The 140,926-nt window shown below is 45.9% G+C and overlaps 8 protein-coding genes and 1 pseudogene across 8 annotated transcripts in view; 5 read left to right on the forward strand and 4 right to left on the reverse strand.

Annotated features, from left to right (window-relative positions):
- The first annotated feature begins 27,902 nt into the window (after positions 1-27,902).
- On the forward strand, positions 27,903-30,139 carry Fndc10 (fibronectin type III domain containing 10). The gene is made up of 2 exons (XM_052178387.1): positions 27,903-29,471; positions 29,935-30,139. Exon 1 carries the CDS (start codon positions 28,062-28,064, stop codon positions 28,731-28,733), a length of 672 nt encoding a protein of 223 aa, XP_052034347.1. The 5' UTR covers positions 27,903-28,061; the 3' UTR covers positions 28,734-29,471; positions 29,935-30,139.
- A 10,681-nt stretch (positions 30,140-40,820) lies between these two features.
- Ssu72 (SSU72 homolog, RNA polymerase II CTD phosphatase) lies at positions 40,821-73,611 on the forward strand. The gene is made up of 5 exons (XM_052178414.1): positions 40,821-41,246; positions 55,491-55,634; positions 71,308-71,447; positions 71,970-72,088; positions 73,307-73,611. Exons 1-5 carry the CDS (start codon positions 41,167-41,169, stop codon positions 73,406-73,408), a joined length of 585 nt encoding a protein of 194 aa, XP_052034374.1. The 5' UTR covers positions 40,821-41,166; the 3' UTR covers positions 73,409-73,611.
- On the reverse strand, positions 59,821-59,919 carry LOC127681844 (uncharacterized; annotated as a pseudogene).
- A 1,070-nt stretch (positions 73,612-74,681) lies between the features above and the next one.
- Positions 74,682-80,091, forward strand: Tmem240 (transmembrane protein 240). Its single transcript, XM_052178415.1, has 4 exons — positions 74,682-75,042; positions 75,313-75,419; positions 79,494-79,702; positions 79,776-80,091. Exons 1-4 carry the CDS (start codon positions 74,986-74,988, stop codon positions 79,922-79,924), a joined length of 522 nt encoding a protein of 173 aa, XP_052034375.1. The 5' UTR covers positions 74,682-74,985; the 3' UTR covers positions 79,925-80,091.
- Positions 80,092-80,587: 496 nt separating this feature from the next.
- On the reverse strand, positions 80,588-99,885 carry LOC127681780 (ATPase family AAA domain-containing protein 3). The gene is made up of 16 exons (XM_052178397.1): positions 99,587-99,885; positions 96,365-96,441; positions 94,674-94,775; positions 94,291-94,350; positions 93,779-93,848; positions 92,903-93,068; positions 92,579-92,648; positions 91,134-91,289; positions 90,555-90,611; positions 90,163-90,288; positions 89,820-89,944; positions 89,012-89,063; positions 88,539-88,609; positions 87,355-87,522; positions 86,068-86,176; positions 80,588-81,307 (listed from the first exon to the last, which is right to left on the reverse strand). Exons 1-16 carry the CDS (start codon positions 99,786-99,788, stop codon positions 81,143-81,145), a joined length of 1,776 nt encoding a protein of 591 aa, XP_052034357.1. The 5' UTR covers positions 99,789-99,885; the 3' UTR covers positions 80,588-81,142.
- A 6,366-nt stretch (positions 99,886-106,251) lies between these two features.
- Vwa1 (von Willebrand factor A domain containing 1) lies at positions 106,252-111,617 on the reverse strand. Its single transcript, XM_052178406.1, has 4 exons — positions 111,476-111,617; positions 109,764-110,321; positions 107,890-108,168; positions 106,252-107,809 (listed from the first exon to the last, which is right to left on the reverse strand). Exons 1-4 carry the CDS (start codon positions 111,546-111,548, stop codon positions 107,472-107,474), a joined length of 1,248 nt encoding a protein of 415 aa, XP_052034366.1. The 5' UTR covers positions 111,549-111,617; the 3' UTR covers positions 106,252-107,471.
- A 7,699-nt stretch (positions 111,618-119,316) lies between these two features.
- On the reverse strand, positions 119,317-122,141 carry Tmem88b (transmembrane protein 88B). Its single transcript, XM_052178419.1, has 2 exons — positions 120,799-122,141; positions 119,317-119,990 (listed from the first exon to the last, which is right to left on the reverse strand). The coding sequence occupies exons 1-2, from the start codon at positions 121,060-121,062 to the stop codon at positions 119,745-119,747; spliced, it is 510 nt and encodes a 169-aa protein (XP_052034379.1). The 5' UTR covers positions 121,063-122,141; the 3' UTR covers positions 119,317-119,744.
- A 3,510-nt stretch (positions 122,142-125,651) lies between these two features.
- Positions 125,652-126,955, forward strand: Ankrd65 (ankyrin repeat domain 65). Its single transcript, XM_052178418.1, has 3 exons — positions 125,652-125,836; positions 125,922-126,456; positions 126,581-126,955. The coding sequence occupies exons 1-3, from the start codon at positions 125,652-125,654 to the stop codon at positions 126,953-126,955; spliced, it is 1,095 nt and encodes a 364-aa protein (XP_052034378.1).
- A 10,867-nt stretch (positions 126,956-137,822) lies between these two features.
- Mrpl20 (mitochondrial ribosomal protein L20) overlaps positions 137,823-140,926 on the forward strand; it is a 5,356-nt gene continuing 2,252 nt past the window's right edge. The window contains exons 1-2 of the mRNA XM_052178416.1: positions 137,823-137,955; positions 138,094-138,204. Coding sequence (XP_052034376.1) covers positions 137,869-137,955; positions 138,094-138,204 — 198 coding nt within the window. The 5' untranslated portion in view covers positions 137,823-137,868. The remainder of the gene's footprint in view (positions 137,956-138,093; positions 138,205-140,926) is intronic.

Consider the following 140,926-nt stretch of genomic DNA (forward strand, 5'->3'; position numbering starts at 1 on the left):
CAGTCTTCTCCTGGCCATCTTTAGATCAAGAAGTAGAACTTTAGGCTCTTTCAGCCCCACATCTGCCTGGATGGTGCCGTTCTTCCTGCCATGCCAATACTGGATTAAACCTCTAAACTGTAAGCTAGCCCCAATTAACTGTCCTTTTTAAGAGTTGCTTTGGGGGCTGGAGATATGGCTCAGTGGTTAAGAGCACTGAGGACTAACTGTTCTTCCAGATGCCCTGAGTCAACTCTCAGCAACCACATGGTAGCTCACAACCATCTATAATGGGCATCAGATGCCCTCTTCTGGTATGTCTGAAGACAGCAACAGCGTACCCACATACATTAAATAAATAAATAAATAAATAAATAAATAAATAAATAAATAAATAAATAAATAAATCTTTAGCTGGGCGGTGGTGGCACATGCCTTTAATCCCAGAACTTGAGTTCGAGGCCAGCCTGGTCTACAGAGTGAGTTCTAGGACAGCCAAGGCTATACAGAAAAACACTGTCTCGAAAAACAAAAAAAAAACAACAACAAAAAATGCAAACAGAACCAGAATAGTTCCAGAAAAAGATATCAGCCTTCTGGGATATGCAAAAGTATAGCAAAGGCACAATCTAGACTAATGAGTGTAGATCAGGGAAAAAGTGTAACCCCTTGCCGGGAAACACGCTCTTGCACTGCAAGAGGCCCCAGTATTAAATGTAGATTGGCCATTTCAAGTCAGCAGTGGAGATACTCATCCACACAATGATTAAACAATGCTGCTGTGGATATAAACATTAGTAACTCAGATATTGAGGGCAGAGCAAGTTCAATAGCTAAAACAGAAAACTCAGGAAAGACCAAGAAACAGGTATTTGGCAAACTTCTATAAATGATCAGAGGCCAATACTAAAGGTATTTATATATAATATTGAAATCGAAGATGTAGTAAACACTGGAGCAGATGTAACACCAATATCACCAAAATCTAGGTCTCAACATTGGCTTCTTCAGAAGTACATAGATATACAATTTCTAGGAGTTGGAAGTTTTTCCCAGATAAAACAAAGTGTACAATGGCTTAAATGTATAGGGCCTGAAGGACAAATAGGAAAATTAAGGCCACATGTGGCTGATATGTCCATGAATTTATGGAGAAGAGATTTGTTGTAACAATGGGAAGCACAGATTCCCATTCCTCCCCACTCAGGGACAAGCTATAAAATAAGAGATATTCCTGATGAAGATATTAAAAAATCTTATCAAGAACAGTCATGGGGGTTGGAGAGATGGCTCAGTGATTAAGAACACTGGCTGCTTTTCCAGTGGTCCTGAGTTCAATTTCTAGCAACCACATGGTGGCTCATGACCAGCTATAAAGGGATCTGATGCCCTCTTCTGGCATGTAGTTTACATGCAGACAGAGCATTACTACATTAAAAAATACATAACAAATTGGGAAAAAAAAACAGTCATGGCCTGTATATGTTGTCCATAAATTAGACATAATAGAGGCTAGCTCTTAAACACATCAGATTTGGCGGGGGGAGATCCTGAAGTTCTTGCCTGTAAACAGAAAGAAAGAAATGAAGAAAAACAAAAAAGGTAAAGTATATGCTGATACCTCTACATGGCAACAGCTCTGAGACTGGCTAAGATGTGAAAATGTTTGAAGTCGGATTTTCAGCAATGCATAGCCAATAAATTGTTTTGGTTACAGAATCCTCAAGACTTGTTATGGCATAGATAGAAATTTGTATTGTGGTTTGGTTACACAATCCAAACCTGTAAAGAAAAGACAGGTGCCAGGATGGAGAGGTGGCTCAGCGGTTAAGAGCATTGACTGCTCTTCCAAAGGTCCTGAGTTCAATTCCCAGCAACCACATGGTGGCTCATAACCATCTGTAATGGGATCTGATGCCCTCTTCTGCTGTGTCTAAAGACAGTGACAGTGTACTTGTACAACTATAATAAATATATCTTAGTGCCTTACTTGCTTAAACAGAGAGCAGAGAATTATCTTTAGCTAAATTGTGCACATTGTACATTCTATACATATGTTAATGCAGAAATGTGTATTATCTGTAAAGGCTTTTGTATTCACAGAGAAAAACAATGAGACAAGCAGCCCACCCTTGAGGATGCTGAGACATATTTATTCCAGCATCCTGTTTGACCTCAGCTGTTTCATCAAAACTTGCTTCCAGGACAGCTTCAAAGAAAGCTGCTGACCACAGATGACCCCAATTTGTTCAGCATCACAGACTGTTCCAGTCAGAACTTCAGTTAAGTCCTGAATTTTCTCAGCATGCATGGAACTATGTCAGCCTCTTCCCAGAGTTTCATCTTAAGGTGCTGCACACCTTTGGGAACAATATTCGTGGGAACGTGAGCACAATGCAGAGTCTTCAATGCAGTTGTGATATGCATATTGTGATTACTTTTTGTCTTAGCAACCATTTTTAACATTCCAAACACTTCTGCAGCTTGAAGTAGCACGTTTTAGCCTCATGGATACTGTCTCGCCATGGAGGAGAAACAGGAATGGGTCTGTCTTCCTGAGAGCCAGCTGAGCCCAGGCAGGCTCCACTGTGGGAGACCTCAGTGCTCTACACCAAGTCTTAGCCAAACAACAGGGTATTCTAGGAAGTTAGCCAAAAACAAAAAACTGTTCCGGGCTGTGAAGGTTTTCAGCTTTAATATCTTTGAACAGCTTTACACTTATTTTTTTTTTTTTACTTTTTCCATCAGATATAACCGAATAAGACGGTGATACATGCCGGGAGTTGGTGGTGCACGCCTTTAATCCCAGCACTCTGGGAGGCAGAGGCAGGTGGATTTCTGAGTTCAAGGCCAGCCTGGTCTACAGAGTGAGTTCCAGGACAGCCAGGTCTACACAGAGAAACCCTGTCTTGAAAAACCAATAAAAAAAAAAAAAAAAAGAAGAAGACAGTAATATATTTGAAACAGCCCCACCTCCTAAGGTAGGACTATTTAACATTCTTCATGGGCATAGTGAAAACAGATCATTCTCTATCTTATTCTTGTAAATGTATAGTTTTAAAAAAAGTAGTCTTTTAGTCTTACTATTATAGGCCATGCCTTATGTAACAGTGAAGGCAACGTGATTCCAGGCTATAAAGAACCCATTGGCTGAATGATTTTATTGAATGCTCTCAGATCAACATCCTCCATTTCCAGATTTATTTTTAATGACAAATAGAGGGGAACTCCAAGGGCTGGTGGGCCTTTCTGTATTTTGAGCCTCCAGTCCCTCTTGGACTAGCTGTTCTAGTGCTGATCATTTTTCTTTTGTCCATAGACCACTGTTCTACCCAAACAGGCCTATAGATCACCAACCTTATTGGTAGGGCTATTGGTGTTCTGCAAGCAGTGACTCCCACATATAAAGTCGGAGAGTCAGCCTCTGCTGGGTCCTGCTTATGGAAAAGGGGGAGATGTTGGAGTGATGATTTTGTAGACTGTGTAAAGATATGTCTCTGACCTTCCTTGCTTGCCCAAGTAAGCACTTCTAATTGGTTAAAATAAAAAACCTATAGCAAAAGGCAGAATAGTAAGGTGAGACTTCCAGACAGAGAGAGGAACTCTGAGAAGGAGTCAGGCACGGGAGATATAGACAGCCAGATATAGAGAGAAAGGCCAGCCAGGAAGGAATGAGTGGTAACTAACCAGCTACGTGGCACATCTTGGATTAATATAAAAGGGATAATTGAGTTGCAAGATAGTGTAAAACAATGTCTATCTATAAAAATAAATATCTTGGGGGCTGGAGAGATGACTCAGCAGTTAAGAGCACTGACTGCTCTTCTGAAGGTCCTGAGTTCAAATCCCAGCAACCACATGGTGGCTCACAACCATCTGTAATGAGATCTGATGCCCTCTTCTGGAGTGTCTGAAGACAGCTACAGTGTACTTACATATAATAATAAATAAATCTTTAAAAAATAAATATCTTCTCCATGTCATCTTGGGAACTGGGTTGGGTGTAGAAAGGCCCACAGTTACAAAAACTGAGCCCTGTGCATTCCTGTGGGAAGAGAAGTTGTTGCCATGGATATGGTGAGCAGTTTGGTGGCTCCTCAAATATCATGAGCTGGAAACCTCATTTATAGCTATAGAAACAAAGGAAATGAAATGGTTGAGGATGGAGAGATGGCTCCTAGACAGAAAAAAAAGAGAGTTGGGTGAAAAGCTGGAGAAAAGGCTCAGCTGTTAAGAGTAGTAGTCGCTCTTCCAGAGGACCCTGGTTTGGGTCACAGGACTCACAGTAGGGCTAACAACCATCTATGATTCTAGTTCCAGGAGATCCAACACACTCTTTGGACATCTCTGGGCACTACACACATGTGTGGTACACAGATATACATGTAGGCAAAGCATCCACACACACATAAAAATGAATAAATTTTAAAATGATGTTATTTACAAACTATTCGTTCTAGGTTAACTTGTTGCTTGTAATTCCAGAATTCAGGAGGCTGAGGCAGGAGGATCATACTGAGTTCAAGGGCAGCCTAGGATATATAGCTAGCTCCAGGACAGCCACTCTACATAAAAAAAACCCAAACCCCAAGACAAACAACAAATTAAAAACCAAATGAGTTTTCCCTATAAAAGGTATGTTGTTATATTAGCTCAAATGGATTAAGACAGTTTCATTTATATTAACTTTCCAGAAGACATTAATTCATGGTTACAAAAACATATTTGTGGTCTCCAAGCACTTTAGATGAAGAATAACAGCAGCTTGATAGGTAATGGGTTTTCTTTGAAGGTGTTGAAAATATTTTGCATTATGAGGTTTACACAACTTTGAGAATGTAGTTAATACTAATGTTAAAATGGCTAATATTTTTTTCCAGATAGGATGGTCTCCTGTAGCCCTGGATAGCCCCAAACTCTCCATGTAATTAAGGATTAAACTGCCTTCATTTCCAAGTTCTGGGATCATGGGAATAGTACTGTGTCAAGTTTACAGCTCTGGGGATCAATCCCAGGGCTTCATATGTGCTGGATGAACCACATCCCTAGACCTTAAAATGATTTAATTTAGATTTTAGTTATGTGTAGGTGTTTATGTCTGTGTGCATTTTCACATGTGTGCATTGCCTCTAGAAACAGAGGTGTCGGATCCCCTGACACTGGAGTTAAAGGTGGCTGTGAATTGACTGAACTCCAGTTCTCTGCAGGAACCATAAGACTCTCCAGCCCATAAAATGGCCAATTTTATGCTAGCAATTTTTTTAAAGATTTATTTATATATCTAAGTACACTGTAGATGTCTTCAGACACACCAGAAGAGGGTGTCAGATCTCATTACCAATGGTTGTGAGCTACCACATGGTTGTTGGGATTTGAATTCAGAACCTTTGGAAGAGCAGTCAGTGCTCTTAACCACTGAGCCTTCTCTCCAGCCTGTGTGTTAGCAAATTTTATCTAAATTCAAACTAAATCTGAAAGTATTCCCCCAAAAGGTGCAGGGTCCAAACCTAAGGTTTCCCAAGGGCCACATGAAGGTATTTGAGGAACAGAGTTAATATTGACCATATGAAACTACACCTCATAAAATAAGTAATAAAATGTCTAGGCGTCTGTACTGATAGTGGAGAGACTTTTTTAAAATGAGCGAAAAGTGGGGCAGAGGTGGTGCATGCCTTTCATCCCAGCACTCAGGAGGCAGATGCAGATGGAGCTCTGTGAATCTGAGGCCAGCCTGGTCTACAGAGCAAGTTCCAGAACAGACAGGGTTTTAAAACGCTGTCTTTAAAAAAAAAAAAAAAAAAAAAAGCTGGCGGTGGTGGCACACACCTGTAATCCCAGCACTTGGGAGGCAGAGGCAGGTGGATTTCTGAATTCGAGGCCAGCCTGGTCTACAGAGTGAGTTCCAGGACAGCCAGAGCTATACAGAGAAACCCTGTCTCGAAACGCCCCCCCCCCAAAAGAGGGGGAGACACAGTTTTTTCTTAAAAATTCTAGTGAAAAATATAGGCACAGAGAAAATAGAAAACTACTAGACAAGTTCCCGTTAACAGCTGGTGTGGACACGAACCATCACCTGGTGGATGCTGGAATTAGTGGGTAAATATGTGTTGAGAACCAGAAGATTTTCACACTTTCTAACCATGTTCCCACAAGGTGTTTGTCAATTACAAACAAAAACCACGGTGGAGAAGGCTTATAGACCACAGCAATCAGTACTAACTGTAGCTGGTCTTTGCTACTTTGTGGGATCTTCTTTTTCTACCCTTTATCCCCCTGCCCATCCCCACCCAAAATTACTAGATAGAAAAGAAAGGAGGATGGGGAGGGGCAAGAGACCCTTGACTCTCATTTCTTTCCTGTTGTTTCTTCCTGGAGTATGACTACTAACAAACCATAACCAGCCCCCAATCTCATTATCCCCACCCCAACGACCCCAACCACAGACCTGGCCTCTTGGGGCCTTACCCTTTAGAGACCTTCTGAAAAGTTCCCCTTATTCCAAACATCACGCAGTCACAACAGAAGCACGGGGATCTCTATGCATTCCAAGCCAGTCTGGTTTAAACAGAGAGTTCCAGGCAAACCAGGACTAGATGATGATGACGACAATGATGATGATGACTACAAGATGACGATGGTGTTTTGGTTTTGGATGGGAACTAAGAAGAATTGAACACACTATCAATCTCCTCCTTCCCATTCCCCAACAAAGAACCACAAAGAATTGTGTTCAGTCAATTCATAGCCACCTGTAACTCCAGTGTCAGGGGATCTGACACCTCTGTTTCTAGAGGTAATGCACACATGTGAAAATGAACCCAGCCTGGTAATATACCACATGTGAGGCTCTGCAGAGAGCAGTCTACAAAGATTTTTCAAAATTACTGACTTCACACAGGCTATGAACCAGCAATCCTGACTGCAAGTCTCCTGGGATGGAGCACACATACACAGGCATAAGCCACATGTTTGAAGGCAATTTTTGCAACAAATGATTGAAACCAAATCCTGTCCATCAAGAGAGTGTTGTGATGGGGTTTGTTGTTTTTTAAAGATTTATTTATTTATTATATGTAAGTAGTTGTCTTCAGACACTCCAGAAGAGGGCATCAGATCTCATTTCAGATGGTTGTGAGCCACCATGTGGTTGCTGGGATTTGAACTCAGGACCTTCAGAAGAGCAGTCAGTGCTCTTAACTGCTGAGCCATCTCTCCAGTCCCTGTTGTGATGTTTCAAGGTATCCACACATCTCCACATACATCTTCCTATAGTATATAGTTAAAGAAAAGGCCAGGAAACATAGGACTTACAGTATGTCTATAACCATGAGGCAAATTGACAACAGACCCTTACCTCCTGATGGGTACCCTTATACAAGTGAGGTAACACCTGTTGCTGACAGATTATTTGTAGACAGTAATGAGGAGAGACAGTCCCTAGGACAAACTTTTACAATGCTTTACTTGTGAACTTTAAAGAAATAACAGTGTTGAAGTAATTGAACTGTGGTATAAAAAGCTTCCATTTCCAGCAACATAGTTAATAGAGAACTTGAAAGACCTCAAAGAAACAATTTAAAAATCTGAATAAAAGGCAGGTGGTGGTGACACACACCTATAATATCAGCACTTAGAAGGCAGATCTCTGAGTTCAAGACCAGTCTGTCTGGTCTACATAGCAAGTTCTAAATAGAGAAACCCTGTCTTGAAAAACAAAAAAAGGGGGAAAGCGGATGTTGGATGGAGAGATGACTCAGTGGTTAAGAGCACCGGCTTTTCTTCTGAAGAAGCCATGTTCAATTCCCAACAACTATCTGTCACTCCAGTTCCAGGGGATCCATGGCACCAGGCATGCAAGCAAAATACTCATACATAGGAAATAAACAAATCTTTTTTAAAAATCTGAATAAAATGCTAAAGGCATTCAGTTAAATTAATGACTGAATTGGGTAGTGGTGGCACACACCTTTAATCCCAGCACTTGGGAGGCAGAGACAGGCAGATTTCTGAGTTCAAGGGCAGCCTGGTCTACAGAGTGAGTTCCAGAACAGCCAAGGCTACACAGAGAAAACCCTATCTGGAAAAATTTAAAAAAAAATTAATGGCTGAAGGCCAGGTGGTGGTGGTGCATGCCTTTAATCCCAGCAATTGGGAGGGAGACATGGGAAGATGTCTGCAAGTTTGAGGCCAGTCTGGTTTATAGAGCCAGTTCCAGGACAGCCAGGGGTACAAGGAGAAACCCTGACTCAAGCAAACAAACAAACAAATTAATGACTGAGCTGACCAAATGCAGAATACCGTGGCTGTAAGACACAGGTTGAGGCTGGGAACTGTTAGGGAGATGTCAGAGGCAACAAGCAGGGTAAAGGATAGGATAAGGGTGGCCTACCATCACAAAGAATTTGGTATTCTTTCCCATTTTTCTTTCTGGCAGATCCCCAGTGTTTATGGAATAACAAGTGAGCGAGCTATGCATAGTAATCCACGCAGCAATTCTGTACCTCATGACTGCACTGCAACTGGTAAAACTTCAGTTGCCACTACTAAACAGAACAGACAGCTGTCTGCCACCAGAGAATGTGTGACAACCCAGAAATGCCTGTGATGCCAATGAAGAATTCAAGAAGTGTCCCTGCGACTGGAAAGCCTGAACTCTGTTTAAGGGAATCTGTAGACTGACAGATTTAGCATGACTTTAACATTTTTTTAAGTTTATTATTACTATGAATGATATGTGCTCATGATGTTCACCAGGTAAGTCCATGGCAGGGTCCAAATTTGTGGTGTCAATTCTTTCTTTCCATCATGTTGTTGTCATGTTATCAGCTTGTTCATGGCAAGTATTTTTACCAGAAGAGGGATCACAATAGCCCTATCACAATTACATTTTCATACAAAAGAAGAGTGGAAATATCCAGGGACTTCTTCAGGCTCCACAAAGAAACTGCACAAGTTTTCCTCAGGGATGGAGGTGAGGGTGTGTGGGGACAGGAGGTCATATGAGAGATCACTTCTTGAGCAGTAAGGTATGGTACCTCCCACCTGAAGTCCCAGCACTGGGGGGAAGGGGGGCTGAGACTGGATTGTGCAACCCTGTGTGCAAGCAACTGTGTGCAACCCTGACTGAAGTGGGTGAAATCCAGGGCAAGATTCAGAATAAGAGAACCAACCACAGTGATTCAGGTTGGAGGGTGATGCAGGTTTATTCTCAGGTCAGGTGTACTGCAAATTCCCTGAGCAAAGAAAGACTTGTCTAAAAGTAGTGTCTTAAAAAACCTCCGGGCGGTGGTGGTGCACGCCTTTAATCCCAGCACTTGGGAGGCAGAGGCAGGCAGATTTCTGAATTCGAGGCCAGCCTGATCTACAGGGTGAGTTCCAGGACAGCCAGAGCTACACAAAGAAACCCTGTCTCGAAAAAAACAAAACAAAACAAAACAAAACAAAACAAAAAACAAAAAAAGGGAAAAAAACAAAAAACAAAACACAAAAAAAAAAGGAAAAAAAAACAACCTCCCACTGTTATGTGACAGATTTTTCATGGCAAGATGAAACACACACACACACACACACACACACACACACACACACACACACACACGCCAATCAGAAATAATCACAGTATCACACTAGCTAGCATTTCTGACCTGGCCTGGCACTTCCACTGGGAAGCATGTATGATCCACACCTGTGTAGGACTTTCGTGCTTCTTTCCAAACATCCTTAATGGCAACCTCTGGAACTTCAGGGTCCAACTCAGAGAGGAGACCTCCCTCAGGCCCAGTCCTAGCTTTATTTCTCCAAGTCTTGCAATCAAGGGGTACAATATCTTCAGCAAAAGGGTCTCACCATTCAGTTCTGTAAAGCAATCAACAGCTGTGGCAAATAGCCTTTAGCATTTTGGGATCTCTAGGGCTTCCTTGGCCAACAAGTTCTTGAGAATACCTGACTTCCGGCTCTGAGAGTTTCAGTCAACAACCTTATGGCTTTTCCCCTGGTGACTGTGATACCCTTGTTTACTCTTTGTGAATTAATGCCTCATGTTTGCCTCTTCAAGTGTACTCTTGTTTCTCCAAATTCACAAAACAGTCAGAAGTCAGCATCATGTCATCTACATAACCCATAAAGCATTCCAGAAGCTCCTTAGGAATTCTGTAAATCTTGCCACAACTGTCTGCCAGGAACACAGACATACCAGTCCTAAGCTTTGCTTTTTATTTAACTCTGCTAGGTTGTTTCAGTTTACATTCGTTACACATTGGTCTAGATTTTTCAGATCTATCAAAGCCTTTACTTGATGAAGTTCACATCCCACTATGGAACTCAACATAACCTGACACTGTTAAGGTCCCAATCTGCAAGTTGAGTCACAGGTCTTTAATTTTCTTAATGGTTAGATGTTCTATCTTAAGATCTTTGTTCTATCATTTATCATGTTCTCCTTCTCCTTACCCTTATTCTTCTTATGGTTTCCAAGTCCTTGAGTCCCAGGAAAGGCTTTTGAGCATGGATCTAACTTGTACTCTGTTGTTCCTCTTATTTTTTAAGATTTATTTATTATTATATCTAACTACACTGTAGCTGTCTTCAGACACTCCAGAAGGGGGAGTCAGATCTTGTTATGGATGGTTGAGAGTCACCACGTAGTTGCTGGGATTTGAACTCAGGACTTTCGGAAGAGCAGTCAATGTTCTTAATCGCTGAGCCATCTCTCCAGCCCTGGCCTCTAAGCTTTAAGCAGCATCAAGGCATCATCTGTAGCCAATCTTCTTGTTTTTGGTTGTTTGGGGTTTTTTTGATTTTTTAATTTTTATTTTTTTCCTGAGACAGGGTTTCTCTGTGTAGCCCTGGCTGTCTTGGAACTCACTCTGTAGACCAGTCTGGCCTTGAACTCAGAAATCCGCCTGCCTCTGCCTTCCAAGTGCTGGGATTAAAGGTGTGTGCCACCACTACTGCTCACTGTCCCATGAGAAGCAGCTGTCCACAAGGTACCAGAACTGAGGCTTCCTAGTTAAGCTTCCAGAGGAAAAGCCTACAGAGCTACAAGATATCAAAGATTCAGGAGAGGGTGGAGTAGACATTTCCACAACAGGAATGAGATAAGGTACTATGGAGTTTTTCTTCTACACCAGGAATGGAAAAGCTGACATAATTAGACACACAACAGGAATGAGAACACTGGATGGGTTTTGGCAGTACATTTGTATAGTGAGAATTCTGGGATTTTGGTTTCTTAAACAAAACAATAACAACAACAACAACAAACACAGAAAATACAGTCAGGGCTATACAGAGAAACCCTTTCTTGAACAACAACAACAACAAAGACACAGAAATATTATGAGTTTTCATTTTAATACCTGGTGTGGGGATGAGGCTGCTTCGAATTGTCCACAGCAGCTATGATTTACCTCATGCTCTAGTAGAGGTGTAGTTTTGACAGCTGCTGATAATTTCTGTGATTGTGTGACATTTGAAAAATCCCCTCTGGGAGCATAGTGAGGGAATATCCTAGCAGTAGTAGTTGCAAGAAATTTTTGCTGGCATCTTGAACAAAAATATCCATCTCTTCTGCCCCTAATGTTTTCTCTATGGCATTTGAAATCAAATTTCCCACTCTGTCTGGCCCCACATCTGGGGGGCCACTGTAGCCAGTCTTTGGCTCCTTTGTGAGTTCTGTCTTCCACCCTTCTCCATCCTTCACTCCCTAACACTAGATAGGAGAAAAGGATAGAAAGGGGATGACGTTGTCCTTAGATGACTTTCTGATGATTAGAAGTGTCAAGTTCCTTGGGGAGACTTTGATCCTCACCTTCAGGACATCTAAAGTCTTCTTCTCTGCACACAACTACTTAACAAACTGCAACCAACAACAACCAACAATTTCCCCATTGGGGTCTAGCACTTATATTCCCTTTGAAAAGTCCCCAAAATTCCAAATATCACACAATCACAGAAACTATCTGCAGCTGTTAAAATCACACCCCTGCTAGAGCACGAGGCAAATCATAGTCAGCTGCATAGTGAATCTCAAGTAGCCCCATACCTCACACCTGGGGTTAAAATGAAAACACATACTATTTCTGTGTTTTCAAAGATACTAAAATTCTTTGTTGTTGTTGTTGTTGTTGCTGTTTTTCAAGACAGGGTTTTCTCTGTGTAGCCCTAGCTGTCTTGGAATTCACTCTGTAGACCAGGATGGCCTTGAACTCAGAAATCCACCTGGCTCTGCCTCCCAAGTGCTAAGATTAAAGGCATGCACCACCACTGCCTGACTGATACTAAAATTCTTACTATGGGTATATAAATGTTAGGGCCCCAAGAGGCGGGGTTGATGGTTGGTGGTATTTTAGGGAGGTTGGTTGCAGTTTGTTAGCAGTCGTGCTCAAAAGGAAAAAAAGAAATTAAATTCAGAGATCTTTCTCCTCTCTCTCTCTCCTTCTTTCTCTCCTATCTAGCAATGGGTAAAACTGGAGAGATAAAGGATAGGAAAAAGAAGAATCCACAAAGTAACTAAGACTGGTTACAAGTGCCTTTTCAATGTGGGGCTTAAAGATAAAAACTGTAGAGAAAACAGCAGGGGATGAAGGGATGGGTATTTTTTCTTCAAGAGGCCAGCAAAAAATTTATTGCAGCTGCTACCTGTAACTTTGTGCTTTCCACCTCGCCTTTTCCCCAAAATAACTATTCTGAGACTTCTGTTATGAATAAATGCCTAGGTCAATAATCTTGTCTCTGTTTGCCAACTAACTCATATCTCAGTAATCCAGTTTATTCTATTCTAAACATGCAATTCTCCCTCTCTCTCTCTCCCCTCCCCTCCCTTCCCCATCTCTCCTTTCTTTTCCCAGGAGATACTTCTATACAGTACATGAGATTCTCTCTACAGCTACTGCTGGGATATTTCCCCAGAGGGGGATTTTCTGTTTTTTTGGGGTTTTTTTCTTTTTCTTTTTCATTTTCATATATTTTGTTTCAATGAGGTGCTTGTTGACAGGAACCAAGTATGGCAGTTCCTGGGGAGGTCCCACCAGCAATTGACCAATGCAGAGGCAGATGCTTGGAGCCAACCATCAGGCTGAACTCAGGGAACCTGGTAGGGGAGCTGGAAGAAGGAATGGAGGAGTGGAGGGGGATTGCAACCCCATTGGAAGAACAACATAGGCTGGCCTGACCACCCAGTTCTCCCAGAGACTAGACCACCAACTAAGGAGTGTACCTAAAGGGAACTTTGGCTCCAGATACATATGTACCAGAGGATGACAGCAATGAGAGGGGAGGCCCTTGGTCCCAGGAAGGTTTGATGCCCCAGAGTAAGGGGATGCTGGAATGGTGGGGCAGGAGAGTTTGGGTGGGTGGGGGAACACTCTCATACAGGCAAAAGGGAGGGAGAGGGCAGATGTGGGATAGGGGTGGTGGTGAAGGGGTAACCAGGAAGTGCAATATCAAGGGATAGGGTGGGGAGAGGCTAGTGGATGTGGTAACGGGAAGTGGAATAGCATTTGAGATGTAAATGAATGGAATGATTAATAAAATTTTTAAAAAAGAAGAAAAAAGTTGAAAGACTGAGCAGTTGAAAAGACTGGATGGAAATGGAGGGGCCTCTGAGAACGAAGAGGGAAACAATGGGTCACTATACTCTCTTGTTTCTGAAAGGTTTGCAGAGTTAGCAGTGCAACTGGAGAGGCTGTAGGTAGATGCAGGAGCAAAGAGCACCAGAGAAAAAAGAACAAAAAGGTTAGGCCTGGTGGCCGAGCAAGTCTCCTGCACAAGGAAAGAGGGAAAGAAGACTCTGTGCTGAAGGGCCGTAGGGTCAGAGAAAAGCTGACAGAGCTGGAGGACAATCTGATGAAACAGCCCATTTCAAGAAAACCAACTGAGTGGGAGGAGGGTCTGCCCAGGGTTATGAGGTCACCATCAGCCTTCCAGTGTGGAACAAGGTTATGGTGAGAGGATGGCCTCCTATAGAAATGGTAGATCTAAGGCATTTTAAACAGGCCATGATTTCACATGGGATGTCTGGGAATCATTATTTAATCTCTATTGGGGGTTTCTACTCTGCCTTTGTTTATTTAGATAAGAAAGATATACAAGTTTTATATTTATAGTAAGCTTTAATGCACTAGAGCTGGGCAGACATTGACCCTAAATGATATTATGTCTATTTCCCTGTCAATAACCCTTCATTTTATAACTTTCCATGTTCCACTTGGGCTGCTCTTCAATTGGTCGGCTCTCATGGCCACATTTTCATGACTCACCCCAAAGGGTCTTGTTTCTCGTGGTCTCTTGCCTCAGACCCCAAACCTGTGAACCAAGACCCTGCCTCTCTCTCTTCTGCCTAGCTATAGGCAGGCATCTTCATTTACCAATCAGTGATAACTTGGGGTTATGAGAGAATCTTCTCATCCCTGGGGGTAACCAGGGCCAGTATTTAGCATTACAATACATAGTAACAGAAGAACCTCAACAGGGATGCACTCACCTTATGTGAAACAAATTCTAAATAACTAAACACTAAAAATAGAATTATTCTCCAAGACTTGAAGGGATTGGTAACAGCTGTTGTAGAGGCTGGTCTGCAATTGTAAGTTAACATGGTAGATGGAAGAAGCCAGAAATATTGAACAGCAAAACAGAAGGAAATTAATATAATAAATAACTAATTGCTAGACAAAGGGTGGTACTCTGATATTCAAGAACAGGTTCAATTTTATGATGTTAGAATAGAACAATGTCATTTAGTATCACTAAGAACTTGAGACAAAGTTGAGGAACTTGGGGGGGGGGGATAGTCCACCTCATTTACAAAGATTATATAAGGCTCTGGAGAAGCCCTCACTGATTTTTTTTTTCTAACAAAGATTAGTCTCAGTTGTGAACAAAGCTGTATCAGGTGTTGATGGAGAACTTGGTGTTTGAAAATTCAAAAACTGTAAAAAAAGTTATTAGACAATTAAAGGTATAAGCAGCTCCTGTGGTCGAGTGGGTAATAGGTCAAGCTTTAACTAGAGGTCTCAGCTGACTATGATTTGCCCCGTGTTCTGGCAGAGACATGATTTTGCCAGCTGCAGATGATTAGTTTCAATGAGTATATGACATTTAATAGTCTGGGAAGTTTTCAAAGGGTATATAAATGCTAGGACCATGAAAGGCAGGGTTTGTGGTTGTTGGTCATTCAGTGGGGCTGTGGTTTGTTAGTAGTCATACTCAAAGATTAAACAAGAAGAAATTAGAATCAGGGATCTTTCTTTCCTCCTCCTCTTCTTTTTCTTCTATATAGTGATAGGGGGTGAAACTGGGGGTGGGGGATAAAGGGTAGGAAAAAGAAGAACCCACAAAATAGCAAAGACCAGCTACACATTTGAATATGGAAACAAAATGGAGAAATTCCTAGGAAACTGGAGTAGACTAAATCATCATATTGGCCAGAGATAAAATGGACAGGGATCAGCAGATCTTCAGATATCTTGAACACAGGCCTACTAGATGCCTAGGTTGGGCAGCTGAGTTAATGTTGACTAGCTGATGCCATGCAGCCCACAAAACCATGATGACAATTATGGCACAAACTGGTTCTACCTTCCTACTGGACCGTGGTGTATACTGGCTCCATAAAGGATCCTTAGAGTAACCTGGGTCACCTTTCTTGTTACCCCCTGGAGATGTCACATGAGAAATCTTTTGTCCAATGCTTTTTTCAGTACATTTTAGGCAAAAGTTTGCATTTTGCCAACATAACCTAAATATGTATGAGGGAAAGGTAAGATGGACAGGCACAGGGAGGGTCCAGGCAACAGAAATCCCATGTGATACCTGGCCCTACTTCCCAGTCTCGTGAGCCTGTTGTCTTAGGGTTTTACTGCTGTGAACAGACACCATGACCAAGGCAACTCTTATAAAGTATAACATTTGATTGGCTGGCTTACAGGTTCAGAGGTTCAGTCTGTTATCAAGATGGGAAGCATGACAGCATCCAGGTATGCATGGTGCTGGAGTTGCTGAGAGGTCTACTTCTGAAGGTCTTGTTCCAAAGGCAGCTAGGAGAAGACTAACTCCCACATGGCTAGGATGAGGATCTTAAAACCCACCCCTGGGCTGGAGAGATGGCTCAGTGGTTAAGAGCACTGACTGCTCTTCCAAAGGTCCTGAGTTCAAATCCCAGCAACCACATGGTGGCTCACAACCATCTGTAACTAGATCGTTCTGGTGCATCTGAAGACAGCTACAGTGTACTTGCATATAATAAATAAATAAATCTTTAAAAAAAACAACAAAAAAAAAACAACCCACCCCCACAATGACACACTTCCTCCAATAAGACCACACCTCCTAATAGTGCCACTCCCTGGACCAAGCATATTCAAACCACTACATGTCTTTCCCTGTCTGTACCAAGTGCTATCAGCTGGCTGGCTGAGGTAGTGGTTGAGTGATTCTTTGGACTCTGTTGCCTTGCTCTGTCCAGCCATTCTGCACTTAGGAGTCACATGGGGCTCCCTAATTACCTAAAGTCCTCCAACAAAGCCCCTCCTCTGAATATTTCTACCTTTTTCCAATATTCCTACCCTGGATACCAAGCTTTTAATACAGGGGGAACATTTGACACCCAAATGCGAGCAGGGACTTGGAAAGTTGAGGCATCCATACCATGATTTTCAGATGAAGGTAGAAGTCTGAGGGGTAAGGCAGGAGCTTCTAGCCTGCTGGTCACTGTGCTCTGACAACACAATGAAAATGCTATTGTAGGTCACTGAACAAAGAACATTGGATCAGGGCATATTGGCTGATGGAATGATCATTTGTGGATAGCCCTGGGTTTGTATTTTGATGCGAATTCTACTCCTCAGATGGGCTGCAGATGAGTTGCCTTGTGAACCTTCTCCCCACCATAACTTTCAAATAAAGGCTAGAGCCAATGATTAGGCAGAAGGAAGGGGGAGGAGCTGAGAGTTTGAGGGAGGAGAAAAGGATCACCTGGGAAGGGGGATTTGGGACAGAGAAACTGCAGAGAGAGAAGCTTGTGGCCTGTAGAAACGCAAGTTATATGGGATAATATAGATGGGAATAGAGTAGTGTAGTGGGACATCGGCCCAATCTAGGCTTATAGCTTGTATTGTTACTGATTGAGTTGAGATTTCTTTTACCGGGTAATTGGGTTGGAAACATATAGCAACAATCATGTGACAATGTTAGCAAGTGGCGCTTCTTAGAAGGTGATTGGATCAGGAAGCAGTGTATAAGCTGGAATCAGAAGTGCATACAACCCAGTCCCAGAGATGCACCTAGATAAGCTAAACCCCACACCCAAGAGTTTCATAGCACACAAGCTTGTAGGGGACATTTTATAAGTAAGCCATATCACCACACGGACTGGAACATAGGAAGAACTCACCATAGGGGCACTTTGTTTTGTTTGAGGGTTTTTTTTGCATATTGTTTTTTGTTTTTGTTTGAGACAGAGTTTCTCTGTGTAGCTTTGGCTGTCCTGGAACTAGCTCTGTAGATCAGGCTGACCTGGAACTCAGTGTTTCACCTGCTTTTCTCTGCCTCCCAAGCGCTGGGATTAAAGGTGTGCATCACCACCACCCATCCAGCTTAGGTTTTTTTTTAATAATTTATTAAGTGTGTATGTGTGTGTGTGTGTGAGAGAGAGAGAGGGGGGGGGGGGGCTGGATTTATAGGCAGTGTGACCTGTCTGACATGTATACGGGGAACTGAACTCAGATACTCTGTAAGAGTAGTACAAACTCAGACGCATTCAACCATCTTTCCAGCCCCTTCCTTGTTTTCTTGAAGGCAAAAACCTAAGAGTGGTATGTAAGGTATGGTCTAATAGGGATAATCTCACTGATATCGGCAAGTCTGGGGGCTCTGGTCATTGTCACAAGCGAAGCCAGCCTGGCATAGCGGGTGATAGCCCTTGGCATCAGTTTAGACAGTATATCCTTATTGCTCTATCCGACGGCCTTAGAGCCATAGGATTCTTGCTACCTCTTGTAGCCTTATGGTGGGCCTGAGGTCCATGGGGATGTATCTCCTCAGCTTCCCTTGATGATGTTACTTTAGAAGCTCACCTGGGTAAAAAGGGGATTGGGATGGCCAGTTTTTCAGTCAACTCGACTTAAGCTAGACTCATCAGAGAGGAGGAAGCCTCAATTGAGAAAATGCTTCCATAAGATTGGGCTTCCGGGAAGCCTGTAGGACATTTTATTAATTAGTGATTAATGCAGGAGGACACAGCCCATTGTGGGGTGGGGATACCCCTGAGCCTGTAGCTCTGAGTTCTATAAGAAATCAGGCTGAGCAAGCCATAAGAAGTAAGCCAGTAAGCAGCACTTTTCCGTGGTTTCTGGATCAGCTCCTGGCTCCACATTCTTGTGTTGTTTTATTTCCTGTCCTGACCTCCTTTGATTGATGAATTGTGATGTGGAAGTGTAGGCCAAATAAACCCTTTTCACCTCTAGTCACTTGGTCTTGATGTTTTACTTCAGCGATAGTAATTCTAAGACACAAATTCGTATCAGGGTTGTGGAATGTTTCTGTGACAGATCTGACCATTTGTTTTTGGGAGGACTGTGGAAGAAACCTTGGGCTAGAAAAGCCAGCAGCAGGTGTTGAGAGCCTAGTGAGCTGTTCTGTAGGAACTTGGTAGGTAAGACTGTTGAGAGCAGGGAGAGGTTGGAGTCCAGGCTTGTAAAGTTTCAGTTTCAGAGAGAAGGGCATTTGTTATTTTGAATTACGAGTCTGTGGTGGGTGGTTTGACTACAAATGGCTCCCTTGGGAGCTGGAGAGATGGCTGCAGTTAAAAGCACTGATTGTTCTTCCAGAGATTCTGAGTTCGACCACATGGTGGCTGACAATCATCTGTAATGGGATCTGATGCCCTCTTTGGGTATGTCTGAAGACAGCAATAGTGTATATATACACATAAAATAAACAAGTAAAAAAAAATGTCCCTTTAAGCTCATCAATTTGAATAATTAGTCATCAGGGAGTGGCACTACTTGAAAAGAAATAGGTGTGGCCTTGTTGGAGGAAGTGTGTCACTGAGCATGGGTTTCAAAAGCCCAAGTCAGGCAAGACCAGTGGCCCTCTCTTTCTTGCTGCCTACAGATCCAGATGCAGAACTCTTGCCACCATGACAATAACAGACTAAACCTTTGAAACTGTAAGCAAGCCCCAATGAAATACTTTCTCTTGTAAGCATTGCCCTGGTCATGGTGAGTCTTCATAGCAATAGAATATTGAATAACACAGATTCTGTGTCTCTGGTCAACGGAGACTGAAGGTCAGCCATGATTAACAAGACACCAGCACCATTAAATTGAAACCTTTTCTTTACTGGAAAAATTGATGGTGGTTAGCTGGAGTTGGGTAATTAGCTGGGGTTAAGAAGAAACTTTGTACATTGACTTGAAGTGTTTCCTGACAGTCAGCACACAGAAGCTATGTTCCAGAGGGAGCCAAGGTTGTACCTCAAGTTAGCAGCTGAACTTGCTAGTGTAAGAGTCATCTACTTGTGACTGGTTGTGAAGGCATGGAGGCTCATGAAGAGCAGCAGAGTCTTGACATTGTGAGAGGCCAAGAGAGGCCATTGGTGAAGGTAAAGCTTCAGTAGCAATTGAAGGCCAGGATTACAGGGGTCATGCAGAGAAATTGAGGCTTGGTGCCAAGAAGAGAGCCCAGGATAGGCTATTGGTGAAAGTGCAGTCCAGTTGCAGTAGCAGACTTAAGCATTTTGGAGATGCCAGTATCATGATGTATTAGTTAGGGTTTTACTGCTGTGAACAGACAACATGACCAAGGAAAGTTTTATAAAAGACAACATTTAATTGGGGCTGGCTTAAAGGTTCAGAGGTTCAGTCCATTGTCATCAAGGTAGAAGTATGGCAGCATCCAGGCAGGCATGGGTGCAGGAGGAGCTGAGGGTTCTATATCTTTATCCAAAGGAACAGACTGGGCATTCTCAGGCAGCTAGCAGGAAGATCTCTAAACCCATCCCCACATTGACACACTTCCTCCAACAAGGCCACACCTTCTAATAAATAGTGCCACTCCCTGGGACAAACATATACAAACCATCACACATGGCTTGGCCACCATTGATAGTAGCGTCTGTGGGATGGATCTATTCTGAGCTTAGGAGATAAGCTGTGTGTGCTGCTGAGGGCAGAGCCAAAGAAGTGACATAACCCCAAGGCCTGATGTCCAACTCTTTGTCCACATCAGATCACAACAATGTCTGGGCCTCAACATTCTCTGGTCCAACAGGTTCTAAAGGACCTGTAATGCCCTAGGCCTATGAACTGGACAGGTGCTAGAAACCACCTGGTAAAGGGGTTCTTTGTCTTTGTCTCTACTTCAGATAAATGTTCCAAACCCCTGTGTTCCAAACCCAGGATCTAGTGAAAATGGTACTCTTCAAAGGCTACTTCATCCTAACATCAGTTGCAGGGCAAATGTGGAGACCAGCATTTACTCTCCACCCAGAGCCTCTGAGTCTCCCTGACCCTGGAAACATGATCAGATGATGCTGGAGCACCTGAGAAGGCCACATATTTGGGAAGGCATATTTCTGTCTTCCTTAAACCCAATGCAAGCTACAAGGCTCTCTTCAGGTCCTGGCCAGAGTACCATCTCATCCTGAAGCCTCCACTCTCCTGTAAGCTTCCATGACTTTTGTAAGCTGTTTCAGCCTCTCTTGCTGGGCAGAAGAGCTTATAGCAATCTGGGCCTGGACAGAAGAGGGTCCCCATAGGGTATCTTGTAGAGTCAAGCTACTTTTCTACAGGAGGACTGAAAGCCTGCTCTTAGGGGCTTTCACAGAACCCATGGCCTAGGCTTTGGTGATCTGGGTGGAACATGGAACTGAAGTTCCTTCTGAGAGTGGGAGTTGACACTGAAGAGATTCTGTGAGTAGAGTTAGGGCTGTGGCCATGGGGATGAATGGACAATTCAAGGAACATCAGCCAACGTCAGTCTGAAGCCTCTCAGAAGGGTAAGAAGCTGTAGCTCTAATAACTGTGTTTCTCGACCCTCTTTTCAGAATGATACTGAATTCCTACTCACAGAACTCTGTATCTTTTTTTAAAAGCTGTAGGAAGGCTGGAGAGATGGCTCAGCAGTTAAGAGCACTGACTGCTCTTCCGAAGGTAAGACAGGAAGGCCCCCTTGAATATGTGCAGGACATATCCAGACGCCAGGTTCTTAGCACAAAGGGGATTTATTAACTGGGAGGGGCAAGCAGTGGGCAAGGCTGCAAAGGCAGGCTAGAAACAAGCAGCAAGCAAGCAGGTACTTTGTGCAGAAGTTTGTTCCTTCGTTTGTTTGTTTGTTTGTGCTTGTTTTAGGAGAAAAAGGGTGAGTTGGTAAATTCTTTTTTTTTTATTTTTTATTTTTTTGGTTTTTTGGATTTGGTTTTTTGGATTTGTTTTTTTCGAGACAGGGTTTCTCTGTATATCCTTGGCTGTCCAGGAACTCACTCTGTAGACCAGGCTGGCCTCGAACTCAGAAATCTGCCTGCCTCTGCCTTCCAGAGTACTGGGATTACAGGCATGCACCACCACCACCCAGCTGAGTTGGTAAATTCTCATTAAACATATTAGCCAAATAATGAATTTATATTATTGGACCTTGTTGTTTTGTTTCAAGTGTTTTGTTCGAATCAGTGGCCAAAGAAGGGAATGGACCTTGGGTGGGGGAGAGGGTAGCTTTAGGAATGTAATCTAATCAGGGAGAAGGAAAGAGAAGAAAGGGTAAAGCCTGTTGGCACCATATTTGCCATTTTCCAGCCTGTTAGAGCCCTTCATTAATATGTATGTATGTGTGTATGTATTATGTATGCATGCACGTATGTGTATGGTTATGTATATAAAATTTAAACACATATAATTTAAATATATAATGTAATTTAAATATATATGCAGCTATTTTAGGGCTAGCAAGATGCCTCAGCAAGGAAAGACTTGCCACCAATCCTGAGAACCTGGGTTCAAACCCTAAAAGTCACATGTGGTAGGACAAAGCCAACTCTTACAAGATGTCCTCTGATTTCTACACGTACACTGTAGCATGCATGTATGAACACACATGTGAAATTAAGAAAACATAATTTAAAAAACTTTAATTAACATTATATAGTCAAAAGGCGACTTGAAAACTTTTAGTGAGAATATCAACATGCCGGTATGCTTGCGTGTTTGGATGAAAGGACCAGCAGGCTGTAGGTGCTAAACAGCGCTGCCATCTCGTTCCCTTTTCAAGCTGTACTCAAATCTCCACTGATAATAGACCAGGGGAACAATGAGGTAGCTTCCTCAGTTCCAATGGCAGCCAATAGATAAATGTCCCCTATTGGCTCTTTGTCCCTCACCTGTTGCCTCTTACCCAGAACCCAGTACCAGGGCTAAATCTGTGTCCTGACTTCATGACTAGGGTAAGCTAGAATGGACCAGGTTCTTCTGCAGAGTCTGAAACTAAGAAAATCCTCAGTTGGAGTCTGTTGGGCCTCATTCTGCCAGATACTGAGGCCTAGTGAGGGAGTCTGAGCCTTTGTTCAAGGTTTTTGTTTGTTTTGTTTTTTTAAGATTCATTTATAGCTGGGCGGTGGTGGCACGCGCCTTTGATCCCTGCACTTGGGAGGCGGAGGCAGGCGGATTTCTGAGTTCAAGGCCACATGAGTTCCAGGACAGCCAGAGCTACACAGAGAAACCCTGTCTCGAAAAAAAACATAAAAGATTTATTTATTTTATATATGAGTACACTATTGTTGTCTTCAGACACTCCAGAAGAGGGCGCTGGAATCCATTACAGATGGTTGTGAACCACCACATGGGTGCTAGAATTTGAACTCAGGACCTCTGGAATAGCAGTCAGGGTTCTTAACCGCTGAGCCATCCCTCCAGTCCTTTGCTCAAGTTTAGAGACCTGTTTCAATCACTTCAATACTGGAGTGACTCAGCAATACCTGCTTAAGCTTGCCCTTGTCTAGCTACCGTGGATGTCGAACAACTTTATTGGCCCATACTCTGTCACCCTTCCCTCATCTCCTATGTCATCTCACCCCACCAGAAATCCCCACCTCTTTCCTCAACCCTATATAAACAAGATACTGATACAATAAAACAAGTTCCTGCAGTAAGACCCCCAAAAACCGAGGGTGCCCCAGCACCCCACGCCCCGGAAGGCGACACCCAAATCACTCGTGAGAAACGGTCTCCATGCAATAGCATGAGGATTTCTTTATTCCAGAATTCTGGGTTCCATAGCCGTGCATCATGCAGGTTTAGAGGACTATGGACCCCCAGTGCCAAATTGCGACAGCTTTTATAAGTTTACTACAGAGCCCGAGAATCACAAACCAATCATTTCTTAGCTTGGAGAGCCCGCAAAATGTGAGCCAATCGATTTGTACCACTCTGTAGTTTTTAGGCCAATCAGTTTAAATAATCAGAGCCCGCGCTCAGTGGACCAATTAATTTCCTATAATGTCTACAGCTGCGTGAACTCCTGCTTAGGGGTAATGGCGTAAGTTTACAGAAGCAAGGTAAGCTTAGCCCATTTCCAGTTACCCTATGGGGCCAGGATCACCTATTCAAGGCCTTTCTGCTAGGTCTAAACAAAGGGTGGGCTCTGGAATGTGACCTTTTACCTAGTTTCTAACAAAGCAAGATAGCATTTTAAACTCCTGATTTCTTGGGGTCATTAGAGTTAGGCTGTATTATTTTCTATCATTTCACTGCTTTGACAAGACTCCCAGCCTGGGTGGGTTTCTTTTGGAGCTGCGACACCCACTATCCTGGAGAGACTCACCATCCCAGAGAGACTCTGCTGGACCAGATTCTCTCCTCTCCACTCAACCTGCCGGCTTTCCCCGAACAGGAGTCCCCATGTTTCATGGCCCATAAAAAAATAGTTTTGCTATCTCTTGGGGCTTTGAACTCCAGCACATGGGCTTGCTTCATTCGAGGCTAGATTTAGACACTTAGAGGAGGCACACTTGCCAGATCTCTAGCATTGGCTGTGTTTAGTTTCCTTTTTATTCAGTTACCCGTCCGGATACCTTTAGAGCCATAGCAGCTGATATGGAGGAAATGACCTCCTTTCCATGAGCTTCATAAGTCTGAATGTGCAGGCCGGCCCCGCCTCACCTGCCAACCCCTGAGCAGGGAAAGGTCACTCCACCCAAACTACTCCTGACCTGAGAAAGAGGCTCTCCCTAGGGAAATGGAGTTACTGTTGCTAGAAATGGAAATGGCCCTGATAGGCAGTCATAACCCCACAACAGCCTCAATATACGGAAAGACCTTGTGTTTTGGCCTCAACTGTGAGCTCTGTGATAATACTCCGCCATCTGGCTACCTGACCCATGATGTGCTTTCTGGGCACCCTGCCTGTGACAGGCTTTTCCCCTCCAGTTTCCAGCAGGACTACCCAGGAAATTGGCTCTAGCCCAAAGTGGAGCCACCTGTTCCAGTCTGCTCACCCATTGTGCTCCTTGCAGAGTGGTGTCTGTGCTGATTGGTAGTCTTGGGGGCAGGGGCCTGGAAAGATGTAGCAAGGAAGTCTTGGGTAGAGGTATGAACATAGCTCCTAATAGGGCCCAAGTTCCCACTATTCTTGCAGGCTCCTGTGGGGTGTTTGGGGCTGCAGTGCTTCAACATGGCCAAGCCCTAAGACTGTGCTGTTATAGAGCTAGGGACTATCCTACTTTAATTAGGGCTGGGGGGGGGGGGCAAGCTACAGAAATAGGAGTGGATCAGCATGGAATGAGGTGGTGGTGGGCTCCTCATGGTCTCTAGGGACAGCATTTTTCTCCTTTCTTTGCTCAATTGCCTTAAAAATATTGCGTGGGATTTAGGGCCTCCTGTTGTGTGCTTCCTCTGAGCCTGTTGTGGCTTGGCAGACCTTACACAGCAATAGCCTTTCCCTTCTCTTTGCTTCTGAGAGATACCATTTTTACATAGTGCAACTTAGAAAACCGTCAATCTTAAAGATAGCACTCCCCAACCCGACTTCAAAGCCTAGCACTTCCCTGGGCTTCAACGACTAGCGACCCATCCCCTCTCAAAGTAACTGTGTTTGCCCAAGATAACCTATAATCTTCCGCTGAGCCATAAATTGCCACTAATTTCCCCATTCCTTATGACATAGATCACTGCCTGAACATCCCCTCCCCTTTTTCTTTATAGTCTTCTTCTATAAGGCAGCTGCTCGAGGTCGAACTCCTATGTCCCTGCGTGGGACATGAGAGGAGCCCCACTGCACTGGAGAATAAAACCTCATGTGTTTGCATCAAGAACGGTCTCTCATGAATTTTTGGGGGGCGTCGTCCTATCCTGAGACTTGAGGGAGGATTTCCCAGGATTCGGGAGTCTTTCACTTCTAGCTGGAAAGATACCATAGATAGAATTATCCAGACAGGATATAATAGAGTCCTTTTCCCCCCATGGCCAGCCTCAACCCAGTGGAGAGAGAGCAGTTTTCTCTCAATTTATTACATGTTCTAATAGCTTTTTGGTGGAGCTTCTAGTTTTGTTTCGTTTTGAAGATTTATTTATTTTATGTATAGGAGTACACTGTCGCTGTCTTCAGACACACCAGAAGAGGACATCGAATCCCATTAAAGATGGTTGTCAGCCACCTTGTGGTTGCTGGAAATTGAACTCAGGACCTCTAGAAAGCTTTCTCTTATGTGATAGGAAGCTGATCAAGTGCTGTCCTGTCCAGGAAAAGGCTGGTATTGGTGAGCCTCTTCCCCTCTGGAAAGCCCCTTGTGCTAGGACAAGTTTGAGGCATAGATGAGTCAGACCTAGGGCAGGGATACGTCTAGTGGGTTTTCAACTCAGCTAACTGGTCAACAGGGTCGCTGTGAAGAGATACCATGACTGCAGCAACGTTTATAAAAGAAAGCATTTAATTGGGGCTTGCTTACAGATTCAGAAGTTCAGTCTATTATCATCTTGGTGGGATGCATGGTGGCAACACAGGCCGACATGGTGCTGGAGAGACAGCTGAGAGTACTACATCTAGATCATGCTGAAAGAACACTGGGACTGGCTTGGGCTTTTGAAACTTTAAAGCCCACCCCTAGTGGCACACTTACTCCAGCAAGGCCACATCCACTCTAACAAGGTCACACCTACTCCAGCAAGGCCACACCCACTCCAGCAAGGCCACACCTCCTAATAGTAAGATTGAGCATCCAGCTGTCTTCCATCCAAAGATACTACATTATGTTGCCTTGTACCCATATTTCCAGCTAATACCTGCAAGCCAACTGAATGAAGGTCTGGATAGTTCTGGACTTGACCTACAGAAATTCCTGGGCACATTTACAATGATGAGCCTGCAGTCTGCCCAGCTTAAGGGAAAGGTAGGAATGGGGTTGGGGCAGGAAGTATATCTCTTAAAACCCCTGCCCTCCACTGAGGACGGAGATCTTACTAGACCCTACAGATTGGAGAGGCCTGGTGTTGTGATTGGATCCTTCCAAGTTAGTCATGAGGTGCACAGTGGCTGCATGGGAGGCTTCCGACACTGACCTCAGGCTCAGTTACTGCTTGGGTTTTTCAGGATGACTAGGATAGGTGATGCGGGTGTGTGGAAACACTGTAGTCGACAGACACAGGAGGTAGGACCCAGAGAACACTGCAGCCCACCCATGCCCTTCTTTTCCTTTCCCAGCTAAGGTCACCTCGAATAACAGTACAGTAGACTATACTTACCTCTCCTTAACAGCAGAGCACTGGCTGATTCTGGCTTCACCCCCTGGTTAAGGCAGGCAGGCCTATTCAGGTGTCTTTGGCCCTGACTGTATTTGGTGACCTTATAGGTGTGAGACTACAGTGGCCCTGCCCGTTCCCCTGTGTCTCTGCTTGGCTGTTTTGTGTTTTTTTGAGACTGGTCTCAAGTAGTCAAGGATGAGCTTTCTTGACCTTGCTGATCCATCCTGGGATTACAGATTTAGGCCACCCATAACTGGCTTTATTTTTTATCTTGTTTTCATTTTGAGGCTCTCACTAAATTGCCCAAGTTGACCCTGAACTCATCTGGTAGTCCAGGTATGCTATTTGCTCTTTTTCCTTTTTTTTTTTTTAAGATTTATTGATTTATTCTATGTAAGTACACTGAAGCTGTCTTAAGACACATCAGAAGGAAGCATATGAATGATCTCATTACAGATGGTTGTGAGCCTTCGAGTGGTTGCTGAGATTTGAACTCAGGACCTCCAGAAGAGCAGTCAGTGCTCTTAACTGCTGAGCGGTTTTGGTTTTGGTTTTTTGAGACAAAGAGTTTCACTGTATAGCTCTGGCTGTCCTGAAACTCACCCTGTAGACCAGGCTGGCTTTGAATTCAGAAATTCACCTGCCTCTGCCTCCCAAGTGCTGGGATTAAAGGCTTGTGCCACCACTGCCTGGCAGGCTATCTCTTAAATATCTTGCATTCTATAGGCCTACACCACCTGACTCAGGATGGCTTTTTGTGAGGTTGTTTTCATTGTACGGAGCCAACAACGAGAAGGAACCAATGAGATTGAGGAGGTCCGTCTGTCCTGCAACTTCTCTTCAGGAGTGCAGAATAAATCAATTTTCACCAAGTCAAAGCCTCACCTTAGACTTTCCTCCCTAGTGGATGCCATCTGCTCCAAAGATCCAGGAGCTCAGGGTGAAGTTTCATTTCAGTCCTTGTGCCCATCCTCTTGGTCAGAGCGGCAGGACGTTCTCGCTGGCCGCTAGGGGCCAGCATCGGATAGAGGGATTGTCCAGAGTTCTCATCAGTTGTGGCAAGGGCTTGTCCCAGGACCACTGTTCAATGCCTGCCGGTGGTAAGTTGACGCTCTCACGCCCGTGGGATGAGGCCCAGAGAGGGTTAAGGGGGCGGGGACTCGGGGCAGCCCCGCCTTTGCCGCTGGGTCCGAGCGCGCTCAAGGCGTGGGCGTGAGGCGGGTCGGAGCGGGTGGCGGCGGAGGGCGCTGCGTGGGGCGAGCAGGGTAGCGGCTGTGGCGGCGCGGCCCGCGTGACCCTCCGCCGCGCCCCGTGCGCTCGCGAGCCCGCGCCCCGTCGCGCTGGCCCAGCCGCAGGATGCGCGCTCCGCCGCTGCTGCTGCTGCTGGCTACCTGCGCGCCACCGTCAGGCGCCGCTGTGGACCCGACGCCACCGGGCTGGGAGCCGGTCCCCGACGCGCCCTGGTGCCCCTACAAGGTGCTGTCCGAGGGCCCAGAGGTGGGCGGTGGGCGCCTGTGCTTCCGCAGCCCCGTTCGGGGCTTCCGCTGCCAGACGCCGGGCTGCGTAACGTTGGCCTCGGCGGGTGGCTCGCTGCGCGCCCACGTCCTGCGCAATCGCAGCGTGCTGCTGCAGTGGCGCCTGGCTCCTGTCGAGGCGCGCCGCGTGCGCGTATTCGCGCTAAACTGTTCGTGGCGTGGCACCTATACGCGCTTCCCTTGTGATCGCGTGCTTTTGGGTGCCTCTTGCCGCGACTACCTGCTGCCGGACGTGCACGACAGCGTGCGCTACCGCCTGTGCCTGCAGCCGCTGCCGCTGCGCACCGAGCTCGCCGCCGCCCCACCAGAGCTGGCCGAGTGCGTGGAGTTCACCGCTGAACCAGCAGCTATGCAGGAGATCGTTGTGGCCATGACGGCGGTAGGCGGCTCCATTTGTGTCATGCTGGTGGTCATCTGCCTGCTGGTGGCCTACATCACCGAGAACCTCATGCGCCCGACCTTCCGGCGACCCAGTCAGCGCAGGCAACCCTGAAGCGCAAGGCGACCCGCCCACCTGGGTTCCATCTGCCAAGTGCGCTGAGACCCTAAGGCCCTCTCTCTGCTTTTCTCTCATTTCTTCTCCCTCTTTAGGATCCCCATGGAGGGCCTAAAGGAAACTAGCTCATGCAGGGACCTTGGCATCATTCCACGACCTTGCCAGCCCCAGATGGGTATCTGCCTTCCAGACTCAGGCCTCAGACTGGCCCATAGGCCTGGGCTAGAGTGTCAGTGGCAGCCAGGGATCTTTTTCCATTTCCAGAGGCCTTTATAGAGCCGGCCAGAATATACATTCCCTTCTGGCAATAACCACTGGCACCCAGGATCATGAACCTGAACTTTCATCCTGTGCCAGGTTGTCAAAGCTTGGCCGTGATTGTTGCTTGGTCACTTTGTGCTTTGCAGATTGGGAGGAGTGACCTCTGGAGCCTGTACCCACCCCACCTTACCCCAGTGGGCTTAGGTTAGCTTTGTGCCTTAGTATCTCTGACCCACTGCAGGAGCCACCCATCATTCCTCAGCTGTCCATGGGGATTGTGGCCCTGTGACTGGCTGGCTTATGCATGCTTCTGGTCAGAGTCCCATTGAGGACACACCATCTTTGAGACTTTCAGGAGCCTGGGGCAATGGTTCACAGGCCCTGTTTTGTCTTCCTTTGTGGGGTGTCCGAGAAGCCAAGAGCCATGATGTAGCTCAGCAGGCTGGGCCCAGTGTCCAGCTGCTGCATCCGTGGGTGAGTGTCCTCCACCTTAGGAGGCTGGGGATTCACCCTTCCCTTTTGCTTGTACTGCCTTGATTAGATTTTCCCAGGGTGGGGGTGGGGGTTGGGAGGACAGCTGAGGGATCCTGAGGGCTGAAGGAACGCTGCCAGCCTTGCCCGGCCAAACCCTTAGCTGTGGCCTGGATCCCAAGCCTCAACTAACCTAAGAAACCTCAGTGGCCACAGTGCTGCTTCACTAGCCCAGTTCTTCTCACACTACCTATCTGCCACCCGAGATCTGACCCCAGTGATGTTGCCCCTCCTGCATGGACAGAGGCTGGTCTTGCCTACGTCCTGGTAGACACAGGCACCTGGCTGAGGTCACTCAGCCACCTTGTGATATTGGGAAGAATAAGGCATTGCCCCTGTGTCTCTGAGCCTGGGCTCTGACCACTGGACTTAACCTTGGCAATTTTTCCTCCCATTCTCACTCCAGCGACCAAGATGACCTGAGCCCTGACTGGCAGCACCCGTGTCCTACCTCTCTGTCTTTGCTCTGCCCATTCCCTGTGAGGCACTAGTCAGTTGCCAACATCTAAATGTTCATCACTCTCAGACCAAAAACACTGTCTTGTGTGTTTATTTGGAATGTTGGAGGGGAGGCTATGGGTGAGGGAAGGGAAGGTGGATTCAATTCCTCCAAGGGTCTCAGGCCTTAGTCCAATGGCTGGGAGATCAGCCCCAGGCAATATTCATTGGAATGCTGACTTTACTGTTCAGGCAGGAGGACAGGCAGGGTGTCCATAGCTTGCTTGTCTACCCTCAGACCTTGGGATAGTATCTAATCTTTTTCTAGACCAGCTATGTTGTGCGGGGGCTGGGGAGGTGGAACTAGCAGTGGTTAGAAATAGCCTCAACACACAATAGTGACCCATTTGAGCTGTGACAAGCAACAGTTAGGCAGTTCTAAGAGGGGGTAACCCTCCCCAGCGTTGCTTCCTTCTGCAGTGCTAGAGTTGGAGTAGGAGTAAGCAGAGAAAATGAACCTGGACTACTGTGTAAGCCACTCCCTCTCCATGCCTAGAATGTCCTTGGGACTCTTATGCTCCTGTGACCCTGAAAATGGCAAAAGTACAGGGCAAGGAAGAGCCTGGTCTGTTGAGTGACTCATCCAGAAGGGGTGGGAAGAAGGTTGGGGGTGTGGTGATGTGCCTGGACTCATATCAGGGGCAGAGGACATAGGTTGTCTAGACAGCCAGAGCATAAATGGGAGAGATTTGCAGCCCAGCTTTTCTCCCACTGCTGTTCTTTGGGGGAATCTAGGCTGTTTATGAGGTGTGTTCTGATGTCTTCAACCTGCATGGGCAGGAGCTGGCACTCTGGAAGTGCCCTATCTGAAGTACCCTAGCTCCCTAGGCACAGTCTGATTCTAGAGCTAGGACCATGTGGCCTCTTCTGGGGCCAAAGCTCTAGACTTCCCTAGTCCCTCAGTATGAGTCAACTGTAGCTCAGGTGTTAGAATGCTTATCTCCAGCACCATATAAACTGGGCATTGTGGTAGATACCTGTAACCCTAGCACTCAGGACTTGGAGGCTAGAGGATCAGAAGTTCAAAGTCATTCTCAGCTACATGTTGAGTTAAAGGCCAGGAAAGAAAACACAAACAGCAAAAGTCCCCAATTTACAGACCAGACATATGGAGAGGAATAAACTGTATCCATTTAATTATTGTTCAGGTTCCCGTTACTATGCCCCAGACAGAGCTATGCCCCAGCCCAACCCTGGTCAAGTTGTGTGGCCCTTCTTAAAAATTTCAGTATGATCTCCAGGGATGTTTTACATTTTTTATCCAAAACAAAACCTAATCTGCTTACCTTCTAAAACCTAGTCATAACATGTAACTACCATAGCCTACCACCATGACCCATCATCATTTTTCTTAAGAACTGAATCCCTGTGAAAAGGGTACCAGCATTCAGAACCTCTATGTGCTGAGTTACACGGAAGCTACTCAACAGCTCACTTACTGTGAGTGTAACCAGGACAGTAACATATCCTTTCAGAAAAACACAGTGTAAGCCCACTGGTCATTGTGGCTAGTGTGACTGAGGAGATTTTTGCTTTTGAGACAGGGTCTTAGTCTTGTAGTTTGTTGATCTAAACCAGGCTGGCCTTGAACTCACAGAGATCTGCTCCCTGGTACCACCCCATTGCTGAGATTAAAGGAATGAGACTAAGCCACCTGAGTGCTGGTGCTACAAGTATGTACCATCCCTCCTGCCTGCCTTTTGTATTTTCCTTCACCTTTTCCCTCCCTGGCTACCTTTTTTTTTTTTTTTTTTTAAAGACAGTCTTTTACAGCCTTGGATAGCTTCCAACTCATTAGTCAAAGATCAGCTTGAAATCTTTTCTTTTTTTTGGCTTTTTTGAGACAAAGTTTCTCTGTATAGTCCTGACTGTTCTCAAACTCTCTCTGTAGACCAAGCTGGCCTCCAATTTAGAAATCCATCTGCCTCTGCCTCCCAAGTGCTTGGATTAAAGGTGTGCGTCACCACTGCCCAGCCAGCTTGAACTCTGATCCTTCTTCCTTGACCTCCCCAGGTGCTGAAGTAATTGATGAGCCACCAGTCTTGATTTTATAGAGTACTAGATAGCAAGCATGAGGTTTTATGTGTGCTAGGTAAGCATTCTACCAACTATTTTGAAGTTTCCAGTTACATCTTTGGTTCTCTGATCTATTCTGAAACACACAGTTTACCCTTAATCCTATCTAGCACCTTTCCCCCCCATCACATAATAACGTGTATCATAAAAGAACAAACTGATAAACTTTGTAAAATTTTTTAAGCTAGGTTCTGGGTTCAAACTTATAATCCCAGCAGTTGGAAGGTGGAGGCAGGACTATTTGTAGTTCAAGGCCAGCCTTGGCTACATGAGACTGTAGGCTGGTGAGATGGCTCACTAGGTAAAGTGACCTGTCAGGCTTGATGACCTGAGTGTGAGTCCTGGGACGCGCAAGGTGGAACGAGGGCACCAACTCCTGGAGGTTGTGGTCAGGCATCTACATGCACACGGTCTGCAAGCACACACACAAAATAAAGGAATATAAATAACAGTATTTAAAGATTCTGCCTACTGCCAAACATGTGGTATTCACATGAGATATTCACATGATCTCATCATTTAGGAGGCTGAAGCAAGAGGATTGCTTGTGGCTGGCCGGCCACACCAGGGCATAGACCCTGTTTATGTTAGGGATCAAACTCAGGTCTTTGTTCGTGTTTGGCAAGAGATCCTACCACTGAAGCTATGCTCCATCCCCTCAGCAATTTTTTCTCCCTCTCTTCTCTCCCCTCTCCTCTCTTCTCCCCTCTCCTCCCTTCTCCTCCCCTCTTCTCCTCCCCCTCCCCTCTCCTCTCTTCTCCCCTCTCCTCCCTTCTCCTCCCCTCTCCTCCTCTCCTCCCCTCTCCCCTCTTCCCTTTCCCTTTTCCCTTTTTTGTTTTGGAGACGGTTTCACTATAAAGTCATGGATATGCTAGAACTTGCTATATATACTAGATTGGTCTTGGACTGACAGATCTGCCTGCCTCTGCCTCCAGAATGCTGGGACTAAAGGTGTATGCCACTGTGCCTCTCCTCTTGACTTTTTCTTAACCCAGATTGAAGAATATGCACACACATAGCCTGGGTCTGGTGGCACATGCCAGCACTCAGGAGGCCGATCCAAGATGATTACAAATCTGCCAGGTGGTGGTGGCACACGCCTGTAATCCCAGCACTTGGGAGGCAGAGGCAGGCAGATTTCTGAGTTCGAGGCTAGCCTGGTCTACAGAGTGAGTTCCAAGACAGCCAGGGCTACACATCGAAACCCTGTTTCGAAAAACCAAAACAAACAAACAAAAAAATCTGAACGTAGCTTGGACTTAACAGTGAGGCATTGCTCCCAAAACTCAGAAGTCAAACCAAAATGAAAAGTCCCACTTCTGCTTCACCGCTAGATTTTTTGTTTGTTTGTTTGTTTTGGTGTTTTGGATTTGGGTTTTCTCGAGACAGGGTTTCTCTGTATAGCCCTGGCTGTCCTGGAACTCACTCTCTAGACCAGGCTGGCCTCGAACTGAGAAATCTGCCTGCCCCTGCCTCCCAGAGTGCTGGGATTACAGGCATGTGCCACCTCCGCCTGGCTTCACCTCTAGGTATTAACAGAAAATGAAAGTGTTTGTATGCACAGTTCACACACAGATGCTCATGGCAGAAATGTGAGGTTTCTGCCATAGCCACAGACTAGAAACAGCCCAAATGCCCATCTACAGGTCATTGATCAAAATATGGTATGGCCATGCTGGGTGGTGGTGGCGCACGCCTGTAATCCCAGCACTCTGGGAGGCAGAGGCAGGCAGATTTCTGAGTTCGAGGCCAGCCTGGTCTACAGAGTGAGTTCCAGGACAGCCAGAGCTACACAGAGAAACCCTGTCTCAACAAAAACAAAACAAAAACAAAAAAACCAACAACAACCAAAATATGGTATGGCCAAACAGTGGAAAGCAACCAGCACTAGATAGCAGGAAACCTAGTAACCTGGGCATGGTGGTGCACACCTTTAATCCCAGCATTTTGGAGCAGAGGCAGGTGGATCACTGAGTTTAAAGCCATCCTGGTCAACAGAGCAAGTTCCAGGACTGTCAGGGCTACATAGAGAAATTCTGTCTCAACAACTACAACAGCCAGACAAAGGAGCAGGGTGTTAAGGTCATTCCTGGGTATGTATCAACTTTGAGGCTAGCCTGAACTACATGAGACTGTAATTCCAAAATATGCAGATTATAATAACAGGCAGTGACATTAAAGTCGACTGGAGCATAGTGGGTTGTCTAGGGAGATGACCAAGGGCTGAGAGAAGAAAAGGCAGGAAAGATTACAAGTGGTATAAGAAATGTTTGAGGTTGATAAATGTGTTTTGTTAATTTTACAGGTGTTTTCATATATAGAGAAACATACCGAGTTTTATGACTTAAATACTATACTTGTGACTTATTAAGTTAGTTGTCTTATTCAAGCTATTAAAAAATTGTCCTAGCTAGGCATGGTACCACTTTAATCCCAGCATTTGGAAATTTGAGGCCAAGCTGGTTTACATAGTGATTTCCAGGCCAGCCAATAGGACATAGAGAGATGTCTTTAAAAAAAAGCAAAAGTGGGACTAGAGAGATGGTTCAGCGGTTAAGAGCTCTGACTTCTCCTCTAGAAGTCCTGAGTTCAATTCCTAGCAACCACATGGTACCTCACAACCATCTGTAAGAGATCCAATGCCCTCTTCTGGAGTATCTGAAGACAGCTACAATATACTCATGAAACAAACAAACAAACAAATAAATAAATCTTTAAAAAAAAAAAAAAGCAAAAGTGTTAGGGCTGAAGAGATGGCTCAGTTATTAAAAGTACTGGCTACCCTTTTAAAAGTCCTGAGTTCAATTCCCAGCAACCACATAGTAGCTCATAACCATTTTTAATTGGATTTGGTGCCCTCTTCTGGCATGCAGGTAGGTGTACATGCAGATATACACAGCTTTTAGTTTAAAAGGTTTTTTGTTTGTTTTTTGTTTTTGTTTTTTTAAATGTCCTGATCTGGGTGGTGGTCGCGTGCATTTTTAATCCCAGGACTCGGTAGTTAGTCAGACACAGTCAGATGAAGCCAGCTTGGTCTACAGAGTGAGTTCTAGTACATTCAGGGCTACACATAGAAACCCTGTCTTGAAACACAAAAGCAAAAAATTGCCCTACATGTTTGAGGGTTGGCTCATCATTTAAGAGCACTTGTTGCTCTTCCAGAAGATCCAGGTTAGATTCCCAGCACCCACATGGTAGCTGGCAACCATCTATAATTATAGTCCTAGGGGATCTGATGCTCTCTTCAGGCCTTGGGGTGCACCTAGCATATGTATATAGACACACATGCAGGCAGAACATCTATATACATTAAAAAATGAGTTTTTCTGGCCGGGCGGTGGTGGCGCACGCCTGTAATCCTAGCACTCTGGGAGGCAGAGGCAGGCAGATTTCTGAGTTCGAGGCCATCCTGGTCTACAGAGTGAGCTCCAGGACAGCCAGGGCTACAAAGAGAAACCCTGTCTCGGAAAAAAAAAAATGAGTTTTTCAGCTTAGGTTTCTTACCTTCTACCTTGAAACAGGTATCAATAAGAGAAAGTCCAACTCCATAACCTTGGTCATGTGAATATTCAGTGTGCACAGGCTGTGATATTACTTAGGCCCCTCGCCACACATATGATCTGGGAGCACTCAGATGAGGGCTTGTACAGAGACAGTAAGTTTTGTTTTGCTTTGTTTTGGAGATAGGGATTCATGTAATCTAGGCTGGCCTCAAGCTCTGTGTTGCTGAAAATGACCCTAAACTGATTCTCTTGCCCTCATGACCTAAGTACTGAGATTATAAGCATCATCTTACCCAGATTGGGACAGCAGGTCTATGCATACTGGAAAGGGGATGGGAGGTAGCTCAGAGGTAGAATTGGTCCGCACGTGTAAGGCCCTAGGTTTCATGTGTGTGGTGTGTATAAGTACCATATTTGAGTGAGTATATGTGTATGTGTATATGTATGTATGAACTTGTTTAAGGCTCAGCGTCTATAAGCAGGCCATATAGCTCCAAAAAAGAACGTTTAGAGACATGAGGGCAAGTTAAATGTGTTGTGCTGGGAGCAGGCACCGGACAGTGGACTAAGGAAGGAGAAGAAGTCGTTCTGAAGGAAGGGACATCAGTTGTAGCTCAATTAGTGACATAAGTGACTGAGCTAGAGCTGAACAAGCAGGATGGATGATGTAATGTCTGCAGAAGGAATAATGGAGGGGAGCAGCACATGTATTAGAGGGAAAGGCATGGGATCAGCAGTGTGTAGCTGCTCTGCCATTAAGTTCTAAGACGGGGGAGAAATTGGTGTCAAGACATAATGCCGGGAATATCAGGCTGATGTGTCATGGGAGCATTGGAAAACCGCAGCAGTTTCCATATTCACTGTGTAAATAGGTCTGCTCTCACTTGTGACTGCCAATGAAAAGGGATCTTCATACTCTAAAGAGAATCTTAAGGAATGAAAGCATTGTGTAAAGCGACTTGCTAGTTTAGAACAGTAACCAGATCTCTTAACCACTGGCCAGCACTCTTTCTGGTTTCCAGCCCAGGCCTTTCAAATGTCTCTCCCAACCGTTCCTCCCTCAGTCCCCCAAAAGTCTGCTTGTTGGATTCCATAGCTGCCTGCAGCTATTACGAAGTGGGTTTCTGGAACAGAAGCTGAGGGATGGATAGGGAAGGGGCGAAAAGAAAAATGGCCAAGACAATATTCACTGATCAAAGCCGGAAACTTTAATGGTGCCAGACCTTTTAACAGTTTGGGAAAACCCTTCCCCCTAGACTCCGGGCTTGGAAGTTGTCTAGCTTCTCTTGGAGGTCCTCGTCTTGACTGCTCTGGCAGCTGGGTGGGTCACCTGCTTAATTCAGGAATTCCTAGACCTGGAGGAAAAATGAACTTTACCTTTACTCTAACCTTAACCTACCTAGGGTTAAGTTAGTTAACCTGAACTTAACCCTAGGTGGAGCAGGATCCTGGCTATCTGGGAGAAGTTAACCTTGACCATAGACAAGTACACTCTTAGCACTCCGCCCAAGGATAAAAATTTCAGCTTTAACCCACTTCCCAATTATGTCCCAAAGGCATATTCCTGCCAGAAGCCAGGGATTGTCCTTGACCAAAGCCAAACTCCCGACTAAGTGCATGACTGCCCCAATATGGCTCTGTACATCTGCTAAAACACTCCCTTCTCCCAGTTTTGTCAATACCAGCAGCTCCAAACTCTCACAACTGTTGTAGCCTATCTGCTCAGCTCAGCTTTTCCCAACTCCTAACAATATCTTCTGCACCAACTGCCTTTTCTTCTCACCCTGCTAGCCCAATCTCTCTTTTCTCTGCTTCTGCTGGATTTTTTTTATATAATTTATGCCATTCCCAGAAATGGCATCCAAGAGGCAACAACACAGAAGGTCATAGGGACAAGTAGTTCTAATGGCTAAGAATTAAGTGGCCAGTTGACTAGCAACTGGGGATCCTTTAAAGGCCTAGGCACACAGGATAAATCACACTACAGCAATCAGAGTACCCTTAACCCTCTTCTCAAATGACTGTCCAGTTTCACTTTCATCTCCTATTTGATAAGTATTCCTTGCACTTTGGCCCCACATACATATTTTTTGTTAGTTTTTTGGAGACAACCCCTACCAGCTAGGTGGCTTGGTGCAGGCATTTAATCCCAGCACTTGGGAGGCATAATGCAGGCAGATCTCTGAATCTGAGGCCAGCCTGATCTACGTAGGGATTTCCAAGACAGAACTATTTAGTAAGACCCTGTTGCCGGGCATTGGTGGCACATGTCTTTAATCCCAGCACTTGGGAGGCAGAGGCAGGTGGATTTCTGAGTTGAGGCCAGCCTGGTCTACAGAGTGAGTTACAGGGCAGCCAGGGATACACAGAGAAAGCCTGTCTCCAAAAAACCAAAAACCAAAAAAAAAAAAAAAAAAAAAGAAAGAAAGAAAAAAAAGAAAGAAAGAAACAAAGAAATAAAGACCTTGTCTTGAAAACACCAAAGACAAAACAAAAAGCTAACTAAACAAAACCCAGAATAAGAAAACGAAAAACAACGAAGGTATTCACTGCTACCCCTGGCCACAGAATTTTATACTAATACATACGGTAAAAATGGAGAAAATGTCCTCATTGGTTGCTCAAATCCTCAAGTCCTACAAAAACACAAGCTGCTTTATATTGTTCCCTTGAACATACTAGAGGGGCCCCTAAGGATTTTGGCACCTATTTTGTAACAGGCCCCCAGACTTTAGCACAACAGATGCTATGTTAGAGACACCATTCTGTACTTAAAACCCAGCCGTGGTCTGGAGAGATGGTTCAGCAGTTAAGAGCTCCAACTGCTCTTCCAGAGGTCCTGAGTTCAATTCCCAGCAACCACATTGGCTCACAACCATCTATAATGGCATCTGATGCCCTCTTCTGGTGTGTCTGAAGGGAGCAACACTATACTCACATACATTAAATAAATACATCTTTAAAGAAACAAAACAAAACAACTCAGCACATAGTCCTCAACAGCTATGGTGTTCTCACATAAAATAAAATAAAATATTAAAACAAAGCAAACAAAAATCCCAGCACATGGACCTCAACACCTGCCAAAATAGAAACATAGTCTATAAAGTCCCCAACTAAGAAGTTCCTAAATCTTGGTTTCTTTGTTTTGTTTAGTTTTGGTTTTTTGTTTTTTTGTTTTTTTTGGCTTCCATAGTTCTGCTTTTCATTAACTGAAATATGTCAATCAAGATGGCTCTTATACATAAAGTCAAAGAGCTGTAAGGCTCAAGGAGGTTTCATGATTTGGGCAAGTTCTCTGTGCAGCTACCAGGCAAAAATAAAGACTTTCCTTTTAGCTTTAGGAGTGTCCAAGTGATGGTGTCTGTGGGTTTACTCACAACAGGTTCTCGATATTTTTCTCCTCATAAATACAAGGAATAATGATGGCAGACTCCAATATCAATGAAGAGGTTCATAGTGGGAAATTTGGTTTCAAAATAGAGCTGGAGCTACAGTGTATTCATGTAAATACAAACTTTTTAAAAAAAGATTGAATGGAGGCTAGAAGCTTCCAAGACTAGGCCTAGCTAGCAGAGTCAGGTAGTTAGTCTTTGAGACAAGCAAATAAAATATACTTTATAAAGGAGGGTTCAACTGCTGACAGTATGTTGTCTAAACTAGACAAATGAGTTGCAGGGAAGTGGATTGCTGAACTTTATCAAGACAAGTTAAGCAGTCCTTCATAATTCTTGCTTCACAAAAAAGTGTCAGATATTTTGGGCTAGAAGGCTGAAGATTAATACTCCAACCTTATAGAGAAATTTTGGGGCACCGTCCAGGCAACCAACTATCTTGCCATTTCTATAGTTTTTTAAGCTGTTTGCCTGTGCTTCCTTCATACTCTGGTAAATATTTCTGTCTTAGGTCTCTGATGGAATTGGAGACTAGCTACTCCCACAATTAAGCTCAAGTTGTTTAGGATTTGAAAAAATGATTTTAGATCTAAGAAGATATTCTTAGGTTTATAAGTGCAAGATTTGATAGAAGATGATTTAAATACAGAACTCTAACTTGCCAAAATAGGATAAATAGTAGTTTCTCCAAAGTTGCCAAATTCAAATGGACTAGACATTATTAATGTAATTCTTATGTGATGTTTTTCATGATTGTTCTTGTTTTTTTTAATTTTTTTATTCGATATAATTTATTTACATTTCAAATGATTTCCCCTTTTCTAGCCCCCTTTCATGATTGTTCTTATGGTATATAATTTATTATTGTTAAAGAAAGAGCCTTCTATTAGACTAAAAGGGGGGAAGTGTAGAATCTCTTGTGCACTGTGTAAAAGCATTCACATGTCAATAAAAAATCCTGCCGGGGCGGTGGCACACGCCTGTAATCCCAGCACTCTGGGAGGCAGAGGCAGGCGGATTTCTGAGTTCGAGGCCAGCCTGGTCTACAGAGTGAGTTCCAGACAGCCAGGGCTATACAGAGAAACCCTGTCTCGAAAAAAAACCAAATCCAAAAAACCCAATATATTTATTTTATATAATTTATTTTATATAAAAAACCAATATATATATTTTATATAATTTATAAGACACACACACACACATATATATATCTTTTCTAATACTAACTACACGTTATCTACCGTCTTGGCTCTGACATACTGCTCAAACTTGAAAGGGAGTTCTCAAAATCTCCAAACAACCCATCTAATCCTCTTCACTTCTTGACCATTCCATTCCAGATAAGAGAGGACAGGTCACAAGGCAAGCAGGTAGGCTGTCAGCCTGTTTACCGAGTTCTAGGATTAAAGAAGTGTGAACCGCCACGCTCCGCAGCCGCTCCATTTCTATTTATTTATTTAGAGATCAAGCTCTCCTCCAACAGTGAAGCGATTTTCCTGCCAGTTTCCTGATTAGCCGAACTTGAAGAGCCCGCTACCTCAACCCATATTTTCATATCACTTAAATGTTAAACTGCAAAGGACTCGCCAAAGGAAGTGACGTGCTTCCAGAAGTTCAGTGAACCTGAGGAACGTACTTGTAATAGAGATAGAGCACAAACGAAGTGATGGAGCACAGTGCACATACGGAACTGGCGGAGTGACCACGTGGAGGAAATCGGAATGAGAAACCTCCCAACCAGATCAAAGGAAGCCGCAGAAAAGACTTGAGACTCGCCCCCACAACGCCCGTCCCCCCGGAAGTTTCCAGTATTGCGCAAGCACTGCGTCTAGTGCGTCATCAAAAGCGACGGCACGTTAAGACGTCTCGGACGCAGGTGCGGCTCACACCGCTCCAGTTGCGGGCTCAGGACGTGTGACGTCAGATGCCGGCAAAGGTGGTCCACGAACGCAGGCCTTTGCTGCTCTCAAACTGATTCAGCGTCGGCCGGTCGCTCTCGGCACCGATTGCAGTACGGGCCCAGGAAAGCACCGTCGCCCTCCCCACGCGTTACGTCGCCCCCACTTCCGCGTCGCTGATTTCCGGTTACCGCCATCTTCCTCGCGCGGAAGCCGGCTTCTAGGTGGGAGCTCCGTAGCGAGTGCAGTGGGTAGTTCGGTCGGTGCCATGCCGTCATCGCCGCTGCGGGTGGCGGTGGTGTGCTCGAGTAACCAGAATCGGAGCATGGAAGCACACAACATCCTCAGGTAGTGCAAGCTCCACCTGCCCTCCGCCCTTCCTCCTTTTCTTCCCACAGATTCTTGTCCAGACCCCGACCCTGTATTGACTGGGCTACGGAAGGTCGGGCCACGCCCGGCATACATGCTCGGCTAACCCTTAGAGGGATCCGTGCGCGCGACCTCCTCCTTTAGAGTAAGCATCCCAGTAAATCCTAGAGATGGCAATGCTATTCGCGGCCTGTTTACATACTTTGTGTCTGACAGCTGGCGGCCTGTAGGTACTGGAAGACGAGGCTGTATCACACGGTAGGCCAAGGTCTGCCCGTGATACGAAGGGAAGCTCTCAACACCACGTCGCATCAAGATGGAACGAATCTGGAAGTAACAACAGTGATCTGACTTGTTTGTTGCTGTCTACGTATGCAAGTCTCATGCACAAGCCACTCCCCTCACCCCCATAACTTTAGTCAATAATTTCTGGAGCACACGAATTAATATGGTTCAGTGGGATCATCTCATATTTCTTCACGAATTCACCATTGTCTAGTAGGGCATTCTTCTTTGATAGCATTTTATCTTCAAAATTTCTTGACAAAATGAGAAACTGATGCATTGCATTAGAGTTAAAATGTGGTCTTATAAATGTCAACTTTGGTAGTACAGTAGAAATCTTTTTCTTCCAGAGCTAACTGCGAACTTTTGAAACTTTTATAAATATTATTTTTTGACAATTTCTGTCCCCCCCCCTCCGCCTCAAGACAGGGTCTCTGTGTAGTTCTGGCTGTCCTGGAACTTGCTCTGTATACCCAGTTGGTCTCAAACTCAGCGATTCGCCTGCCTCTGCCTTCCAGCTGCTGCGATTAAAGGTTTTCTGTTGGCTTTGAACTCACACTTCACCTGACTCCCTTGTCTTGTTACTACTAATAGGAGTTTGCCACCATACCAAGCATTGTCTCGTGTTTTCTGAGCCATCCAGAGTGTTAAGTTTCTTATTATCTCAAATTCTAAGATTTCATTCTAATTTACTACACGATAGTTCTCAACCTTCCTAATGCTGCGACCATTTAATATAGTCCTCATTTTGTGGTGACCCCCTCAATAATAAAATCATTCTTGTTGCTACTTTGTAACTGTAATTCTGCTACTTTTATGAATTGTAATGTAAATATGTTTTCTGATGGTCTCAGGTGACCCCTGTGAAGGGGCGGTTTGACTCCCCAAAGGGGTCATTGAAAACCGCTGACATAGAGCATAGCCTCTACTTAGTAGTTTTGTTTTGTAGATGGTGGCATGCTTTTTGAATTTAAGCAGTATGTGCTACAAAGAATAAAGCTAAGCTGGACTTTTAAGACACCATCTCAAAAAGGGGGGGGAGCAGGTATCCTACTTCAGATTGTATCCTTGAACTAAAATTCATCTTGCCTCTACAAGGATGTGATGTCATGCCCTGCCTTTGTTAGTTAGCCATATACACATATACCTAATAGGTTTAAAAAGCACTCTATAACCTATTGTTGTTGAGATGTTGTAGACTTTCTAGTTTTAGGTATTTTTATATTCATACCTGGAGATAGACTTTAGTTTGTGTCATCCTCAGTAATTCAGTCTACCTCCTTTTTATTTTTATTCTTTTGGTTTTTTTCAGAGACAGGGTTGGCTGTCTTGGAACTCACTCTGTATACCAGGCTAGCCTTAAACTCAGAAATCCGCCTGCCTCTGCTTCCCAAGCGCTGGGTGGCGTGTGCCACCACTGCCTGCTCAGTCTACCTCCTTTGAGTGAGACAGGTTCTTTCTTGAGTCTTGGAAATCAAACTCAGGTCCTTGTGTTCATGTAGCAGGCTCTGCCTCTCCTTTATACTGACCAATCTTCCAGCACCCCTCCCCAAGCCCACACCTTCTTTGGGCTCATCTCATCACTGTAGCTCAGGCTCAGGTTGAACTTGAAGTTTTGGCATTCCTGCCTTAGCCTCCCAAATGCTAGGGTTGTGAATGTAATCCATGGTGCTCTGCTCTTTTTTCCTCCTTTCATATTTACACATTGAATTTAAATATACTTACTCATGTTTAATGAACAAGGGTGACTTATCAGTAATCAGAGATTATCTGCAGCCATTGATTTTTGTCACTGTTCTTTTATTAGTAAACATCAAGTGATTGTAACTTAAGTGACAACTTCCTTGTGCTGTGTAAATATCTTTTGCACAGGTTTTGGTTACTATTTTAGAATAAATTCCTAGAAATGATATCACTGGACCAAATGGTGGGCATGTTTCATGTTCTTACAGCTTTCAAGGTTGTTTTCCAGAATACTGCATATTTATACATTTCCCATTGCCTCTCAATCTCAAGAAGGAATCTTTTCTTTTTTAAGCCCCCAAAATAGAAAAAATATTAAGTATACTTCAAGAAGACAACAGTCAGTAGTGGAGCACACCTTTGATCTCAGCGCTTGGAACCAGAGGCAGGTTGGTCTCTGAGTTTAAGACCAGCCTGGACTACAGAGCATGTTCGAGAAGAGCCAGGGCTCTTTTTTGTTTGTTTGTTTGTTTCTTTTTGTTTTTGTTTTTGTTTTTTTTTTTGATTTGTTTTTTTCAAGACAGGGTTTCTCTGTATAGCCTTGGCTGGCCTGGAACTCATTCTGTAGACCAGGCTGGCCTCGAACTCAGAAATCCGCCTGCCTCTGCCTCTCAGAGTGCTAGGATTACAGGTGTGCGCCACCACCACCCGGTAGAGAAACCCTGTTTTAAAAACAACAGACTAGGCCTCAACTAGAGTATTGCCTGCTGTGGTTTTTTTGTCTTGTTTTATTTACAGATTGCTAAGGCAGAAAGCAACCTGTAATTTATTATTAGCCAGACCCCACAGTTTTATCTGTAGTCCGAGCCGTCCTAGGTTACATTCCTGGTAATGAAAAATATTTTTTTCTGCATGCCTGTTTATGCACTACTTGTATGCCTGGTATTCTCATTGGCCAGAAGAAAGTACTGAGTCCCCCTAGAACTAGAGTTATAAAGGTGGTTGTAAACTACCATGTGGGTCCTAGTAGTAGAATTTGGGCCCTCTGGAAGTGCAACTGCTATCCTTAACCATTGATCCATTTCTCCAGCCCTTTTTTCTTTTTAGATATGTGTTGAGATTGAAGGTATGCATGCCACCATGCCTGGCTCATGGAAGCTGCGTTTTTTTAATTATTAAAAACCCAAAATTGCCTGGGATATAGCTCAGAGGTAGAGTACTAACCTAGTACACCCAAGGTTATGGGTTCAGTCTTAGCTTTTTGGAAGCTGGGGGAAGGCATAGCTCAGTAGCATGCTTGTCTGTTATGCACAAAGCCCTGGATTTGATTCTCAGCACCCCATTTAAAAATGATGTGATAATATATGTTTGTAATCCCACTACTTAGGAGGTAGAAGCAGTAAAACTGGAAGTTTGTTGTAGTTATTACATAGAGAGTTGAGAGGTTCCAGGCTAGCCTGGGCTACATGGGACCCCATCTGAAAGTGAGAGAAAGAGATAGACTTGTGATAGCCAGGCAGTGTGGGGCCTGACTGAGTATGTGTAAGTCCCAGAGTAGAAGTGCCTTAGGAGAGGTGCCTCTACAAGGGTACTTTCTTAAAGCCATTTAAGTTCATCTTGCCTGTGTGTACCTGTAGTGTGGGGGTGTGGAGGCCAGAGCTTGATATTAGTTAACCTTCTGTTTCTCTCCATCATATGTTTTGAGACAAGATTTCAAGTGAATCTCCCATCTTGCCAATTAGCCCTACTACTGGCTGATAGCAAACTCCAAGTTACTGCTATTTCCATGTTTCCCATGCTAAGATTAGCCAGACACCACCCATGGTCAGTTATTTGTTGATTTGGTTTATTTAAAGATATTTTTCTTTTCGTTTTGTTTTTTCAAGGTAGGGTTTCTCTGTGTAATCCTGGCTGTCCTGGAACTTACTCTAGACCAGGCTAGCCTTGAACTCAATAGAGTTCTGCCTGCCTCTACCTCCTGAGTGCTGGGGTTAGAGGATTGTGCCATCAACAAACTGGCTTTTTTTGTTTGTTTGTTTTTTATGTAGAATTAAGACCAAGGAGTTACTAAAGAAAATGGACTTCCATTTAGCTGTGAATGTGAGACAAGTTTTGGTATATCAAACTTAGTAACAGCTCTAACCACTAAAAAAGTTATTGCCCAAGCAGACTCAGGAAGTAAGGTATGTAACTGCCAGCCTAACAACCCTGGTTTCTTAGACCCACAGCTCCTACTCTGACCTGTATATACAAGTAGTAAATGTAATGAGTGTACTTATAACCTTATGTGCCTGGCACATGACTTTAATCCCAGCACTAGAGAGAGACAGATAGGTAGATTTTGGGGAGTTTGTTTTGTTTTTGTTTTTTGAGACAGGGTTTCTCTGTGTAGCCCTGGCTGTCCTGGAACTCACTGTGTAGACCAGACTGGTCTCAACTCAGAAATCCTCCTCTTCTGCCTCCCAAGTGCTGGGATTAAAGGTGTGTGCCACCACCGCCTGGCGATTTTTGGGAGTTTGATGTCATTTTGATCTACATGGCTAATTCTAGGCCATCCAGGGCTACATGTCAACACAGAACCAAAAAAGTTACTGTCCGCATTTTAGATTGTCTTTTCAACCTCTTTCCTGTTTATAGTTTTTTGAGACAGGATCTCTCTGTGTAACTTTGCCCTGGAACTAGCTTTGTAGACCAGGCTAACCTCAAATGGACAGAGGTTTGCCTGCCTCTGCCTTCTGGATGCTAAAGGAGTGCACCATCTCCGCCAAGCTTCAACCTTTCTTTATAGGTAAGAAAATTGGTGGAGCCTGTACTTTAAATTTTTTCTTTACTTTTTTATTTTTTTATTTTTTTTTTTTTGAGACAGGGTTTCTTTGTGTAGCCCTGGCTGTCCTGGAACTCACTATGTAGACCAGGCTGGCCTCGAACTCAGATCCTCCTGCCTCTGCCTCCCAAGTGCTGGGATTACAGGTGTACGCCACCATGCCTGGCTAAAATTCTTCTAGTGATGGCATAACTTGCCAAGATATTTCCAAAGAGTTTTACTTTCTGTATTAGTTAATATTTTGTTTCTGTAACAAGTTACTAAGAGAATCATTTTAAAGGAGAAAAGATGTGGGCTAAAAGTATCAGTCCATGGAAGAAGGGCATTGTGGAGAGGACCTGATGGAGCAGAGCTGTTCACCTATTCATTTCTGGTGAGAATGAGATACATTATTCATGGTGGTTGACTTTTGTCCAGCTAGGCCCTGCCTCTTGTTTCTCTTATGTCATCAAATTATGAATCCCTCATACTAACCCACTGGTTAGTGGAATTTTTTTTTGTTTTTTTGTTTTTTTTTTTCAAGACAGGATTTCTCTGTGTAGCCTGGCTGTCCTGCAACTTGCCAGGCTTACCTTGAATTCAGAAATCCACCTGCCTCTGCTGGGATCAAAGGTATGCCATCACACCAGGCTCCATGGGTCTTTTTGATGAACACTTAATAATTGTACCATAACATCTCACCAGCCTTGAAAGCCTTGGAAGATTGATATGCCAACAACATAGAATGATAGGCCATAGATAGTCTTTAGTAAGGATGACAGAATTGTAGTTCCTCTTTTGTTTTGTAGATTTATTTTATGTATATGAGTACCCTATTTGCATGTACACCATATACCTGTGTGCCAGAAGAGGGAATTGGATCCCATTACAGATGGTTGTGAGTCACCATGTGATTGCTGGGGACTGAACTCAGGATCTCTGGAAGAGCAGGCAGTGTTCTTAACCACTGAACCATCTGTCCAGCTCTAGTACTTCCTGTTTTGAGATGCTTTTAGAAGCAGTGGATTCAGGATTTCAGTGCTTTGCTAAAATCATAATTTAAAATCCCATTTATCACTGCAAAACATTAAGGAGCAGTGGGGCATTGGGGATAGCAGAACCTGTGCTAGCAATTTAGACATTTTCTTTGGCATATATTTTACCATTTTATTTTCCATCTTTGGTACAACAGGGAAACAATTTTGATTTCCTTAATGTAGCATTTTCTACAATGAATTCACTAATAGATTTTTGATAGGTGTGAAAGACATTTATTTTTAGACAGAATAGTTGCCCTTCAGGCAAAGCTGTTGGTTGTCAGGAGTATTTTTATAGCATTCACTGCCTTTATGTAAGAAGCAGATTGTCACCATACAAGATGGGCTGTTAATGCCAGTTTCAGAAGCTTCAGAGAAAGCAGAGCTGCTGTTGCTAATTAGCCTTTTTGCCACCTGGGAACAGCTTTTGGGGTGGGGTGGGGGAGCCATCTTTTGGGGGGAAAACAAACTGCATTGCAATTTATTTTTAATTAGGATGCTTAAAGATAATAGTTCAGGAAGTTGGGGGAGGGGAAGCACTTCCTAATGTGATGGCTGACCATGTAGGCTGCTCTTGGGCTTACAGTCATATCAAGTCTAGGTCAGGTTGTTTGGTGGTGATGTACTTGTAAGAATGTAGACAGATTAAAATGGAGAATGTTCCCTGTAGGAAACCCTGCATCCGCCTTAAAACATGCCTATCATTACTCTCCGATGTTCTTGGGGACCTGCTTGGTCTATAAAATGAGGATGTTATTGGCGGTGGTGGCGCACACCTTTAATCCCAGCACTTGGGAGGCAGAGGCAAGAGGATTTCTGACTTCGAGGCCAGCCTGGTCTACAGAGTGAGTTCCAAGACAGCCAAGGGCTACACAGAGAAACCCTGTCTCAAAAAAAAAAAACAAAAAAAAAAAAAAAAGAGGATGTTATGTGCATTTGAAGTGCCTCTGTCTCCTAACTTGCTTACTCTGTTATGGTTCCTAGGCTAGTCTCAAAATCCTGAACTCAAGTAGATTCTCCTGCCTTTCAGCCTCCTGAGTAGCTGAGACTCCTTTTGGGGAGACCCCCATTCCATTCTCGGGATAGCGTACACCCAAGGAAATGCGAGAGACCGACTTGATGCAAATGCATAAGGCAGTTTATTATCAGAGCTCTGGGCCGACACGTATCTCACACAGGAGACAGAGGAGTCGACCCTGAGGCTCAAAAGTTAGGGGTTTATATAGGAGAAGTCAGAGGGGTTGTCAGGGGGGTTTGGCGAGGTTACACATGATTTGATTCAAACGTTGGCGGGGGATTCTGGGGCGCAGGGTGGGCTTTTTGGCACACTTGCAGATCGGGCCTTCAGCAGTGTAGGAGGGCAGTTTATTTTTGTTAGCAGGAAAGTCACTTTGTCATTAGTAAACTGCATCCAAGGGACAGGAGACAGGAGACTCCAGTCCAGATGGTGTATGACCCATAGGAGATTCCCCAGGCATGCCCCTTATCTTTTCTGGCCGGTCTGTTTGTGGAATAACTCAACCACAACCTTGCTTCAAGCTTGTCTGGCGTGCCCGGGCTCTAAGTCGGCTTGCTGCCTCAACTGTGGATTCTGAAAAGTCCCAACTCCCTTCTAGACTTCAGGCTTGTGCCAAAGGGTCTAGCTTTATACCCCACTTAAAAGTACTTCAGGGAAATGACCAAAAACAATTAGCCTTATGCATCCAGCTTTTTGCTTTTCCCATTGTTAAAATATTCTGGTAATCCCTTTAGTGTAGATCTTAGGCAATGGAGGGAGGAACCTTTTAGGAAAAGTGGTCTCAGCCCTTTCTTGCTTTGACTCAATTAAAGTGACCTGTTTTCCTCCCAAGACAGGGTTTCCTCTGTGTCGCCCTGGCTGTCCTGGAACTCACTCTGTAGACCAGACTGGCCTCCATCTCAGAAATCTACCTGCCTCTGCCTTCCAAGTGCTGGGATTAAAGGTATGCACCACCACTGCCCCATAAGGTGACTTTTTGAATACCCAGTTTATTCATACTTGGTCACAAGTAGTAGCTTTGGTTGTAAAACTTGAGATCTTTCACCTCATTCATGACTGTGGAGAACGTGCCAGGATTCAGAGCAGCACTACTCCTGATCCATATTGAAGAGCCTTATTTAGTTAATGACATAATGGCTTCTCGTCACTTCAGACACAGGACTCATTGCAGATATTTTCAAGTCTGTATAATTCTCAGTTCCTGTTACAATGCTTTATTGTGCAGTTTTAGTAACATGTAAGACCTTTTAAGGCTTGTTCTTTTTAGAAATGATCTTCCCTTCTGCCTGGGCATTGCTACCAGTCATTTTTGTAGTGTGATCATCTTTTTACAAATTTGTGTATTGTGTGTGTGTGCACACATATATACCTTTTGGGTTTTTTTGTTTGTTTGAGACAGGGTTTCTCTATGTAGTCCTGGCTGTCATGTGATTTGCTATATAGATCAGACTGGCTTCAAACTCTGCCTGCCTCTGGAGTGCTGAGATCAGAACCATGCCTGCTTGAGTTTGTGTTGTTTTGTAATGTAGATCTTACTTGTCATTCATTACATGTTCTAACTTAAATTTTTTAGGTTTGTGTTTTCATGTATATTTGTGTTTTACTTTCATGTATATATGTGTATCTAGTGCTCATGGAGGCCAGAAGAAGGCATGGGGTGCTTGAGAGATGACTTAGTTGTCAAGAGCACATACTATGATAGGAGACCCAGATTTGATGCTTAGCATCCACATGGCTGTTCACAGCCACGCATAATTCTAGTTCTAGGTTACATATGATCATACATTCATACATACATAAGCATATATACTCATGCATATAAAATAAATTTTAAAATAAATCTAATTTTAAAAAAACTAGGAGGGGGAAGGCATCAGTCAGCCACCTTAAAATGGCTGTGAGCCACCACATAAATGCTAGGATTTGTACCTGGATTCTCTGGAAGAAAAAAATAGTATTTTTTTTCAATTATTTATTTTATGTTTGTGAGTACACTATAACTGTCTTCAGACACACCAGAAGAGGGCATCAGATCCCATTGCAGATGGTTGTGAGCCACCATGTGGTTGCTGGAAATTGGACTCGGGACCTCTGGAAAAGCAGTCAGTGCTAGTGCTCTTAATCACTGAGCCATCTCAACAGCCCCTATACTTGTTCTGTTTTAAAAACCCCCATTGACGAAGAGGCAAGTTTTTTTCTTGTTATGTTAATCCCAGCACTCATGCAAAGCATGCTCATGGATGCTGAAGCCATAACTATGAAACTATAAAGTAAAAAAACTAGCCGGGCGGTGGTGGTGCACGCCTGTAATCCCAGCACTCTGGGAGGCAGAGGCAGGTGGATTTCTGAGTTCGAGGTCAGCCTGGTCTACAAAGTGAGTTCCAGGACAGCCAGGGCTATACAGAGAAACCCTGTCTCGAAAAAACCAAATCTAAAAAAACAAAAAAAAAACTATAAAACTGTGAACTAAGCCGGGCGGTGGTGGCGCAGGCCTGTAATCCCAGCACTCTGGGAGGCAGAGGCAGGTGGATTTCTGAGTTCGAGGCCAGCCTGGTCTACAGAGTGAGTTCCAGGACAGCCAGGGCTATGCAGAGAAACCCTGTCTTGAAAAATCAAAATCCAAAAAAAACAAAAAAAAAAACAAAAAAAAAACCTGTGACCTATAAAAGGGCTGCAGTATCAACACATGAGACAAACAGATGCTCTAATCTGGTGGTGCTTCTTTGGACCTTGGCCACCACTCCTCATTTTTGTTTTGTTTCTCTAAAAAAAATAGTTCTTTTATTGTATATTATCCAGGTTAGTAAGCAAATTGTTTCAAATTTAGATTAAGGGGGAACCTCTGCCTTGACCCTCTCAGGACCCTCTCAGGAAGGCATTATGTTTCGGTTTCCTGTCACATGGCCTGAGTTTGGTTATCTAGTCCTTGCAGTTATAAACAATAGCTGGCTCTGTTGCTTTCCTGAAAACTCACTATTTGTCAGAACATTGGAAATTTTGTGTTTCAGGTTTCATAGCTCAGGTGTTTGTGGACTTAGAGTTTAATGATGATTCTATGCTTTAGGTTGTTTTCCTTATGTCATACTCTGGCAGCCTGGTTGTACAGTTCGGACAACCTACATGGGAACTGACTCAGCTTTTTATCAACTTCAGTGGCCTCAGCTGAGGTTTCCTCCAGAGATAGCTCCAGGACAGAGAAACCAAATATATATATTTCCATTTTTTTAGAATAACCAAAAAACATAACCATATATAATTTATATGTGAATATATATTATTTTTCGTGACAAAGTTTCTCTGTCCTGAACTAGCTCTGTTGAACAGGCTGACCTTAAACTTAGGGATCTAAGGGCTTGTTTCTGCCTCCCAAGGGCTGGGATTAAAAGTGTGCACCACAGCACCTAGCTAGAATTGTTTTTTATGTCTGCCTTTGTGAACTCTTTGTAAGTGATATGTGTACTGATATAGGACTGTGTTGCCTAGTACCAGTTCTCTTTTAGCCAGACCTCAATGCTGCAGTTTTTGGAGATGGTGACATAGACCTTCAAAAGGATTCTGCATAGACTTATAACAACGTGGTTTGTTGGTTTTTGTGGTCACAAGCAACACTTTGAATGTCTTTTGTGCGCCCCCATCCTTTTCTTTCTTTCTTTCTTTCTTTCTTTCTTTCTTTCTTTCTTTCTTTCTTTCTTTCTTTCTTTCTTTCTTTCTTTCTTTCTTTCCTTCTTTCCTTCTTTCCTTCTTTCCTTCTTTCCTTCTTTCCTTCTTTCCTTCTTTCCTTCTTTCTTTCTTTTTTATGTCTGAATACGTTTCTGGAAGTAAGGTTCTGGGTTGCAGCTGTAGGTGGTTTTACTCACGTGGGTGTGGACTCATCATCTACTGTAGATGCTGGCTGAGCAGCCTTGTGTCTAGCTGCATTGAGAAATCTATCTTCCCTAGTTCATGTTATTGTGCTGCTGTCGGTTCACAGTCCACCAGTCACCTACTTTATACCTGCAGCATGCTACCATGTGACATCCTCAGACTATAGCAGTGAACTAATCTGATTGATCCTCCCCTATTTGTTCCTGACTCCATAAGAAATGAGTCAGAGTCGGGTGGTGGTGGCGCACACCTGTAATCCCAGCACTCTGGGAGGCAGAGGCAGGCGGATTTCTGAGTTGAAGGCTAGCCTGGTCTACAGAGTAAGTTCCAGGACAGCCAGAACTACACAGAGAAACCCTGTCTTGAAAAACAAAAAAACAAAACAAAAAAAAAAAAAAGTAAAGAAAAGAAATGACTCAGAGACAGACCTGAGCTTTCAGTTTTCCTTACTTTTTTTTATTATCATATTTATTTCCATCACTACTTTTTAGGGTTTCAATATATATTACCATCCAGTTCATCCTCAGATTTATGGTCCTTCGGCCTTAACGTCAAATGATGCTGGAATAGGTCTTCATCACTTCCTTTTTCACTTTGAGCTCTTTTAAATGGGATAGTTGAAAAGTAGTATCTGCACATTTTCTTTTTCTCTTACACATGGAATAAAATATTGTTAGATGTCTAGGTCATTTCTTTCTTAATTCTACATTCCTGTTATTGTCCCTCTGTGGGGTTGTAAGTCTGGTTTCTTTTGTGGAGCTCTTTTAGCATTTGGGGCTGAGTGGGTCTAAGTAAGCACTGCTGCTCAGCATGCCTAGCCTATTCCGAATGTACTGAGTTACAAATTAAACAATAATAAAAACAGAATTATGTGTGATGGCATTACTTCAAGGCTAGCCAGATGTATATAGTGAATTCCAGGTCACCTTGGGCTATGTACTGAGACCCTGTCTGAAGACAATAGCAAAAATACAGAAGAGCTTTACCACAGCGATGTTTTTTTTTTTTAAATCATAACCATTGATAGGCATTGTGATACTAGCCTTTAATCTCAGCATTAAGGAATCAAAGTCTGTTAAATTTCTGTGAGTTCGAGGCCAGCCTGGTCTATAGCAGTTTCAAGACTACATAGGGAGATCCTGTTTCAGAAAGCCAAAAAGTCTGGTGGGAGGGGGGGCAGCTATGAGTTGCATTTTAGGAGCTGGAGGGATGGCTTCCTGGTTAGGAACATTTGCTGATTTTACCGAGGACCGGAGTTCAGAGTTCAGTTTCCAGCATCCATGTAGTGGTGTACAATCATCTGCACTCCAGTTCTAGGGGATCCAATGCTCTATCCTGGCCCCTCAGTCACCAAGCCCATAGGTGGTATATAGACATACATGCAAGCAAAACACCCATGCACATAAAGTAAATCTAAAGAAAAATCACCTTTAAAGATTCATTTGTTTTATGTATATGAGTGTTCTATGTACGTATGGCTGCATACAAGAAGGTATCAGGTTCCTTATAGATGGTTGTGAGCCACCATGTAGGAATTGAATTCCAGACCTCCGGAAAAGGAGCCAGTGCTCTTAGTCACTGAATCATCTCTCCAACTCCCCCCATTTTTTAAAAGAAATTTTTAAGGATTCCACTTTTGTTAAGTTTAGGAGAAGTCAGTTTTGCTCTGTGGTGCATGCCTTTTAATCCCAACATTTAAGAGGCAGAGATAGGTGGATCTCTGAGTTAAGAGGCCAGCCTGGCCTACATAATGAGTTCCAGTATAGCCAGAACTACCTGGTGAGATCTGTCTCAAAAAAACTACAACCACAACAAAATAGAACCAAGTTTTATTCCAAATTAACTTCTTGTGCATGTAAGCTATTGTGACAAACTTAAAATTGTGATTATTGGTGATGATGGTAGGTCCCTGATTAAACACAGAAATGTCCGTTTTGAGGTGCTTTTCTCTTGATGAAGATGTAGCTTCTTTCTAAAGAAGTTGGCCTATAGCTGTTTTGCATTTTCTCTGGTTTATCAAAATCTGCAACCTGCTGGGTTCCATGAAAGTCACTACAGCTGTTATGACTGTTTGTCCCCGCAGGATCCCTCTTGTGTACTTAAGTCTTCCTTGTTAGGGAGTTGGTCAGGTGAGTATAGTTTTCTAAATTTCAGTCAGTCAGCATTTGGAGTTTGGAGTTACAGCTAGAGGTTTCCTACATTTAATTAATTAATTTATTATATGTAAGTACACTGTAGCTGTTTTTAGACATATTGGAAGAGGGCATCAAATCTCACTAAGGATAGTTGTGAGCCACCAGGTGGTTGCTGGGATTTGAACTCCGGACCTTTAGAAGAGCAGTCAGTGCTCTTAACCACTGGCTATCTCTCCAGCCCCTAAAAATTTTAAAATGTAGGTTAGGTGTGGTGGCATAGGACTAATCTCAACACTCTGGAGACAAAAGCAGGTAGAGCTCTTGTGTTCAAGGGCAGCCTGATTGATCTGGAAAGACCAAGTATCAAAAAATAAAATAAATAAACAAATAAAAACAGGTTGGGAGTTATCTCATTTTTTTCAAGTGCCTGCTCTGTAAACAAGAGGACCTAAGTTCAGATTTCCAGCATCCACATAAAAGTATGTGTGTATGTGTGTATGTATGTTTATGTGTGAGACCCTAGCACTAGGGGCAGTGCTAGGGTGGATCCCTGCAGCTTGTTGGTCAGCCATTCTAGAGGAATTGAACATGAGGTTCAGTGAAAGACCCTCTTTTCAAAAAAAAAAAAAAAAGGTGGAGAGGAACTGAGGAGAACAGTGTTGTGGCTTTCACATGCACAAATGTGCACACACCCATGAAAACCTACATGTGCACTAAAAAGCCAAAAACTTAAAGCATGTTCTTAATACTTAGTTAACTTTTGTTTTTATTTTTTTAATGTCTTCAAACTTTATTTTGTGTGTATGGAATGTATGGAAGCATGTACAGTGAACATGGGGACACTGTACATTTGAGAACCAGAGGACAACTTACAACGTTAATTCCAGGAATTGAATTTACATCATCAGGTTTACACAGCAAGTAAATGTACCCACTGAGCCATTGTGCCCACTTAAAATAAGTTTGATGAGGGCTGGGGAGATGGCTCAGCGGTTAAGAGCACCCGACTGTTCTTCCAGAGGTCCTGAGTTCAATTCCCAGCAACCACATGGTGGCTCACAACCATCTGTAATGGAATCTGATGCCCTCTTCTGATGTATCTGAAGAGAGCAATGGTGTACTCATATAAATAAATAAATAAATAAATAAATAAATAAATAAATAAATAAATAAATAAATCTTTAAAAAAAAATAAGTTTGATGAGATGGCTCAGCTGATAAAGGTACTTGCTAACAGATTTGATGACCTGAGATCTTTCTCTAGAACCCTCATGATAGAACTAGAGATAGGTAGGTAGATAAAATATTAAAAGTAGGCTGTTCATTTTTGTTTCCTTTGGATGAGAACTCTTTTTTTTACTCCAACTGTGATTTTTTTTTCTTCTTTGTGTCTTCCAGCAAGCGTGGTTTCAGTGTCCGCTCCTTCGGAACAGGAACTCATGTGAAGCTCCCAGGACCAGCACCTGACAAGCCCAATGTTTATGACTTCAAAACCACATATGACCAGATGTACAATGATCTCCTCAGGAAAGACAAAGAACTGTATCCCATGGCTGACCCTTAGAGAACCAGAGTTGTCATCTGGTGGGTGTGACTTGTGACTGGTAGTCACTCTGATCCCCCACCCTGTAGGGTGTGTTTTAGGTGAAACAGGACCAGCAAATGTATTCTGGCTTATAGGCCGGTGATAACTCCATCAATCCTTTTTTTTTTTTTTTTTTATAAGAAATCAGTTTCCTTTATTTTTCTTCCTTGCTTCCTTTTCTTTCTCTATTTATTTATTTATTTATTTATTTATTTATTTATTTATTTATTTATTTATTTATGGTAAATTTGAGATAAGAGTCTCACTATGTAACTCTGGCTAGCCTGAGATTCACTATGTAGACCAGACTGACTTTGAACTAATGGAGATCCTCATGCCTCTGCCTCCTGTGTGCTGGGATTAAAGACATGGGACACTAGCCCAATGGAGAATTCAATTTCTTTCCTTCTGCCCCTGGAGAGTCTAGAACAGTGGTTCTCAACCTGTGGTTGGAACTCCTTTGTGGGGTCAAACAACCCTTTTATAGGGGTTGTCTAAAACCATTGGAAAACACAGGTGTTAACATTGCTATTAATAGCAGTAGCAAAATTACAATAATAAAGTAGCAAGAAAATAATTTTTGGTTGGTAGTCACCACAACACACAAAACTGTATTAAAGGGTGGCAGCATCAGGAAGGTTGAGAGTCACTGGTCTACAAAACTTCAAGCCTGCTCAATGTGATAATCAGAAGGCCCTGCTATGTTGTTAAATGGTAGCACAATGATGAGTAAGTAGAAACTCTGTCACACTGTTGGCCACCCAGCTGCTGCTTTTACAGAGGGATGTGCATACTGAACCTTTGGTAAGGCTGTTTTATGTGGCTCCTGGAGATATGTTAGCTAGGTTAGTGGTTCATGCCTATGATCTCAGCCTTCAGGGGGCTGAGGCAGGAAGATTGCTGCAAGTTTAATGCCAGCCTGGGCTACATAAGTTAAGGCTAGCTTGGGTTATAGAACAAGACTGTCACAAAAAGTTGCTGTGTTTACCAGACAGAAGCATGAAAAAGACATAGTATTCTGAGAGAACTTCAAGAAGTAAATAAAACAGTCAGAATTTTGTACTGGACATTCATGAGGAAACAAAAGAGTACTTTAAAATCAGTTTTCCATACCTCACATTATATAATGGTTAAGGTAATCAGTGCTCCAGGACTTTAGTAGGGTATTTTATGATGACCCTCATTTTCACTTGAAATTCCCCATGCTCATAAGCTTAGCATGTGCTTGAGGCCCAAGCTTGATCCTGGGCAACTCTAAAAAGTTCTAAGTATGCTTAGTAATATTCTAGATAGAGTAGTGTTCAGGATAAAGGCCAAATGTGTGTATCAAACAACTTATTTTTCCCTTAGTTTTAGAGATCAGACCTCTGGCTTGGACATGTTCTTCTAGCCTCGCACTCCTCCACCGAGTCATCCCTGGATGCAAACTTTCTTTTTTTAAGAGACATGTTCCCACTGTATAGCTGGCTGGCTTATAACAATCGTAGACAAAGCTGGCCTCCCACTTAGATCCACCTATCTCTGCCTCCATCTTCTGGGGGCTGGGTTAAGGGTGTGGGGCAGCAGCATCCTACCTGTTTCTTGATTTCTTCCTCATCTATCTTCACTTAAGTTTTCAGGCAGCGTTTCACTAAGTTTCTCAAGCTGGTCTTGAACAAACTTTAGGGCAAGTCAGCCATAAAAATGTCCTCCTGCCATGGCTTCGCAAGAGTCTGAGGTTACAGACGGCATTGCTCCATATTGCCACTCTTGCAGCTTTTTTCTTTTTTCTTTTATCCCCCCCCCCACTCCCCCAGACAGGGTTTCTCTGTATAACCCTGGCTGTCCTGAAACTCTGTAGACCAAGCTGGCTTCGAACTCAAAAATCCGCCTGCCTCTGGATCCCAGAGTGCTGGGATTACAGGTGTGTGCCACCAGCACCCAGCAGCTTTTTTCTTTTTAAATATTCTTACTCCTTTTAATATAAACCAAACTTTAAGCTAGTATAGAGTCCTAGCTACTCTAGAGGCTGAAGCAAAAGGATCACTTGATCTAGAAGTTCATGGCCAACCTGGGTAACTGGGAGGCTCGGCCTCAAGGAGAAGAGCATGCTCTGGGTGTAACAACACAGGCTGCACTCAGGAAGCTGAAGTGGGATGATCTTGAGACTTTCCCAAGAAGAAAGAAGAATATAATAAACCAAAAATGTTTATATAGGTGCACACAGATATTAGGTAGCTTGAAGGGTCCCAAATGCCTTCTAGCAAAACGTAAATCCTTGTCACTACATCTTTGCCACCCCACCCTATGTCCCAGTCCTCCCCCAGCTGCAGGCTGCAGTTGAAAGATGGTCAGTGGGGACATTGGGTCAGAAACACAGGTGTTTCCTGTTAGTCGCATACTTGTCTTTTAGGGTACAATTAGGAGTGTTTGAGGTTGTAGTGTGCTTATGGCCTATACCACAGTGACTCTGGGAGCCTACCACAAGAGTACTTGTGACACTTCACCCCACTCAGAAGGCCAAGGTTTGGGGGTTAAGTGTTCTGAGTGTTGGGTATTATGCTCACATCCTTTTCCAAAGAGCTCTTAAGTGGGGTGGGGGCGCATCTCAGAACAGCTTCTTCCTGGAGCCTCTTTGGTAAATGTGGCATACACCTTTCCCTTAGAGTCAGAGGGACATAGTCTTGTAAAATCTCAGACTCTGATTTTGGGGGCTTAGTGATTTTCCTTGATGTTCTAGGAAAAAGTTGAGGTTTCTCTCTCTCTCTTTTTTTTTTTTTTCCTTTCATGATAGGGTTTCTCCAAGTCCCAGCACTGCTGTCCTGGGACTTACTCTGTAGTCAGTCCAGACTGGCCTTGAAAACTTCTGGTTGTTTTTAAGATAGGACCTTTTATGTAGTTCTGCTTGTCCAAGAACTTGCTATGTAGAACAGGCTGGTCTCTTAGGATTAGAGGCATGCATTACTATGCTTAGGTCGCATCTGCCTTTGAGCTTTTTTCAGTTAGTGCTATTTATTTTTCATACTCTTGTAGTTTGTGACAGGAATACACTTGCAAATGTATATGTTCATACTCCCTTTATTTTAAATTATAATAGAGACCAACAGACTTCCCTGTTTGTGGACAGGGTAGCTCTTACTATGTTTTACAAGCACCAAGTTTAGGCTCCAGCTACGCAGGTAGCTCTAGAAGGAGGGAAGGCCAGCATCTAGGAGTTGTATATTTTTTATAGGCTGATGGATTAAGTGTCAGTGGCTCCCTCTTTTTTATTTTTTTATTTTTATTTTTTGGAGACAGGATTTCTCTGTATGGCCCTGGCTGTCCTGGAACTCACTCTGTAGACCAGGCTGGCCTCGAACTCAGAAATCCGCTATATGTATGAGCCCTTAATGTGTTGGGGACAGGAGTGGCAGGTAGGGGAATTGTGGCCATGTTGATAGCTTGGTGATAAATCTTTAGTATTTACCTCGTGTGGTCCCTCTAGGCAGGCCACCTCAGGAAGCTTATTACTTATTTGCTTGTTGTAGGAAGTATATTGGTCTAGGTAGGGCCAGAATATACTTAATGCTTTTCTGTGTTTTTAGCATTATTTTTGTCCAAAAGAAGGTCTCTTTCAGGGAATTTACTAGACGTTGGCATCAGTCCAAGTTAGATAAGGACATTATTGGGATTATATTGAGGGGTTAGGGATAGAGATAGGATTACTATATGGGATACCCATTTGTTCCAGGATAGACCACTACAGGGAATTGGGAAATGAGTAATACTGTGCTTTGGAAATAACCCTGATAGTGTTCCTTAGTCAGTAGTAAGTGTCCCTGCAAGTGTTCCTTACATTAGATCCATAGTTTTATAGTAGAAAGCTAGAAGAATATTTTAAGATGTAATTCAAAGATAAAAACACTTTATATTTTCAAGGGGAAAAAGATACTTGATTAGAACTGGGGGCCTAATGGCCCTAGACCACCTCTGACATTCTTTTTTTTTTTTTTATTCATTTTATATCTCAATATCAACCCCTCTCCCCATTCTCTCAGTACCCTTTCCCTTTCTCCTCTGAGCTCCCCCCTCTGGATATCACCCCGACAACCCCCAGGCCTGTCCTCTACCACTGAGGCCAGACAAGTTGGTCTAGTTAGGGGAATAGGATCCAGAGGCAGGCCAAAAACTACGGAGCAGTTCATGGATTTGCGTGTCATCCTTGCATAGGGACCATGCTAATCTGTCATTCCAGTTTTAGTATCTGTGCTGCCAAATGAGCATTCTGCCATATTTTCTATTCTCTGGGTAGCTAGGGCCTCAGTTTCTCCATGTGTGCCACTTGATGACATTCTAATGAGTGAATTAAAACATACAAGCTGAGCAGGGTAGCAGCCACCTGAAATCCTAGCACTCGGGCAATAAACCTAAGAGTTAAAGAAGAAACATGCACATGCCTAGGTCAGTAATAGGAATTCTGAGTTCACCCAGTTTCTACAGACAAAAATGTCTTTGAAACCAGGTATGGTAGTTATGGACCACCATCTAAGCTTCTCTGTGCGATGAGGCAGGAGGATGACCTGGAGCAGCTTGCTGAAGCAGGATGGGTCTACCTAGGTAAACAGACTATCCCCTTTCCTAAAAACGAAAGAAAATGATGGATATAGTATCACATAACCTGTTTTCCCAGTACTTGGAAGGTTCAGCCTGTGTTAAATAAGCAAGACCTGTCTTAAATCTTCATTTAGGTGGTTTTGTTTTTTAGTGTCACATGTACCTGGAACAACATTGGTAATATGAGTTAATTTTTGTTTATAAGGAATGGTCAGTCTTACCAGTGAACTATCAAGAGATAGAGGAAGTGGGTCAGAACAAAAGAGATCACCGGGAAGCACGCCCTACTATTGTTCCTGCCTCTGCTCCCCACTGCTAGTGCAGAGGCCATGAACTGTTTGTTAATGAGATACTACAGGGGGTAGTTGTTACTTTTCCTGAAACTTGCATATATGTTGCAAAGTGGATCTGTAAACCTGCTCTTCCTAGCATGCTTCTTGGATTTATCTTTGGGAACTTGTGATCACCTTAAGTTTAGAATATATTTTAGCTACCCATTTCATTTAGTGTTCCTCCTCAGTCTTTTATTACTGTACAATTTTCTTTCCTTGAAAAATGGTTTCTGAGATAGAAAATTACCAGAATTGGCCTTCTGATGGTTATTCTTGTCATATTGATTGGATGAGACACATTTAGGAGATTAGTAAAAATGTAGCTCTGGGTATGTCTGTGAGAGTGTCCCCTTTTTAATTTAAAATGTTATTGTTTGTATGTGCACAGATGTCCAGCAAGTCAGGACAACTGGAAATGATTCTCTCCTAACCTATGTGGATTTCAGGGGGCCATTAGAAGTAGGTCATAGCATGTTCTGGGAGTATACCTTTTTAAAATTTTTTCTATGAATTTTTTTTTCCAAGACAGGGTTTCTCTGTATAGCTCTGTCTGTTCTGGAACTCACTCTGTAGACCAGACTGGCATTGAACTCAGTAATCTGCCTCCCAAGTACCGGGATTAAAGGCATGTGCCACCACTGCCCCGCTTCTTTTCTTTTTTTTTTTTTTAATTTTTTTTATTCGATATAATTTATTTACATTTCAAATGATTTCCCCTTTTCTAGCCCCCCACTCCCTGAAAGTCCTATTTTCTTTTTTTAACTTTTTAAGATTTATTTATTTAGTGTGCTCTAACTGCACATACACCTGCATGCCAGAGGAGGGCACCAGATCCCAGTATAGATGGTTGTGAGCCACCCACCATATGATTGCTGGGAATTGAACTCAGGATCATTGGAAGAACAGACAGTACTTTTTTTTTTTTTGAAAGGTTTATTTATTTTATTTACGTGAGTACACTGTAGCTGTTTTCAGACACACCAGAAGAGGGCATCAGATTCCATTACAGATGGTTGTGAGCCACCATGTCGTTGCTGGGAATTGAGCTGTGGAAGAGCAGTCAGTGCTTTTAACCATCTCTCCAGCTCAAAGCTAATGTTTTATCTTACATGTATGAGTGTTTTTCTGGAATCTATGTCTGTGCAGCATATGTCTGTGTACCTGGTGCCTGTGAAGGTTTAGGAAAGCACACCAAATCTTCTGGAACTGGGATTCATGGACTATTGTGAGCCACCCTGTGGGTGCCTAGAGTCAAGTCCAAATCCTCTTAAAAGCAGCCCGTAACTGATGAGCCACCTCCAGCCCATTACGATTATATCTTATGCTAGTCCCTTCCTGCATTCTGCTTTCTCTGCTTCATAAAGTAAACCACCCTTTCTCGGAATACCCTCCTCCTCGGGATTGAATGACATCTCAAACTATGAGCTAGGTATCTTTGTCAAACTAATTTATTTTCTTCCAGATATTTGATCATGATGCAAAAGTGACTATAGTACAGTCCTCACACTGAAGATTATTGATAAACACAGGAGGCATGAGAATGTCCTTCCTTTCTCTGTAGCCCTTCATATCATTGATTTACTACCTTAATCCAGTGAGGTTTTTCTGGAAACTTGTTTTTTGATGAGGTTTTACTAATCTCTAATTTCTTTCATTTCTTTCTTTCTTTCTTTCTTTCTTTTTTTTTTTTTTTTTTTTTTTTTTTTTTTTTTTTCTTGGTTTTTTCGAGACAGGGTTTCTCTGTGTAGCCCTGACTGTCCTGGAGCTTACTCTGTAGACCAGGCTGGCCTCAGAAATCCGCCTGCCTCTGCCTCTCAGAGTGCTGGGATTACAGTCGTGCGCCACCACCGCCTGGCTACTAATCTCTAATTTCAAGTGAAGCTTATGTTTATCTTGCTTTCGTTGAGTTTAGGATGGGAATCACAGGTAGTCACCATATTTCTTCCTCCTGGGAGTGTCCTCCTGTGCAAACATAGTAGTCCTGGTTTCCTACTAACTATGCTGTTGTCACATGTCATGGCTGTGTTCCCTTCAGTTGCTTGTAGTGCCAGCCTAGCAAGGCCAACCCTGACAATGATTTTCACTTTGCTTCTATTTATTTTCATCTAGTTGGCAGCTCTATTTTTTTTTCAGATTCATTTCAAATTTATTTGTGGGTTGTTTGTTGTTGTTGTTTTGTTTTGCTTTTTGAGACAGTGTTTCTCTGTGTACCTTTTACTGTCTTGGAACTCACTCTGTGCACCAATCTTGGCCTCAAACTCATAGAGATCTATCTACATGCCTCTGCCTCCCAAGTGCTTGGATTAAAGGTGTGTGCCACCACCACCTGGCCCAAGATCTACCTATGTATATGACACTCTGTCTGCATGTACGACTGAATGCTAGTAGAGGGCATCAGTTCCCATTATAGTTGTAAGCAACCATGTGGTTCCTAAGAATTGAATTCAAGACCTATGGAAGAGTAGCCAGTGCTCTTAACCACTGAACCATCTTTCCAGCTTCCCTCTAGCTATATTTTTTTTTAAAGTTTCAAAAATTGTGTATGTTGTCAATTGTATTCCTAAGCTAGGTACCAGTTGCCAAAGAAATAGCTCACCTAATTTTGCTAAAATATTAATTGTATCTCCTATATGTTCTAGCTACAGGTCTGACATATAGCTATTGTACGTGGGCTGTTTATCTGCTTCTTATTAATCAGGTTTATCTGAGATTATTGGCCAAGGTAGTTGCTGTGGACATGCAGATATCTAGATGTAATACTCCTGGGTTTTTTCCTTTGGATCCTCCCCTGCCTGTACCAGAAAGTGAGAAGCTCCTGCTATCCAGTGACCTCATCATCTACATGAGGTCATCCTTTGAAATAAGAACCTTCCCTGGGATTCTTTTGTTCATCCTGAAATCCCAGAGAAGCTCTCTATTCAATCCCTATTTCAGGGAGTTTCCAGTTGTAGGTCAAGCAGTATCCCATCCTGGGAATGTAAGTCTCCTGTGGCAATACTGAGGAATAGAGAGGTAGACTGAGAATTGTTGAGAGACTCAGCATCTGCATGCTAGGATGGGTGCATATAGCCATACCTTACCCTGACTTTTTGTTACATTTTAGGCTTATAATTACTCCAGAGAAGTAAAAATGTTAAGTCATTGGCAAAAAACCTGAACAAACAAAAAACCATGCTGGGCCTCGATAGGTTCCATATGGGCAGCTATGAAAAGCAGGATTGTTGGAGATACAGGTGGCCCCATGCTCTTTGTGTGCCCTTGATGTACCTGAGGTCAGACTTGTCCACTGAAGTAAATCTCAGTCCAGCATTGGTTCTCTAATTGCATTATCTCTGTCCTTGTGATCTTCAAAGGTCCTCACTTCCCAATTGCCCAATTCAGGCAAGTATCCCTGGCCATCTCAGTCCTCTTGACTTGGTGCCTCTTTTCCATTTGGTAGCCCAGTTGTGCTTTGGAGACCTTGTAACAGACAGTTCATCATGCATTAATTATCCTAGGGATTCAGTTCAGAAGGTAGACTTTAGAAGACTTGAGTGTGGGAAGCATTTTGTTGCAGTAGTATATAGTGTACAGGATGTATTCAAGCAAACCTACTTTCCACTTGGTTTTTGCCTAACAGTGATTTTGCCACCACTTGAAATCTTGTGATAAGTTGTTAACAACACCTCTGGTTTGGCCTGCGTTTTGACATATTTGGGGTCTGTGGGATCTTCAACTCCCAGGCTGTGTCCTAGAACATCTGACAGCTTCCAAGACTGAAGCCACATGCTTGGAATGAATATTCTTCCTAAAATTTGTATTTAAGTTTTTTCCTTTACTACCAAAGAAACTTTTGTCTAACAGTAATACTGTTCATATTTCCTGCTAATTCCCTTTAGCCAGTAAACTCTGTGTCCACTATTTTCCAATAGGCATTGTTTATGGGATGATATGTGTGAGAAATTGAACCTGGGTGCTTTAGTCATCGTTGGGGATCTGGGCATTAAACTAGCCTGAAATCACTATGTCAAAGTCCCCATTAAATGACTTAATCAGCTCTCTTTACATAAGGACACAGCAGTGAGCCTTGCCTCGGGGCAGCAAGTTCTTCCTTTTTTAGTATTTGTAGTTCATGAGTTTTGGGTTTAATATGGCCTAGTAAGTCTGATGGTGTAGACATGTAAGACCTAGAAGAGTGGTTTTCAACCTGTCGGGGGGCTGCATATCAGATATTCACATTGTGATTCATAGCAGTAGCAAAATTGCAGTTATGAAGTAGCAACAAAATAATTTTATGGTTGAAGAGTGAGTTCCAGGACAGCCGCAGCCAAGGCTACACAGAGAAGCCCTGTCTCAAAAAACCAAAAAAAGGGGGGGAGGGGGGCTTAGGATTGCCACAGTACTAGGAAGGTTGAAAACCATTGCCAATCCCAGTACTCAGGAGGCACAGGCTCTCTGTGAGTTAGAGCCCAGCCTGGTGTATAGAGCTAGTTTCAGGGCAGCCATGGATTCACAGAAAAAAACCCTATCTAGATAAACCTCCTACCTCGAAAAACCAAACAAAACCAAAACAAAAAATAGTCACAGGGGCCAGCCAGACTGCTTTGCAGGAAAAGACCACTGTTCAATGCCTTTATCTTGGAAGGAAAGAGCTGACTCATGCAAGATGTCCTCTGACGGTCAGATGCATACTATGACACATGCACCAGTGTATTCACACATTTGACACATGCACACACATTTTTAAATGTATTAACTGATAGTGAAGCCAGGCAGTGGTTGCGCATGCCTTTAATCCCAGCACTTGGGAGGCAGAGGCAGGCAGATTTCTGAGTTTGATCACCGTGGTCTACAGAGTGAGTTCCAGGACAGTCAGGGTTATACAGAGAAACAAAAACCAGATAGTAAATCGCCATTTCTGAGTTGTGCCTTTGGAAATCTTGAAGTTTCCTCTCAAAAAGTGTGCTTTAGCAGGGCAGCTGTAGTGGTGGTGGTCACCTTTTAATGTCAGCATTCTGGAGGCAGAGGCAAGTGGATTTCTTGACTTCGACCAGCCTGGTCTACAGAGCAAGTGCCAGGACTACACAGAAAAAAGCTCCATCTAAAACAAAGGAAGGAAGAAAACAAAGAGAAGAAAACCTGATTGACTGATTGATTGATTAAATCATTCTAGCCAGGCAGTGGTGGCGCACGCCTGTAATCCCAGCACTCTGGGAGGCAGAGGCAGGCAGATTTCTGAGTTCGAGGCCAGCCTGTTCTACAGAGTGAGTTCCAGGACAGCCAGGGCTACTACAGAGAAACCCTGTCTCGAAAAAACCAAAATACAAAAAGCCAAAAAAAAAAAAAATATATATATATATATATATATATTCATTCTAAGAATTGGAAAGGTAGTTGCAGCTTCTGGCCCAGCCTGGGAAGGCAGGTACATCAAGCAGGTAGCATGGCACAGACCTGCAGGCAGAGACTATAGTCTGTGTTTGATGTTCAGTATGGTGGTGCACACATGTAACTTAACCACTTGGGAGGCTGAGGCAAGAAGACTGGAGGTCACTGTCTCAGAAGGTAGTGGGCAGGGATGGTAGCCATCAGTAAAATGTTTGAAGACCTGAGTTCAGTCCCCAGAACCCATGTAATAAAAGATGAGCAAGATGTGCTTGTAATTCCTGTGCTGAGAACAAAGAGACAGGTGAATCTTTGGGACTCACTAGTCAGCCAGCTTGGCCAGCTGGTGAGTTTCTGGTCAGTAATGAGAGCCTGTCAAAAACCAAACAGGTAGCAGCACCTGAGGAGCACCACCTGAAGTGTTCTGGCCTAATGGTGCATGTGTGCACACAGACATAAAAAAGAGATTGTAACTCAGCCAGAAAATGTAAAAACCATGAGTTTAAAGGATGGTGGTTAGTAAACAATACACTTGTCAGCTAAAGTCATGGGCTCTTAATGCTGAGGACACAAAACTAAAGAATGTGTTAATGTTTAGTGAACACTCCTGAGATGAGGCTGGACCTGTTCAAACTTTCATGGATATTAGCCAAACCATGATTTCATTAATTCATTTGTTTTATTAGTCTTGGTAGTGACTGTTTTGTTTTGAGACAGGGTCTTTGTCATCCTGGCTATCCTGGAATACAATGTGCAAACTAATCTGGTTTTGAATTGAATTTAGAGAGATTTGTCTGCCTCTGCCTCCTAAGTGCTGGGATTAAAGGTGTGTGCCATTGTGCCAGACTTGAAAGTGGATTGAAGAGAACTTGGTGCCTTGTCCAGTGCCTACCTTCTGCTTCTCAAAGGGCCTGGGAGTTCTGCAGCTACATTTCTATGACAGAGAATACTCTGACTTGGGGGTGTCAGGACAGCTCAGAGGGCACCAAGGTTGAGAGCCACTCAGGATTCTGTTTCCACCCAGGTCCTGTCTCAGGGAACATTGCCATGGTTCTGAGTCAGGCTTGTCGTAAATTGGTTGGCTATATTTCTGGGGAGACATGGCCTGATTAGTGCTGGGCACCTGGGCTAGCTTCTAAACAGTAGGGTGGGTGAGATCTGTGCTTGAGAGGTATATCAAGATTTATCCATAACAGGAGCCAAGGCCTGACTCAACTCAGGAAGTACAGCCTGAAGGTAGCTTGGTAAGAGGCAGTTGATAAGCCTTGTAGCCGTAGAGTGCTGAGGTTCTATGTAACTCCTCACAACAGATAAGAGGCATTTTTGTGGTAGTAGCCAAGAAGTCAGGGTAGCAGTGCTGTTGGCAGTGGTGAGCCACAGATCAGAAAGTGGCTGGTTCTTAAGCAATTCCTGCCTTATGCACACTTTTCCTTTCTCCAGGAAGCTGCTCCCCCCTGCCTTGGGTGACTGAACTTTCTGAAACCATTTCTACTGTGGAGGCTCCAGCTAGTGGCTGGCCTCATCCCCTGTTGACCTTGATGGTGAGAGCCATCATTTCTATGACAGAGAATACTCTGACTTGGGGGTGTCAGGACAGCTCAGAGGGCACCAAGGTTGAGAGCCACTCAGGATTCTGTTTCCACCCAGGTCCTGTCTCAGGGAACATTGCCATGGTTCTGAGTCAGGCTTGTCGTAAATTGGTTGGCTATATTTCTGGGGAGACATGGCCTGATTAGTGCTGGGCACCTGGGCTAGCTTCTAAACAGTAGGGTGGGTGAGATCTGTGCTTGAGAGGTATATCAAGATTTATCCATAACAGGAGCCAAGGCCTGACTCAACTCAGGAAGTACAGCCTGAAGGTAGCTTGGTAAGAGGCAGTTGATAAGCCTTGTAGCCGTAGAGTGCTGAGGTTCTATGTAACTCCTCACAACAGATAAGAGGCATTTTTGTGGTAGTAGCCAAGAAGTCAGGGTAGCAGTGCTGTTGGCAGTGGTGAGCCACAGATCAGAAAGTGGCTGGTTCTTAAGCAATTCCTGCCTTATGCACACTTTTCCTTTCTCCAGGAAGCTGCTCCCCCCTGCCTTGGGTGACTGAACTTTCTGAAACCATTTCTACTGTGGAGGCTCCAGCTAGTGGCTGGCCTCATCCCCTGTTGACCTTGATGGTGAGAGCCTGCCTGTGAGTCTCACTGGTCTGGCCTTTCTCCATCGGGTGTTCTGCCAAAAAGCCCTGAGATCTAGGGAAAACATCCTATACATCCTTTTGTGGGTAGCTGAGGATACCTGATTCTGCTCCCATGTACTAGGATGAAGAGTACTATATGAAGAGTCCATGCTTGGTATCCATGAAGTCAGCAATGGAAGTACCTTTTCTTTGGGGAATTGCTTAATTAGTAAATGCAGGATTAGGACAACACCTGTCAAACCTCAAATCGTATGAGGATGAATGAATATCTAATCTCAAAAGGAAAGTGTTGCATAGTTCTATAAGCAGGCCCAGTAAGATGCCAGCCCTCCTCAGCTTCATAACTCTACAAGTAGCCCAGGACATGACAATATATCATTAAGTTCTGTACATGTGGGGACTAAAGAGAATCTCTTATGATTACCCCATATCTCATTTTTTGTCTTTTGAGACTGGGTCTTACTCTAAGGCTCCCTGGCTTAGAATTCACTGTAGCTGTGGCTGCCTTTGGACAATGGCAGTCCCCTTTCCACAGCTTTCCAAGTGCTAGATTAACAACCATAATCCGCCATGCCATATTATAGTTAAGATTTTACTTTTTAAGGATTTGGATGCCTGAAAAGATCAGGAAAGGGCATCAGATCCCCTGAAATTGGTGTTAAAGGTGTGAAGTTTTCTGATGTGAGTCCTGGGATGGTAGGAAGCGGCACTCTTAACTGCTAACCCATCTCTCTGGCCTATTTCTCTGTTTTGAGGCAGTTTCACAAAGCTCAGGCTTCCCTCAGATTTGTGTAGCTGAAGTTGGCCTCCTCATCCCCCTCTGTTTGCCTCTGCTAGAATTACCAACGTCCACCAGTAATCCCAGACCCGGTGTTGTCTGTTCTCCGATATCCATCTTGTCATTGTGTACTCTACAAGGAAAGCAACTTGAATTGTGTGATGGTAAATCCAGATGTTTTTAAATGATACTGAATTTTTGTACTTCTGTTGTGAGACAACATTCCAGGTCTTTTGGGGCCCCTCAGTGTGAACCCTGAATGAGCCTTGTTCCCCTCCCTCAGTCTACAGAGAAGGCTCCTCAGAAGGCCAACAGGAACAGGTATGGGAATCCAGGGTTGGTAGGAGTGGCTCCTCATTCAAGAGAAAACCAGCAATTGTCCATAACACATCCCTCAGCTTTTAGGAATCTGACTCCAGGACTGGCTAATTGGAACTAGGAGGCATAACCAACTTGACACCTGCATCCCTGGCTCCTAGAAAGCTTTGCTAGAAAGCCCAGGACTTCAGCACAAGCCCTGCTTAAGCTCAGGACTCTTGAAGTGTGACAAAAACAGGGCAACAAAGAAAGGGGATCCTGGGAAAGTGGGCTATGCTTACTATGTCTACCAACATAGTCTAGCCTGGTCTTTGAGCTACTTATAGGCTTGTGGTCAGAGTTGTTATAAGTGTCAGGTTCTCTGGGTAGTGGTGTGTATCCTAAATCCTAGCACTTGGGAGGCAGATGCAGGTGGATCTCTACCTTTGAGGCCAGCCTGGTCTGCAGAGGTAGCTAGAGCTACACAGAAAAACTCTGTCTTGAACCTCATCCCCAACCCCCACCCCACCACCACCAAAGAAAAAGGTGTCAAGTTCAGTTTGGGTGCTGGCATGATTAATGTTTCCCAGCCTTCCTTAAACAGCTGGCTCTTCACTGAGTGTAGTCATTTAAAAGTAGTCTCTATCCAGGCAAGAAATGTATGCATGTGGTTGAAACCATCACAGGGCCTTCCCAGGCAGGGTCGTCCTGTGACAACAGCTCTTGGAGCACTTTTGGGTCTGACTCTGGGTAGTGGGGAATCTTGACTGGATCTCTGCCCCAAGAAAGGTCTATTACTCCCTGTCCTTTCCCAGAAGTTATGTGATCTAGAGGGTTTGGTCCTTAAGTGGTTCTTTCTTTCAGTACCTTTGAAGGACTCTGTAAGCATGGATGCAGCCCTTCCTGTAAGCAGCAATGAGACAGGAAAGGAGCATGCCCCAGGGCTTAGCTGCAGAAGCAGCCTGTAGTGCAGGGAATGGAGCTGCCTAGGTATCTTCCAGTTAAACTGTTTAGATTGGCCACCTAAATGTGTTCTAAAATAACATAGGAGCTATTAAGGCACTACAAACTTCTTTAAATAAGTTGATGTGTTGGTAAGATGGCTCAGTAGGAAAGGACACCTGTGTTCAAGGCCTAATAACCTGACATAGTCCCGTACCCCATATCTGAACAGCCACCTCTGTCACTAACCACGGCTTTGACTTTTCTTCTAGCACTAAAGTATCTCTTCTATATGCCTATTTGTTTTACTCTAAACTGGAGTCCTACAGCAAAGACAAAGTCCTAATCCAACTAAGCTACAACAGGAAGAAAATCTGGAAAAAAAAATTCATTGAATAATTTTATTTTAATTATTTTGGTTTTTGGAGACTGAGCTTCTCTGTGTAGTCCTGGTTGTCCTGGAACTCACACTGTAGACCGTAGACTAGCCTTGAACTTGATCTGCCTATATCTGCCTCCTGAGTTCTGGGATAAAGGGCATGTACTACCAGGCTTCCATTACATTTCTTAAACCCCAGCAACAAAAAAGTCTGTAAAACTCCCACTGATGGTCTAGAAGGGACAAGTTCTGGATGAACTGAAAGCAGGGAGTCTGCCTGGTGAGTCCAAAGATATCCAGAGGTATCCCAGATGCCACCTCTATGCTCGCTCAGGCCATCAGCCCTGGCAAAAGCCAGGAGAGCCATTGCCTCTTGCGCTTTCAAAGTCGGGCCACCCTATCCCCACTGGGTGCCTATCTGCAGATAGTCCCTGGACCACGTATAGTTGAAGGTCTACTCTGAAGCAAGCGTCTGTTTTAGCCTGTTTTGTCCTGAGAGGAAGATCACCATGCCACGCCTCTACTTTCCAGTCAGAATGGCAAGGCTATCTGGAGCCAGTCTGTGGGTTTTGGCTATCATGGGAGTTCTGTCTCTAAGAAGTCAGCAACTTCTCTGTGCTTCCTATTTTTAGGGCAGTGGTGACCCTGCTTGTGTTCAGGCCTAGAGCTATGACCTTCCTGTTGACAAAGGCTGATTTGGAGCCCCGAGAGGCAGGAGGCTGTTGACAGGTCTAGGTTAGCAAACTATCTTTTATCCAAAACTCCTTGACTCTGGTGTTCAGCTATACACAAAATGGAATTTTACATATGTTGGATAGAAATAAAAGGATCAAGCCCCGTCCAGAAAGATTCCAGAACTGCAAGGACCTGTTTGACCTGATCCTTACGTGTGAAGAGAGAGTCTATGACCAGGTTGTAGAAGGTGAGTGCATGGAGCCTGACCTGCTGTTCTGGCTACACCACCAACACTGGGCTGGCATGCTTATGGCTGCCCTGGGCGATGGTGATGGAGACAGAGGGAACCCCTACACCCTCTGACCTGGTGATGGATACAGAGGGAACCCCCACACCCTCTGACCTGGTGATGGAGACAGAGGGAACCCCCATACCCTCTGACCAGATGTCCCCCTGTAGGGACATCTAGAGGATAGCCTGTGAAGAGTAAGCACAAGACTGAGGTGCAGCGAAACTTAACCTTGTGGCCTTCAGTGTTTGCTTTTCCTATGTTAGACCTGACATTTTATAGAACATGCTATTGGTGCCGATCCTGACTGGCATAGGGTGGCCTGAGTTGAGTACACTATTTACCTAGGTTTCTTAGCCTATGTTGTGGGACTGCTCCTCATGTTAGTTTCTTGCGTTTGGGTGCTCAATCTTCAAGTTCAATTGTACAGAGTTCAGGGGCAAAGTTCTGGTAATATATGCATCCCTTTTTACCAAGCAGATCTGAACTCCAGAGAACAGGAGACCTGCCAGCCAGTGCATGTGGTCAATGTGGATATCCAGGACAACCATGAAGAGGCCACTCTGGGAGCATTCCTTATCTGCGAGCTCTGCCAGTGTGTAAGTCTAAGCTGAGGCTAGGCAGTGCCATCCAAAGGAAGTAGCTACAACTGAGTCCGGTTGGGGCTTCTCATAGCAACTTATTTTTACATTTAAATTTCAAATAAAAACCAAGAAGTACTTTCTAAGAAGTTGACCAACTGTCTTTGGCTTGAAACTCTACCCCACTGCTTCTGTCTATGACAGAAGTGATGTATGACATCTCCCAGGTCACAGGCCCCTCTAAGTCCTGGAAGAACTGACTGACATTTCACTTTTCCTCTGATGGACAGCTAGAAGAGCTTATCTAGTGGTGTTGAAGATAGGCCTGGAGACTCCCAGAGATAGTGGCCACAGTATAGGGGCCTGTGTTCCTTCACCTGATCTAAGCATCCATCTCTGGCAGGAGCTTCCTAAGGCTTGTGTAGCTGCTCTGTGGAGGTGTTCCATTGCAGGTGCTATGGAGGGGCTTTGGGAAGAGCCATGTGCCTTCCCCTGACTTTTGCCCTTAAGAACTATGTTTAGCTTAGCTGACTGTGGCAGAATTGATGCCCCTTTGGCTTACCAAGTGAAGGCTGATGGCAAAGTTGGTGTGGGAGGACACAAACTCCTGTAAACTCCACACAGCTTTCCCTTTTAGTGTCACTATTGAAGTTCCAGCAGTTGGACTTGTGGTCTAGCTGATCTGGAGAAAGGGCTAAGACCAAGGAGACTGTGCAGCCATGCCAGAGCAGTGTAGTCAACATCAGCCTTCTTAAAGTAGTCCAGGGGCTGTGGCAGGGCCTGGGCACCTTTTAAATTTTCACAACCAGGAGAAGCTGTTGGTGTCTGGAGGGAGGCCAGATGTGCTGTCAACACGCTACAATGCACACAGCATGGCCAGCATCTGCACTGGACAATTCTAGGGAATGCCTGCATCTTTGTGTGCCTCGCTTCACTCACTGCAGAGTTGGGATAGCACTGGTTGGTGAGGCTTTCATGTACCAGTGATGCCTGAGAACAGAGCCTGAGTTCCAGCCTTGGGGTCCAGTCCTCCTTTTGACTCTAGCTATCCCACTCCCAATATGGGCTAATTCTGTGGTATTTTGTGTATGTCTGGTAGGAATAGGCCACTGGGTTGGCCTTGAGGGAGCTGTCCTGAAGCCTGGTTCCCTGCAGAAGCCAAGATGCAGTGGAGGGCAGGGGCAGGGACAGCGTGTCACAATGCCTGGGATTCATTCAAGGCTGTGCTTTCCCCAGATCCAGCACACTGAGGACATGGAGAATGAAATCGACGAGCTGCTGCAGGAGTTCGAGGAGAAGAGTGGCCGGGCCTTTCTGCATACAGTCTGCTTCTACTGAGCCACCCACACCGGCACATGGTCTGCCCTGCACAGTCTCTTTGTTGAAGCCACTTCTTCAGTGTGTTTTCCCCTCTGATATTTGTTTATACTGCTAGGTGTACATCACCAATGTACTGTACATATGGAATGAGACGTACACGGAAATGCCAGATTCAGATCCATTGTTTTTAACCAAAAGAAATAAAGATGGTTTACTCTACAGCCTACAGCAAATGTCTGTTGTTGGCCTATCTACCCCTTTTCTCTCTGCTGTTGGATTGTACAGAAACCTAAATCAAGCAACAAGCTGTCTTGAGGGGGGAAAAACCTTGGAATTGCCACAAAATAGGTGCTGTTAAGAAGTCTTTGATTTGTTCTGAATTCCTGGCCTGATCCCCTGCAGAGGAAAAGGCTACTCAGGACCCTTGAGTCCTGAGATCAGACACTGAGTTGCTAGCTTCAGGCAACTGTTCCAACCTTGTGATATACCTGAGACCACCCTTCTGAGAGGTAGGGCCAGTACCCTGGTGCTTTAAAAGTCCAGGGCCTATGTGATCCGATACAACTAAACTTCTCTAGTTGGAACCTCCTGATACAGTGGTGTCTGAACTTGGGGGGCTGGAGGTCAGCTATCCTCTTCCTGCTTTTGTCACACAGGACTCGGTTGGTTCTTATGTTGTCAGCTCTGTGGCCAGCACCAGGGCTTGAGGCTTAATCCCAGTATGACCAGTATGACTGGCAGCCACAAGAGGACCATAGACACGGAGCTGCTGGCTTCAGGCAACTGCTCCAGCTCCCCTTCCTTCCCAGAAGTTGGCTAGTTTTTTTCTACAACTGCCATGATCTTTATGGCATACTTGGCCCATTCTGTATCCATATCGCCTACCCTCTTGCCCTCCTACCTCTGGTCATGTAGTCACAGTCCCTGGCTCCTCTGACTTTCCAGGCCCCTCCTCTGATGGCACTTTCTTGCTGGAGGAGGCGGGTGCTGACACTTCCTGTCCCTCTTTGGAACCAGGAGAACGAGGAGGAGGGGCCTTACTTGGAGAAGTAGAGCAGAAACGACCACCCGGTACAGGCAAAGGCCCAGGCCAGCGCAGGGAGACCAGAGCCAAGGCTGATGATATGGGACAGAATGTGGAGCCAGGGCCGGAGGGGAGGGGTCTCGGCCTGCGTCACAGGGATAAGAGTGGAGAACCTCGCCCCTGGATGCTGGCACGGGGCGGCGAAGTCCCTCCCCGGAGGCGGAGGCAGGAGGAGGAGGGAGGAGATAGTGAAGAAGAAAAGGAGGGAGGGAGCAGCCTGGAGGAGGGAAGAGGGAGGAGGGAGGGGGCCGCCGCGCGGACCGCAGGGAGCCGGGCGCAGGGAGCACCGGAGGGCGGAGCGGAGGGCTGCCAGCAACGGGCGACAGGCGAGCGACCCCACAGCAGCCCCCACATCTCTACTGCCTGTGCCCGCGCCTGCCCCCGGGGTCCGCGGCGGCCCGGCGCGCGAGCGCTGACCTCTGCGGAGGCGGCGCGGGCTCAGCATCGGGCCGGGGCCGGGAGGGGCACCGGGGCCGGGGGGCGGCGCTCCGGCCCGGCCCGGCCCCGCCCGATGTCCATGAGTGCGAACACCATGATCTTCATGATTCTGGGGGCGTCGATCGTGATGGTGAGCGGAGGGGCTTCCCGCGCGCGCCCCCTGCTTCTGCCGCCCGCGCGCGCGCCTACCCCACCTCGCTTCCTTGTTTACCGGCCCGTGCGGCCTGCGCTGCCCTCCGCGGCTTGCCCTGCATTACCCTCGCTGCTACCTTGCGCTACCCTCGCCCTGGTTACCCTGCGTTTCCCCACCCACCTACCTACCCCTGTAGCCCAGTACTCCCCTTGGTACCCCTTCCGGCCCGGCCCACTCCTCGCCCTGACCGGTCATGGGCTCTTCCAGGCCATCGCGTGCTTGATGGACATGAACGCGCTGCTGGACCGATTCCATAACTACATCCTTCCGCACCTGCGGGGCGAGGACCGCGTCTGCCACTGCAACTGTGGCCGGTGAGTGCGCCCCGGCTCTAGGCACTACACGCGTGATCACACTTGTGCAGCGGGCCCCACTTGGCCGGTGAGCCCGGAGCAGGCTGGGCCGCAGAGCCTGGCTGAATGATGGGGCCGCTTCTGCCGGCCAGGTGCTGGGGGAGGGGTGGCCAACGGGAACCCTAGGTCAGCCAGCTGCTCCCTGGGAAAGGAAGCATGACTGAGACTGTTAGGAACTCCTTCCTCCAGTTCCTTTAGAGAAAAGGCTGCATTATGGGCCAAGGAGCCTCCTGGTCCAGGACTGGGAGGCCTGAAAGCAGCATCCTCGAGTAGTGTCCACAGTGGAAGCCAGGAAGCTGGTTAAGCCTGAGACAGTAGTCTTGCCTACGACTCAAGTCTTCCTCCTGGGCCTACTGTGTCCATGGTAAGCAAGAGCAGGTCAAGATAGGAAGGGCCTACCTTGAGAAACACCTGCCACAACTGATTATTGTGCAGAGGAGGTGAAGTAGGCTGGGGTTTGCTCAAGGTCACAATAAGACCCACCACACCCTTCAGGGACCTCCCCTTCTGTGCATGTGTAGTGATGAAGTCTTCTGGCCTTGCATGTTTGTATGTCCATGTATGAAATAAACATCTTCTCATGAGCCGCGCATGTGTGTACTGTCTGTGCATATACATGTGCGTACACAGCGCACTCGAACATCCGCATGCACTCATTCCAGAGATGCCCTCATGCGATAACCGTTGGCCCTACTGGGCAGACTAGGAGGAAGTGGATGGAGGCTTTACAGAGTAGACTTTACCAAGGTTACACAACTAGGAAAGAATGGTGCTAGAATCCCAGAACCTCAGTTCCTTACCCCACCCTATGTTTCTGCTCCAGAGGTTGTTCCTTCACACAGGGTTGTAGGGTATGTTAGGAGAGTTGCATATCTCCTAAGTGCATATATGGCTATGGGTACAGACAAGTGTGTTGCAGATCATGGGCATTACAGCAAGTAGAAAGTAGATGTACATGACCCTCACATGCATTGAACATGGTAGGAAAATTTGCTGTGCGGTCACACATTCCCAGAGAGCCCTGTGTTCCATCTTGGTGCACACCATCTGTCTATCTGATACATCAGAGGGCTCAGAAAAGACAGGTTAGCTCTGCTGTTCCCAGGTCACGTTAATAGGTGAGTTCTGAAGCCTTTCCAAGACAGTATGTACACACTGGGCCCAGTCACTGGCCATGAACACTGGGAATAGATACTACATACGGGGCTATTATAAGGTGGTGGTTGGTGCAGCGCTGTCCATGACAGCACACGGAATGTTCACTGGAGCACAGAGGGTGTGTTCTTAGAGTATATTTACACAGTTTATATATGTATATCTCATGTAGCATCCCAAGTACTTGTGGTCCCATGTAAACAGACACCTGTAGAGTGGAACCTGAAGTAAGGCTTGTGTGTGCAAAAATGTGGAGAACCACATCATGTAGACAGTGTTTCTGCGTGTGTCTCTCTACATGTATGTGCTTTGTACACAACTCTACATACAGGGTATGTAAACTCGTTGTACAAAGTACTTTTGTATATTGATTACATATATGTGTATGCAAAGTACATGTATATAAAACAATATACAGTTCAGTGTGCTCAAGGAGAATGTCAGAACATCTCAGTATGGGTGTAGTGACTGCAGATTAGTTTGCAAATGAGGTATCTGTATACATACCATGTGCACATGTGGTGTTGACAGTTTGCCTATGTGTACACACTTTGTAGAATAATTGTACATGTGTTTGCCTTGTACCTGGCTATTTGCTGAATTTTAGACAGAAGACGTATGTAAACTAATGTTCCAAACAGAGCACGACAGCAGGCAGCATTTGTGTGTACACACGGATCCGTGCATATGACAGCATCCCACAGAAACGGTGGCTGGTTCAAAGCTGAGTGAATGCGCATCTATGTGTAATGCACCATACTCATACCCAAAGTGTGCACAGTGCATGGGTGTGGGGCTTGTGGGGCCCATATCCACAGTATACATGCTGTGTCCTGTGCATGCGGACAACCTGTATACGCGACACACTTTGGATCTCAAGTGGACACATGACAGCATGTGTCATGAAGGTAGACACATCAAAGACATTCATTTTGTAAACAACACATCTTGCTTTCATTTGGAAGACCTGAGCCCCTGCGCTCAGGAGCTTGATAAAGGATTAGGAGTCAAGCTAGGGGAGGAAGCATTGTAGATGCCCAAGTTAGTTGTAAGGGCACAGGTCATAGCCTTTAACCCCTGGATTCCTGAGGCCACAGGGTAGCTGGGGCCTCACATTGCCCTATTCGTAGGCAACTTAGGATCCTTCTAGCTTCTTTCTGTTTCCTGGAACAGCTCTATGTTGGGGACAGTCCAGAGGAAGGACATGGTTCTCAGATTGACCTAGTCCCACCAAAGCCTTTGGCAATCCCTGATGGTGTGGAAACCTCCTCCAGGGCCTGGTCAGCAATAGGTTCTGTGCCAGGATCAATAGCATCCATTCATCATGACAGTGGCTGCTTATGAGCAAGTGATGGCTGCTAGGTGTTAGTCATGGTAGCTCCAGTAACCAACTGAGAGCTGGCAGCCTAAGCTTTGCCCACCGGGATTGGCCAAACTGTAGACCACAGAGTTAGCTCCAAGGCATTCCCAAGAAGATCAGAAGGGGATATGAGGAGTCTTACTGCTGCCCCTTCCTATCCCTGCTCACCTGGGTTCAGATTTAATAATACCAATTCCACTGTGAAGAAGCATCCATGTGTCCCTTATTGGGCCCAGGGACAAGCAAAAAATGAGCACAAGGGAGGATGAGTTTTTAACTGGGGAATGGCTGAAGGTCTGCTACAGGCAGACACCAGTTCCAGCCTCTCACTGAGAGGAGGAAGGGGTGCAAGTTTAGGAAGCGAGAAGCTATTTTCAGCATACATTTGAGGTGTCTGTAGATCCCACGTGGCAGATTCACAGGCAGCTGGAGCTCCTAGCAGACATGGTGGGCAGTGGAAAGGCCCACCCACTAGTGGCTCTGGAAGTGGGTGGGCCAAGAAAGGCAGGCTCAGCAGAAGCCCAGGCAGCCCCTGCAACTATCAGGAAGATGAGAGATGCTAATGCATGTGGTCCCACGGCACCCTTGGTATCCAGACCGGTGGATCCCGACATCCAGACTGCTGGCTTTGTGGAGTGGACCATCAGGTGGCTCACTCCTGGAACAGGATAGAAGGACTTCCTGGAAGTGGTGTTCAAACAGCTCCAAAAGGAGGATGATCAGCCAGCGGGAACCATGTAGGAAACTCTAGTGTAAGCAGATGTGATCCGGGACATGATAGCAATGGGCAGTTCCAGGAAGCCAGCTAGGACAGGGAAGCAATGAGGCACAGAGACCAGGGCCATAGTAGGTGCTTATACCTAGGAGAGGGCTCTAAAACCTGTCTAGCTTGGACTTGAAGAGCTGGAAACAGCCCATTATAAGAATACTAAGTGTATTCATGTATACATGTGATCTGTGGGGCACATGAATAAGGGGAATGGAAAGATCCCTCAAACCTCCAGGAGAATGGGCACAAGGTAAATATTGAAAGCCAGAAGCCCAAGGCAGTGACTGTGGCAGGGAAACAAGGACAATCACTGGTCTTGTACCTCCTGAGACTATTATGTGGAAGCCAAGGAGCAATCTGGTAGGCCTTGGTCATTTGGCTGTGCTAAGACCTTGTCAGCCCCTCAGGGCCAGTAGGTGATTATGAACCCTGCTACAGGGGCCTTTGGAAGGATGGGGTATTGGGTGGACATTCATCCCAGCCATTCCTACCTTCCTTGAACCTCACTCCTGATCTCCAGGGCTACTGTCTCCACCTTTCCCTGCAGTTCTGCCAGGTGACCTCATCTGGGCCTGGGGGTGTTGTTTCTTCCTCCCAACCCAGCACACAGGGATTGCTTCAGAGAACTTCCCAGGGTGGCCCATAGGAATCAAGCCAGTCACTTTGGGTCCCCTAGCCAGCCCAGCACGGACCTGGGGAAGGCTGGGCCAGGGTCGGCAGGAGAGGTGCCAGCCCACCCTGCCGCCCCCAGGCACCACATCCACTACGTGATCCCATACGACGGGGACCAGTCGGTGGTGGACGCCTCTGAGAACTACTTTGTGACAGACAATGTGACCAAGCAGGAGATCGACCTTATGCTGGGCCTGCTGCTGGGCTTCTGCATCAGCTGGTTCCTGGTGTGGATGGACGGTGTCCTGCACTGTGCTGTGCGCGCCTGGAGGGCTGGCCGGCGCTATGGTGAGTGCCTCGCGCTGCTGCGGGCACCACTTCTGGCCCAGCCCGGCCACCTGACTGCCCTGTCCCCCTGCAGATGGCTCGTGGACCTGGCTGCCCAAGCTGTGCAGCCTGCGGGAGCTGGGCCGGCGGCCACACAGGCCCTTCGAGGAGCCTACAGGGAACATGGTGCACGTGAAGCAGAAGCTCTACCACAACGGCCACCCCAGCCCACGGCACCTGTGAGTGCCCAGGACTTGGGGCTGCTGTGTACATGTAAAGGGACCTCGTGGACGCCCAGCCGGCAAGACGGGACTGCGGCCTCAGGCCCAGGGTGTGCCGGGCTGTGGCCAGCTGGGCTGTGGCCAGCAGGCAAATCCAGTGGAAGGTGCTGTCTCTTCTTTTTATAAAGGGGGTTGGGTGGGGGCTGGGGTGGGGATGGCCTCTGGGCTTCAGGGACAGCAGCCTGATCTCCACAGTGAGCAGGACACTAAGGCAGGCTCTTAGAGGTGCTGGGGCCAGGGTTGGTGGGTCCATAGTGGGGAGAGGCTTGGCCTGGTCCACTCTACCCTAAGGCCACATCTCAGTGAAAGCACTGTTTCTTGAGCACCTGTTGTCCATCCGTCCGTCTGGAGGGGAGGGATGTGTCAGGGCCTGCGCCCATCTGCACACGGGAGCATGTGCATGGGGCGTGTGCGACTGGAGGGTGGGACTGGAGGGGCGGGCCCCTAGCAGCAATAAGGATGTGGTGGCCCCAGGTGTCCCAGCCCTCACTGTGAAGCCCACCCTGCCTGGCCAGTAAATTCTCCAGAAAGCTCCAGCCTGTGCTTCTTCCGTCATCTCTAACCCCAGGGGCTACTGAAGCCTTCATCTAGAAACCTCCCTCCCCCATCTCAGCCAACAAGCAAAAACAGTAAATCAGTCACAGTTTTATTAGATTCTGGATTTAAAAGGCCCAGATCCAGTCAAGGGGAAGGCGGTAGTTCTGACTCTTGGATGCCATGAGCCAAGGGCTGTCTAGCACCAGATCCACTCTACCAAGTAAGGACTGGACCAATTCTTGGCACAGATGTGTATGTGGTAGGAGTAATGTCCAGGAAGTAGAGGGCCCTCTGTGCCTATAGCCTGCCTGGTCCCTGAAAGCCCCAGTCCTGCTGGCATAGCCACTGGCTTGTGGTACGGCACTCTGCGCACTCTCTGCTCTGCTCTGGACTTGCAGACATGTCTCACTAGTGTACTGAGGTACAGGAAGGCAGTATGCCTCCCTCTGCCAGCACTTGGAGAGACAGAGACTAGGAGGTATGGGAGGCAGAGAAGCTGACACTTCCAGCATCCCACAACTACACAGAGGCATTTGAGGCAATGTTGACCTCTTACAGAGGTCAACAGGAAAGGAGGGAGCAATAAGTGTGGTCATAGAGACTGGCTGTCCTCAGTCGGGTGCACAAGGTGTCCAGGTCCAGCTCAGCAGCTGAGGAGTGAAGGATGTGGTAGCTTGCTGGCCTCAGAATCGGGTCTCTCTAGTTTAAGCCACTGCATCTTCTGCTGGTGCTGCTGAACAGCATCCTGTACACGGGCATCCAGCATAGCCTCCGTGAGGACTCCATCCTCAGACGAATATGCCATGGCCTGGTAGAAAAGAGGGTGCAGAGGAGAGGCTAGTTGCTTACACAATCTGGACCCAGAGGCTACCTTAGGCACCAGCACAGTGGACACACCTGAGCTTAGTACTGGACCCATAGTCCAGTGCTACTACTATTAAATTTCTCAATAACTTTCTAAAATAGAAAGCCTGAACAGAGCTATTATTTCCCTTCTGTACACATAAAGGTAACTCCCTCTGAACAGGACCCAAATGCAGAGCCCTCATAAGCCAAGTTATTCTGGCTCCATTTCCCAGCTCAGGCACACACCAGGTCACAAAACAAGTACTCAGGCCAGATTATGCAGTTGTATACTTTACAGGCCTCCTAAACAGTGGCTGCTGCTGCCAGACCCCTATCCTCAGGATGTATGGTGTTAGTATGAGGTTTCTCCAATCAGAGCCAAGTGGTCCTCTCTGGATAGACTGCTCCTTTTCATGTCTATTCCCACTAGATGACAATGGCCCCTCTCACTTCTTTATCATCCTCAAGGATGGCACTCCAGGGCCAGCCAGCAGGAGTCTGAACTGGTCAAGTTGTACCTTTTAGATACTATAAAGGGAACAGGGCTCACAGGTGGCTGAGACCGTATACTTGCTGATTTTCTGCTTGAAACAGAGTATGTTCATAAAGGCATTAGCACAAGGTATGGAGAAATCTGAATGCAATGAACACTCCAAGCAGAGGACTTTTCCACCTAGGGCACTAAGACACACCATAAAGGAACAGGATCGCAGAGTCATACTTAACAATTCTGCTAAGACACTGTCACCTGGGAGGAGATGACCATAATGATATTCTGTCTCATCTGGATAAGCAGGATAACCAGAAACAGATGGACCTAGGGTTCACTATGCTACTATAATTCACTGCAGAAGAAGTCTTGCCCCTAGAGCCAGACCACCAACTTTGAGAGTTGTTTGGAAGCCATGGATACTCTCTCCCAGCTTGAGCTCACCCAAGCCAAAAGCAAGGTAGGCAGCTACACTGGAGTCCTGGCTGGATAGACTGGGTGGCAGCTCTCTCTAAGTGGCTACACCTTGCCAAAGGCCTAGCAGAGGAGAGCTCATCCACCAGCTAGCCTAGGAACTAAAGTCAGGTAGGACACAAGACAGACATCAAAGCTCATGCTGTGGGTATCCTGGACTGGACCCTGGGTTACAAGCAAGCCAAGGTGGAGGTAAACTATGCTATGAAACAGTTAACACTCACAGCCCACCAGAGAAGATCACCTCTGCTCTATCTTGCAACTGTTCTGTAAATCTAAAACTATTCAAATGTTTCAAGTTTAACTAGGTGTAGCTGTTCACCTGTAGTACCAGCCACTCATGAAGCTGAGACAGGATTGCTTGACTGTGAAGTTCAAAGCCAGGCTGAGCAACATAGTAAGACCCCAGCTCAGAAACCAGTAAACAGGGGCTCAGTAGTTAACAGCACTTACTGCTCTTGCAAAGACCCAGGTTCAGTCTCCAGCACCAACACTGGGTGGCTCACCACCACCTGTAACTCCAGGGGAATCAATGTACTCTTTTGTATTTTGTTTTAAGATAGGGTCTCGCTATATAACTGGCTGGCTTGGAATACTAGGCTGACTGCAGACTCATAATCTGCCCCTGCAGGATCTAAAGGTCTGTGCCACCATTCCCAGCCTCATGTCCTCATCTAGCCTTTGTAGACATCAGGCAAGTATGTAGTGGACATAAACATATGCAGGCACTCATGCATACACATAAAATACTTACATTATATTACACAGACACATACTAAAAAAAAAACTTTAAATATTTCAAGAAATAGATCTTCCTTAAACCCTCAACAATGAAGGGGAAGGGAAGGGAGGGAAACACTATCTATTATTCTCCACATTATCACACCCACCCCTGACATCAAAGCCAGACGAAGACAGCATTGAAGCTTATAGACCAACAGTCTCGATGAGCAGGGTTCCAAAGTCCTAATCAGAACCTGATGCATAAGTACTGAGAGTTGAAAGCCAGCCCAGTCAGTGAGACTTGTCGTAAATAATAAACAACAACAACGACATCAACAACAACAACAATAGCCTAAGCCCAGTCTGGTGGAACACATCTGTAATTTCAATACTTGGGAGACCGAGGCAGGAGAATTTTAAGAGAATTCAAGACCAGCCTGGGCTACAGAGTAAGACCATGTCTCAACAAACAAAAACATCCCCCCACCAAGAGCATACCATCAAACCACTTCAGTATTTCTCATTTTTTGTGATATGGGGGATTAAACCCAGGAATGCTCACAGGCAGACACTCCTCTCACCACTACATCCCCAGCCTTGACTTCAATTTTAAATGTTAAGATAGGATTTCATTGAATTGCCCAGGCTGATCTTGAATTTGCAATTCTCTTGGCTCAGCTTCCAAAGTACTGGGATCACAGGTGTGTGCCATCATGTCCTGCTTGGTAATGGTTTATTAAATGACATGATAGACAACAAAAAGAAAAATTAGGTAAGTCAGACTCCATCAAAATGTAAGCGTTTTGTACACAGTACACGAGACAGGCAGATGGTTCTCTATGAATTTGTAGCTGGCTTGGTCTACACAGCAAGTTCCACGACAACAACCAAAAAAATATTACCAACAGAATAAAAAGATAGTCTATTCAATGGAAGAAAATATTTGTAAATCACATATCTGGTAAGAGGTTAATATCAACATTATATATGGAGAAGAGCCCCTACAATTCAAAAACTAAAATTCCACAACTTCAAGGCTGAAAGAGGGCAGTGTGAAAAGCACTAGATGCTCTTCCGAAGGACCCAGGGTCAAGTCCCTGCACCCACATGGTGCCCCACAATCTCATCTGTAACTCCGATTCCAGGGGCTCTGATATCCTTTCTTCTGCAGGCATCAGACTCTCAAATGGTATGCAGACATATATACAAACAAAAACATCCCACATAAAACAAAACAGATATGGTGATGCACACCTTTAAGGCTAGCCTGTTCTAGAGAGTTCTAGAATAGCTGAAATTACCCAGAGGGACTTTGTCTCATAAAAAAACAAGGTAGTTAAGATAGTATTCTATGTTTAAGGGGGATGGGGGTTGTGTGTGTAGTGTGTGGTGTGTGTGTGTGTGTGTGTGTGTGTGGTGTGTGGTGTGTGTGTGTGTGAATCCCTAGAAGGGATGATTGCAAAGGCAGGAACTTGTGTAATTCTGAGATGCATGGAAGGTAGAGGCTGCAGAGTAAAGAAGGGTCTATGTGATTTGCAAGTATTCAGGAGTCCTATGGGGGTAAAAACAATAGCATCCAAGTCTGTGTGTTATTCCATGGCTGGTTGGACCTTGGGCAGGCTTCCTGTATCTCCTGTTCCTCTCCAGAGAACAGTCTCGATGAACCTGCCTTAGTCACTCTGACCAATTGCCAGAACCCTTAAGGAGCATGACCAGCTGCTCTCCCTTTTAAAGCCTTACCTGATCTGTTGCTACTCTCTGACAATACTCTCAATCAACAGAGGTGAGCTATCTCGGTGAAAGCTTTGTAAGCCAGGTAACCTGCCAGGATGAGCTCAGTGTATTGCCCCATAATATTTAACATGACAAAGCTCTGACATCCTCATAGGTATATATTTAGAGATCATCCTTCAGAGGAAGTAATTTCATTGAAATGAGGGCACAGAAAGAGTCCCTGGTTCCTTGGAATTCATACACAAGACAAAAAAGCTTACCTGTCTATTATATGAGAACCAAGCAAAACCTTGACTTCTATTAACCAGAAAAGAGCCTTCTTCAAGATCTGATCACATTGGCACTAATCTTTGTACTTTAGTCTCCAGAAATGTGGAAAGACCATTTCTTGATTTTTAAGCGAGCCACCTCCACTGTGCTGATCTCCCTGTTCTCCACCATCAGTTGTGGGAACAGACCCTGAGCAAGGACAGATCAGAGCCCTCGACCACAACAGTGTGCTGCAGCTGAGATGTATATTGTAGCAGCTAAGCTAGCTTATATGTCCATAGTGTACCTAATGGCTACAAAATCCAAACCTAAATAGGACTGTCCCATGCACACCTAGAAAAGCACTGCCAAGTTTAACTGGCTAGGCTGCCATCTGGTTACAGGAAGTTGGCTACAGGGACAGGACATGGTGAAGTTGGTGCAGAGTTTGAGATGGCCACCCCATCGACATGGCTTTTCTCAACAACACCAAAGGCTGAAATTCCTTAAATGGCCCTGGCCCTGCTGTAGATGTTCCCTGCCCTAAGACCATGGAGTTGTTGCTAGGCAGTTTCAAAGGAAAAAAACCATGATTTTAGGGAATGACAATAGGCCACTGTGGCCTATGCTTGAACCAACAACATACTTATCTAGTTTCAGAAGGAATGTTCCTGCCCCCTTGCTCAACTTTAACATGTGCCTTAAAAAGCCAGATACCCGAGAGTACCCATGCATCCGTTGATCTGAACTTGTCCGTGATTGTCTTAACAGATAACACAAAGCAGCAGCCCTCTAGACTTCCCCAGAGACTCTTGCACATCTGCCCTAGTACCCTGATATCCCCGTAAGACTGTGACAGTGCTCCAGATTTGGGCCAGAACAAGCTGAGCTAGTGAGACTATCACCCCATCCTCCCAGGAGTGACTTAGTGGACCCCGGTAGAAGAACCAAGGGCACAAGCCTCTCCATGCTTGGCACATCCTTCACACAAAGCTCACTACAAGATTAGGGCAGTATTTCAGAGAGGGCTGAGCTCCAGGATCTGGACTCACCTGCCATGCCACAGCAAGCTGGGCAATCTCCCGGCCTGACATTCCCTCCGTCAGCTGGGCGACCTCTGAGCATTTCTTTCCGTAGTCAAACTGGGCCACCTTCAAGCGTCTGGAGGAAAAGTTCCCAAGTGGGTCTGGGCTTCCATGGCTCTACACAAAGGGGTCTGGGGAGACTGGTGAGCAAGGCTGCCCAAGTTCACGCTCTATCAGATGCTTCCACCTGAACTGGACACGATTATTGAGTGGGCTTTTTTTGTATAGCCAAAGTTGGATGAGGTAAACTCTGCCAGCTATCCTCAGCCTTCCTTCCTGACCTGCGGGAGATGCCAGGTTGGAGCCAGGCAGGGTTGGCAGATGGAGCTGTACTCTCCCAATCTGCCTTCACTCCTACTTACTAGACCTAGCCTAAAACTACATATTCAGCACCCAAAAAAACAGGTATAGTTATATGCTCAGCCAATGATGAAATTCTAACAGAGCAGGTAGATTTCTAGGTAAGGAACAGAATAGCTAAGTAAAGGGACCTCCAATCCAAATTTCCAGCAATAACATCTGACCAAAAGCCACAGAAATACATGAAACAATGAACAGAGGTCACATGCCTCAGCTGAGGCTGGGGATACGAGGCTGGCAGGAGGCAGGGGACCTGACCCGCAGGGATGGAGGATGGGCCCAGAGCCAAGCCATGTTTTCTCCAGAACAATGAAAAGCAACAGGCAGCAGGAGGGATTCAGGTCAGGACGTGGAGTCTGAATGCCATGGAGCCTGGGCCCCGGGAGACGGCTGAAAGCAGAACAGCCTCTGCTGATGGGAAGTAAACTAGACACAGCAGTGAGGCCCTCCTCACTGTGGCTTCTCCCTGTCCCTGCATGGCTGCAGAGCAGCTCTGAGGAGTGGCAGGGCAGGTATGCAGGAAGACAGGAGAAAGCCATGTCACATTCAGTTGACAGCTGAGGATGGTAACTGCAGCTTCCAAACCTGGTATAACAGGCACAGGAATGTGTGGATTATACCCCACACGTGGAGGGTGCCATATTCTCCTGATACCCAGGGTTCAGTGACTCAGGGACTTAAAATTGAGAGAATGTGCCGTTAGGGGCAGGCTTGCAGCTGTCCTCCTGTGAAGACCCGTAAGAGGAAGGGCTCAGGGTCCCCATGACAGAACCACCTTTGCCAGGGCGCATGTACAGAACGTGACCCCACACAGATGGCCTAACCCCCAGGGAAATGAAGTGCTCAGACAGGCTCCAGGTCAGTAAGGGGAACCCCACGGGGCGGGACACTTACTGCTTTCCTTCTGTGGCCGGCTTAAGGACATACTTGTCAAAATACATTCTCACCAGGCGCTCTCGCTCCTCCCGCTGTGGCAGGGCGAAGCAGACCATCTCGTCAATGCGGTCATTGATGGCCCAATCAAACTGCTCAGGCTGGTTACTGGCCAGGACCAGCATGAACCTGCGGCCACAAAGTGCACACTGAGGGTTTGTCCAATCACAAGTCACTAGGGGCAGAGGGTCTCTTTTGCCCCCAGTTAATCCCACAGATGCATGTAGCTTGGCAGCTCTCCCTTCCTTGCTACCTTCCCTTCCATGTTTTTTGTTTGTTTGGGGTTTGAATCCAGAAATTCAAGAATGTTGGGCAGGTGTTCAATCACTGAGGTGTACCTGTAACCCTTGACAGCTTTTTAATTCAGGAAACCCCAGGCCTACCAGGCCATTTGTATAGTCATGATCAAGGTTGCCTGGTATCCTCAGGTCCTGTTGCCCTTAACGGCCCTGGGCCAGGCCATGACCACAGCAAGTAAGGGGTGCTTGTGCTGGATAAAGTAGCCACATATCTACTAAAAGGCTGAGTCATACCCTAGTGATGAGTAAGCTAAGACTAGAATTAGGGGACTTGGATAAGAGAAGTTTGTCTGACCATAGGCACCGACCCTGCCAGTGACTTTTGGACAAAATCCTGGGAGACAGCTCTTACTGGGGTCTCTTTCAAGGCCCGGTCCCAGTCCAGTATCGCAGATAAAGACCAAGGCTCCATTCTTCTGACATATGACACTTGGGATTGGCTCCCAGGAAGAGCAAACACATTCTAGGCTCAGGCCTATGTGAAAGTGCCCTGGAAACAGTCTTAAGACATAGTCAGTGACAGGAGTGTCTTAGCACAGCTGCAATATGGACAGCCGAATGTCAAAAGGCATGAAGTGATGTTTCAAACAGGGTGGCCATGATGACAGACACTAACCCAGCAGACTTTCCTCATGCCTCATATTCCCTTTCTGAAATGGTCCTTTAAGAAACCTTCCCAGGTAGGAACATGAAGACAGCCCAGACAGTTGCCCACCCATACACTATGTACTAATTCATGAATTTGTGATGGTATGTCGATTATGCCTTAGCTCCCTTGTGAGGACCAAGAATTAACAATGCCCAGAAATTCTCTGCACAGAGAGCTAGGGGCAGGACTGCACTTACTTATTACTGTGTTGTCCTGTCCTGTGTAGGAAGGCATTCAGAGTAGCCCTGAGGTCTTCACTTATCTTTTCCTACAAAAAGAAAATATTCAGCATCACTCTCCAGCCTGAGGAGTAGTTCGGTACACAGCTAAGTTAAACACTGCTGGGAGGGAAAGGCAGGGAGTAGGAACACAAGCCTGATCTGATAGCTAAACCTTGGATTCCTGCTGATTCAGAATCACTGAGGAGGGCAGGTGTGGTTAGTGAGGAGTACTGTTATGTTATGCATCTCCAAGACTCTGGTTCAATCACTAACTTCCCAAACTTGGAAGGAAAAGCAACTAAACAGCAGCCTCAGCTTATACAGCATAAAGGCCTAGCCTTTCTGTGCTCTAGGGCATAGCAGCCTCTAGGCTAGTCCTCTGCTAGATTGGCTTAGAACACTCAGCTCTGACCAACTCCCAAAGATAGAAAGGGTTTCAGAACACTCACAGTTGCTCGCTTTCTGAGGAAGGCATCTGCTTCATCCACAAAGAGCAGGAGGCTGTGAACCAGAGAGTAGTCAGGCAAGGGGATGCTTGAATGCCACAAGCCAACATCAGGAAGGTCCCAGAAGCAACAGGAAGTATAGTGCACATCCCTGAGAGAAGCTGCTCCACACACAGCAAGAGCACAGGTCATGCCCTATCAGAGATTCTTAACATGCTAACCTAGTAAAAGCCTCCAGGACCCCAACACTAAAAGCCCAATTGCAGCTCTGATGGCATATGTTCCTCCTCCCCCTCTTCCCCACAGCTCTCACTCAAGGCTGCCAGGCTAGGTCAGAGTAAGAACTGAGATGCCTGTGTTCAGGATCAGAAAGAAGTGATTATTTAGGGTGAAATGGCAAAGTCTAAAGGAAAGGGCATGCCAAGGCATAGTAGCAATGCCAGGGACCTCTAGCCATGCATATTGCATGGGTTGGAATGACATTTTCAGCCAACTCTCAGAGGGTCCAACACAGTAAAGGAGGCCTAGGGCCATTCCTTTCCTCATTTGAGTCAGCTCTTCACTCCTGGCAGTAATTATATCTGATAGGCTGCACCCTTGTACCAGAAGCCTTCTGTCCACCCTCAGCATGCCATTTTCTCTAATGGACCCTTCAGCGTAAGCACCCATCCCTAGCAGTCTTCTGAAGAGGCTACCCATGGACTCCCACACAACTTCAAAGACAGGAAAGTAGGGAGCCATCAGGGCCTCAGCTAGGTACCTGATGGGTCCCTAGGAGTAGAAACCTATGTACATGGGGTTATATGCTCACCCTCGTCGGCTGGTGCTTGCCCAGTCGAAGACCTTGTGCATGGCAGTCACACCCTCCCGCCCCATGGGGGCCACGTCCCCTCCTGTCATGATGGCGTAGTCCATGCCTGAATGCAGTGCAAGTTTCTGGGCAGAGAGGGGTGGGGAAACAGAGCAGATGTTCCCTCCAGAGTCCCAACCCTACAGCTCCACCAGCCAACCCTGCCTAGCAAAGACAATGCCCCACCATCAGAGCTGGTGGCCCCTGAATGCACTGCAGTGCTCTGAGAACCAGTGACAAAGCTGCCTGAGGGTGAGATGCCCAGCAGAACACAGTCCCACCTTCACAGCCAGGAAATTTTTACCTTGGCAAATAGTGTCTTGCCAGTCCCCGGTGGCCCATACATCAGAACGTTCCTATACAGGCTTTTGTTCTTCTTGGTATTTCTTGTTGCAATGGCAATATCTCGAACCCGTGCCTCCAGGCTAGGCTGCCAGAGCAAGATGAGGTTTGGGGAACCTGGTCTCCAGGCCTATGGGAGCCTTAGGGAGTGGAAGGACCACAGGTATTCTAGTACAGCCTACTCCTTGTGGATACAGTCTGACCTATGGGGTATCTGAATATAGGTTTGGTTGACAGTAGCATGTATTTCAGGATCCCAAAGCCACAAGCACACATAAACGCAACAGCTCAACTCTGTTGTCCCTTCCCTGGGGCCACAAGGCTTCCCAAATCACAGCTGCCACAGCAACTTACACTGAGGATGACGCCCTCCAACGCATCCTGGGGTCTGCTGACCAGTCGCCTGCTGACCTGGTAGGGGACACCACCACAGTTGGCAAGACATAACCTACCATGAAGTATTGCCCCACACAGTCCAAGACTAGTACCCCACTGTCAAAGCTGAAAAGACAGTGTCTGTTGTGGGGCTTGGGTGATTGATTAGCTCTTTACTATAGAGAGATCTTTACCTTTCCAACCACCTATGCTGAGTATCTGAAGAGACCCAGCTGAAGCCAGAGAAGAAGCCTGTCAGCGAGAGCAGCGAGCAGCTGAGCCAAGGGAGGCAGCTACATGCCATGCTACCAACACACCTTCTATGGCAGGACAGACTCTAAGCTCAGGTCATGAAGAACTACAGCAAATCCAGGGACAGCCGTATAATTAATTAGATAACACTGATTAATAAGCCCCATTAGTAATAACATAGTTGTGAGAAAACACCCATGCCAGCATGAAAGGGAATTCAACCACAGAAAATGCACACCGCTTGTTTGTGATATGGGAAGAGACCTGGCTAGGATGTGGAACCCTGAACTCTTACAGTGGCCATACCTGGATGGGATGCCTCAATGCCTCCAGCACTGAGATGCGGGAGGTCTCTCTCACCAAGGACGGCTTTCCCAATCGGGCCTCAATATACCGACCAGCAACAGAAGTAGCATTCTTGGCAGAATATACTCCAACAGCTAAGAGTGTCAACCCAGCCACCTGGGACAGAAAAACAGCAGTGTACACTGAACCTCTGCCCTACAGTTCATCCTGTGCCCCAAGAACAGCTAAGGACCCATGGTTGCCTATACTGGACCCTGGTTGGATGCCTGACCCCATTCACAGCCAGCCAATGCACTTGCACACTTCAGGTGATAACTAAAGTTTTATCACTGGCACTCCACACCACTACACTTCACTTTGTGCCTTCTAACATGAATCCTCAAAAGCAGAGGCAGTAAGACAACGGAATATGGCTAGTTGTGCAGGGTTAGATACTCTCTAAGGGTCTTGGCTTCCATTGCTCTCTTACCATTGAAAAACTTAAACTTCATTCTTAGAAAGCAAGCCCCTTCCTTCTCCTTAGGTGACTGGCTATAGGAGGTCCAGAAGAAAGCAGGTGCTGGGGCTGGAGAGATGGCTCAGCAGTTAAGAGCACTGGCTGCTCTTCCTGAGGTCCTGAGTTAAATTCCCAGCAACCACATGGTGGCTCACAACCATTTGTAATGGGATCTGATGCCCTCTTCTGGTGTGTGTCTGAAGACAGCTACGGTGTACTCATATAAATAAAAATAAATAATTTTTTTAAAAAATAAAAGTTATCCCAAGGCTAGAGAGATGGCTCAGTGTCTGTTCTCCCCAAGGACCTGGGTTCAGTTCCCTGAACCCACACGGCAACTGACAACTGTTTGTAATTAGTTCTAAGTAATCTGAGACCCTCACACCAATGCACATAAAATAAAATTAAATAAATTACTTTTTTAAAAAAAGTTATCACTACCTTCTCCCAAGGACACTGGAAAGTGAGCTCTAGCCGTTTCCTCCATCGGTGCCTGGAGGTAGGCTGCTACTGCCATGACTAGATGACTTGTCCCTCTAAAATTTATATGATGAGTACTAGGTCTCATGCAATGCTGCAATTTGCAAAAAACCTTCAAGAGAGTGGGGCCTAGAAGTCATTAGGTGGCACTATTCAGACATTCAGACACTAGATAAACCGTGTTTTGTAAGTTAGTCAGCTTTGGGTACCTTGTTAGAGCAATGTAAAATGGATTAAGACAAGACTGAATTGTCTGAAATGCCCTTAAGCCCAGATACTTATCAAGTCTCACTATAGTTCTTAAAGACAATTATTACAGCTCATGTCCCTAATCTGAGCTGGCACAACAGTGATGAATATATCTGCAAGATATCAGGTATCCCCACAGCCAGGTAACAGGGAAGTCCCTGGAGACTGTGCCCTAGAGCTGCCCACCTGTCTCACCCTAGGGGTATATAGCAGTACACACCGTGGCTGTCACTTTGTCCCAGTCTGTCACAAAGGCACGGAATCCTTCACCAAACAAGGTGCCAGCTGTCCTGCATGGGGGAAAAGTCACATGACTTTCTAGAAGAGATACTGGGCAAGGTCAAAAAGAAACAAATGAAACCCTTTAAGTCTTTCAGGTCAGTCTCAAAAGACTAGTCTACCAACGTTGGGATGTTAAAGAGCAGACCCAGAGATGTAGGATAGAAGGATAGAGGTCCTTCATGACCTTCAGAGACTCACTAGCTTGAGCTAGGAACCAGAAGGCAGATGGACAGCAGGCACTAAGTTTTGGCTGCATCCTTACCTGATAGACTCCAGGATGGTCTGACGGTGCTCGGCAGCCTTGAGTCGAATCTGTTCCCGGATGATGTCCGCATTTTCTCGATCAGCCTTGGCCCGTGCTCGGGCCTCAGCTTCCACCCGCAACATCTCATTTTTATGCCGCAGCTCCATCTCTCGCTCCACAGTGGCTGTCCCACAAAAAGGCAAAGACAGTGGTCTTCAGCCCATACTTTGCCTGCCTCTGCCCGCGCTGCTGACACTTACACACAGATCTAGATACTGCATGGACCAGGGACAGCACAGTGTCACAGTGAACAACCCATACTTCACAGCAAGCCCTTCTAGCAGACGGAGGACCCCTGAAATGGCCTGGACCACCTTTCAGATGACATACTTTAAAAACAAACAAAAATGTGAATAATCAGGACAGAAACCAACTTATACTGACATTTAACTTATCAAGAAACCAGAAAGGTCATGAGATGCAATAATGTGTACCTATTTGTCAGCAGTAAGAACCAAACACCAAGCAATGAGCCAACTGTCACTGCACGGTGATACCAACAAACTGCCTCAAACCTTTCCTGACAGACTCCTGGAGACAGGAAACGTTCTCCCTGCTGGGACACATGCGTGCAAAGTGGCAGGGTGGCCTGATGATGAACAAAGTTCTACCACAGGAGCTAAACATGGGGAATTTTCCTATCCAAATCAACTAGTACTGGACCTTTCTACTCGGGGGCTAGAGTTAGCTCCGTGAAACCGAGGTATCCACTGTGTCTGGTGTTGAAGCACATACTGTAAATGCAGTCCTTATTTGAGATCTCAGTGAGTCTCTGTGGGGGCATTTCTTAAGGACTAAGATGCCCAACAAAGCCTCCCCTCCTTGGTGACCAACCTCGCCGTATGGCCTCCTGCTTCTGCACAGATTCCTCTTGTTTCCTTAAATTCTCTTCATTCAGAAGTTGCTGAAAAATCACATTAAAGGTAAAAGCTTTTGAGAATCCGAAAGACAACAAAAACCAAGACAACCAGGAATGCTTCTGTCCTCCACCATTCACTGACCTTGCTAGTTAGACAGGTGCCCATCTAACAAGAATCCTCAAGGGTAACTAAAAACAAAAACCAAACACTTCTACTGTGGGAGTATCACAAGAAGTTATGTGCATGGGCTTATATATGTGCCTGGATATCTATACACACGTGCACATGTACAGCACAACTCTGCCTTTACGTGTATGGGCACATTCATTATGCACACAGGCCATGAGTATGAACATGACAGGGCCTATGTCTGAGAAAATCCATCCAGGACCAGCAACACTTGTATTCTTGTCTAGAACTCAGCTGCACAGTCTCCTGTGTTACTCTAAGAACACTGCCTGTCTCTCAGAGGTATGCCTTGCTTACCTGTTGTTTCAGCTGGTCCTCGTAGCGTTGTCGAGCTAGCTTATCCTGGTACTGGGCCCTCTAGGGAAGAAGACAGAAGTAAAGACTCACTCTGGCATGAGAAACCACTAGAAGAATCAGAAAACATGATCTGGAAGAGTGGCTGTTGAGGTAAGCTACAGATGAGCTGCCACTTCCTACAGATATGCTATGCGGATACAGAATGACTCTGTACCAAGGAGTCCATGGGTTCGGGGTTACTGTTCTTTTGTTTAGTTTTATAATAGTGGTCCAGGTCTCCTCAGTACAACAACTATTACTTAGTAAACCCTTGGTTAGTCGCAGACTAAAAGATGCAAAGGGGCATCCCACTGTCCCACCCCCACCCCTGCCTGTGCACTTACAGCCTGGTGCTGCCGTGTCTCCTCGCTCAGGGTTTTCCTTCTTTCTTCAGCCTGCACACGGATCTGTTCACTCTTCAGCTGCTCCACAGCAGCTTCATACTCCTACAGGATACAGGAGAACCTGTGTAAGACTCGCCCTGGACAGCCATTCCCTCATGCCGTAGATTACGGAATGGCAGGATGCTATTCACCTCCTACCCTGAGCTCGTGCTACCAATGTGTTGTACCACAGACAAGGACTAAGGACGGAGCCCATTCTGTGCTCACTGAAAACTCTGGCAGCAAGTGTGATTTTTGGGTTTTGTTGTTTCTTTCTTTCTTTCTTTCTTTCTTTCTTTCTTTCTTTCTCTCTCTCTCTCTCTCTCTCTCTCTCTCTCTCTTTCTTACTTTCTTTCTTTCTTTCTTCTCCTCCTTTTTTTTTTTAATTTGGTTTTTTTGAGACAGAGTTTCTCTGAATAGCCCTGGCTGTCCTGGAACTCACTCTGTAGACCAGGCTGGCTTCGAACTCAGAAATACGCCTGCCTCTGCCTCCCAAGTGCTGGGATTACAGGAGTGCGCCATCACCACCCAGCTTGTTTGTTTTTCAACATATGGTTTCTGTATAGTCCTGGCTGACCTGGAACTTCCTCTGTAACCTAGAACTCAAAGAGATCCAACTGCCTGACTCCCAAGGCGTGTATGACCACATTCAGCTTCAAGGAGATTCTTCTGAGCACAGAGAAATAAAATAAAAAGTTCAGGCATACCTATGATCCTAGCACTTAAGAGGCTGAGGCAGAAAGACTGCCAAGAATTTGAGGCCAGTTTGGGATACACAGAAAAACTCTCAGCCAGGGATATCATGGAGCATGAGATATATTCTCAGCACTCTGGACGTAGAGCAGACAGATCTCTGAGTTCAAGGCTAGCCTGGTCTACAGAGTAAAACCAGGATAGCCAGGGGTATACAGAGAAACCCTGTCTTAAAGAAAGAGGGCTGGTGAGATGGCTCAGTAGTTAAGAGCACTGACTGCTCTTCCGAAGGTCCTGAGTTCAAATCTCACAACCACCCGTAATAAGACTGATGCCCTCTTCTGGTGTGTCTGAAGACAGCTACAGTGTACTTACATATAATAATAAATAAATCTGCCAGACGGTGGTGGAGCACGCTTTTGCACTTGGGAGGCAGAGACAGGAGGATTTCAGAGTTGGAGGCCAGCCTAGTCTACAAAGTAAGTTTCAGGGCAGCCAGGGCTACACAGAGAAACCCTGTCTCAGAAAAACAAACAAACAAACAAACAAACAAACAAACAAACAAATCTATCTATCTTTGGGTTGGAGCAAGCAGACGTCCTGAGTTTAATTCCCAGCAACTACATGATGGCTCACAACCATCTGTACAGCTTAAGTGTACTCATATACATAAAATAAATAAATCTTCAAAAAAAAGAAAGAAAGAAAGCCCCCATCTCAAAACAAAACAAGCAAAATACCCAAAAAATTTCAAGAAAGACCCCTTACCTTTAAGTCCAGACATTCCCCACCTACAACTTCCCTCTCAGGTACCTCTACTACAGGGTCATACCCATATATGCTTCCAGCCCTTATGTTCCCCCAATACGATCATAGAATGGAGGACACGTCCACAGTCTGTCATCTGGGTACTGGTCACAGTACATCTCACACCCTCATGGCACTAGCCCACTGTTCACCTTGAGCTTGGATTGTTGTTCTAGCTGCAGTGTCTGCTCCTGCATCTGTGCAAGATTCAGTGCCTCCTTGGCATGACCTATAGAGTAGAGGGGAGTAGGAGAGAGGGTATTAGTATGCTGTCAATGAACATATCTATTAGCTAAAAATGTAACCTCTCACTCATGCCAAGGGACTTTCTGAGAAACCACAGCACTCGGTCTTGGATCATTCATGTGCCTTCTCAGCCAGCCTCACCCCTGCCTAGATTCACAATAGCCGTCCCTTTCAAAGCTGCTGCCCCATCTCCAACAGAGAGCCAGGTGAGTTTGGGTATGCAGCTTCGTTTTTATAGAGTGTGCCAAGAAGGCAAAAAGCCCTAGGCTAGATCTTTAGCACCACACACAAGAGTCCTGTGCATGCCCATGATCCTAGTATTCGGAAGTTGGAAGCCAAAGGATCAGGAGCCCCAAATCATCCTCAGCAGCATAGTGAGTTTGAGGATAGCCCAGTAGCCACGAAACTTTGGGGGGTGGGGGAGCATGTAAGAGTTTGGTAAGAGCGCAAGGTACCATCCCCAGGGGAACCATCATATTGCCAAGAGCTCCATCAGAAGAACCACCACCCACTCATCCGGAACATGCAGTTTGGCATGAACTCTACCAATGAGCAACAGTGTCAGAGCTTGGGAAGGGACCTTCCAAGCCAATCTCCTCCTAGACTCTCTGGCCTAACAGGACGGAAAACAAAAAAACTTACACCTGAGGAACGAGAGAGCAGCAAGGCACAGCCCTACACCAATTCAATTCAAATAGTAAGCTTCAAAGCCAAGTGGTGAGTAGACTATGATAATGGCCTTTAGCACACTGTCTGTCTCTGTCTCTCTCTCTCTCTCTGACAGGAAAGGGCTGGGAAAAGGAGCACTCTTTGGGGCCTTATCTCTGCATAGTAGGCAGAAATGGAGGTGGCACAGTTCAACAAAACTAGGGCCAACCCCCAGCTCCAGTTTATTCTTCATGTGGCTTTGGCAAGCTGAGCTAACTTCTCTGAGTCCATTTTCTTGTGAAATGAGTCAAAGTAGGTAAACTTCAGCACAGGTTTAGTGTTGCAGGATATAGACTGTCCTACAAGAAAAGGGCACAGACCTAGACAGCCCACAGAGGCATTCAGAACCCATGGAAGTTATTCCTGGCCCAGAAAAGAGAGCTCTGTTAAAGCAGAGTAGAAGCCACGGCACTGAACCTAGACAGCAGATGTTCTGGGCAAGAGCTCCAGGACCGCCAGTGCATCCAGAGAGCAACTGACATGCAAGAGTAGTCAGAATATGGCAAAAGGTTGCAACTGCTGTTCCCCATAGACTGTACAACGGCCTGTGTTAACAGGTCTAACAGCCAAGACTCAACTCTGAAATTCTAGGTGTGTCTAGAGAGTTATCTCCCAAACCTAGGAGTTCCCAAGAGATGTCCCCAACATAACAGTGTCACAGGACATGGGATCATCTGTCAAGTCTTCTAACACTGGAAATGCCTGGAAAACCAGCTACCTTTTCTCATTTCAACCCAATCACTGAGATTACATAGCAAACATAATAGATTATTTACAAAATTATTAGCTCTGCTGTTGGATCTCAAGAGACAGTTGATCCTGGTCCTAAATATGAAGGCTTTGAATGTCTATATGGAGATTTTTGAGTCTGTGGGTCTCAGAGACCACTGCCAAGAGTTGACAAGATCTCACTGTGTACCCTGACTAGCCTGGAACTCACTGTACAGAGCAGTCCAGCTTCAAACTCAGAGATCTGTCTGCCTCTGCCTCCCAAGTATGGAATTAAAGGCATGAGCTACCACTCTGGCCTGAAGACTTTTTTTTATTAGTCCCACAAGACCAGACAATTGTCTCACCAAGTGCCAGACTCTCTTTCAGAGGCTCTGCATATTATACCTATTTAAATTAGGACTTCCCTATAGGCTCTTTTGAAAAACAGAACCCGGTGGGCAGTGATGGCACATGCCTTTAATCCCAGCACTTGGGAGGTAGAGGCAGGCAGATTTCTGAGTTCAAGGTCAGCCTCATCTACAGAGTGAGTGAGTTCCAAGACAGCCAGGCTACATAGAGATACCCTGCCTCAAAACAAACAAACAAAAAAACCAAAAGAAAAACGAAAAACAGAATCCATGCATAAACACAAAATTGAGATGACAACATCCTTCAATCAGAATTTATTCAACACCTCCTACATTTCAAGCTTTAATAAATTTTTTTTATGTATTTGAATTTTTGCCTGCATATATATATGTACATGTCTGGTACTCTCAGAAGCCAGAAGAGGTCCTTGAATCTCCTAGAACTGGAGTTACAGAAGGTTTTGGGCTGCCATATAGGTGCACAGAATTGAACTCAGGTCCACAACAATAGCAACAAGTGCTCTTAGCCATCTCTGCAGGCCCCTATTTCAGGATTTTATAAAGACTTCAACTAGCTAGGCATAGTGGCACATGCCTCAGGAGGTGGTGGCAGGTGGCTCTCTGTGATTTCTCTGACAGCCTGGTCAACATGAGTCTCAGCCAGGGATGCGCAGTCTTTATAAAAACAAACAACAAACAACAAAAGCAAGCAAACAGAACAAAATAAACAAAAATCCACCTTATATTACATTTTGGCACAAATTGTCAACATCAAAGGAAAAAAATGACATTTGTTGGGAAAGTCCTGGCCTTTGGGATCCAATCAATGTTAAAATCTCTCTCAGAGAGGATCAACCTTTACAGATACCTTCGCCTCACGTTCCACAGTGGAATGCTATCATCCAATAATAAACATAAAATCTAATCTTGCTAAAACCAAAGGCCTTTCGAAAATGCTCCCCTTATTGAGAGATTACTATCAACTACTACAACACAGGATCGCCTGATCTGGCTATGACTTTTGGCCTGCACCACGTGGAGGCAGCAAGAAAGCCCAGCAGTAGCAAAGGCCAATATTGGCACAGGGTCTCTCCTACGTCCTACGTGTTGACAGCTGCAAGAGCAAGAGGGAGGCAGGATCTGGGTCTCTCCAAGTGCAGGACCGCTATGACCAAAGGTTCCATAGCGGCCATTCAGGTCACCTGAAAGGTACGGCTGCAGACGACCACTGTGCTGCTAAGACGTCAAGAGGACCAAAGTCGCAAAGGCAGCTAGTGCCTCCGAAAGGAAACCTCCCATTTCCCAGGGCCTTGGCCCGCCAAGCCCAGCCCGCGCACTCACGCGAGTGCTCCAACTCGCGCGCCGCTTTGGCCGCACGCTCCAGGCCTGTCGGGTCGAAGTTGCTCCATTTGTCCTTGGGCGATGGCCGGTCTCCCGCACCACGGTCGCCGCCACCCTCCGCCCCAGGTTGAGCGGGCGGCAAGGGCAGCGGGGGCCCTGTGCCTTCGCCCTTGGGACCCTTGATGCCGAAGAGCCACGACATGCTCTGCAAGCTCCGCGCGCCCTCGGTGGACCGTACTCGAGCGTGACTCGCGGGGCTACTAGCAGTCACCACGCGCCGCGGGTGCGATTGACTGCGCAGGCGCGACACACACCCCTTCCTTCTCAGCGACGGAAACTTAGGAGGGCCAAGGCGCTCTCAGCCATCGGATAGGCTGCTGAAACTGGGACCCCATTGGCGTCGGTGGCGGGATTTGCCCAGCGGTCTAAGGAGGCGGAACTGGACCTGGACCAGGCAAATAGGAACAAAGTTTTTGCGATGGGTGTGCCTTTATTTTAGAAAACGCTTCTTTTAGCAATGTTGCTATTGCTATGGGTCTGGGTCGTTCTGTTTCTGTTGCTATAGCCATTTATAGAGACGCCCCAGTCACAGAGGTCACGGATGATCGGAGACACTGGACCCACTCCAGGGTCTGAACACTTGCTTTGAATACCACCCAAAGAGCAGAAGAGGAAGAGAACACCTGAAGGAGATGTTGGGGCTCCCGGAGCTAATCTCTTCCGGACTCGAGATGCCTCGGGTCATGGCAACGAATTGCGGAGTAAACCGGGGTGACACCGCCAGCCGGAAGGCTGAGAGAAGGAGTGGCCCCGCGGCCCCGGTGCCCCAAGACCGCCCGCCCACCGCCGCTGTGAACCCACGCTTTCTCGGAACTGGATTCATGCATATCTGTGGCTACTTTGAGCGTCTTCAGGCCAGTGGCTCTTACAGCCAAGAGTGAATAGAATAAGGGAGATACTTAGGTCAAAGACTTAGATGCAGTCCTGCACCTTGCTTCTGCTACTGTTGCTCAGGCGGTATATTGAGCTCTTTGGTGTTTTGGCAACCCACTGCGGCCATTGGCATGCTGCTTTGCAGTACAAGCCAGAAAGCCAAGGACACTCCCAGAGCCTGCAGAGGGTACACTACACTGAGGAGCTACTTAAGAGTGAGGGCTGGTGCTTCAGGCTTGTGGTCCTTAGCCAGTGAGCGCTCCTTAGGAACCTGCTGAGCCAAGTGCCTGCTCTGGACTTAGGGGCTGGTTGGCCTAACCTTTGGGCAGGAGGAAGGGAGCATGGATAGAGGCAGACGTCACTGGGGAACCCACATTCACCAAAATCAGCGTCTTGGGTCCAGGCATCTTTCATAAAACTGGTTTGAATTCACAGAATTGTATGGACTACTGGACAAAAGGCTATTTTAAATGACGGAAAAAGAAGTTAAGGTTTTTTATTATTTTTTATAAAACTTTAATTTTTAAAAATCTTACTTTTAATGATGGTTCTTAATTGCTGTACCCCCCCTTATAGCCCTCCACCCACCAGAGTTAAAGGGAAAAAAGGATACGGGGAAGTAGACCTGTTTACAAATGGTTCTTTGGAACAACTCCCATCTATGTTGTCTGAAAACCGACAGTTCATTTCACAGGTTAACAACAGCAGTTCCATCCACTCACAAACACTGACCGACTCACCAACAGTCCAGATCGGTAGAGTAGGGATAACAAACATGAATCAGGAGCAGTGACACAACCTAACAGAGACTGCAGCCTCTGTGGGAGGGACACCCAAGAGGAATGCCAAGAGTTCTCAACTGGGCCTCTCTCATTGAAACAAAGATCAGCAAAGACATGTTGTACATCTAGCTTGATAAGCAAGCCTGGCTCTGCTTCTGTCACTGTCTTCCAATCCTATTTATACCCTCCAAACATCACATGTTTTTTGATACAAGGTTTCTTTGAGCTCTGGCTCTCCTGGAACTTTAAGCTGCAGATCAGACTGTCCTGGAACTCAGAAATCTGCTACATCCTGAGTGCTGGGATTAAAGGTGTTGGCCACCACCATTTGTCTTAAATTTAAATCTTAAGATTATTCTACCCTAACCAGACGCTGGTGGCACACACCTGTAATCCTAGCACTCTGGGAGGCAGAGGCAGGTGGATTTCTGAGTTCGAGGCCAGCCTGGTCTACAGAGTGAGTTCCAGGACAGCCAGGGCTATACAGAGAAACCCTGTCTCCAAAAAAAATCAAAAAAAAAAAAAAAAAAAAGATTATTCTACCTGTGATCCCTGTTCCTCAACAAAACCAAATGAGTTTCCCAGCAATAGCCAGACATCACTCAGACTCTGTGACCATAACATTTTTTTTTTGTTTTCTTAAATGAACAAACCACATCTCTCATGGCAATCACCTTTGAGCTTAGATGGGTAAGGAAGATCAGAGTTTTTAAAGCCACACACCTTTCAGTCTTTTGCTGCATTTGGCACGCACATAATCTTTATAAAATTCTGAATCTTGACTTTTTTTCACTTATTTAAAAAAAGTGTAGGGCTGGAGAATGGCTCTGGCCCAAAGATTTATTTATTATTATATGTAAATATACTGTAGCTATCTTCAGACAGCCCAGAAGAGGGCATCGGATCTCTTTACAGATGGTTGTGAGCCACAATGTGAGTGCTGGGATTTGAACTCAGGACCTTCAGAAGAGTAGTTGGTGCTCTTACCCACTGAACCATCTCTCCAGCCCTGGCTTTCAGGTTTTCATTGACAGGTGATGCATCCACACAGTACAAAAGAGATTCATTCTCTCTACACCTGATGGCTCCTTCTTTAAAAAGCTCTCTGGTTGCAAGACCATATTTAATTGCAATGAGCTAAGTGGCATTTATGATAGGAGCAGTTGGTGATTATTCTTGCCCAGAGACTTCACACCTCCCATAACACCTTGTCTCACCTGGGTCCTGCTCCCACCTGGAAGATAGGATCACTTGGAGTTCATCTGGTCCCCTATCTCACCACACTGTCCTCCTAGGGAAGGTATGACATTGATTGGTGTTGGTTTTTTTTTTTTTTTTCTTTTCTTAAACAATTTTTTTTTAGATTTATTTATTTTATGTATGTGAGTACACTGTCATTGTGTTTTAGACACAACAGAAGAGGACATCGAGTCCCATTACAGATGGTTGTGAGCCACCATGTCATTGCTGGGAATTAAACTCGGGACTTCTGGAAGAGTAGTCAGTGCCCCTAACCGCTGAGCCATCTCTCCAGCCCCTAAAATTAACTTTTCAGCTAGGCACACATCATTAATCCCAGCACTGGAAGGTAGAGGCTGTTGGATCTTGGTAGATTTTAGGTCAGACTGGCCTACATTTAGAGCTACAGGACAGCAAGGAAGGGCTACATAGACCCTGTCTCAAAAATAAATACGTTTTAAAAATAGAATAAATTTTTTTTATTTTACACACATGTATGTGTATGTTAGTGTTCGGTATGTACCATGTATATACAGGAGCCAAGGAGTCTGGAAGAGGTGTCAAATGTACTTGGCAAAAGCAACAAATGATCTTAGCAGCTGAGCCATTTCTCCAGCCCCAGATTAGTTTTATTTCTAATTATGTGTTTGTGTATATATCTTTACTTGGGTAGGAACAGATGAATGCAGGTGCCCAGAGGGCAGAGACTTTGGAATCCACTGGAGCTGAAGTTACAGTGAGAGTGAGCTGCCCATCGTGGGTACTCAGAACCATACTTTGATACCTTTTTTTTTTTTTAAGATTTATTATATATACAGCATTCTGCCTGCAAGTATACCTTCAGGCCAGAAGAGGGCACCAGATCTCATAGATGGTTGTGAGTTACCATGTGGTTGCTGGGAATTGAACTCGGGACCGCTGGAAGAGCAGGCAACTCTCTTTAACCAGCTCTGAGCCATCTCTCCAGCCCCTTCATTTTTATTTATTTTAAAAACATGGAATGCATCACGAATAGGATGTCATGCTAATCGTCTCCATATTTTTCCAGTTGTAGTATTTATCCTGCAAAAGCAAGAACCTTTTCCCCCTTGTGGGTTTTTTGTTTTTAGTGAAATATTTCTCTCTTTTAAATGATTTGTTTTTATTTTATGTGTATTGGTGTTTTGCCTGCGTATGTGTCTGTTGGATCCCCTGGGACTGGAACTAGAGACAACTGTAAGCTACCGTGTGGGTGCTTGGAATTGAACCCTGGTCACCTAGAAAAGCACTTTACCACTGAGCCATCTCTCCAGCTCCCCTCCCTTTATTTTGAGACAGGGCTTCTCCATATAGCCCCTGCTGTCCTGGAACTTGCTCTGTAGATCAGGCTGGCCTCGAAGTCAGAGATCTGCCTGTTTCTACCTCCCAAGTGCTAGAATTAATGGTGTGCACTATCACCACCCAGACAGAACTTGTTTTTTTTTTTTCCACAATGAAAAGTCACTTCATCCCAGGGGTGGGCGGGGGGCAGGGGGTACAGGGAACAGCAAGAAAGACACAGATATTACATCTAAGCTTCAGGGTTTCTGTTTTGTCCTATCTTCCCCAGCAGAAGGCTATCTTCAGGGCTACAATTCTGGGGATTTAACAGCCTTCATTACTGTTACTATAGACTGCCTAGTTGCAAGGTGGCAGTGGCTGAGTAATTCTTGACTGCCCAGTCACTCTCGAACCTACATTCCAGACTGCCCCACCATCCTGATTCTCATAAACAGCTTCATCCCAAGAACTTGAAAAGCTAAAGAGCAGAGACCGAGACTGTCATCACTACCGCCCTCTGGAGTGTGAATCCTCTGCATGGTCACAAGGACATGGGCACCAGCACTTGCAGCAGCCTCTCCTCATAGTACTCAGGATATTGTCAGTCCTGCCCCACCAGCTTCCCAGACGCTTCTCATTTTACACGGATCTCAACCAGGAGCAACCACAGAACAGCCAGTGGTCTCTGGTGTTTTGGTAGATACTGAGAAGCAGAGTGGCCATTCTTGGCATGTATGTTAAGCTTTGGATGGCATCTGCCACTGTTCATCACCCTAGACACTTGAGAGTAAGAGCTGGGACCAGAGGAAGCACAGGGGCAGGAGGCATTTTGTGGCAAACAACTAATAGGAAATCCCATCCCACTAAATTATTTCCTGGAGCTGGCAAGACGGCTCAGCAGATAATGATGTTTGTCGTACATGTCTGACAAAGTTTAAACCCTGTTTCCTGTAGACGTCCCAAGGGTCTGCACTAATCTGAAATGTATATAAATTCAGGGATTGCTAGGAAGTAGTGGTGCATGGCTTTGATCCCAGCCCTCGAGAGGCAGAGACAGGTGGATCTCAGAGACAGGAGTTTAAGATCAACTTGGTCTACAAAGCAAGTTCCAAGACAGCCAGGGTTACACAGAGAAACCCTGTCTCAAACCCGCCCACCCCTCCCCTTCCGCCCCCCCCAAAGAAATCTATACTAAATTTAGAGATTTAAGATGTGCCTGGGACCATGTGAGGGCAGCTCCTCAGAGATAAGGACCGTAGAAGAAGCATTCTGTGTTATCTCTGTGGAAGTGCAGGTTTTTACCTCTATCACCTGAAAGTAGATGGTGCTGGTATTAGGTCAAGATGAGCTTGTACCGAGGATTTGTGTGGAAGTGGACTCTGGCCATCAGCTATGTCTCTTCTGCCCATTCTACTTTCTTAAGATAGCAGTTCTCTCAGCGTCTCATGAGTTTTAGCCATTAACAGAAGCTACCATAAACATTAATAATGACCTCTCTGGTGCTCTTCTGCCACATGCTTAGTATTCAGTATGTCGGGCCCAGGGACTCAGTATGGCTTCTCTGGTGGCCAGTAGACCCTGCCCTACAGACATCTGAGCAAACAGAATGGAAAACACAAATTGTTTGGAGGAACTTCTGTATTTTAGGGGAATGTGAGGCCAGTATGCCAAACTTAAATCTGTCCTGACTCTGACTCTGGACTGGTAACTGGTAACAGGAAATATCTGTGCTCCATAGCCAACTATTGATCAATAGGTAAAGGTGTGGACATGAAACTTGTAGGTGCACACATAGGCTTCCTGCCCTGAGAAGCATGGAGAGGGGATCCCCTCCCAAACACACAGTGACTTCTGCTCCATCAGAAGGGCCTTGTATCTCAAGCCATCTATTGTCACAAAAACAGCCACCTCCCACAAACACAACACATTCAGTGCATGGCCAGTGCTCGTTTGGATGCCCAGGACGAGCCCTGCCGGGCTCCCTCAGGTTCTTGGGAAACCATAGGAGGCAAATTCTCAGGAAAGGCACCTCTGCTCAGTTCATGCCCAAAGCCTACCCCACCTCTCTCAATACTCAACTCCTGGATCTCACTAATAGCCAATAGTGTAAGGAGAAGATGTAAGCAGGGGGTTGAGCAGTGTGCGGAAGAGCACAGGCCGTGGTGGGGACACACCCTGTAAAGCCCCCTGCCCTCCGAGTTGTAGCAGTAACAACCTGGCCTACTGCAAACACTGGATCCCCGGCTGCAGAAGTGAGGCCCAGGTACGCAGCCAGCAGGGAACACGGAGGGACAGAAGGCTGAATGACCAGTGTACAGATACTGCAGACCCACCTCCCCTCCTCCCCAGACATAACAAACCCTGTACGCCCAACCGTTCATGTTGCCCACAGGAGTACACAGTTGGGGAGAGTTTTGATGAAAAATAAAGCGTTTTAATGAGACTGCAGGCACAGTTTATGTCTGGCTTACTGTATTGTTGTTAGAGTCTGGGTCATTAGTGGGGAAGAGAAATGAAGTAAGCTTGGGTTAGGGCAAGTGATTCTGGGAGGAGAGGTGCTGTCTACATAGGGACTTGAGAGGAAACCTGTTCCTGACCACCCTTGGGTATCTGTCAGATGCCCCAGGGTAACAGTGATGGCAGGAGGTAGCCCACCTGCATGACACCTTGCTCCCGACACTAAAGCCTGAGGCTCCCTTAGGATCTGTCATAACAGGGCTCTCCTATCCCCAAGGTCCTAAACGCCTAGGTCTCATCCCATTTCTGTGAAAAGATACTGCATCCTCGGCACTGATAGCAGGGCCCAATCAGGTTCCTGGCAGGAAGGCAGAGTCAGTGACCCTGACAAATCCTGGTCTCCAGCCTGGCAGGAAATCTTGATGAAAACTAATTGGCAACATCCTCAGCCAACCAGTATCCTTCCCTATCTTTCCTTTTCCTAAAGAAGTTTTTGGGAACCCTGCCTACACTAGTCTCTCCTCCCTTTCTTCCTTTTTTAAAAGATTTTATTTAATTATTATATACGTATATAAGTACATTGTAGCTGTCTTCAGACACACCAGAAGAGCGCATCGTATCTCATTACAAATGGTTGTGAGCCACCATGTGGTTGCTAGTATTTGAATTCAGGACCTCTGGAAGAGCAGTCAGTGCTCCTAACCTTTGAGCCATCTCTCCTCTCTGTCTCCTACCCACTTCATTCATTCACACCACATTCATTCAGGACCTGAATGGTCCTGAAAACCTCCTCCAAGCCATGTGAAGTCCTTGCCACCAGAGGGCCCAGCCTTTGGCATAGGTTGGAAACTCTGTGATCTCCTCTCCTGAATGCTTGTCCTGGGTCCTACGTCCTCAACCTGTTGCCCAAGGACCACCGTGTACTCAGCTCCACTGGCAACCGGAGAGGATTGCCAACGCGCGTGAGGCTGGCCAGGGTTGCCACAGGTTTCCCGGGAGTCAGGAAGGGCGGTGATGACCAATGGAGAAATGACCGGAGGAATTACGCGGGTCAAAAGGCAGGACCTGCATCCCATCTCCCCACACCCCTCCATCCACAAGAAAAACCACGAGCAGTGATGCCTCTCTCACTGGGCTAGGGAAGAGGGGCCCCTCAGGTGGACGAGGCAGGCAGTTCAGGGCTCCCGCGGTCCGGCCTCTGGTCGCAAGGACTGCGGAACTCGGGTCCGCTCGCCAGAGGCCGTACAGGCCTTAGCCGACAACGCCCTCTGGCGTCCAGATCGGAAGGCGGCAGTCACAGTCACCAGGTAAGTGGTGCAGGGCGTCAGGCCCTGGATAGTAGTGCTGTTCTGGCCTGCTGGCACCTCCACGCGCTCTAGGGAGCCGCCCTGCAGAGGTCCGAGCTGTACATGGTAGCCGAGAGTGGAGTCCGGGCCAAGCGCAGGGGCCCAACTTACTCGGAGACTGCGCGGCCTAGCATGCGAGATGATGATGCGTTCTGGTCCTGCCTCCTCTGTGAAAGAAATGGATGGTCTAGTGGAAGGGTGTCCTTCTCATGCCACCCTGCCCTACCATGAGGTGACCCTGCCTCACCTTGCAGTGTGCGAACTCGCACATGCTGCGGCCTCAGGAGGTGCACGTTGGACTCGGGCAGCAGTGATACCTCATAATCTGTGTCTGGGCTGAGGTCGGTCCAGGTCCAGCTGGTGGCATTCCCGGGTAGCTGTTGGCGTCTTGTTGTTACCAGTTTGCCGCTGGGCACCAACTCCAGCAGGTAGTAACCAGAGTCTGCTGTCAGCAGGGGAGGCCAGGACAGGCGGAAGCCATTGGACAGAACCTCCGAGGCATGAAGCTGTTGTGGCTGCATCACATCTAAGGGTGGTTTAGTGCTGGGGTCAGGGAGCAGAAGTGGCCGTGTCACCGAATAGTGCTCTCACTGATCTGGAGAGGACCCGAAGATTGGAGCCCCCAATAAAATAGGTGAGGCCTTCTGCCAAGGAGAGGCAGGAGCCAGGTAGGTATTCACCACCAGTAGATCCCCAAACCCAGACCTATAAGATATAGTGGCTACTCCTCACCCAGACAAACAACCTGGATGAAGGTCCCTCAAAGGCAGCAACACTCACAATATTATCTAAGAACAGAGGACCAGTCCTCCAAGACTGTGTGGCCAGCACAAAACTTGTGAGACAGATATTCTGAACAGTTGTGGAGGAGGGAAACAGACCAGAAGCTGCAGCCAGGAGATGGGAGACTACACGTTAATGGCCCTGGGAGCAGTAAAAATGTGACAGAACCCAGAAACAACTGGACCTAAGAATGAGGAGGGAGTAGTACCTTCCTATCTGAGAGTGTGAGGGGAACTCCAGAATGGCCTCCTGTGCAGTGACAACCAACACATAATCAGCTAGCCATCTGATCAACATGCAGGCGAGTCTGGGTAGGCCATCCAGATCTTGACTTTCTGATGTTGGGTGCTAAGTTCGGTCAGCTGGGCACTCACTTTCCTGCCCATCCTCCCAGTCAGATTCTGACCTTAGTTACAGATGTCCTCACCCTCATGTTTATCTCTGATGATACCATTTTCTCCTGCCACCTCCAGGTTCATCTGAGCATATTGGCCCAGGGTCTACCAGATGTCCTTAGGAGATCTCTTGAGGCAGACCTTTCACCCCTTTCCAACCCATAGACCCACACCTTCCTCTTTAGTGTAGATGATTAACCTGCAGTAAGAGACTTGGTAAGAATGCTACCCTGGAGTGATAACATTCTTCAGTGCCCTCCACAGGCTAAGTCGAATGCCAGGCCCTTAGTCTCTAGCCCCTTTCTTTGCCCTGGGTGACTGCTATAGGAGGTCCAGAAGAAAGCAGGTGCTTACATCCTACAGTGGACCTTCCTTGTTCTGGTTTCCCCAGCAGACCTCACAATAAACCCATGTGAAAACCACCTCAAACCCCTCCCTGACTGTGGCTCCCTAGGGTGGAATAGGTAGGGCCCAAGCTCTGTAGGAGACAATCCCTGACCTATTTGGTCACTTCTCCAGGATTGGTGGGTCCAACAAGCCATTTGAACCCTGGATATACACAAAGGCATATGATGCCATAGGCAGAGATCCCTGGGGGAGCCCTGGACCTCCTTTATCCTCTGTACTTGGCCCCTCCACACACACCCCCCACCGAAAGTAGACCTTAGTTCATTGGGCTGGGAGTTTCCATGTCTGGGAGTCCCATCTTGAAGTGGTTACTCAGACCTGCCACTGTCTCTCTATAGCCCAGGTGTCAGGGTACATGCAGGCACCCAGAAGGCATACATGCCTGGATGGTATGCAGAGAACATGTGAGCCACCTCCCCACTGTCACATACTCAAGGGCACCAGGCTCATGGGTTCTCCCTGGTCTCAACCCAGACCCTCCCCCTGCAGCAAGCTGTCAGCTAGAGATTCACAGGCTTTGCCTTTTCCCACCTACCAGTAATGGAGCCCCGAAGCTCTGGGGCAATGATAGGAAGGTCATCCACATCTACAAAGTGTAGGTGCTTCTCAGCAGGAGCCGAGGCAGCTGCCAACAGCTCCAACAGGTTGCCTCGGCCAGTGCTGACAATGAAGACGGTGACACCCAGGTCCTTGAGCTCCTGCATAGGGGGGCCCACGGGGTCGCTGGAGCCCCCATCTGTCACCCACACCAGTACCTTGGGAACCCCTGGCCGGGCACCTGCTTCCTCAGCAAACAATTGTTCTTTGGCATAAGCCAGTGCCAGGCCTGTGTTGGTATCACCCATACGTTGGGGTGCAACACGTATGGCATCCTGTATAGCCTGGCCTGAACTGTACTGGTCAAAGGTAAACTCTGTGTGAGGCCAGGTGCCCACGTGTACCAGACTAGCACGCAGAGCCCCAGGTCCGAAAGGCATCGTAGCCACCAGCTGCCCCACAAATTCCCGAACTCTTGAGAACTCATAGTGTGACACACTGGCTGAGCTGTCCAGCAGGAACAACAGGTCCCCCTGGGGGGCTGATGCTGTGGGACCTAGAGGAAAAGACAAGGGGTTCAATCCAGGTAGCCCTGCCAGACAAACCCATGCCCAGGGCAGTTCCACCCCCAAAGGCCTGAACTTTCTTTAAGCACATACTTGCCTTTGCCCAAAGATACTGGTAGATAATCCTCAGAATGGGGCTATAAACCAACAAAAGACCCACACTCTCCTCTGGTTCCCAACTGTACAATGCCCGTGTACCCAGGGCATCCTGGGCTGCCCTCATGTTCCTTCTGTAGGAAAATGCTGACCCTTGTTCTCAATAGACTCTGCATGCAGGTAGAGCATTCTGTATGCCCTTCAGGAGGAGCCTGAGCCACATGCAATGCTCCCTTTACACTTGATTTTCAGAAGGTCCACCTCCAGGATGAAGTTAAGCTAGGTAACTCATCTTCAAGGTGACACACTGGGCTCTGAGCCCATGGGACACCGGGAGAGGATGGGAGAGCAAAAGTGAAGAGATGGGGAAAACCACACATTGAACAGCTCTTCCTGCCCATAAGATGGCCAGGCTGGAGTCCTGACTGGTTACAGATGACATCACCCCTCCGCTCCTCTGGCCCTCATCCCCTGCTTCATCTGTACCAAGAAAGCAGGATATACCCACACACAGCAGTCTGAGGACCCAACTATTGTCTAGTGAGCCTCCCCTTTTATCCCCCTTTTTTCCTGCCCAGCCGGCTGAGGTACAGATGAGACCTTCCATCACTAAGTCTCAAATAGGCATAAGCTCTTAAGTGCCTGAATCTAGTGCTGGCTTTGGGGTTTCCCCCCCTCATGGAGGGGCCATTCCAATATTCTTCCCTTCTTTCTACTGAGGGACCTTTTAGAGGTAAGGAAACTGAGTCAGAGACGCCTCTTCTAACATCTTTCTCCACAATCCAGGCCTGAGGGGCGGGGCTGGGCGGGGCGGGACTGGGGAGACTGTGGCCTCCAAGTCCAGCTCTAGCTCAGTTGAGTCACCAAGAATGCCCCGGAGCGCCCACTGCAGGTGGCTGAGGAGCTGGCGTGTGCCCCACCCGCTCCCCCCCCCCCCCCCGGCCTTCCCATCCACTCGTCCGGCGGCTGCACCTGGACAGTTCGTGACCCGCGTGGGCAGCAGCCGATGGGCTATGAGGAATTAGAATCGGAGTTTCACCACACTTACCGCGCTCTATGCCGCTCCGCGCCAGTGCCAGCCGCAGACTCAAAGCCATGCTGAGCGCAGTCCAGAACAGCATCGCGCCTGGAGTGGCGGGCTCTTGACCGACCACAGCTGGTAGCTAACTTGCCCTCTTACCGTGAGTCAGGCTCCACCCACCTCGGAGAAGCCACACCCACTCGCTGCCACGCCCTGCCTGGGAGGCGCGTGCACTTAGTCGCGCGCACAAAGGCCAGTCTGCACAGACTGCACGGTGATGCATGCCATAGCGGTCCCAGACTTGTGGTGACACGCAGCAGCCACAAAGGCACATAGGTGTGGGCATGCGCTGACAAACATTCCCATCTCTCTTTTGCAGGCTGCGATAATGTGTTGTCCATATTCTCCAACTCTTCCCCTACCCCTTAGAGGTCCCCCGCAGTTCCTGATTTGCAAAGCTCCTGAAGACAGGAGAGCCTCACAAGACAAAAGAACCTTAGAAGTGGAGCTGTACAAAGAAGCAACCTTCTCTCAACAAGGACCCAGCTTGGCTATAACCTGGAAGAGCAGCCGGTTTTCCCCAGACTGACTAGCAAGGACACTGTCTTCAGAGGAGACAGGAGCATATGAGAAACTTTTTACAGAAAGAAAAGCTCCCACCTTGCCAGAACTCTCACCTAAATTCTTGGAGGAAAAGACGTAGGGGAAGTCAGGGAATCAGAATCTATCCAGTGTGACCATGGTAGCCTATTGCTGTCCTATACACTACTCAAACGGGCTCCAGGGCTATACCCAGGTCAGACCCCAGCAGGACCAGAGACCCACTGGTAATCTAAAGCTAGGTCCTACAGTCAGTGCTAAGTCTAGACCAAAGGAAGCTGTCTACAAGTGTTTTCCACAGGACATCGAGCCCTTCAGAAGGGCTGCACAGACCGCTGCCCTCTTAAGATGCTTTCCTGTAAATAATTATAGTATTTAGAGTGGAGGCACACATGGGAGGGGGTGTTGTCTGGCAGGATGTCTCCTCCCTTCCCACTCTCGGCAGGGAGAGGATGCTCAGCAGGGAGGACGGATGGGACTCAATGGTTTTACTTCCTCCATTTCTGGCAGGTGAGACACTGTGGGGCCTTGAGGACTGTGCCTGAGCTTGGCTTTGCCTAAAAAAGGAAGCAGCACGGCTGAGTCTGAGAAGCTTACTGCGGGAACAAGTAAGAGCTATGTCCCGCTGCCGTCCCCCACCCCCTTGCCGGGAATCTTGGCACTGGGTGTTGGCTTTGTTCCACAGACGTCAGGCCGCTGAATGGACCAGAAAGTTCTTGATGTTTCTGCCTGAGTCTTGAGGATGAGAGCAGTGCTGTGTGAGTCCCTCAAAGACTGTGCCACCCAGGGGACAACAACAACCTCCAGCTCCAGAAACATTGTTGCATTCTGAACAAGCAGAGGACATGGGGTATCCAGAAGAATCATTTCTAATGTCGGGCTTGCTCTGCCTGGAGCTGGTCTTAGAAGGAGAGGCTCATGGCCCTCAAGCCTACAGTCATACCTCAGCCTGCCCTGCTTCCAGCCCTGGAAAAAATGATCAGGTCTTCTTGGCTGGGACTCAGGGAAGTAGCTTTCTCCTTCCTTTGGTCTCAGCATCAGATGGAGAGGGCACAAGAGACCCAGTCTCCACCAAGCCCTATTTAAATTGGGCTACCTGCCCAACTTGGGCTCAGGCCAAGTTGCTTCTGCTGCCAAATTCCTTGGGACACCCTTCCCATCATCCATACCCCCTGCTCAGCCACCAGAAAAATCTTATCCTTTTGTCTTGCAGTGTTCCACACCTTCAGAAAACACATAAGACATCATAAGTGGTATGGGTCAGGGTCAGGGTCAGGTCTGGGCTTGAGGCAGACACCAAAGGAAGCACAGACACAATAATCCAGAAGCCTTGGGAGACAGGCTCATGGGAGGGGAAAGGGCAGAAATGTGTTCACAGGCAAAGATGTGCCAGGCCAGGGAGATCTTGACCCCTCAGTCCTCAGCCTCAAGGTACTGCCCCTGCTTAGAATCTAGGAATCTAAGAGGAAGGACTGCCCCTGATGCTAAATCTATCCTGCCCCCATAGCTTTAGCTCAGGAAAGGGAGGCCCTATGCCTCACTTCCTGCAGGTGCTGGCCCACCCTGTCTGTCTGCAGGTAGGTGGAGGGGTTTCCCAAAACCCAAAGACACTGCTTTTAGCAGAGTGCCCTGCTTCCAACCAAGGACCAAGAGAATGTTCCTTTCCTCCCACAGTCAGGCTTCTGCAGAGAAGAAGGGCCTTTTGTCTACAGATGGCTGTGGTCATGTTCAACCCTAGGGAAAAGGGCAGCTCCTGGGGCCTCTGACCTGACCCTTGACCTCAGATGAGGACAGAGCTGCCTGCCCTGTCCCTGCCCCTCCACCCTAACTGTGAGCTGCTGTTTGTGTTGCTGGTTTTGTTGTTGTTTGAGGAGGAACACTGCTGGCTTGCTCATTGACTCATGCTTAGCTAGCTTTCTTATACAACTCAGGACCACTTGCTGAGGCAATGGAACAGTTCATAGTGGGCTGGGTCCTCCTACATCAATTACACACAAAACAATCCTCCACAGACCAGCCTGATCTGAGGATCCCTCAATTGAGATTGGGTTCTATCAAGTTAAAGCTGGCTAGCATGGTTGCCAATAGGGAAATTTCTCCCACTTCCACCAGGCTGAAATGTCCTAAAAATGTCATGTTTCTTTTGTCTTTTTCTCTTTTTCTTTAATTTTTTTTTGAGACAGGGTTTCTCTGTGTAGCTCTGACTGTCCTGGAACTTGCTCTATAGACTAAGCTGACTCCAAACTCACAGAGATCTGCCTGTCTCTGCTTCCTGAGTGCTAAGAGTAAAGGCGTGAGATTGAAGGCATACACCACCATCATCCAGCTTGTCCTGTTGTTTATATCTCACATGAAAACCCAAGCACATACCAGAACACAGAAACAGGAAGTGTTGGGGCTAGCTCTTGAAAGCCTGAGACAGTGAATGGGGTGAGCCTGGACCCTATGATCCCACCTCACAGCTGTCAAGGAGCAGCCCGGAGAAGCTGGGCTCTCTGCTCCCTCCCGCTTTGGTGAGGTAGGTGCCAGAGCCTGAGAATTGGATCTGGAGATCGAGGGTCTTTTTTCACCCTCAGGGTCCAGTGCTGACCCAAACCCACTTTCCTTTCAATGACAGGTGCCAAGGAAGATACAAATGGCTTAGTGAGCAGTCTGAGCATGGGATGAATGCAAGCCTCCCCTTTATTTACCTGGTCCATCACCTAAATCTCTGCACAGAAGACACGGGCACTGAGCCAAGGCCTGTCCTCACAGTACTGCTGGATAAAGACTGAGCAAGAAAGCCCTATGCTAGCAAACAGGCAGGGTTTGCTAGCAAACATGAATCTAAAATGATCCCCCAGACTCATGCTTTCAATGCTCACTCCCTAGCTAGTAGTAGTTTTGGGAATCCATGAAACTATAGAATTTTGTACACCTGTAAGGGGTCGTGCCTAACTGGTAGAAATAACACTAGGGACAGGTCTTTGAGAACATTCCATTGCTATGGTCTGAGTTGTTGTTACCACACCTACCATGTTGGACTGAAACACTTTGAGCTAAAGAAAAATTTTTTTCTTTCTTTTTTGGTGGTGGTAGTAAGTTTTGAGACAGGTTTTCTCCTTGTGGCCCTGGCTGCCCTGGAACTAACTCTGTAGACCAGGCTAATCTCCAACTCTGTGCTACATTGTTCTTGTCAGTTGTCCTATGGTGGTCACAGCTATACAAAAGTAGCAAATACACATGGCTATTAATTTCCCTAAAAAAGGTTTAACTGTGTAAGACCAGGGAATTGGTAGGGACCCTTTGGTAAAAGCTCTGAGAAGGAAAGGCTTCAGGAGCAGATACAGCAGCAAATGCCAAGACCCAAAGGGCTGTGGGTAAGAGTGCAGGTGTATAGCAGGATGCTTGGCCTGGGACAGAAGCAGCAAACCAAGCTCTGTAGCCTTCAGACCACAGGGGGCTGATGGGATTCTGAGTACTAGGAGAGCCTTGGAAGAGGTTGAGGTGAGGCAAGGATGGCTGACTCCATGCTTCTAGGAAAGCAACCATCAGAGAAAGACTACAAGCCCCAAATGTGCCACTAGCTGAGTGGTAATGCTCCATTCTGACATGGGATCCCCAGCTTTGGGTCCTAGCTGAAATGGTTCTGTAAGAGGCAATCTGATCTGAGTTCCCTGTGCCATCTCCAAGAAAGGCCCAGGTAGTCTTGAAGAGGAGTGTTCCAGTGGGTACCTGAGAGATTCAGGAGGAGTAACCTCTGCTCTCAGGGACAGCACCAGTTCTTCCTACTTAGCACCCCACTCCCCAGCACCCCACTCCACCCACACCCCAGCCCCACCTCAGTTCCTGCCTCTACCAGAGCCCCAACCCAGATGCCTGGGAAATATTCAAGGCTAGAGCTTAAGCCCAGACTTGAAGCTGGAAGGACAAAGCTGGCTAAACCCAGAATCACTCCTGGCTGGTGCTGTCTGTGGACATGCCTGCAAATACTTTATGAATGAATAGGTTAAGTGGGAACCTCACTGAGCCCAGTCTCTTCTATGATAATGCTTTGACTCAAAGCATAAGAGGAGTACAGACAGGACATGGCCTTACATACATGCCTTTTTATAAGGCAGGTCCTGAGTTACTGGGAAAGAAGCTTGCATCCTTGAAACTTAAATCTGCAGCCCTGAGGAGCTGGTGAGGAGGTAGGAGATGGGGCTCTTAGAAGAATTAGGGTGCTCTGAACTTTCAGGCTAGAGTCTGGACATGAGGATCCTAGGTTCTAAAGATGTCTGTCATGAGTTTCTGCTAGGTAAGAGGAGACAGACACTTATAGGGTCCAGGCACAGTACTGCCAAGGCAGGAGATAGTGACTACTTCAGGGATGGGAAGGGAGCATCATGACTAAAGACCCAGCCCCACACTTTCCTTCAGTCCAAAACCTCCCTTTTTGGACCTGTTCAATGATGGTAGTGATGAAAGAGGGCCAAAGGGGAACACTGGCCCCAGACCAGTGGTGAGCTAGCTTGTCTCTTCAGCACTTAAGCTCTACCACCTGGCACATCTCTGTTCTTCACAGCTAAATACAGACCCCAGACCCCTTCCATAGACCTCCCACAGCCTCCACACTATTCCTTTTTATGTGTGTGAGAAGCTGTGAATGGAATCAAGGTCATGTCTGCCTCCACATAGACACCAAGCTGTACCCTGCTATACCCAGCTCCATTCACAGTACAGTTGTGTTTTATCTTGTGACAGTCTTATTTTGTAGCCTAGGCTGGCGTCAAACTCATAGCAATTCTGCCTCAGCTTCCCCAGTGCTGAGATTACAGCTATAAACCACCATGCTCTGCACACAGTGTTCCTTTGGAAAACATGCACAGAAAAAAGAGAGAGAGAGAGAGAGAGAGAGAGAGAGAGAGAGAGAGAGAGAGAGAGAGAGAGAGAGAGAGAGAGAGAGAGAGAGAGAAGGAAGGAAGGAAAGAAAAGAAAAGAAAAGAAAAGAAAAGAAGGAAAGAAAAGAAGAGAAAATCTGGAAGATTGGGCTGAAGTAGGTCATCCCATTGCCCTCCCTTGGACATCCCCAGGGCCACCTGGAGGACACCCAAGACTCAAGATGGGCTTGGGAAGCTGGGAAACACCTTTCGGAAATGGAATGTCTGAGGCAGCTTCTTTGACAAAGTTTCTCACCAGTAGCCAGCAGCTACTTAAGCTTTGGAGCTGATCGCTACAGTTACCTCCCCACCCCCACCAGGCCCAGCTGTTGTTTTGATGACTGTGGGGCCAGGCAGATCCAGACCTCAGCCAAGAGCTTCCCAGGAGAGTCTTCTTCAACCTCTGGGGTTGGCCAGACCCGCTCCCAGCAGAAGGAAGGCGGCCTCATTCCGGAGGAAGCACTCCTGGGCTGCTTGGCGACCAACTGGCTCTGTCATTCTGTCTGATCAGGAAAGGAATCAAAGCTGGACACAGACAAAGACTGGTTGGAAAACCCCAAGATACCCAAGGTACCCAGTAGACCTGACTCAGTCACGCACTGGACTTGAGGCTACAAAATTAACTCAATCCTGGTTAGGCTGAGCTTTGATGCTGGCTGAGCCACACTGGCAAAACAGTGTGCTGGATCCTTTAAAAAATTAGTTAGGCCTGGGAATGGTGGCATATGCCTATAATTCCAGTATGTGGGAGGCTGAGGCAGGAAGATCATGAGTTCTAGAGTGGCCTGGTTAGATTCATAAAAGTTAAAGTAAAAAACAAATCAGATACAACTAGATTCCAGATAAATTATAATGAGCATATTTTTAATATATTGCTGGGCTTACAAGAAAATATGTCTTAAACATCCCCACTTCTGCCAACAATTAAACATTGCAAAACCCTAAACCAAGGGACCAGATTTATGACTCAGAGTGTTAAGGCACTTGCTACCAACCTTGACAACCTGAGTTCCATCCCTGAGACCCACAATTCCTAAAAGTTGTCCTCTCTGACTCTCACATACATACATTGTGGCATATGCACACCCATACATGTATACACACACATACACATACACATACACACACACACACACATACACACACACACACACACACACAGCTAATAACAAGCTGGAAAGTGGTGGTACATGCCTTTAATTCTAGCAGTCAGGAGGCAGAGGCAAACAGATCTCTGAGTTCAAGGTCAGCCTAATCTACAGAGTGAGTTTTAGAACAGTCAGTGCTACCCAGAGAAAACTTGTCTTGAAAAAGAAAAAGAAAAAAAAAGTAATAACACAAACAATAAGAAGCAACCAGAAAAAAAAAAAAGCCGGGCCGTGGTGGCGCACTCCTTTAATCCCAGCACTTGGGAGGCAGAGGCAGGCAAGATTTCTGAGTTCGAGGCCAGCCTGGTGTACAGAGTGAGTTCCAGGGCAGCCAGGACTACTGTCTCAAAAAACCAAAATAATAATAATAGTAATAATAATAAATAATTAAATAAATAAATTGCCAGGGCTTTGAGGGAGGGGATCTGGAGGGCTCACTCAGTAGCAGAAGTGATAGAATTCTGTTTTAGAATTAAAATGCTCAAGGCTTAACCCAGGATGGTACCACACACCTTTAATCCTAGTACTTGGGAGTCAGAGTCAGGCAGATTCCCTGAGTTCAAGGCTAGCCTGGTCTACAAATAAAATTCAAAAATAATAAATTTTAAAAATAATTTAAATTTTAAAAATATATCCACAGCTAAGGATATATAGCTCAGTGACAGAGTGTTTGCCTAACATTTATAAGTCTATCCCAGAACTACTAAAAATAAAAATAAATAAGGTACTCTATAAAAGTAAAAAGAAATAAGATATTCTAGTTCTAGTAAGTATGAGTCCCAGGAAGAGGAGAAGATAGGAGACAGGGAGGGGAAAGAGGATGATATTTGTGCATACATAGGAACATGTCAGTAAAACAGTAGCATGCCATATATGAAGATAAATCTTAAAATTACTCATATTGTAAACTGAGCTCTTACTCTGCTGCCTGTCTCAAAAGAAAGAACCTTGATCAGAAGATGAGCTCCAATCCTGGTGCAAGTGGAGTACTACGAGCTGTAGAGATAGATGGCTCTGGGTCCTTTAGAAAACCACTGTCTCCTCTTCCAGAGGACACAGGCCCAAGTCTCAGAACGCACATTTCAGCTCACACCTATCTGTAACTCCAGTTCCAGTGCTCATGACACTCTCACATAGACACACATGCAGGCAAAACATCAAAGCACGTGAAATAAAAATAAATTAAATATTAACAACAACAACAACATGCTAACCCTGCACTTACACTGAGTCACTGATCCCTCATTCTATTTCAAACCTGCTTTGGTAATAGTTTGACCATGGATCCAATTGATCTTTGTCCTGGACAAGGTCATTGCTGACCTCGGAAGACTCAGCTGACTCCACAGGATGAGTGAGTCTTGAAGTCTGGTTGCTACTGGCTACACTGGAGCTTCTAGAATTATTCGTGGTTTGTGGGGCACATAGATGGCGGCAAAGCTGACTGTTCACCACAGGAGGGGGTGGAGGGCATAAGCTTTTCTTCGAGGGATACCTTTTCTCCCTCTTCTGAGGGACCGGGTTGCCATCTCCTGGTGACTTCGAGCACTGCGCTCAGAGCCCCAAGGCAGCTGTCCAAGTCATCCACTTTATGGGGGTCAAGGGAAGAGAACCGGGAGGTTCTTGACACGGAGAGACCTTGAGGCGTCAGACCCAAGCGCAAAGTTGTTTCTCCCCGTCTGGGTGGCCGGCCAGGAGATCTTCACTGCTCCTGGGCGGGCGGCCCGGGTCGGGGGTAGGCAGTACTGGGCGTAGTCGCCGGACCAGGAGGGAGCGAGTGGCGGAGGCGAGCACCAAAAGTGGCGGCAGGGAGAGGAATCCGAACACAATGAGCGCCGCGGAGCCGCGGTCTGAGAGCAGCGCTCGGCATCGTGGACCCGGAGCTGGATGAACCTGTGGACAGTGGAGGCCGTGCAGTCAAGCAGGGAAGCACTAGAGTGGAGTAGTGGTGAGGGAGGCCTGGAGAACCTAGCTGAGCCTAGAGCTCAGGGTAGAGTCCAGAAAGAAAAGGGTAGGGCTGGGAGGCCTGGAGGTGGAGTCTGGACAGAAATGTGAGAACAGAACCAAGAGAGTTGGTGGTAGCACTTGTGCGTGCTTGGGTGTGTGTTAGGGGGTTCCTTAAGGAAAGGCCAAAGAACCTCCCTGGCTCTCCCAACCCAGTTTTCTTGTCTCCATAAGCGCTGCCTTCCACGTCCCTTACCTGTGTTGACAGCTGATAGTGAGCTCCATCTGTACTGTCACCAGCCAGCATCGTTTCTCTCCATAAGCTTCAGAAAGGGATATAGGGGCCATCTATGTATAGATCAAGCCATGGATGGGGAAAGCCTAGCTAAGGTTAAGAGAGTTGAAGGGCTGTATGTCTGTGTGACAGGGAGGGGTATGAGGAATGGAGAGGCACTGAGGACAGGTGAATCTGACTGTTTTCCTATCTCTACATCAACCTCACTGACCAGGCCCTGGTGCCTCCTGGTACAAAGCTAAGGCGGGGGGAGGGGGGGGGAAGCAAGACAGCTGTTCCCTGAGTAACAAAGAGCCTTTCTTTGACTGCAGCTGGAAGGAGTGTTGGCAAAAGAGGAAGATATATATGTCTCTGATTACAAAGGGGCAGGTCTAAAAGGGGGTAGATTCACCTTCAATCCCAAGGACTTGAACCTCCACAGAACTCACACTTCCCCGGGACTAACCAATGGATACTGCTCACCCTTGAGTGGCATAGGAATCCCAGGTAGACAACTGCAGCTGCTGGCAGCAACACGAGCAGGAAGACTGTCCCAGGTAGCAGCAGATGAAGCAGGAACCCAACTAGAGCCCGGCCAGACAGCACCAGGGTCCTGAGGCCTCGGGTAGCCAGGATAGGTGCCAGGACTGAGATGTGGTAATCAGTAGGCCTTCTTTGGGGTAGCATGGGTGCTGTGTCTGAGGTGACGCCTTCATCCTCTTCCGTGTCTCTTTCCTGCTCACTCATGTCCTGCCGTGGGCCTTGAAGGATGTTTTCCTCAAGATCACACTGGTATTCAGCAGGACTAACCCCCGACCGCTGTAGGCACAGACTAGAGATCTTTTTACCCTCCCCAGGTTTAGTTCACATCTAGATTCTAGCCATCAGATAGTAGACTCTTGTCCAGTTTAGTCTAGCACTGACTAGATCAGTCTCCAGGGCTACACCTCTGCCACAGTTTCCCCTGCTACCTTGTTGGGCCTCTTTGCCAGGCAAAGGCAGGCAGCTCCTATTAGTTCTGGTCAGGACTTACAGAGCTCTTCCCATCTAAGCACTGGGGCCCTCCTTCCCCTCAGCCCACCCTTTCCCATCTTCCAGTTCTCCCAAACAATGGCTTCATTTTACAGATCTTGGCTATGACAGCAGCCCTATCAATAGCTGCTATTTAGGGGTGAATTATCAACTCATTTCCCTGCCGTAGCCCTTGCACTTCCCCTTATCTGACACCAGGTGACTTCATGTTGTGGAGCGATTCACAGGATGACAAGGCTGTACAGTTAGTGCTTATGGCAGATAGTACCTGGCAGATAGCGGAGACCTAATTAACAACAGTTGCAATTACTCTGAACTAAATCCAACCAATCAATGGAAGTATACAACAAGCCTTTCAGATGATGGGTGCATATAGTTCACTGAACCAGCCCTCTTCTGGTCTCCACAGGCACTAGGGATACGTGCAGTACACATACATACACTGGGGCAAAATGTTCATTCCCCGGGCTGGAGAGATGGCTCAGGTGGTTAAAAACACTGACTGCTCTTCCAGAGGGTCCTGAGTTCAAATCCCAACAACCACATGGTGACTCACAAATATCTATAATGGTCATCTGATGACTTTTTCTGTTGTGTCTGAAGACAGTGACAGTGTACTCACATGCATGAAATAAATAAATCTTTTTTAAAAATGTTCATACCCATAAAGTAAAATAAATACATCCCCCCCATTTTTTTTTTTGTTTTACAAGACAGGGTTTCTCTGTGTAGCTCTGACTGTCCTGAACTCATTTTATAGACCATGCTGGCCTTGAACTCAGAAATGTGCCTGCCTCTGCCTCCCAAGTGCTGGGATTAAAAGCATGTGCCACCACTGCCCAGCATTTTTTGTGTGTGTGGGTTTTTTTGAGACAGGGTTTCTCTGTGTAGCCCTGGCTGTCCTGGAACTCACTCTGTAGACCAGGCTGGCCTCGAACTCAGAAATCTGCCTGCCTCTGCCTCCCAAGTGCTGGGATTAAAGGCGTACGCCACCACTGCCCGGCTCATTTTTTTTTTTTAAGATTTATTTTATTTATATGAGTACTCTGTAGCTGTCTTCAGACACACCAGAAGAGGACATCGGATTCCATTACAGACAGTCATGAGCCACCATGTGGTTGCTGGGAATTGAACTCAGGACCTCTAAAGAACAGCCAGTACTCTTAACTGTTGAACCATCTCTTCATCTCTTCAACCCCCCAAAACTTTTAAGTGTTGTAAATTATCTCCTTATTAAGCACACATTCATATATATATATATATACATATATATATATATGTATATATATATATATATTATATATATCACATCTTCTCCCACTGAGGCTACATAGGACAGGGGGACAGGATCTATAGGCAGGGAACAGAGTCAGGTAAGCCCTGCTCTAGTTGCTGGAGAACCTGTATAACAAACCACAACCATCACCAACCAGCCAACCACCTGCTATGCCTCTCAGGACCCTAACGTTTATATACTCTCTGAAAAGTCCCCAGAATTACAAATATCACACGATCACAGAAATTATCCACACCTGGCAAAAACCACACCCCTGTTAAAGCACAACAACAATCATCTCCTATGGAGCAACTCCATATACTTACACCTAGAATCAAAATGAAAACACTATCTTGTAATATTTCTGTGTTTTTCAAAGAAACCAAAACTCCAAAATTGTCAGTACAGGTTGTAAGCAACCTTATAGATGCTGGGAATCTAACCATGGTCCTCCGTAAGAGCAACAAGAGCTCCTAAATGCTGAGCCATTTCTCTAGCCCCTGACATTTTCTTTCTTTCTTTCTTTCTTTCTTTCTTTCTTTCTTTCTTTCTTTCTTTCTTTCTTTCTTTCTCTCTCTCTCTCTCTCTCTCTCTCTCTCTCTCTCTCTCTCTCTCTCTCTCTCTCTCCCTCCTTCCTTCCTTCCTTTCTTTCTTTCTTCTTTTTTTTTTGGGGGGGGGTTTCAAGACAGGGTTTCTCTGTGTAGCCCTGGCTGTCCTGGAACTCACTATGTAGACCAAGCTGGGCTCGAACTCAGAAATCTGCCTGTCTCTGTGATAGTTTGTATATGCTTGATCCAGGGAGTGGCACTATTAGAAGGTGTGGCCCTGTTGGAGTAAGTGTGGCCTTGTTGAAGTATCACTGAGGGTGTGGGCTTTAAGACCCTCATCCTAACTGCCTGGAAGTCAGTATTCTGCTAGGAACCTTCAGATGAAGATATAGAACTCTCAGCTCCTGGGTCCTGCCATATTCCTGCCTTGATGATAATGGATCCATTGGGCAGAACCTCTGAACTTGTAAACTAGCCCTGATTAAATGTTATCCTTATAAGAGTTGCCTTGGTCATGGTGTCTGTTCACAGCATTAACCCTGAGACAACTACTTAACAAACAACAAACAACAACAATACTGCCTCTCAGAGCCATGAATGTTTATGTCAGTCCAGATCTTTGCTTCTTGTTGCTTCTTAAGGAGCATCTACCTTTAGAAGAGAAAGACAGCCATTTAAAATGAACAGACTTTGGCCAGTGAAATGGTCCAAAATGTAGGGGTGTTTGCAGGCAAGCTTGTTTATAACCTGGTAGGAGAAAACTGGCTTCTGCATGCTGTCATCAGACCTCCTCTGGGCACACAACTCCCAACCACACACAAATTAAAAAATATTTGTTCCCAGGTGCTGGGATTAAAGGTGTGTAATACTAAAATCCAGCTAACAACAACAACAAAAAGTAATGGACAGGCTTCTGTTGAGTGCTAAGATGGAAACAACAGGGTCAGAGGCAAAGATTTCTTCAGTTTGGCTGTTAGGCTCTAAGCCCCTGGGAAGTGGCATCTAAATGGACTGGTGAGATCCATTGGGCAGGGCCTCAGAGAGAGGCAGTGGCCCTTCACACAGTTATTTGGAGACTCTTCCTTGTACCACTTGGAAGGGCTGCTGTGGCGAGTCCAAATATGTCTCTTGAGACACTTCATCCTTTGGATAGCTGGAGCTAAATGGACAGATCCATATTGTGTTACCCATTGTTGGACAGGCTTCTCCAGAGAACTACAGGACCTAGCTATTGGGGTCAGCTGGCAAGGCCCTGCTGCCCACATCTAGAATCTGGCCAGGTGGGCAACCCTGCCCTTTCTGTTCCAGGCCCAGAGTCAAGTGCACACATGAATGCCTTGTTCCTACAGGCCCCCTTTCTACCTCCAGACAGGTACTTAGCAGCTGTGTTCCAGAAGCATCCTTGCTTTCTTCTGTACCTTCCAACCCAGACATCTCTTCCCTTTCCTGGCCCGCACTAGCCTGTATTAACCTGTTCTCCAGATGTTTCCCGACCCCACTGTTCAGATATCTGTGGTAAACCTTTTCCTCTTCCAAAGCATCTTATTAGAAAGGAGGATAGAGGGCTGGTGAGATGGCTCAGCGGGGAAGAGCACTGACTGTTCTTCCAAAGGTCCTGAGTTCAAATCCCAGCAACCACATGGTGGTTCACAACCATCCCCAATGAGATCTGACGCCTTCTTCTGGTGTGTCTGAAGACAGCTACAGTGTACTTACACATAATAATAAATAAATCTTTGGGCTGGAGCGAGCAGAGGTCCTGATTTCAATTCCCAGCAACCACATGATGCCTCACAACCACCTGTATAGCTACAGTGTACTCATATATGAAAAATTAATAAATTAATTAAAATAAAGGAGGATAGAACTGTACTGTGTCCCCTCCCCAACCCTGTCTGAAACCAGGAAGAGAGGTGGTTCCAGCCCCAGGTTGGAGTGGGGGCAGGTAGGTCTCAGGGTACCAGGGGGCAAGTCAGAACATATTAAAGTTTGTGTTACTTAGAGAGGAAGTGAGGAAGGAGGGGCTGTCATCCAGGACATGCTCCTACTTGTCCTTCCCAACCTGGCCTGGTCTTTCTTCCTGGGAGTGTTGCCAAGAGCTTTAGTAGTCAGCAAGGGACAAGGTGCTCAGGCTAGGGGAGCTACCTGGCAGGCATAGACTCCCTTCAGATTACTAAATAAACAGTGTCTGGTGGTCTCCGTGTGGTGCAAAAGGAAGCAGTAGTCCTTTGCTCACTCTCTCACCTCCCATTCTGGCCTCCCAGAATGAGGTTAGACTAGAAATAAAATAGAGAGAACCAGAGTCAACCAGAAAACAGAGTTTCTGCACCAGCCCACTCTGGAGGTAATTGGAAGCCACAGCCCTGCAGAAGGATATCTGGGTCCTCCTGATGGCATGGTGACATGGTGACAAGAGACACTTGGTAAGGTGAACCAGCCAGGGCCCTTAGGGTGGACACAGGTTCCTACTTTCCCCCCAGATGGATTCCAGCAGGCTGGAGCAGGAACTACAGTGGATGAAGCTAGTCTGGGAAGAGGCCCCAGCAGACAAGACAGAGGGACCTCTTACATCTCAGGGCTGGAGTACTCTGTTCCAGGCAGTGTGGTGGGGTGCTCCCAGCCTGGTAATGCAGCTACTAAGGCAAGGTGCCAGTGTGGAGGAGAGGTGAGCTTCCTAACTAGCCCTAGACTCTTTCTCTGGCTGGGGCTGAACGTCTGGGCAGTATTATGACTTCTTTCGCACCCCACAGGGATCTCACAGGTAGGACTCCGCTCCATCTGGCTGTGATGCGAGGGCACGCACCACTGGTCCGCCTGCTGTTGCAGCGTGGGGCTCCAGCAGGTGCAGTAGACCACACAGGACGCACACCATTGCACGAGGCTGCCTGGCATGGGCACTCGAACGTGGCAGAACTATTGCTGCGACGTGGGGCCTCAGCAGTTGCATGCTCTCAAACGGGCCTCACACCCCTGCATGGGGCTGCTGCTCTGGGCTGTACGCTACTGTCTATATGCCTCATGGCAGCTCCAGGTCCAGGCCCTGATGTGAAAGACGTAAGAGGTTGGACTGCCACGCACTGGGCAGCGGCTTGTGGGCAACTTCCAGTGCTGGAGCTGCTGACTGCCGGAGGCAACGTAGACCTGGACAGTGCCCTGCTGGTATCGGCAATAGCTGGAAGTGCATCAGCGTTGAGGCTTCTCCTGACACTGGGGGCAAAGGTGGACACCCAGGACAGTACAGGAGCCACTGCACTTGGCGTGGCAGCTGGCTTAGGCCACCACCAAGTAGGTCCAGCCTTCATCTGCAATGACTATGCCAGAGTCAAAGGGCCTCATCCCCTACCCTTAATAAGGTAATAGGACCAAGGTAATAGGCCCTTTCTCCCGTCTTCTTCCTTTTCTTTTCCAGGACATTGAGGTGCTGCTGGGTCATGGTGCAAACCCAAATATCAGGGACAGGAACAAGCGCTCTGCACTCCACAGAGCTGCCACTGGTGGATACCTACGTGTTACACAGCTGCTGGTGGCTAAGGGCATTGAAGTGGATGCTCGAGACTCTCTGGGCCTCACCCCTCTGCACTATGCTGCTCAGCGAGGCCACGTAGACGTTGTCAGCCATCTCCTGGACAGGGGTGCACAAGTCAATGCTGCTGGCTGGCTCCACAAGACTCCTCTGCACCTTGCCGCTGAGTGTGGCCACAGCGCCACTGTGACGCTTTTGCTGAGCCGAGGAGCCAACTCTACCTTGAGGACACAGTGGGGTGAAGTGGCCCAGATCCCATAGGGTGTCTGCTCCAGGCACTGCCTGATTTCCTGTACTGACCAATCTTCTTAGAAACTACAGAAAGATAAGAAACATAGAGCTGTACTTCTAACAAAATTAAGAGTTTGGTTATAGAGAATATCTTTTTTGTTAAGATTTGTTTACCAAGATTGCTACACATTATATTATAGTCTCCTATCAAAAGGATTATAATTCTGCCAGATAACCCTGATTAGCACCTTACAAAACTGGGGTTAGAGAGATGGCTCAGCGGTTAAGAGCATTGACTGCTCTTCCGAAGGTCATGAGTTCAAATCCCAGCAACCACATGATGGCTCACAACCATCCATAACGAGATCTGACTCTCTCTTCTGGAGTGTCTGAAGACAGCTGCAGTGTACTTTACATATAATAAATAAATAAATAAATCTTTAAAAAAACCTTAAAAACTGGCTTATTTTGAAATAATTGCGACAATATTTTTTTGCTGTGTAAACCTCCCATTTGTTCAAAATGTTCACGCTCGCCATTCCAGCTCTGTAAAACATGTTTAATGAACACAGACCTGGCAGTCCTCTAGATGTGTTGGGGACCTCATATCAGCTGGTCCAGTGTTTGAGAGATCTCGGGGGTCCAGATTAATTGAGACTGCTGGTCCTCCTACAGGGTTGTCTGTCTTCTCAGCTTCTTTCAGCCTTCCCTAATTCAACAACAGGGATCAGCCACTTCTGTCCATTGTTTGGGTGCATGCACCTAACCCTCAAGAAACTGGAACTCCAAGGAATTTAGAGGTCAGGTGGGGTGGGGGTGGGGACATCCACATGGAGACAGGGCATGGGGAGGAGGTATGGGATATGGAATAGTCAGAGGGTGTATGGGGGGGAGATAAAATATGGAGTGTAAAAAAATAAATTAATTTTAAAAAACATGTTTAAATGCTTAAAATGTAAGTTGGTCCTGGAACCTAAATGAGATTTACAGATGACAGTGCACACGAAATGTTATAGCTCAAAATCTACATAAGCTGCAAAGAATTTCTGTTGAGGAGTGGTGTCTCTTTGGGTGTTAGCCAGAACCCATTATTAAAGCCTCCTTCTATTAGTCCCTGAATTCTTGGAGTAAATTATGGTTGTTATTGGTGCAGTTAACCTGTTGGTTCACTGACAGCCACAGCCCCTACCATCCCTGAGCTTCCTTCTGTGAAGCCAAGCTTTTTTGGCCATAACAGGACAAGAAGACTCCTGACTCCTCCTTCTTTGGAGAGAGACCACCTCTTCTTGGAAAGAGAAGGTGTCAATGGTGGCTTGATATCTGCCCTGAAGAGTATAAGTTCTCAGCGCTAGCCTCCTCTACATACATACTGGTGGGGTTGAGTCTTGGCAACAGATTTGACTAAAACCTCATGGTTCCACCTCTGTCTGTTCACTGTGGGGGTTCCCCCTTACCCCTGCTGTACATGGAGATGTTCTGTTTATATTTGTCTTTCACATTAGTTTCTTTTCTTTTTTTTATCTCTGTGATAAGATACTTGAAAGAAGTGACTTCTGGTTCATAGTTTCATGTCTATAAACATGGCTCCGTTGGCAAAATGCTTGCTTAGCATGCAATGTTAATGAGAACTCCTTGAAGGCTGTGTGTACCTTCAAAGGCTGACTGACAGAACTGCAATGATGTAGAGCTGCTGGAACGTTGCTGGTCCAGATTACTTTATCTCAAGCTAGCTTTAGCCCCTGAATAGCTAGCTATTTCTTGCCCACCTCTGTGTTAGAACTAGCAATCTGTGAATCATAGAAACATTTTGGAATTAACTTAGTAGTCCATTAGCTTTGTAGAGAGAACCTCTTATAAGTATCACCTGTCGATAAAAAAGCATATTGCCAACAAGCTGAGACAGGAAACAGGTGGTGAGACATCCGGCATGGATAGAGAGGATTCTGGGAAATAGCAAGAGGCAAGGGGGAGATTCACTCCGGAACGCTGAGGAAACAAATGTAAGAAGATGAAGAGAGGAAACCAACCACGTAGCTGAACCCAGGTTAGAATAAAAGGGATAATAAGAGCAAGTCAGAGAACAAGCCCATGCTGGTAGTTTAGGCATTTTTATAGATCAGGCTGGCAGGAACCCATTGCAAACTTCCTGTCTTGAACTACAGAGCACTAGAGTTACAGATGTAAATCACTATGCCCAAACCCTGTCTCAACACCCCCCCCCCAAAAAAAATCACTATGCCCAGTTTGGAAATTTCTTTGGACTTTTCTGGAATTCTCATAGTAGATCAAACTGGTCTTCAACTTACAGAAATCTATCTGCCTCTGTTTCCTAAGCTCTGAGATTAAAAGTGTGTGCTCCAACAACTAGCACAGAAAGCTCTTCTTCTTCTTCTTCTTCTTCTTTTTAAAGATTTATTTATTTATTTTATGTAAGTACACTGTAGCTGTCTTCAAACACACCAGAATAGGGCATCCGATCTCTTTACAGATGGTTGGGAACCACCATGTGGTTGCTAGGATTTGAACTCAGGACCTCTGGAAGAGCAGTCAGTGCTCTTAACCGCTGAACCATCTCTCTAGCCCCAGAAAACTCTTCTTAAAGTAGAATGCCAAGCAAATGTGGAAGGGATGGAAAACTCAGAAAATGAATATTCAAATTTTTGTGCTTGAATCTGATGAGGGACAGAACATTTACATCATCTTAAAATGCCAAGGAAGTGTTGCTTAAACATCTTGTGCAAGATAGCATCTGTTACCCAATTGCCTACCATAGCTAGTAAAGTCATGGAAACTGCTCACTTCCACCCAACACACCACCTTGTTCTTGGGCTTTCTTGGCTTCAGAACTATTAGGTTTGTGATGTTCTAACAGACCCCCATCTCCTTTCCTCTTCTAAGGGTGTTATGCACTATGCTTTAAAGGTTTCTTTATCAGGAGATAAGGACTAACATGACAAATGTTTTTACAATTGACTGAATTCACAGATTTCTATTGCCAGATACTGAGGACACAATATAATTTCTGTGCTGTTAGGTCAAAACTGTATACCCCTGTTTCATAAGAACAAAACAAAACAACTTGATTCTAAGCATGAGGGAACAGGTAAACTCAGATGGAAGACTACAATTGTTGGACTGAACTCTTCAAGAATCCCATGTTAATGAAAGACATCAAGAAAAAAATCACACACACACACACACACACACACACACACACACAGAGAGAGAGAGAGAGAGAGAGAGAGAGAGAGAGAGAGAGAGAGAGAGATCAAACAAGCTCTTCAAGGGCAGTAAATAAATCAGCTGGACTGATTCCTGTACAGAAAGAAAAGCTATAAAAGATATCTAGCAAAAGTTGCATATGGACCCTAGGCAAGGTCAAGTCTATTTAACCTTTTCCCACCATGACTCTTTTTCACTAGAGAAAAATTTTATATGATTCTGGGTGTTTTGGAATTAATATGCCTTCTCAGTGAAAAACTACTATAGCACTTAGAGATAATGAGGAACACCTTTTAAATAATAGTGTATGACTTTTTCTGGGTAATGCATAAATCCAGCCAGCTTATATAGTTTCATGGCTCCAAGTAATACTTTGAGCTTAAAATTAAACAGGTTTTGCAGCAACAGAAGTTCCAAGGTTTGGTTGTTTGGACAAGTGGAGAGATTTATAATGTAAAACTATTATCACAGTTATGTCTAGACAGACCAGGCTTCTTTTCCCAGACAATTGTTAACTAGGTCATCTTTCCTGCCTCGCAGAATTATGATCTGGATAAGAGAACCAGGACTTAATGGTGGCCCTTATCCAGTTCTGTCCCTTTGAACTGTCCCATAAAACCATGCTCTTTGATATGGTAATGGGCCCAATGGGCAACTGTGAGACAGGGCTGTCTCATTTTGTTATGGGAATAGCAACCAATTGCTGCCAATCTTAGTGAACAAATCTTTGTTTTTTAACAAAATTATTTTTATTTTACTATTTTATGTGTATGGGTATTTTGTCAGTATGTATACATGTCTGTGTAGTTAATGTTTTCAGGAACCACTAAGGTCAGAAGAGAGCATTGAATTCCCTGGAACAGAGCTAAAGAAAATTGTGAGCAGTCATGTGGGTGGGGGCTGGGAATTGAACCTAGATCCTCTGGAAGAGCAGAAAGTATTCTTCATTACAGATTCACCTGTCCAACCCTGCTAGTGAACAAATCTTAACAGAAACATATTTGCAATAAAACCTTTTTCCTCTTTTGGTTTTGAGTTTTTCAAGCCAACCTTAGCTATCCTGGGACTCATTCTGTAGACCAGGCTGGTCTGGAACTCAGAGATCCACTTGCTTCTGCCTCCCAAGTGCTGGGATTAAAGGCTTGTACTACCACTGCCCATCTCTATAAAGTGTAGCTGACCTTTGCTTCTTCGTGAGTTCTTCTTTTCCCACCCTTTATCCACCCTGGTTCTACCCTCTATCACTAGATAGGAAAGAAAGAAGGAGAGAGAAAGGAGAGGGAGAGAGAGGAGAGAGAGAGAGAGAGAGAGAGAGAGAGAGAGAGAGAGAGAGAGATCCCTGAATCTAATTTTTTTTCTTGTTTCTTATTTGAGCATAACTACTAATAAACCACAATGACCACCAACCACCAACCCTGCCTCTAGGGCTCCTAACATTTATATACTCTGAAAAGTTCCCGGAATTCTAAATGTCACACAATCACAGAAACTATCTGTAGCTGGCAAAATCATGCCTCTGCTAGAGCACGAGGCAAATCATAGTTAGATGCTGCAGACAGTCCAAAGCAGTCCCTTAATCCCACACCTGGGGTTAAAAGAAAATCACATATATGTCTGTGTTTTTAAAGAAACTAAAATTGTACAGAGAAACTTGTGTGCAATGTATAGAAGCATCACCTGTCAGTAAAATGCTGTTGTTCTGTCAGCTTAGGAACAACATAGGGAGTTAGAAGTTCTGGTACAGATACAGGATTCTGGAATAGAGTCAGGCATGGGGAGGATTCACCCTGAACTCTGAGGAAGACGGTTGCATGAAACTGAAGGAGAGGTAACTAGTCACATGGCATGACTTAGATTAGTTAAATAGGAAAATTGAGTTATGACGTGGTAGAAAGGAGCCAAAGCTATTGACCTAAACATTTATTCATATATAAGAGTCTTGGAGTCATTATTTCAGGGAACTTGGATGCTGGGGATGTTACGGGAAATATTAAAAAATGACCTGCTAACCCTCCGCAATGCCAGAGCACACTCCTGTGCTCCTGCTAACTGCAGCACAGGGCTCCCTCCTGCCCAGCCATCTCTCTGGAGGTCCCTCACTAGCCATCTCTCTGGTGGGGTGGAGGGGGCCCAGAGGAGGCGCCGAGTTCATCTCGCTACCACACAACGCCCCACACACCCCATGATCTGCCTCCTCACCACCTAATTACTCGGTAGAATCAAGAATGCTTGCCAGGTAGTGGTTGCACACACCTTTAATCCCAGCACATGGGAGGCAGAGGTAGGCAGATTTCTGAGTTTTAGGTCAGCCTGGTCTATAGAGTGAGTTCCAGGACAGCCAGGGCTATACAGAGAAACCCTGTCTTGAAACACCAAAAAAAAAAAAAAAAAAAAAAAAAAAGACTCTTAATGCTTAGTTAACCATTTATATATTAATGTATAAATAATATTACAATTTACAAGATGCCAATAAAATAATTTTAGAGCCAATTGATAATGATAAAAGCTTTATCCCAAAATAAAAACATAGCTATTTGTGGCTAGTAAATGCCATGCAGGTTCACGTCCAAAGCCATCTCAGTTGTCCTCCATTCTCCTCCTGTGGCCTGTCTGTCTCCCCAACTCCTAGCTCTGCCTCCCTTTTCCTGTCCAATCACAGGCCTTCCACTGCCTTAATGTGATTGGACAGAGAAAATTCTGCAACAGGTGGGAGAGCCCACAGATGCACAAAATTCCAGAATTCTCACTACAGTAAGGTTAATGTTTTATTTTTTATTATTTTTTAAGACAAGGTCCTGGCTGTCCTGGCACTCACTCTGTAGACCAGGGTGGCCTCGAACTCAGAAATCTGCCTGCCTCTGCCTCCCAAGTGCTGGGATTAAAGGCCTGTACCACCACCGCCTAAGTTAATGTTTTATTTAAAAAAATTATTGTTTTGTGTGTGGTTGTATGGCTGTACACCATTTGCATATAGAGCCTTGGAGACTGGAAGAGGGTGTTGGATTCTTGGAACTGGAGTTGTGGATGGTTATGAACCACCATATGGGTACTGGTAATTGATCTTATGTCCTCTGTAAAAACAAGTACTCTTAACTACTGCACCATATCTACAGTCCCAGTAAACATACATTTTAATTATGTTAGAAGTAATTTTCCTTTCTACAGTTTCTAAAAACTCTAGTTAATATGCTACTCATCCTTGAGCACTCCTTTAGCCAAATTCTACTTAATGCAGCTTAATATTGTCTTTTGTTTTGTTTTGTTTTTTTGGGTTTTTGGATTTGGTTTTTTTGAATCAGGGTTTCTCTGTATAGCCCTGGCTGTTCTGGAACTTACTTTGTAGACCAGGCTGGCCTCGAACTCAGAAATCTGCCTGCCTCTGCCTCCTAGAGTGCTGGGATTACAGGAGTGCTTCACCACCACCTGGCAATATTGTCTTTAAAAAAAAAGATTTATTTAATATATCTAAGTACACTGTAGCTGTCTTCAGACACTCCAAAAGAGGGCATCCAATCCCATTACAGATGGTTGTGAGCCACCATGTGGTTGGTGGGATTTGAACTCCCGACCTCTGGTCAGTGCTCTTAACCGCTGAGCCATCTCTCCAGCCCCAGCTTATTATTTTCTAAACACATTTAGTAGATCCTGTATGACATTGTTATTAGTTCATAAACATATATGAAGTAGCCAGGTGGTGGTAGCCTGTTTCGAAAAAAACAAAACAAAACCAAAAAAACCCCAACATATATAAAGTAAGTCTGCCAGGCATGGTGGCGCACACCTGTAGTCCCAGCACTTGGGAGGCAGAGGCAGGTGGATTTCTGAGTTTGAGGCCAGCCTAGTCTACAGAGTGAGTTCCAGGACAGCCAGGGCTACACAGAGAAACCCTGTCTCAAAACAAAAACAAAAACAAAATATATGAAGTAAGTCTACAAATCAAACTTATTAATAATATATCATACAGATATTTGTTTTTATTAATTGTTTTATTTCTTTATTTTCAGGAGTTCACTGGTCTCCATAGGTGGCCTAGAACTAACTATGTAAACCAGGCTGGCCTCCAATGCACAGAGATTTGCCTGCATTCACCTTCTGAGTATTTGGCTTAAAGGCCTCTGCCATTAGACCTGACTATTTCATTTAAAAAAAAAAAAAATATATATATAGTATATGTATATATGTGTATTCCTACCTGAGTGGGATATAGACACTGAAGTGGCCACCTCCTGTAGTCAGGCAGGATTTCTAGAGTCTTGACGCAGGAGTGGGACATGAACCCTCCCACAAAACCTTCAATCCAAAATTTGTCCTGCCTACAAGATGTGCAGAGATAAAGATAGAGCTGAGATTGAGGGAACAGCCAATTAATGACTTGAAACCTACCCCATCCATGTGAAAGAGCCCGCCCCCACCCATGACTGCTAATGATACTCTGCTATGCTTACAGACACGAACCAGCACAACTGTCTTCTGAGAGGCTTCATCCAAAAGCAGATGGAAACAGATGCTAAACATCAGGCAGAACTCAGGAGTCTTATGTAAGAGTTGGGGATAGAACTTAGCAAGCTGGAGGAGTCAAGAACACCTTAAGACCTATATAATCAATTAATGTGGGTCCATTGGGGTTCACAAAGACTGACCCATCAACCAAAGAGCATGCAAGGACTGGACCTAGGCACCCTACATATTTGTAGCAAATGTGCAAGCTTGCTCTTCATGTGGTTCCCCTAAAAAGTAGAACAGGGGTTGACTTGGACTTTGTTTCCTGCCATTGGATCCCTTTCCTGTTGGCATTCTTACTTGGACTTCGTGGTTGGGCTTCAGTGGGAGAGGATGTACCTAGTCCTGTTGGGACTAGATGTCCTAGGGTTGGGTGGTACCCAAGGGGAGTGGGTGATAGTGGGAGGGATTTGTAAGGGTGGGACTGGGAGGAGGGGGTGTTGCCATCTGGATGTAAAGTGAATACAAAAAATAAGTTATTGAAAAAATGAAGAAAAAACCAAAAGAAACTGCAAAAGAGCATGAAAAACACTCAGAGACATACTTATACAAACAAAACCGATATAAACTCAAAATCAGAAACCATAATTGTTTGGTTTCAGACCCTGGGACAGGGAATTCGGGTGTATATTTTACGTATCAAAGCAGACCTGGCCTCCAGGTTCTCCCAGCATCCCTCAGTCCCTACCTGGCATACCCTGCCCCCACCCTTAAACTTTCCAGTCCAGGGGCTGGGCTGCCCTTCCATCAGAGGCTCCTTCCTATATAAGTCAGGCATTTTGGCCACTCCTCTTCTCTCTCAATCCTTTGGGCCAGTGAATTCACCAAGAGCAGCGTCCCAATAAACCTGCCTTTAATATGTTCTAATCTGACTTGAATTGACTCATTTCACCTGTGAAGAAATAACCTATCATCAATAATATATATAAGCAGGGGCTAGAGAGATGGCTCAGTGGTTAAGGGCACTGACTGCTCTTCTGAAGGTCCTGAGTTCAAATTCCAGCAACCACATGGTGGCTCACAACCATGTGTAATGAGATCTGATGCCCTCTTCTGGTGTGTCTGGAGACAGCTATAGTGTACTTAGATATAATAATAAATACATTTTTTTGTTTTGTTTTGTTTTTTGGTTTTGTTTTTCAAGACAGGGTTTCTCTGTGTAGCCCTGGCTGTCCTGGAACTCACTCTGTAAACCAGGCTGGCCTCGAACTCAGAAATCTGCCTGCCTCTGCCTCCCAAGTGCTGGGATTACAGGTATGTGCCACCACCACCCGGCATAATAAATAAATCTTAAAAAAATAATAATATATAAGCAAAAGAACGGTAAAGTTTGTTAAAAATGCCCAACAAAACAATATGAGACAAAAATTCTGCCAAAATACCTTTGAATGTGTTTTCTGTTAGCCATCTGGACATGGGGCCTACCTTAAGATGTGGTTTTTATACTGTTTAAGACTTCCCTGGAAAAATTGTTTTTCCTTTAGGAGCAGCTGTTAGTTGGAGATAGTTTCTTGGTTGGCGGTGAGAGTTCATGTCTACTTCCCCATTTGGAACCTGACAGATATTTGTTTACTTTGATGTTTTTGAGATAGGGTTTCTCTGAGCCCTGGCTGTCTTGTACTCACTGTCTTGAGCAGTCTGTAGACTAGACTGCCTCAAACTCAAAAGAACCACCTGCCACTGCCTCCCAAGTGCTGGGATTAAAGGTGTGGGCCTCCATCCGCCACACCACCACCATTTGTTATCATTCCTTCTATCCTACCTTCTAGGTAGGCCTGGCTTGCTATAAAAGGAACTGTTTGGCTTCTTTTTGCTTTCTGTTCATTTTCTCTCCTCCCACCTCCCCTCTCTCTTTCCACATGAATATACATTCATTTTTTTGTTTGTTTTTGTTGATTTACCTTTTTGAGACATGGTTTTCCTGCTTCTGCCCTCCAAGTGCTGAGATTAAAGTAGCCACCACCAGCCTAGTGTTGTTTGAAGCAGAATCATTCCATGTAGCCCCAGCTCTCCTAAAATTCTCTATGTCAATCAGGCTGGCCTGCAATTCAGAGATTATCCTGTGTTTGCCTTCCCATGTACTAGGATTAAAGGCTTTTACCACCATGCCAAAAGTATTTTTTTTTAAATCCCATGTACGTGGGTGTTTTGCATGCCTATCTGTGCACCTCATGTGTTCAAAGTGGCTAAGGAGGCCAGAAAAAGGTGACAGATCATTTAGAACTGTAGCTGAGCCTTTTCTGAAGCTCCTGTAAATAACTTTTGGTTTTTCTGGGGGGGCGGGGGGAAGGTTGGTGTTTTGAGGTAGGGTTTCTCTGTGTAGCCCTGGCTGTTCTGTAGACCAGGCTGGCCTTGAACTCAAGAGATGCACATTCCTCTGCCCCCTGAGTGTTTGGAATCGAAGGCATTTGCCACCATCTGGTTTGGTAGCCAACTTCTTAGTCCGAGTTCTGAGTAAAGCTGACGAATTAGCTAAATTCTGCTGTTCTTTTTTTTTTTATTATTAAGATTTATGTATTTATTTTATGTATATAAGTACACCATTGCTCTTTTCAGACATACACCAGAAGAGGGCATCAGATCCCATTACGGATGGTTGTGAGCCACCATGTAGTTGCTGGGAATTGAACTCGGGATCTCTGGAAGAGCAGTCTGTGCTCTTAACCACTGAGCCTTCTCTCCAGCCCAAAATTCTGCTGTTCTTAAGAGTTGACTGTGAGTCCCACTCTGACTGTCAGCTTCTCCTTCATCTCGGTAGTGCTTGTATCTACCACAAGTCCGGCAGCTCAGCCCTCCAATCCCCGGAGCTTGGCCTTCTGTACCTGCGGGAGGGTGGGCTTCATCCCCAGGACACATCTTCAGGAGAGTAGATACCGTTGTTCATTTGAGCCTGGACTCAGACTAGCTGTCTTTAGAATGGGTTTACTTGATTTAATTTCTGTTACTTTCATTTTGGGTCGATCGTTTCCCACACAAGAGTTCTTTGATCGTTTCTGTAAGTCTGATTTCCGTCAACTTCATCACCATACCATGGCCCCTCCAGCTTAAGATATCAGCTCTAACCATTCACCCGCGTGCGGACCATCTGGCACAGCGGAACTCCGGCAGCGAGTCTAGAGACGTGCCGGAAGGCAGTGCTCACACACATCCGGTAGGGCTGGCCTTACTGACCGTTGACCCGGAAGTGCTTATGGCTGCTCCTCGGGATTCTGGAGCCCATCATGGTCTTCCTTACGACGCGCCTCTGGCTGCGGAACCGCCTCACTGACCGCTATTGGCGGGTTCAGGAGGTGCTGAAACACGCTCGGGTGAGTGCGCATGTCGGGGTCGGAGGTGTGTGTGTGTGTGTGTGTGTGTGTGTGTATGTGTATGAGAGAGAGAGAGAGAGAGAGAGAGAGAGGTGCCACGTTCCATCCGGACACCCTTCTTTCTTTTTCTTCACCCAGCATTTTAGGGGAAGGAAGAATCGCTGCTACCGGCTGGCAGTCAGGGCAGTGACCAGAGCCTTCGTTAAGTGTACGAAGTCCCGCAGACTTAAGAAGCGGAACCTGAGGACCGTAAGCGTTGCCCCTGGCAGCCCGACCCTAATCCCCAGCTTGTCCTTCATCTCCCTGGAGCTAGGCTCTCTTCCTCACCGGGCTTCAGGAGCTCAGCCCCCCCCCCCCCCCCCCCGGAGCTTCGCCTTCTGTATCCACAGGACATTGGCTTTCATCCTTTGGGATTTCCCTTTACATCTTTGGGGAAAAAAAGCTATGTGATGTTTTCCTGTCATTGTGAAAGCTGTACTTGTGGCCTGGGTCATAGTTCTTGTAAATACTTTTGAGCTAAGTCAACGGCCATAAGAAATGTCATTTCTGACCTTGACAGTAAGAAAGTGTTCCCTAAAGGAACAGCAGATAAGAGGACATGCTGGTCTATATCAACTCAAAACAGTCTATACTTCATACTTCTAGCTCCAAGGGATCTGACCCATTTTGGTCTTCACGTGCACCCACCTACACACAGCCTCACAGGACATATCCAAATGTATACAAATTTTTTAAAAAATCGCTAACCTGAATGTGGGTACAGCATGCTGATTGTGTTCCCTGTGTGGATCTTGTTTTGGGCTTCTGTTCTGTTCTCAGCTGCACAGTCCTTTGGGGTAGAGTGGTGCTGCCTTGGGACCTGGTGATTTGTTCAGGCCCAAAGTGTACTGTAGTGTTGTGAACACATTTATTGGATGTGAACATTTGCTGCCACTGATAAGGGCCTGGATCAGTCCTGGTCAGCCTGAGATTTTTTAGGAATGCACACACTTACTTTGAAGGATCTACTCTGAACGTGCTGAATCAGGCTTTTGAAAGAGATCCCAACAATTTGTGTTAACAAACTTCCAGGGATTCTAATACAGTAACTTTAGGGACTACTGTACCTTTGTAAAGAATGCTTAAAAACCCTATCTGGGAAAAAAAAATGCTTAAAGAGCCTCCCCTCCCCCAAAAAAGCTCAAAACAAAAACAAAACCTACTGATATCTATAATGTGTAAGAACAGAGGCACATATACTGAAGAAATCTACAGTTGCTCATCTTCTGGCAAGAGTCACTTTGATTCATTCTTCTAGATTTGTCTATGCCTTTCCAGACAGATGTTAAGGTGTTTATCAGTGCATAGAACAGACTCTACTAATCCAATCAAGCCAGCTCTTCTAAGAACCAACCCTTCATGGAGTTGAATTTGCTGTGTTTCTATGTCTGCCACAGAAACTCAGTCTTTGTCTTATTGGTACATACAAATAGTTTGTAGTGGCTGGTTTCCTTGTCTGTTTTGACTGAGAAGAAGGCAGTACTGAGATCGAATGAACCTAGGGCCTTGAACATGCTGGGCATGGATTCTCTGTGTGTGCATGTACTCAGGCAAATGCTCAAATGTGGAGGCTCGAGGGTTATTTTCAGGAGTTTGTTTTTGCCTTCTGCCTTGTTGAGGCAGAATCTGCCTTGCTCTTCCTACTGTAGTCTGTACTTTAAGCTTCCTGGCCCATGAAGTTCTGGCTCAACTATAGGAGTGCTAGGATCACAGGTGTATGTTACTGCATCCACCTTTTTGTGTTCCGGGTCAACAGGATTGCACAGTAATGTGAACCATCTCTGTGGCCTGTGAATTTTGGAGCTATATCCCCAGTCATTTTTATATGCATGTGCGGTGTATAGAGGTCAACTTGAAGTGTAATTCCTCAGCCATCACCTTTTTTTTTGTTTTTTGAGGTGAAGACTCTAATTGGGACATGAACCTGCTAGGGTACCTGGTCTGCAAGCTTTCTGAGGCTCAACTTGAACTCATGCTCTTGCCCAGGCTTGTAGTCATGCCTCAGCTGTACTTCGGGCTGGAGTTACAGAACTACCCTACCAGGCCTAGCTTTACCTGTCTGCCTGTATTTTTATTTGTTTGTTTGTTTGTGTTTGTTTGTTGCTTTTGCGATAGAATCTCACCAGTTGGTGGTGGTGGTGATGGTGGTGTGAGCCTTTAATCCCAGCACTTGGGAGGCAGAGGCAGGTGGATTTCCAGTTTGAGGCCAGCCTGGTCTATAGAGTGAGTTCCAAGACAGCCAGTGCTACAACAGAGAAACCCTGTCTTGAAAAAAACCAAAAAAAAAAAAAAAAAAAAAAAAAAGAGAGAGAGAGAGAGAGAGACAGAATCTCACCATATACCCTACCTGAGAGAGAGAGAGACAGACAGACAGACAGAATCTCGCCATATACCCCTACCTGCTCTGAAACTCAATGGGTAGACCAGGCTGGCCTTGAACTCAGAAATCTGCCTACCTCTGCCTCCCAAGTGCTGGGATTAAAGGAGTGTGCCACCACTGCCTGGCTTGTTTCTCATTTATAAAGGAACTTTTTGTTTTACTTTTTGTGTTTTGTGTTGTGTTGTTGAGATAGGATCTTACTGTGTAGTTCTGGGTATCCTGAAACTTGCAATGTATACCAAGTTGGCCTCTAAGTCACAGAGACCTGCCTTCTTCTGCCTCCTGAGTGGGATTAGAGGATTGTACCATCAAGACATCAGTATGTAACCTGGGCTGGCTGTAACCCCTCGAATGCTGCCTGCTTGTGATTCATAGTAGAGCTTGTCTGTATGAAATAGATGAACCTTTGCTGTTGTTTTTTCTAAAAGCCTGTTTTCATGAGAAGAAGCATCTTTTCTTCTTATTTTATAAGCACTTTTTAGTGCAGTCAGAACCTTTGCTATAAACAAGATACAGATGCAACATTCAGAAATGAATATCAAACCATCCTGG

This window comes from Apodemus sylvaticus, chromosome 3, assembly GCF_947179515.1.
Source record: "Apodemus sylvaticus chromosome 3, mApoSyl1.1, whole genome shotgun sequence".
Classification (NCBI taxonomy): Eukaryota; Metazoa; Chordata; class Mammalia; order Rodentia; family Muridae; genus Apodemus; species Apodemus sylvaticus.

Bases quoted from the DNA above. Each gene is read 5' to 3' on its own strand.
- Fndc10 (XM_052178387.1), top strand. From the start codon at position 28,062: ATGCGCGCTCCGCCGCTGCTGCTGCTGCTGGCTACCTGCGCGCCACCG.
- Ssu72 (XM_052178414.1), top strand. From the start codon at position 41,167: ATGCCGTCATCGCCGCTGCGGGTGGCGGTGGTGTGCTCGAGTAACCAG. The intron at 41,247-55,490 runs GTAGTGCAAGCT...TGTGTCTTCCAG, and splicing joins GAAGCACACAACATCCTCAG to CAAGCGTGGTTTCAGTGTCC. The intron at 72,089-73,306 runs GTAAGTCTAAGC...TGCTTTCCCCAG, and splicing joins TCTGCGAGCTCTGCCAGTGT to ATCCAGCACACTGAGGACAT.
- Tmem240 (XM_052178415.1), top strand. From the start codon at position 74,986: ATGTCCATGAGTGCGAACACCATGATCTTCATGATTCTGGGGGCGTCG. The intron at 75,043-75,312 runs GTGAGCGGAGGG...GGGCTCTTCCAG, and splicing joins TGGGGGCGTCGATCGTGATG to GCCATCGCGTGCTTGATGGA. The intron at 75,420-79,493 runs GTGAGTGCGCCC...TGCCGCCCCCAG, and splicing joins TGCCACTGCAACTGTGGCCG to GCACCACATCCACTACGTGA.
- LOC127681780 (XM_052178397.1), bottom strand. From the start codon at position 99,788: ATGTCGTGGCTCTTCGGCATCAAGGGTCCCAAGGGCGAAGGCACAGGG. The intron at 96,442-99,586 runs GTGAGTGCGCGG...TCTACTCTATAG, and splicing joins GCGCGAGTTGGAGCACTCGC to GTCATGCCAAGGAGGCACTG. The intron at 93,069-93,778 runs GTTGGTCACCAA...TTTGTGGGACAG, and splicing joins GCAGGAGGCCATACGGCGAG to CCACTGTGGAGCGAGAGATG.
- Vwa1 (XM_052178406.1), bottom strand. From the start codon at position 111,548: ATGCTGTTCTGGACTGCGCTCAGCATGGCTTTGAGTCTGCGGCTGGCA. The intron at 108,169-109,763 runs GTAGGTGGGAAA...AACCACCCTTAG, and splicing joins GCTTCGGGGCTCCATTACTG to ATGTGATGCAGCCACAACAG. The intron at 107,810-107,889 runs GTGAGGCAGGGT...TTTCTTTCACAG, and splicing joins GCGAGTTCGCACACTGCAAG to AGGAGGCAGGACCAGAACGC.
- Tmem88b (XM_052178419.1), bottom strand. From the start codon at position 121,062: ATGAGTGAGCAGGAAAGAGACACGGAAGAGGATGAAGGCGTCACCTCA. The intron at 119,991-120,798 runs GTGAGCAGTATC...CACTGTCCACAG, and splicing joins GATTCCTATGCCACTCAAGG to GTTCATCCAGCTCCGGGTCC.
- Ankrd65 (XM_052178418.1), top strand. From the start codon at position 125,652: ATGGATTCCAGCAGGCTGGAGCAGGAACTACAGTGGATGAAGCTAGTC. The intron at 125,837-125,921 runs GTGAGCTTCCTA...CGCACCCCACAG, and splicing joins GGTGCCAGTGTGGAGGAGAG to GGATCTCACAGGTAGGACTC. The intron at 126,457-126,580 runs GTAGGTCCAGCC...TTTCTTTTCCAG, and splicing joins CTGGCTTAGGCCACCACCAA to GACATTGAGGTGCTGCTGGG.